General features: G+C 41.0%; 2 protein-coding genes across 5 annotated transcripts; both read left to right on the top strand.

Moving 5' to 3' along the window:
* Positions 1 to 64,741: 64,741 nt before the first annotated feature.
* Positions 64,742 to 65,831, top strand: LOC130910139 (uncharacterized). The gene has a single exon (XM_057827129.1). It carries the CDS (start codon positions 64,952 to 64,954, stop codon positions 65,828 to 65,830), a length of 879 nt encoding a protein of 292 aa, XP_057683112.1. The 5' UTR covers positions 64,742 to 64,951; the 3' UTR covers position 65,831.
* A 6,296-nt stretch (positions 65,832 to 72,127) lies between these two features.
* LOC130910394 (gastrula zinc finger protein XlCGF57.1-like) lies at positions 72,128 to 143,250 on the top strand. 4 transcript variants are annotated; one of them, XM_057827641.1, is made up of 3 exons: positions 72,128 to 72,435; positions 93,877 to 94,281; positions 140,526 to 143,250. In XM_057827641.1, exons 1-3 carry the CDS (start codon positions 72,429 to 72,431, stop codon positions 140,669 to 140,671), a joined length of 558 nt encoding a protein of 185 aa, XP_057683624.1. In that variant the 5' UTR covers positions 72,128 to 72,428; the 3' UTR covers positions 140,672 to 143,250. The 4 variants fall into 4 exon arrangements, with proteins under 4 accessions (XP_057683624.1, XP_057683623.1, XP_057683625.1 ...); XM_057827640.1 differs by lacking the exon at positions 140,526 to 143,250 and adding an exon at positions 125,287 to 134,772; XM_057827642.1 differs by lacking the exon at positions 140,526 to 143,250 and adding an exon at positions 120,976 to 122,745.
* Positions 143,251 to 144,179: the final 929 nt, after the last annotated feature.

Here is a 144,179-nt window from a genome sequence, read left to right as displayed (position 1 = left end):
CACAATCTAGTAGTTACATTTGGAAATTTGGTTCTAGGACATTTAGTTTGAGCGCAATCTTTAAACTTAGTTTTAAAAAGTCATTTAAGCCTTTTGACAGTGAGATCTACGCAATTCAGCCGAGAAATGTAATTTTGATGTTAACTCCCAAACCGCTGCGCAGAAGTCAACCAAACTTCACCCAATAGTGTATTGTATCACAATCTAGTAGTTACATTTGGAAATTTGCTTCTAGGACATTTGGTTTGAGCGCAATCCTCAAACTTAGTTCAAAAAGGCCATTTAAGCCTTTTGACAGTGAGATCTGTTCACTTCGGCCGAGAAATGCAATTTTGATGATAACTCCCAAAGCGCTGCGCAGAAGTCAACCAAACTTCACCGTATAGTGTATTTTATCACAGTCCAGTAGTAACATTTGGAAATTTGGTTCTAGGACATTTGGTTTGAGCTCAATCCTCAAACTGAGTTCAAAAAAGCCGTTCTCACCTTTTGACAGTGAGCTCTATTCACTTCGGCCGAGATATGCAATTTTGATGTTAACTCCCAAACCGCTGCGCAGAAGTGTACCAGACTTCACCCAATAGTGCATTGTATCACAATCTAGTAGTTACATTTGGAAATTTGGTTCTAGGACATTTGGTTTGAGCGCAATCTTTAAACTGAGTTCAAAAAAGCCATTCACGCCTTTTGACAGTGAGATCTACGCAATTCAGCCGAGAAATGTAATTTTGATGTTAACTCCCAAACCGCTGCGCAGAAGTCAACCAAACTTCACCCAATAGTGTATTGTATCACAATCTAGTAGTTAAATTTGGAAATTTTGTTCTAGGACATTTGGTTTGAGCGGAATCCTCAAACTTAGTTCAAAAAAGTCATTTAGGGCTTTTGACAGTGAGATCTACGCAATTCGGCCGAGAAATGTAATTTTGATGTTAACTCCCAAACCGCTGCGCAGAAGTCAACCAAACTTCATCCAATAGTGTATTGTATCACAATCTAGTAGTTACATTTGGAAATTTGGTTGTAGGACATTTGGTTTGAGCGCAATCCTCAAACTTAGTTAAAAAAAAGTCATTTAAGCCTTTTGACAGTGAGATCTACGCAATTCGGTCGAGAAATGTAATTTTGATGTTAACTCCCAAACCGCTGCGCCGAAGTGAACCAAACTTCACCCAATAGTGTATTGTATCACAATCTAGTAGTTACATTTGGAAATTTGGTTCTAGGACATTTGGTTTGAGCGCAATCCTCAAACTTAGTTCAAAAAAGCCATTTAAGCCTTTTGACAGTGAGATCTGTTCACTTCGGCCGAGAAATGTAATTTTGATTATAACTCCCAAAGCGCTGCGCAGAAGTCAACCAAACTTCACCCTATAGTGTATTTTATCACAATCTAGTCGTAACATTTGGAAATTTGATTCTAAGACATTTGGTTTGAGCGCAATCCTCAAACTGAGTTCAAAAAAGCCGTTCTCACCTTTTGACAGTGAGCTCTACTCACTTCGGCCAAGAAATGCAATTTTGAGTTTAACTCCGAAACCGCTACGCAAAAGTGAACCAAACTTCACCCAATAGTGTATTGTATCACAATCTAGTAGTTAAATTTGGAAATTTTGTTCTAGGACATTTGGTTTGAGCGGAATCCTCAAACTTAGTTCAAAAAAGTCATTTAGGGCTTTTGACAGTGAGATCTACGCAATTCAGCCGAGAAATGTAATTTTGATGTTAACTCCCAAACCGCTGCGCAGAAGTCAACCAAACTTCACCCAATAGTGTATTGTATCACAATCTAGTAGTTACATTTGGAAATTTGCTTCTAGGACATTTGGTTTGAGCGCAATCCTCAAACTTAGTTCAAAAAAGCCATTTAAGCCTTTTGACAGTGAGATCTGTTCACTTCGGCCGAGAAATGCAATTTTGATGATAACTCCCAAAGCGCTGCGCAGAAGTCAACCAAACTTCACCCTATAGTGTATTTTATCACAGTCCAGTAGTAACATTTGGAAATTTGGTTCTAGGACATTTCGTTTGAGCTCAATCCTCAAACTGAGTTCAAAAAAGCCGTTCTCACCTTTTGACAGTGAGCTCTATTCACTTCGGCCGAGAAATGCAATTTTGATGTTAACTCCCAAACCGCTGCGCAGAAGTGTACCAGACTTCACCCAATAGTGCATTGTATCACAATCTAGTAGTTACATTTGGAAATTTGGTTCTAGGACATTTGGTTTGAGCGCAATCTTTAAACTGAGTTCAAAAAAAGCCATTCACGCCTTTTGACAGTGAGATCTACGCAATTCAGCCGAGAAATGTAATTTTGATGTTAACTCCCAAACCGCTGCGCAGAAGTCAACCAAACTTCACCCAATAGTGTATTGTATCACAATCTAGTAATTAAATTTGGAAATTTTGTTCTAGGACATTTGGTTTGAGCGGAATCCTCAAACTTAGTTCAAAAAATGTCATTTAGGGCTTTTGACAGTGAGATCTACGCAATTCGGCCGAGAAATGTAATTTTGATGTTAACTCCCAAACCGCTGCGCAGAAGTCAACCAAACTTCATCCAATAGTGTATTGTATCACAATCTAGTAGTTACATTTGGAAACTTGGTTCTAGGACATTTGGTTTGAGCGCAATCCTCAAACTTAGTTAAAAAAAAGTCATTTAAGCCTTTTGACAGTGAGATCTACGCAATTCGGTCGAGAAATGTAATTTTGATGTTAACTCCCAAACCGCTGTGCAGAAGTGAACCAAACTTCACCCAATAGTGTATTGTATCACAATCTAGTAGTTACATTTGGAAATTTAGTTCTAGGACATTTGGTTTGAGCGCAATCCTCAAACTTAGTTAAAAAAAAGTCATTTAAGCCTTTTGACAGTGAGATCTACGCAATTCGGCCGAGAAATGTAATTTTGATGTTAACTCCCAAACCGCTGCGCAGAAGTCAACCAAACTTCACCCAATAGTGTATTGTATCACAATCTAGTAGTTACATTTGGAAATTTGGTTCTAGGACATTTGGTTTGAGCGCAATCCTCAAACTGAGTTCAATAAAGCCGTTCTCACCTTTTGACAGTGAGCTCTACTCACTTCGGGCGAGAAATGTAATTTTGATGTTAACTCCCAAACCGCTGCGCAGAAGTGAACCAAACTTCACCCAATAGTGTATTGTATCACAATCTAGTAGTTACATTTGGAAATTTGGTTCTCGGACATTTGGTTTGAGCGCAATCCTCAAACTGAGTTCAAAAAGCCGTTCACACCTTTTGACAGTGAGATCTATTCACTTCGACCGAGAAATGTAATTTTGATGATAACCCCCAAACCGCTACGCAGAAGTGAACCAAACTTCACCCAATGGTGAATTGTGTCATATTCTAGTAATTACATTTGGAAATTTGGTTCTAGGACATTTCGTTTGTGCGCAATCCTCAAAATGAGTTCAAAAAAGCCATTCTCACCTTTTTAGCGTGAGATCTATGCACTTTGGCAGAGAAATGTAATATTGATGATGACTCGCAAACCGCAGCGCAAGAAGTGAACCAAACTTCAAGCAATGTTGAATTGATTCGTATTCTAGTAATTACATTAAGAAATTTGGTTCTAGGACAATTGTTTTGTGCGCAATCCTCAAAATGAGTTCAAAAAAGCCATTTAAGCCTTTTGACAGTGAGATCTGTTCACTTCGGCCGAGAAATGTAATTTTGATTATAACTCCCAAAGCGCTGCACAGAAGTCAACCAAACTTCACCCTATAGTGTATTTTATCACAATCTAGTAGTAACATTTGGAAATTTGATTCTAAGACATTTGGTTTGAGCGCAATCCTCAAACTGAGTTCAAAAAAGCCGTTCTCACCTTTTGACAGTGAGCTCTACTCACTTCGGCCGAGAAATGCTATTTTGATGTTAACTCCGAAACCACTACGCAAAAGTGAACCAAACTTCACCCAATAGTGTATTGTATCACAATCTAGTAGTTACATTTGGAAATTTGGTTCTAGGACATTTGGTTTGAGCGCAATCCTCAAACTGAGTTCAAAAAAGCCGTTCTCACCTTTTGACAGTAAGATCTACTCACTTCGGCCGAGAAATGTAATCTTGATGTTAACTCCCAAACCGCTGCGCAGAAGTCAACCAAACTTCACCCAATAGTGTATTGTATCACAATCTAGTAGTTTCATTTGGAAATTTGGTTCTAGGACATTTGGTTTGAGCGCAATCCTCAAACTTAGTTAAAAAAAAGTCATTTAAGCCTTCTGACAGTGTGATCTACGCGATTCGGCCGAGAAATGTAATTTTGATGTTAACTCCCAAACCGCTGCGCGGAAGTGAACCAAACTTCACCCAATAGTGTATTGTATCACAATCTAGTAGTTACATTTGGAAATTTGGTTCTAGGACATTTGGTTTGAGCGCAATCCTCAAACTTAGTTCAAAAAAGTCATTTAAGCCTTTTGACAGTGAGATCTACGCAATTAGGCCGAGAAATGTAATTTTGATGTTAACTCCCAAACCGCTGCGTAGAAGTCAACCAAACTTCACCCAATAGTGTATTGTATCACAATCTAGTAGTTACATTTGGAAATTTGGTTCTAGGACATTTAGTTTGAGCGCAATCTTTAAACTTAGTTTTAAAAAGTCATTTAAGCCTTTTGACAGTGAGATCTACGCAATTCAGCCGAGAAATGTAATTTTGATGTTAACTCCCAAACCGCTGCGCAGAAGTCAACCAAACTTCACCCAATAGTGTATTGTATCACAATCTAGTAGTTACATTTGGAAATTTGCTTCTAGGACATTTGGTTTGAGCGCAATCCTCAAACTTAGTTCAAAAAGGCCATTTAAGCCTTTTGACAGTGAGATCTGTTCACTTCGGCCGAGAAATGCAATTTTGATGATAACTCCCAAAGCGCTGCGCAGAAGTCAACCAAACTTCACCGTATAGTGTATTTTATCACAGTCCAGTAGTAACATTTGGAAATTTGGTTCTAGGACATTTGGTTTGAGCTCAATCCTCAAACTGAGTTCAAAAAAGCCGTTCTCACCTTTTGACAGTGAGCTCTATTCACTTCGGCCGAGAAATGCAATTTTGATGTTAACTCCCAAACCGCTGCGCAGAAGTGTACCAGACTTCACCCAATAGTGCATTGTATCACAATCTAGTAGTTACATTTGGAAATTTGGTTCTAGGACATTTGGTTTGAGCGCAATCTTTAAACTGAGTTCAAAAAAGCCATTCACGCCTTTTGACAGTGAGATCTACGCAATTCAGCCGAGAAATGTAATTTTGATGTTAACTCCCAAACCGCTGCGCAGAAGTCAACCAAACTTCACCCAATAGTGTATTGTATCACAATCTAGTAGTTAAATTTGGAAATTTTGTTCTAGGACATTTGGTTTGAGCGGAATCCTCAAACTTAGTTCAAAAAAGTCATTTAGGGCTTTTGACAGTGAGATCTACGCAATTCGGCCGAGAAATGTAATTTTGATGTTAACTCCCAAACCGCTGCGCAGAAGTCAACCAAACTTCATCCAATAGTGTACTGTATCACAATATAGTAGTTACATTTGGAAATTTGGTTGTAGGACATTTGGTTTGAGCGCAATCCTCAAACTTAGTTAAAAAAAGTCATTTAAGCCTTTTGACAGTGAGATCTACGCAATTCGGCCGAGAAATGTAATTTTGATGTTAACTCCCAAACCGCTGCGCAGAAGTCAACCAAACTTCACCCAATAGTGTATTGTATCACAATCTAGTAGTTACATTTGGAAATTTGGTTCTAGGACATTTGGTTTGAGCGCAATCCTCAAACTGAGTTCAATAAAGCCGTTCTCACCTTTTGACAGTGAGCTCTACTCACTTCGGGCGAGAAATGTAATTTTGATGTTAACTCCCAAACCGCTGCGCAGAAGTGAACCAAACTTCACCCAATAGTGTATTGTATCACAATCTAGTAGTTACATTTGGAAATTTGGTTCTCGGACATTTGGTTTGAGCGCAATCCTCAAACTGAGTTCAAAAAGCCGTTCACACCTTTTGACAGTGAGATCTATTCACTTCGACCGAGAAATGTAATTTTGATGATAACTCCCAAACCGCTACGCAGAAGTGAACCAAACTTCACCCAATGGTGAATTGTGTCATATTCTAGTAATTACATTTGGAAATTTGGTTCTAGGACATTTCGTTTATGCGCAATCCTCAAAATGAGTTCAAAAAAGCCATTCTCACCTTTTTAGCGTGAGATCTATGCACTTTGGCAGAGAAATGTAATATTGATGATGACTCGCAAACCGCAGCGCAAGAAGTGAACCAAACTTCACGCAATGTTGAATTGATTCGTATTCTAGTAATTACATTAAGAAATTTGGTTCTAGGACAATTGTTTTGTGCGCAATCCTCAAAATGAGTTCAAAAAAGCCATTTAAGCCTTTTGACAGTGAGATCTGTTCACTTCGGCCGAGAAATGTAATTTTGATTATAACTCCCAAAGCGCTGCACAGAAGTCAACCAAACTTCACCCTATAGTGTATTTTATCACAATCTAGTAGTTACATTTGGAAATTTGGTTGTAGGACATTTAGTTTGAGCGCAATCTTTAAACTTAGTTTTAAAGAGTCATTTAAGCCTTTTGACAGTGAGATCTACGCAATTCAGCCGAGAAATGTAATTTTGATGTTAACTCCCAAACCGCTGCGCAGAAGTCAACCAAACTTCACCCAATAGTGTATTGTATCACAATCTAGTAATTAAATTTGGAAATTTTGTTCTAGGACATTTGGTTTGAGCGGAATCCTCAAACTTAGTTCAAAAAATGTCATTTAGGGCTTTTGACAGTGAGATCTGTTCACTTCAGCCGAGAAATGTAATTTTGATGTTAACTCCCAAAGCGCTGCGCAGAAGTCAACCAAACTTCACCGTATAGTGTATTTTATCACAATCTAGTAGTAACATTTGGAAATTTGCTTCTAGGACATTTGGTTTGAGCGCAATCCTCAAACTTAGTTCAAAAAGGCCATTTAAGCCTTTTGACAGTGAGATCTGTTCACTTCGGCCGAGAAATGCAATTTTGATGATAACTTCCAAAGCGCTGCGCAGAAGTCAACCAAACTTCACCGTATAGTGTATTTTATCACAGTCCAGTAGTAACATTTGGAAATTTGGTTCTAGGACATTTGGTTTGAGCTCAATCCTCAAACTGAGTTCAAAAAAGCCGTTCTCACCTTTTGACAGTGAGCTCTATTCACTTCGGCCGAGAAATGCAATTTTGATGTTAACTCCCAAACCGCTGCGCAGAAGTGTACCAGACTTCACCCAATAGTGCATTGTATCACAATCTAGTAGTTACATTTGGAAATTTGGTTCTAGGACATTTGGTTTGAGCGCAATCTTTAAACTGAGTTCAAAAAAGCCATTCACGCCTTTTGACAGTGAGATCTACGCAATTCAGCCGAGAAATGTAATTTTGATGTTAACTCCCAAACCGCTGCGCAGAAGTCAACCAAACTTCACCCAATAGTGTATTGTATCACAATCTAGTAGTTAAATTTGGAAATTTTGTTCTAGGACATTTGGTTTGAGCGGAATCCTCAAACTTAGTTCAAAAAAGTCATTTAGGGCTTTTGACAGTGAGATCTACGCAATTCGGCCGAGAAATGTAATTTTGATGTTAACTCCCAAACCGCTGCGCAGAAGTCAACCAAACTTCATCCAATAGTGTACTGTATCACAATATAGTAGTTACATTTGGAAATTTGGTTGTAGGACATTTGGTTTGAGCGCAATCCTCAAACTTAGTTAAAAAAAGTCATTTAAGCCTTTTGACAGTGAGATCTACGCAATTCGGCCGAGAAATGTAATTTTGATGTTAACTCCCAAACCGCTGCGCAGAAGTCAACCAAACTTCACCCAATAGTGTATTGTATCACAATCTAGTAGTTACATTTGGAAATTTGGTTCTAGGACATTTGGTTTGAGCGCAATCCTCAAACTGAGTTCAATAAAGCCGTTCTCACCTTTTGACAGTGAGCTCTACTCACTTCGGGCGAGAAATGTAATTTTGATGTTAACTCCCAAACCGCTGCGCAGAAGTGAACCAAACTTCACCCAATAGTGTATTGTATCACAATCTAGTAGTTACATTTGGAAATTTGGTTCTCGGACATTTGGTTTGAGCGCAATCCTCAAACTGAGTTCAAAAAGCCGTTCACACCTTTTGACAGTGAGATCTATTCACTTCGACCGAGAAATGTAATTTTGATGATAACTCCCAAACCGCTACGCAGAAGTGAACCAAACTTCACCCAATGGTGAATTGTGTCATATTCTAGTAATTACATTTGGAAATTTGGTTCTAGGACATTTCGTTTATGCGCAATCCTCAAAATGAGTTCAAAAAAGCCATTCTCACCTTTTTAGCGTGAGATCTATGCACTTTGGCAGAGAAATGTAATATTGATGATGACTCGCAAACCGCAGCGCAAGAAGTGAACCAAACTTCACGCAATGTTGAATTGATTCGTATTCTAGTAATTACATTAAGAAATTTGGTTCTAGGACAATTGTTTTGTGCGCAATCCTCAAAATGAGTTCAAAAAAGCCATTTAAGCCTTTTGACAGTGAGATCTGTTCACTTCGGCCGAGAAATGTAATTTTGATTATAACTCCCAAAGCGCTGCACAGAAGTCAACCAAACTTCACCCTATAGTGTATTTTATCACAATCTAGTAGTTACATTTGGAAATTTGGTTGTAGGACATTTAGTTTGAGCGCAATCTTTAAACTTAGTTTTAAAGAGTCATTTAAGCCTTTTGACAGTGAGATCTACGCAATTCAGCCGAGAAATGTAATTTTGATGTTAACTCCCAAACCGCTGCGCAGAAGTCAACCAAACTTCACCCAATAGTGTATTGTATCACAATCTAGTAATTAAATTTGGAAATTTTGTTCTAGGACATTTGGTTTGAGCGGAATCCTCAAACTTAGTTAAAAAAATGTCATTTAGGGCTTTTGACAGTGAGATCTGTTCACTTCGGCCGAGAAATGCAATTTTGATGATAACTCCCAAAGCGCTGCGCAGAAGTCAACCAAACTTCACCGTATAGTGTATTTTATCACAGTCCAGTAGTAACATTTGGAAATTTGGTTCTAGGACATTTGGTTTGAGCGCAATCTTTAAACTGAGTTCAAAAAAGCCATTCACGCCTTTTGACAGTGAGATCTACGCAATTCAGCCGAGAAATGTAATTTTGATGTTAACTCCCAAACCGCTGCGCAGAAGTCAACCAAACTTCACCCAATAGTGTATTGTATCACAATCTAGTAGTTAAATTTGGAAATTTTGTTCTAGGACATTTGGTTTGAGCGGAATCCTCAAACTTAGTTCAAAAAAGTCATTTAGGGCTTTTGACAGTGAGATCTGTTCACTTCGGCCGAGAAATGCAATTTTGATGATAACTTCCAAAGCGCTGCGCAGAAGTCAACCAAACTTCACCCTATAGTGTATTTTATCACAGTCCAGTAGTAACATTTGGAAATTTGGTTCTAGGACATTTGGTTTGAGCGCAATCTTTAAACTGAGTTCAAAAAAGCCATTCACGCCTTTTGACAGTGAGATCTACGCAATTCAGCCGAGAAATGTAATTTTGATGTTAACTCCCAAACCGCTGCGCAGAAGTCAACCAAACTTCACCCAATAGTGTATTGTATCACAATCTAGTAGTTACATTTGGAAATTTAGTTCTAGGACATTTGGTTTGAGCGCAATCCTCAAACTTAGTTAAAAAAAAGTCATTTAAGCCTTTTGACAGTGAGATCTACGCAATTCAGCCGAGAAATGTAATTTTGATGTTAACTCACAAACCGCTGCGCAGAAGTCAACCAAACTTCACCCAAAAGTGTATTGTATCACAATCTAGTAGTTACATTTGGAAATTTGCTTCTAGGACATTTGGTTTGAGCGCAATCCTCAAACATTAGTTCAAAAAAGCCATTTAAGCCTTTTGACAGTGAGATCTGTTCACTTCGGCCGAGAAATGCAATTTTGATGATAACTTCCAAAGCGCTGCGCAGAAGTTAACCAAACTTCACCCTATAGTGTATTTTATCACAGTCCAGTAGTAACATTTGGAAATTTGGTTCTAGGACATTTGGTTTGAGCTCAATCCTCAAACTGAGATCAAAAAAGCCGTTCTCACCTTTTGACAGTGAGCTCTATTCACTTCTGCCGAGAAATGCAATTTTGATGTTAACTCCCAAACCGCTGCGCAGAAGTGTACCAGACTTCACCCAATAGTGCATTGTATCACAATCTAGTAGTTACATTTGGAAATTTGGTTCTAGGACATTTGGTTTGAGCGCAATCTTTAAACTGAGTTCAAAAAAGCCATTCACGCCTTTTGACAGTGAGATCTACGCAATTCAGCCGAGAAATGTAATTTTGATGTTAACTCCCAAACCGCTGCGCTGAAGTCAACCAAACTTCAGCCAATAGTGTATTGTATCACAATCTAGTAGTTAAATTTGGAAATTTTGTTCTAGGACATTTGGTTTGAGCGGAATCCTCAAACTTAGTTCAAAAAAGTCATTTAGGGCTTTTGACAGTGAGATCTACGCAATTCGGCCGAGAAATGTAATTTTGATGTTAACTCCCAAACCGCTGCGCAGAAGTCAACCAAACTTCATCCAATAGTGTATTGTATCACAATCTAGTAGTTACATTTGGAAATTTGGTTGTAGGACATTTGGTTTGAGCGCAATCCTCAAACTTAGTTAAAAAAAAGTCATTTAAGCCTTTTGACAGTGAGATCTACGCAATTCGGTCGAGAAATGTAATTTTGATGTTAACTCCCAAACCGCTGCGCAGAAGTGAACCAAACTTCACCCAATAGTGTATTGTATCACAATCTAGTAGTTACATTTGTAAATTTGGTTCTAGGACATTTGGTTTGAGCGCAATCCTCAAACTTAGTTAAAAAAAGTCATTTAAGCCTTTTGACAGTGAGATCTACGCAATTCGGCCGAGAAATGTAATTTTGATGTTAACTCCCAAACCGCTGCGCAGAAGTCAACCAAACTTCACCCAATAGTGTATTGTATCACAATCTAGTAGTTATATTTGGAAATTTGGTTCTAGGACATTTGGTTTGAGCGCAATCCTCAAACTTAGTTCAAAAAAGCCATTTAAGCCTTTTGACAGTGAGATCTGTTCACTTCGGCCGAGAAATGTAATTTTGATGTTAACTCCCAAACCGCTGCGCAGAAGTGTACCAGACTTCACCCAACAGGGCATTGTATCACAATCTAGTAGTTACATTTGGAAATTTGGTTCTAGGACATTTGGTTTGAGCGCAATCCTCAAACTGAGTTCAAAAAAGCCGTTCTCACCTTTTGACTGTGAGATCTACTCACTTCGGCCGAGAAATGTAATTTTGATGATAACTCCCAAAGTGCTGCGCAGAAGTGAACCAAACTTCACCCCATAGTGTATTGTATCACAATCGAAAGTTACGTATGTAACTACGGTTCTATGAATCCCGAATGACCGCCAGAGGCGGTGCTGAAAGCACTGAATGATCCCTTCGCGCATGCGCAGTGCGAGTATTAATACCAAAAAAGTCACCTGTGACCCCAGGTTGACCTCCTGCCGGGGTATAAGTTCCGGCGTCAACCTCGTACCAGCCCCTACAGAACCTTCTCGCGTGTGGCACGAGGATTCTGAGTGACGGAACGCTCTGGCGGTCATTCGGGATTCATAGAACCGTAGTTACATACGTAAATTTCGTTCTATTTCATCCCTGCTAACCGCCAGAGGCGGTGCTGAAAGCACTGAATGACCAATACCAGCGGGGTCACGAAGAAACAGACACAAACCTCATAGGGAAGTCCCCTCCGATCCGAAGACCGCACCCAGCGGGTGGGGAGAGGTGACGTCCAAACAGTAGAACCTGAAGAAGGTGCCAGGCGCCGACCATGAGGCGGCGGCACAGATGTCCTCCAGAGGCACCCCTTTCAGGGCAGCCCAGGATGTGGCCACGCCCCTGGTAGAGTGACAGCGCACACCCGACGGCAGGGGGCGACAAGCCATCTGATAGGAGTAAGAAATAGTATCAACGACCCAATGAGAGAGGCGCTGCTTGGAGAGGGCAGAGCCCCGACCACGTGCCCCGTAGCAGACAAAAAGTTGGGACGACCTACGAAAACTTGCCGTGGAGTCCACATAAAGCCTCAGGGCCCTCACCGGGCACAACAGCTCCTGTCTGCCCCCACCCTCCCCAGGCGGGGGGCGGTAACGAGCAAGGCGTAAGGGACGATTGCAACGGGAGCCAGCCAACACCTTGGGCATAAACGCAACGTTAGGCCACAGTGTGACACCTGAACCCTCGGGGTGCCAAAACATGCACGACGGGCTAACCGAGAGTGCGTGCAGTTCGCCAACCCGCTTAGCAGAGGCAACGGCCAGCAGGAACGCCGCCTTGCGGGCGACCCACTGAGGCCCGGCCGCATCCATAGGCTCGAAGGGGGGGCGGCACAAGCTGTCAAGCACCAGCTGCAGATCCCAGACCGGGGCGCGAGGACACCTGCGGGGGTGGAGCCTCAGAGCCCCCTTGAGGAATGTAGCGACCAGGCCGTGGTTCCCCACAGATCCACCAGAGACCTTGGCGTGATGAGCAGAGATGGCAGCGACGTAGACCTTGAGGGTGGACGGAGAGCGACCAATATCAAGGAGGGACTGTAAGAAGTCCAGAACAGTGGGGACAGAACAACTCACCGGGTCATCCCCACGGTCCCCGCACCACTTCACGAACAACCTCCACCGGCCAGCGTACTGCAGCCGGGTGGAGGGCGCCCGGGCGTTCAAAAGTGTCCGCCTGACTGAACTCGAGCAGGCGTCAAACAGCGAGTCGGTCCCCTCAGCGGCCAGACGTGCAGGCGGAGACGGCGAGGATCGGGATGCCATAACTGGCCCCCCAACTGGGACAGTAGATCCCGCCTCTCGGGGAGGCACCAAGGCTCGCCGACACACAGGCTGCGCAGCAGGGGAAACCATAGGCGAGCCGGCCAGAAGGGGGCCACCAGCAGCAATGAGTGCCCCTCCAAAGACACCCTCCGAAGCGTCAGCCAGATCAGAGGGAGCGGCGGGAAGGCGTAGAGCAGGACCCTCGGCCAGGGGTGGGCCAGCGCGTCCTGACCGAGAGGGCTGGAGCGCTCCCCCAGGGAAAACCAGAGAGGGCAATGGGCCGACTCCCGGGAGGCGAAGAGGTCCACCTCGGCTTGGCCGAAAACTCCCCAAATCGCGCGCACCACCTCGGGATGGAGGCGCCACTCCCCCGGCTGGAGGCGACGGCGGGACAAGGAGTCCGCCAGACGGTTCAACTGGCCGGGAAGATAGGCGGCCCGCAGACTCGCAAGACGAGGGGCCGCCCACACAAGAAGACGGCGGGAGGCCTCCAAGAGATGAGCAGACCTCGTGCCCCCCTGGTGGTTGATGTGGTACACGGCGGCAGCGTTGTCTGAACGCACCAGCACGTGCCTTCCCCGTAGGAAAGGGTAAAAGTGCCGGAGAGCCAGGTGAACCGCACGCAGCTCCAGGACGTTGATGTGGACAGCGTGGTCCCGCAGAGACCAGCTGCCCCGAGCAGCCCTGCGCTGCCAGACGGCACCCCATCCCAAGCAACTGGCGTCCGTAGTGACCACCTCGCGACGGACTGGGGCAACCCCCAATGGAACGCCCTCCAACAAGAAAGCCCCGTTCCTCCACGGCGCCAAGGCCACCGCGCACCGGCTGGAGACTCTCAGTAACCGTCGTCGGTGCCGCCTGGCGTCCAGGCGAAAGCCATTCAGCCAACGCTGCAGGGGGCGCAAGAAGAGAAGACCAAGGGGCACGACCGCGGTCATGGACGTCAGCACGCCCAAGAGAAAGAAAGGTCAGATACGGACGTACCTGACCCACCGGAAAATGCGAGAGGAGGCGAAGAGCGGCCTCCACCCGACGGGACGACGGTCGAGCCAACATGGCCACCGAGTCCAGAGACACCCCGAGGAAGGTCGCCTGCTGAGAAGGAACCAGACACGACTTCCCCAAATTCACCCTGATGCCCAAGCGATCCACGTGGGCAAGAAGGACTGCCGTATCGCCGTACGCCTGAGCGCGCGACGGCGCACACAGCAGCCAGTCGTCGAGGTAGGGCAGAATCTTCATGCCCACCGACTGGAGGGGAGCCAGACCAGCCCGCACAACACGGGTGAACACCCTCGGGGAAAGGGAGAGCCCGAAGGGGAGCACCCTGAACTGCCAGTGGCGACCCCTGTAGGCGAAGCGGAGAAACCGCCTGTGGCGAGGAGCGACCGGCACATGAAAGTAGGCGTCCTTCAGGTCCACGGAGGTGAACCACTCCCCCCGGGCGACCACCCGCAATACATCCGCGACGGTCAACATGCGGAACGGAAGTACCTTCAGGTACCGATTGAGGCCCCGCAAATCCAGTACCGGCCGAAAACCGCCGGTCTTCTTCGGAACCAGAAAATAAGTTGAGTAAAAACCCCGGGGGCAAGCCCGGGGATCCACAGGCTCGATGGCCCCCATGGCCAGGAGAGAAGACAGCTCCCGGCTCAGAGCCAGAGCCCTCGCCGGGTCCGAGACAGTAGTCACCCGGACCCGGCGGGACACGGGGGGCCGGCGTCGGAACTGGAGCACGTACCCATGGGTCAAGGTGGATATCACCCAGGGGTCCGAAACTCGAGCAGCCCAGTACCTGAGCTGCTGGTGGGAAAAAAATCCGACGGCCGGCCCAACGGCCTCAGTCCCTGCCCCTCCGGCCCCGACGGGCCCTGGGGGGCTGGCGGGCGGGATGCCCCGCCTGCGCCCGACGTGGAGGCAAGCGGGCGGGGTCACGAAAGGAATCGGCTGAATGCCGGGAGGCTGGCTGGGCACCATAGCCCCCATCAGGGGAAAGGTGCGCCGCACGGCGAGGACGAAAACCAGCAGAGGGAGCCCCCAGCCCACCTGCAGGAGCGGAGCCCCGACGCAGGCCCGACAGCTGTTGCCTGGTCGCACGGGCCGAAATAGTCCTCTCCAAGGCAGACACCGCCGCCGAGCCAAAAAGATGGCCGGGTTCAACCGGAACGTCACGGAGCGTCCTCCGGGCAGGCTCAGTCAGGGGGGACTGAGCAAGCCACACCTGACGACGAGCCTGCACAAGATAGGACATCGTCTGCCCGAGCTCCCGCGTCACCAGGGCGAACGCGTGCAACGCCGCGTCGCAGAAGCCCACGGCAGAGGTGTCAGCACCGCTCTCGGGCAAGGACGCCGAGAGGGCCAACAAGAGGTGAGCCATGGAATTACCGATGCGCCCAGCACGCGCACCGGCACCATAGGCCCGGAGAATGAGTTCATCCGTCAGCCGACCCTGTGGCTGAGGGCACCGCACAACCGGGCGGAGAGACTCCTCAGGGGACACGATGAGGGATGCAATGGCGGGCTCAACACCCGGCATGCGGTCCAGGCCCACAGCGGCCGGATCATGCATGGCCGCCAGAGCCCGACCATCGGCCGAAAGACGAGAGAGAGCCGCCGGATCCCTCCAGCCCGCATGGAGCTCCCTAACAAAGTCGGCCGAAGCAGGGACCGCAAAATTCGGGGCGGACCGCTGGTGCCGAAAAAATGCGCTCGCCGGCGCCGAAGCGGGCCGTTGAGGCAAGTCCAGCTGTAGACGCGCCAACGCGCCGCGCAGCACCGCCAGTATGGAAGCGTCAGGGGAGCCGGCTGACGAGCCCATCGCAGAGGACGAGGAGCCGAGCTCCGAAGGCACAAACGCCGACTCACCCACGTCATCATGGAACATGGAAGCCGAAGCCGCCAGCGAGACGGCATCGGCCTCCAGGTCAAGGTCGGGCATGCCATGCGAACGCGGATCAAAAGCAGCCGCTGAGTCACCCGGGGGACGGTCACCCAATAGAGACCGCAACTCAGCCACCTCCCTGCGCAGCCGCTCGACATCAGAGGCGAGCAGCTCGTCAACTTTCGATCTCTTCGGACGGGGGCCGGACGGAGGAGCCGAAGGACCGCGACGCTTCGAGCGCCTAAGCCCAGAAGGGGGCCGCGTCTCAGATGCGGACGGGCCCCCGAGCACGACGGGGGAGGGGGACGAACAAACATCCGCAAACCCCCCGCGTGGGTCGTCAGATAGGCCACGGCAAGCCGCACACCGGTTCAGGGTGTCGGACGGCCCAAGGAGGGAACCGCAGGCCACACAGCAGTGAGAGCCCTCCATAGCGACGCGACCGTGAAAACAGCGAGCCGAGGGAAGGTGGCGCGAACGGCACCTACACGGCAAGCGCAGGCAAGCCAGCAAAAATGCTAACCACAGGTAAGCTAGCGAAAAAGGCTACCCACGGGTAAGCTAGCGAAAAAGGCTAACCACGGGTAAGCTAGCGAAAAAGGCTAACCACAGGTAAGCTAGCGAAAAAGGCAAACCACAGGTAGGCCAGCGACCGATCGCCCACAAGCGGCGGAAAAGCGACGCCACACGGCGAATGCCCGCGCGCGGCCAAACAGGGCGGCACGGAAGCCGACGCGGCGGTCGAGCAACGCGCCGGCGGGGACAATCAAACGGGCGAACGGAGCCGGCGGCCGCGCAAACAGCGGGCCAGCCGTGATCACTCACCCAACACAGACGCCGCCGGCCGGGAGAGGGGTCGCGCACGAAGCCGTCACCGGCGCGGGTCGGCAGTAGTCCCAAGTCCGGAAAACGAAACAAGAAGAAAGCCCAAGACTTCCCGATTGCCAATAGAGTGACGCAGCCTTAGGAGGGCGAACCCGCAGCTCCGACTCAAAGTCTAACAAGGCTATACGCGACACAAGTAGCAACTGCCACGCGAGAAGAAAAAAAGGGGCTGGTACGAGGTTGACGCCGGAACTTATACCCCGGCAGGAGGTCAACCTGGGGTCACAGGTGACTTTTTTGGTATTAATACTCGCACTGCGCATGCGCGAAGGGATCATTCAGTGCTTTCAGCACCGCCTCTGGCGGTTAGCAGGGATGAAATAGAACTAGTAGTTACATTTGGAAACTTGGTTCTAGGACATTTGGTTTGAGCGCAATCCTCAAACTGAGTTCAAAAAAGCCGTTCTCACCTTGACAGTGAGCTCTACTCACTTCGGCCGAGAAATGTAATTTTGATGTTAACTCCCAAACCGCTACGCAGAAGTGAACCAAACTTCACCCAATAGTGTATTGTATCACAAACTAGAAACTGCAATTTCGGGAGAAATTACACACCTTGGTCTTTCCTCTGTGGAGATACAAATCTTAGCCCCACTCAGGCCTATCAATAGAATGGACCATAATGCCAGTCATTGGCACTAAACAAAGTTAAAGCCATTAGAAAAGATTGGGAGAATTGGACGTCCATGTCCGTCAATGGCAGCACCCTCCATAATTGTTAATGGAATCGGGGAAGTTTGGGGGACACGTCCTATTGATATCTAGTCATTTTCTGTTGATTTGGAAAAAAAAAAAAAATTCCCATTGAAAATGAATGGGAAAAATTTTGGACGTCCATGGACGTCAATGGTATCAACTTACATAAGCGTCAATGGAATCCAAGTACATTGGCATCAATAAAATGAACAAACATGAAGAAATGCCATTGGAAATGAATGGGAAGTTTGGACGTCCATGAACGTCAATGGCATCACCCTCCATAAGCGGCAATGCAATCGGGGACATTTGGGGGACACGTCCTAATGATATCTAGTCATTTTCTGTTGATTTGGGAAAAAAAAAAAAATCCCATTGAAAATGAATGGGAAAAATTTTGGACGTACATGGACGTCAATGGTATCAACTTACATAAGCGTCAATGGAATCCAAGTACATTGGCATCAATAGAATGAACAAACATGAAGAAATGCCTTTGGAAATGAATGGGAAGTTTGGACGTCCATGGACGTCAATGGCATCACCCCCCATAAGCGGCAATGCAATCGGGGACATTTGGGGGACACGTCCTAATGATATCTAGTCATTTTCTGTTGATTTGGGGAAAAAAAAAAATTTCCCATTGAAAATGAATGGGAAAAATTTTGGACGTCCATGGACGTCAATGGTATCAACTTACATAAGCGTCAATGGAATCCAAGTACATTGGCATCAATAGAATGAACAAACATGAAGAAATGCCATTGGAAATTAATGGGAAGTTTGGACGTCCGTGGACGTCAATGGCATCACCCTCCATAAGCAGCAATGCAATCGGGCACATTTGGGGGAAACGTCCTATTGATATCTAGTCATTTTCTGTTGATTTGGGGAAAAAAAAAAAAATTCCCATTGAAAATGAATGGGAAAAATTTTGGACGTCCATGGACATCAATGGTATCAACTTACATAAGCGTCAATGGAATCCAAGTACATTGGCATCAAAAGAATGAACAAACATGAAGAAATGCCATTGGAAATGAATGGGAAGTTTGGACGTCCCTGGACGTCAATGGCATCACCCTCCATAAGCAGCAATGCAATCGGGGACATTTGGGGGACAGGTCCTATTGATATCTAGTCATTTTCTGTTGATTTGGGGAAAAAAAAAATTTCCCATTGAAAATGAAAGGGTAAAATTTTGGACGTCCATGGACGTCAATGGCAGCACCCCCCATAAGCGTCAATGGAATTGGGGACGTTTGGGATATACGTCCTATTGATATCTGGTCATTTTCTGTTGATTTGGAGAAATGTAGTTTTTTCCCCATTGAAAATGAATGGGAAAAATTTTGGACGTCCATGTAAGTCAATGGCGGCACCCTTCATAAGCGTCAATGGAATTGGGGAAGTTTGGGGGACACGTCCTATTGATATCTGGTCATTTTCTGTTGATTTGGGGTAATTTTGTTTTTTCCCCATTGAAAATGAATGGGAAAAATTTTGGACGTCCATGGCAGTCAATGGCATCGACATCCATATAGTCAATTGAATCCAAGTACATTGGCATCAGTAGATTCGACATGCATGGCCGTCAATGGCATCAATGCAATGTAAATTCCATTGGAAATCCCATTGGAAGTGAATGGGACTTTTCCCATTCGAAATGAATGGGATAGTTTTTGGCAAATTTCCGAGGAAGCGTAATTTTTTTCCAAATTCTGTATACAACTTTTATGCCCCTCACCGTCCCGGAGTTTTTGATGCCCAAATTATGTGATTTGGTCAAAAATTGTAGGACTAGATACATTTTGAAACTTTTTTTTTTTTCACGGAAAATTGCCGTTTACGGACGAACGGAAAAATTTTCGGGGCCATTTGTAAAGTTTCCTGTTTCACGCGAAAATTCCGGTCGTGCCGATACTTGAACGGTGCCGATCGGTCTAACGGTTCGGGCTGTGAAGCGCGCATTTTTTTCCCATTCAAAATGAATAGGAAAGTTTTTGGCAAATTTCCGGGGAACCGTAAATTTTTGCCAAATTCTGTATACAACTTTTATGCCCCTCACCGTCCCGGAATTTTTGATGCCCAAATTATGTGATTTGGTTAAAAATTGTAGGACTAGATACATTTTGAAACTTTTTTTATTTTTCGGAAAATTGCCGTTTACGGGCGAACGGAAAATTTTTCGTGGCGGTTTGAAAAATTCCCATTGTCACGCGAAAAATCCGGTCGTGCCGATACTTGAACGGTGCCGATCGGTGCTACGGTTTGGGCTGTGCGTTGGCTCAAAAAAACGCGGAGAATAAGATGAATAATAACTAGAAACTGCAATTTCGGGAGAAATTACACACCTTGGTCTTTCCTCTGTGGAGATACAAATCTTAGCCCCACTCAGGTCTATCAATAGAATGGACCATAATGCCAGTCATTGGCACTAAACAAAGTTAAAGCCATTAGAAAAGATTGGGAGAATTGGACGTCCATGTCCGTCAATGGCAGCACCCTCCATAATTGTTAATGGAATCGGGGAAGTTTGGGGGACACGTCCTATTGATATCTAGTCATTTTCTGTTGATTTGGGGAAAAAAAAAATTTTCCCATTGAAAATGAATGGGAAAAATTTTGGACGTCCATGGACGTCAATGGTATCAACTTACATAAGCGTCAATGGAATCCAAGTACATTGGCATCAATAAAATGAACAAACATGAAGAAATGCCATTGGAAATGAATGGGAAGTTTGGACGTCCATGAACGTCAATGGCATCACCCTCCATAAGCGGCAATGCAATCGGGGACATTTGGGGGACACGTCCTAATGATATCTAGTCATTTTCTGTTGATTTGGGGAAAAAAAAAAATCCCTTTGAAAATGAATGGGAAAAATTTTGGACGTCCATGGACGTCAATGGTATCAACTTACATAAGCGTCAATGGAATCCAAGTACATTGGCATCAATAGAATGAACAAACATGAAGAAATGCCTTTGGAAATGAATGGGAAGTTTGGACGTCCATGGACGTCAATGGCATCACCCCCCATAAGCGGCAATGCAATCGGGGACATTTGGGGGACACGTCCTAATGATATCTAGTCATTTTCTGTTGATTTGGGGAAAAAAAAAAATTTCCCATTGAAAATGAATGGGAAAAATTTTGGACGTCCATGGACGTCAATGGTATCAACTTACATAAGCGTCAATGGAATCCAAGTACATTGGCATCAAAAGAATGAACAAACATGAAGAAATGCCATTGAAAATGAATGGGAAGTTTGGACGTCCATGAACGTCAATGGCATCACCCTCCATAAGCGGCAATGCAATCGGGGACATTTGGGGGACACGTCCTAATGATATCTAGTCATTTTCTGTTGATTTGGGAAAAAAAAAAAATTCCCATTGAAAATGAATGGGAAAAATTTTGGACGTCCATGGACGTCAATGGTATCAACTTACATAAGCGTCAATGGAATCCAAGTACATTGGCATCAATAGAATGAACAAACATGAAGAAATGCCTTTGGAAATGAATGGGAAGTTTGGACGTCCATGAACGTCAATGGCAGCACCCCCCATAAGCATCAATGGAGTTGGGGACGTTTGGGGTATACGTCCTATTGATATCTGGTCATTTTCTGTTGATTTGGGAAAAAAAAAAAATTCCCATTGAAAATGAATGGGAAAAATTTTGGACGTCCATGGACGTCAATGGTATCAACTTACATAAGCGTCAATGGATACCAAGTACATTGGCATCAATAGAATGAACAAACATGAAGAAATGCCATTAGAAAAGATTGGGAGAGTTGGACGTCCATGGCCGTCAATGGCAGCACCCTCCATAAGCATCATTGTAATTGGGGACATTTGGGGTACACGTCCTATTGATATCTGGTCATTTTTTGTTGATTTGGGCAAAAAAAAAAAATTCCCATTGAAAATGAATGGGAAAAATTTTGGACGTCCATGGACGTCAATGGTATCAACTTACATAAGCGTCAATGGATACCAAGTACATTGGCATCAATAGAATGAACAAACATGAAGAAATGCCATTAGAAATTAATGGTGAAGTTTGGACGTCCATGGACGTCAATGGCATCACCCTCCATAAGCGGCAATGCAATCGGGGACATTTGGGGGACACGTCCTAATGATATCTAGTCATTTTCTGTTGATTTGGGAAAAAAAAAAAATTCCCATTGAAAATGAATGGGAAAAATTTTGGACGTCCATGGACGTCAATGGTATCAACTTACATAAGCGTCAATGGAATCCAAGTACATTGGCATCAATAGAATGAACAAACATGAAGAAATGCCTTTGGAAATGAATGGGAAGTTTGGACGTCCATGGACGTCAATGGCATCACCCCCCATAAGCGGCAATGCAATCGGGGACATTTGGGGGACACGTCCTAATGATATCTAGTCATTTTCTGTTGATTTGGGGGAAAAAAAAAAATTCCCATTGAAAATGAATGGGAAAAATTTTGGACGTCCATGGACGTCAATGGTATCAACTTACATAAGCGTCAATGGAATCCAAGTACATTGGCATCAATAGAATGAACAAACATGAAGAAATGCCATTGGAAATTAATGGGAAGTTTGGACGTCCGTGGACGTCAATGGCATCACCCTCCATAAGCAGCAATGCAATCGGGCACATTTGGGGGAAACGTCCTATTGATATCTAGTCATTTTCTGTTGATTTGGGGAAAAAAAAAAAAATTCCCATTGAAAATGAATGGGAAAAATTTTGGACGTCCATGGACGTCAATGGTATAAACTTACATAAGCGTCAATGGAATCCAAGTACATTGGCATCAAAAGAATGAACAAACATGAAGAAATGCCATTGGAAATGAATGGGAAGTTTGGACGTCCCTGGACGTCAATGGCATCACCCTCCATAAGCAGCAATGCAATCGGGGACATTTGGGGGACAGGTCCTATTGATATCTAGTAATTTTCTGTTGATTTGGGGAAAAAAAAAAATTTCCCATTGAAAATGAATGGGTAAAATTTTGGACGTCCATGGACGTCAATGGCAGCACCCCCCATAAGCGTCAATGGAATTGGGGACGTTTGGGATATACGTCCTATTGATATCTGGTCATTTTCTGTTGATTTGGAGAAATTTAGTTTTTTCCCCATTGAAAATGAATGGGAAAAATTTTTGACGTCCATGTAAGTCAATGGCGGCACCCTTCATAAGCGTCAATGGAATTGGGGAAGTTTGGGGGACACGTCCTATTGATATCTGGTCATTTTCTGTTGATTTGGGGTAATTTTGTTTTTTCCCCATTGAAAATGAATGGGAAAAATTTTGGACGTCCATGGACGTCAATGGTATCAACTTACATAAGCGTCAATGGAATCCAAGTACATTGGCATCAATAGAATGAACAAACATGAAGAAATGCCATTGGAAATGAATGGGAAGTTTGGACGTCCCTGGACGTCAATGGCATCACCCTCCATAAGCAGCAATGCAATTGGGGACATTTGGGGGACACGTCCTAATGATATCTAGTCATTTTCTGTTGATTTGGGGAAAAAAAAAAATTTCCCATTGAAAATGAATGGGAAAAATTTTGGACGTCCATGGACGTCAATGGTATCAACTTACATAAGCGTGAATGGAATCCAAGTACATTGGCATCAATAGAATGAACAAACATGAAGAAATGCCTTTGGAAATGAATGGGAAGTTTGGACGTCCATGGACGTCAATGGCATCACCCCCCATAAGCGGCAATGCAATCGGGGACATTTGGGGGACACGTCCTAATGATATCTAGTCATTTTCTGTTGATTTGGGGGAGAAAAAAAAATTTCCCATTGAAAATGAATGGGAAAAATTTTGGACGTCCATGGACGTCAATGGTATCAACTTACATAAGCGTCAATGGAATCCAAGTACATTGGCATCAATAGAATGAACAAACATGAAGAAATGCCATTGGAAATGAATGGGAAGTTTGGACGTCCGTGGACGTCAATGGCATCACCCTCCATAAGCAGCAATGCAATCGGGCACATTTGGGGGAAACGTCCTATTGATATCTAGTCATTTTCTGTTGATTTGGGGAAAAAAAAAAAATTCCCATTGAAAATGAATGGGAAAAATTTTGGACGTCCATGGACGTCAATGGTATAAACTTACATAAGCGTCAATGGAATCCAAGTACATTGGCATCAAAAGAATGAACAAACATGAAGAAATGCCATTGGTATTTAATGGGAAGTTTGGACGTCCATGGACGTCAATGGCATCACCCCCCATAAGCGGCAATGCAATCGGGGACATTTGGGGGACACGTCCTAATGATATCTAGTCATTTTCTGTTGATTTGGGGAAAAAAAAAAAAATTCCCATTGAAAATGAATGGGAAAAATTTTGGACGTCCATGGACGTCAATGGTATCAACTTACATAAGCGTCAATGGAATCCAAGTACATTGGCATCAATAGAATGAACAAACATGAAGAAATGCCATTGAAAATGAATGGGAAGTTTGGACGTCCATGGACGTCAATGGCATCACCCTCCATAAGCGGCAATGCAATCGGGGACATTTGGGGGAAACGTCCTATTGATATCTAGTCATTTTCTGTTGATTTGGGGAAAAAAAAAAAAATTCCCATTGAAAATGAATGGGAAAAATTTTGGACGTCCATGGACGTCAATGGTATCAACTTACATAACCGTCAATGGAATCCAAGTACATTGGCATCAAAAGAATGAACAAACATGAAGAAATGCCATTGGAAATGAATGGGAAGTTTGGACGTCCCTGGACGTCAATGGCATCACCCTCCATAAGCAGCAATGCAATCGGGGACATTTGGGGGACAGGTCCTATTGATATCTAGTCATTTTCTGTTGATTTGGGGAAAAAAAAAAATTTCCCATTGAAAATGAATGGGTAAAATTTTGGACGTCCATGGACGTCAATGGCAGCACCCCCCATAAGCGTCAATGGAATTGGGGACGTTTGGGATATACGTCCTATTGATATCTGGTCATTTTCTGTTGATTTGGAGAAATTTAGTTTTTTCCCCATTGAAAATGAATGGGAAAAATTTTGGACGTCCATGTAAGTCAATGGCGGCACCCTTCATAAGCGTCAATGGAATTGGGGAAGTTTGGGGGACACGTCCTATTGATATCTGGTCATTTTCTGTTGATTTGGGGTAATTTTGTTTTTTCCCCATTGAAAATGAATGGGAAAAATTTTGGACGTCCATGGCAGTCAATGGCATCGACATCTATATAGTCAGTTGAATCCAAGTACATTGGCATCAGTAGATTCGACATGCATGGCCGTCAATGGCATCAATGCAATGTAAATTCCATTGGAAATCCCATTGGAAGTGAATGGGACTTTTCCCATTCGAAATGAATGGGATAGTTTTTGGCAAATTTCCGAGGAAGCGTAATTTTTTTCCAAATTCTGTAAACAACTTTTATGCCCCTCACCGTCCCGGAATTTTTGATGCCCAAATTATGTGATTTGGTCAAAAATTGTAGGACTAGATACATTTTGAAACTTTTTTTTTTTTCACGGAAAATTGCCGTTTACGGACGAACGGAAAAATTTTCGGGGCCATTTGTAAAGTTTCCTGTGTCACGCGAAAATTCCGGTCGTGCCGATACTTGAACGGTGCCGATCGGTCTAACGGTTCGGGCAGTGAAGCGCGCGTTTTTTTTCCATTCAAAATGAATAGGAAAGTTTTTGGCAAATTTCCGGGGAACCGTAAATTTTTGCCAAATTCTGTATACAACTTTTATGCCCCTCACCGTCCCGGAATTTTTGATGCCCAAATTATGTGATTTGGTCAAAAATTGTAGGACTAGATACATTTTTAAACTTTTTTTATTTTTCGGAAAATTGCCGTTTACGGGCGAACGGAAAATTTTTCGTGGCGGTTTGAAAAATTCCCATCGTCACACGAAAAATCCGGTCGTGCCGATACTTGAACGGTGCCGATCGGTGCTACGGTTTGGGCTGTGCGTTGGCTCAAAAAAACGCGGAGAATAAGATGAATAACTAGAAACTGCAATTTCGGGAGAAATTACACACCTTGGTCTTTCCTCTGTGGAGATACAGATCTTAGCCCCACTCAGGTCTATCAATAGAATGGATCATAATGCCAGTCATTGGCACTAAACATAGTTAAAGCCATTAGAAAAGATTGGGAGAATTGGACGTCCATGTCCGTCAATGGCAGCACCCTCCATAATTGTTAATGGAATCGGGGAAGTTTGGGGGACACGTCCTATTGATATCTAGTCATTTTCTGTTGATTTGGGAAAAAAAAAAAAATTCCCATTGAAAATGAATGGGAAAAATTTTGGACGTCCATGGACGTCAATGGTATCAACTTACATAAGCGTCAATGGAATCCAAGTACATTGGCATCAATAAAATGAACAAACATGAAGAAATGCCATTGGAAATGAATGGGAAGTTTGGACGTCCATGAACGTCAATGGCATCACCCTCCATAAGCGGCAATGCAATCGGGGACATTTGGGGGACACGTCCTAATGATATCTAGTCATTTTCTGTTGATTTGGGGAAAAAAAAAAAAATCCCATTGAAAATGAATGGGAAAAATTTTGGACGTCCATGGACGTCAATGGTATCAACTTACATAAGCGTGAATGGAATCCAAGTACATTGGCATCAATAGAATGAACAAACATGAAGAAATGCCTTTGGAAATGAATGGGAAGTTTGGACGTCCATGGACGTCAATGGCATCACCCCCCATAAGCGGCAATGCAATCGGGGACATTTTGGGGACACGTCCTAATGATATCTAGTCATTTTCTGTTGATTTGGGGAAAAAAAAAAAATTTCCCATTGAAAATGAATGGGAAAAATTTTGGACGTCCATGGACGTCAATGGTATCAACTTACATAAGCGTCAATGGAATCCAAGTACATTGGCATCAATAGAATGAACAAACATGAAGAAATGCCATTGGAAATGAATGGGAAGTTTGGACGTCCGTGGACGTCAATGGCATCACCCTCCATAAGCAGCAATGCAATCGGGCACATTTGGGGGAAACGTCCTATTGATATCTAGTCATTTTCTGTTGATTTGGGGAAAAAAAAAAAATTCCCATTGAAAATGAATGGGAAAAATTTTGGACGTCCATGGACGTCAATGGTATAAACTTACATAAGCGTCAATGGAATCCAAGTACATTGGCATCAAAAGAATGAACAAACATGAAGAAATGCCATTGGTATTTAATGGGAAGTTTGGACGTCCATGGACGTCAATGGCATCACCCCCCATAAGCGGCAATGCAATCGGGGACATTTGGGGGACACGTCCTAATGATATCTAGTCATTTTCTGTTGATTTGGGGAAAAAAAAAAAAATTCCCATTGAAAATGAATGGGAAAAATTTTGGACGTCCATGGACGTCAATGGTATCAACTTACATAAGCGTCAATGGAATCCAAGTACATTGGCATCAATAGAATGAACAAACATGAAGAAATGGCATTGGAAATGAATGGGAAGTTTGGACGTCCATGGACGTCAATGGCATCACCCCCCATAAGCGGCAATGCAATCGGGGACATTTGGGGGACACGTCCTAATGATATCTAGTCATTTTCTGTTGATTTGGGGAAAAAAACAAATTTCCCATTGAAAATGAATGGGAAAAATTTTGGACGTCCATGGACGTCAATGGTATCAACTTACATAAGCGTCAATGGAATCCAAGTACATTGGCATCAAAAGAATGAACAAACATGAAGAAATGCCATTGGAAATGAATGGGAAGTTTGGACGTCCCTGGACGTCAATGGCATCACCCTCCAAAAGCAGCAATGCAATCGGGGACATTTGGGGGACAGGTCCTATTGATATGTAGTCATTTTCTGTTGATTTGGGGAAAAAAAAAAAATTCCCATTGAAAATGAATGGGTAAAATTTTGGACGTCCATGGACGTCAATGGCAGCACCCCCCATAAGCGTCAATGGAATTGGGGACGTTTGGGATATACGTCCTATTGATATCTGGTCATTTTCTGTTGATTTGGAGAAATGTAGTTTTTTCCCCATTGAAAATGAATGGGAAAAATTTTGGACGTCCATGTAAGTCAATGGCGGCACCCTTCATAAGCGTCAATGGAATTGGGGAAGTTTGGGGGACACGTCCTATTGATATCTGGTCATTTTCTGTTGATTTGGGGTAATTTTGTTTTTTCCCCATTGAAAATGAATGGGAAAAATTTTGGACGTCCATGGCAGTCAATGGCATCGACATCCATATAATCAATTGAATCCAAGTACATTGGCATCAGTAGATTCGACATGCATGGCCGTCAATGGCATCAATGCAATGTAAATTCCATTGGAAATCCCACTGGAAGTGAATGGGACTTTTCCCATTCGAAATGAATGGGATAGTTTTTGGCAAATTTCCGAGGAAGCGTAATTTTTTTCCAAATTCTGTATACAACTTTTATGCCCCTCACCGTCCCGGAATTTTTGATGCCCAAATTATGTGATTTGGTCAAAAATTGTAGGACTAGATACATTTTGAAACTTTTTTTTTTTTCACGGAAAATTGCCGTTTACGGACGAACGGAAAAATTTTCGGGGCCATTTGTAAAGTTTCCTGTGTCACGCGAAAATTCCGGTCGTGCCGATACTTGAACGGTGCCGATCGGTCTAACGGTTCGGGCTGTGAAGCGCGCGGTTTTTTTCCATTCAAAATGAATAGGAAAGTTTTTGGCAAATTTCCGGGGAACCGTAAATTTTTGCCAAATTCTGTATACAAATTTTATGCCCCTCACCGTCCCGGAATTTTTGATGCCCAAATTATGTGATTTGGTCAAAAATTGTAGGACTAGATACATTTTGAAACTTTTTTTATTTTTCGGAAAATTGCCGTTTACGGGCGAACGGAAAATTTTTCGTGGCGGTTTGAAAAATTCCCATCGTCACGCGAAAAATCCGGTCGTGCCGATACTTCAACGGTGCCGATCGGTGCTACGGTTTGGGCTGTGCGTTGGCTCAAAAAAACGCGGAGAATTATTGAATAATAATAATAACTAGAAACTGCAATTTCGGGAGAAATTACACACCTTGGTCTTTCCTCTGTGGAGACACAGATCTTAGCCCCACTCAGGTCTATCAATAGAATGGATCATAATGCCAGTCATTGGCAAAAAACAAAGTAAAAGCCGTTAGAAATGAATGGGAGAATTGGACGTCCATGGACGTCAATGGCGGCACCTTTCATAATTGTTAATGGAATCGGGGAAGTTTGGGGGACACGTCCTAATGATATCTAGTCATTTTCTGTTGATTTGGGGGAAAAAAAAAAATTCCCATTGAAAATGAATGGGAAAAATTTTGGACGTCCATGGAAGTCAATGGTATCAACTTACATAAGCGTCAATGGAATCCAAGTACATTGGCATCAATAAAATGAACAAACCTGAAGAAATGCCATTGGAAATGAATGGGAAGTTTAGACGTCCATGAACGTCAATGGCATCACCCTCCATAAGCGGCAATGCAATCGGGGACATTTGGGGGAAACGTCCTAATGATATCTAGTCATTTTCTGTTGATTTGGGAAAAAAAAAAAAAAATCCCATTGAAAATGAATGGGAAAAATTTTGGACGTCCATGGACGTCAATGGTATCAACTTACATAAGCGTCAATGGAATCCAAGTACATTGGCATCAATAAAATGAACAAACATGAAGAAATGGCTTTGGAAATGATTGGGAAGTTTGGACGTCCATGGACGTCAATGGCATCACCCCCCATAAGCGGTAATGCAATCGGGGACATTTGGGGGACACGTCCTAATGATATCTAGTCATTTTCTGTTGATTTGGGAAAAAAAAAAAAAATCCCATTGAAAATGAATGGGAAAAATTTTGGACGTCCATGGACGTCAATGGTATCAACTTACATAAGCGTCAATGGAATCCAAGTACATTGGCATCAATAAAATGAACAAACATGAAGAAATGGCTTTGGAAATGATTGGGAAGTTTGGACGTCCATGGACGTCAATGGCATCACCCCCCATAAGCGGTAATGCAATCGGGGACATTTGGGGGACACGTCCTAATGATATCTAGTCATTTTCTGTTGATTTGGGGAAAAAAAAAAAATTCCCATTGAAAATGAATGGGAAAAATTTTGGACGTCCATGGACGTCAATGGTATCAACTTACATAACCGTCAATGGAATCCAAGTACATTGGCATCAAAAGAATGAACAAACATGAAGAAATGCCATTGGAAATGAATGGGAAGTTTGGACGTCCCTGGACGTCAATGGCATCACCCTCCATAAGTAGCAATGCAATCGGGGACATTTGGGGGACAGGTCCTATTGATATCTAGTCATTTTCTGTTGATTTGGGGAAAAAAAAAAATTTCCCATTGAAAATGAATGGGAAAAATTTTGGACGTCCATGGACGTCAATGGTATCAACTTACATAAGCGTCAATGGAATCCAAGTACATTGGCATCAATAAAATGAACAAACATGAAGAAATGCCATTGGAAATGAATGGGAAGTTTAGACGTCCATGAACGTCAATGGCATCACCCTCCATAAGCGGCAATGCAATCGGGGACATTTGGGGGAAACGTCCTAATGATATCTAGTCATTTTCTGTTGATTTGGGAAAAAAAAAAAAAAATCCCATTGAAAATGAATGGGAAAAATTTTGGACGTCCATGGACGTCAATGGTATCAACTTACATAAGCGTCAATGGTATCCAAGTACATTGGCATCAATAAAATGAACAAACATGAAGAAATGGCTTTGGAAATGATTGGGAAGTTTGGACGTCCATGGACGTCAATGGCATCACCCCCCATAAGCGGTAATGCAATCGGGGACATTTGGGGGACACGTCCTAATGATATCTAGTCATTTTCTGTTGATTTGGGGAAAAAAAAAAAATTCCCATTGAAAATGAATAAGAAAAATTTTGGACGTCCATGGACGTCAATGGTATCAACTTACATAACCGTCAATGGAATCCAAGTACATTGGCATCAAAAGAATGAACAAACATGAAGAAATGCCATTGGAAATGAATGGGAAGTTTGGACGTCCCTGGACGTCAATGGCATCACCCTCCATAAGTAGCAATGCAATCGGGGACATTTGGGGGACAGGTCCTATTGATATCTAGTCATTTTCTGTTGATTTGGGGAAAAAAAAAAATTTCCCATTGAAAATGAATGGGAAAAATTTTGGACGTCCATGGACGTCAATGGTATCAACTTACATAAGCGTCAATGGAATCCAAGTACATTGGCATCAATAAAATGAACAAACATGAAGAAATGCCATTGGAAATGAATGGGAAGTTTAGACGTCCATGAACGTCAATGGCATCACCCTCCATAAGCGGCAATGCAATCGGGGACATTTGGGGGAAACGTCCTAATGATATCTAGTCATTTTCTGTTGATTTGGGAAAAAAAAAAAAAAATCCCATTGAAAATGAATGGGAAAAATTTTGGACGTCCATGGACGTCAATGGTATCAACTTACATAAGCGTCAATGGAATCCAAGTACATTGGCATCAATAAAATGAACAAACATGAAGAAATGGCTTTGGAAATGATTGGGAAGTTTGGACGTCCATGGACGTCAATGGCATCACCCCCCATAAGCGGTAATGCAATCGGGGACATTTGGGGGACACGTCCTAATGATATCTAGTCATTTTCTGTTGATTTGGGGAAAAAAAAAAAATTCCCATTGAAAATGAATGGGAAAAATTTTGGACGTCCATGGACGTCAATGGTATCAACTTACATAACCGTCAATGGAATCCAAGTACATTGGCATCAAAAGAATGAACAAACACGAAGAAATGCCATTGGAAATGAATGGGAAGTTTGGACGTCCCTGGACGTCAATGGCATCACCCTCCATAAGTAGCAATGCAATCGGGGACATTTGGGGGACAGGTCCTATTGATATCTAGTCATTTTCTGTTGATTTGGGGAAAAAAAAAAATTTCCCATTGAAAATGAATGGGTAAAATTTTGGACGTCCATGGACGTCAATGGCAGCACCCCCCATAAGCGTCAATGGAATTGGGGACGTTTGGGATATACGTCCTATTGATATCTGGTCATTTTCTGTTGATTTGGAGAAATGTAGTTTTTTCCCCATTGAAAATGAATGGGAAAAATTTTGGACGTCCATGTAAGTCAATGGCGGCACCCTTCATAAGCGTCAATGGAATTGGGGAAGTTTGGGGGACACGTCCTATTGATATCTGGTCATTTTCTGTTGATTTGGGGTAATTTTGTTTTTTCCCCATTGAAAATGAATGGGAAAAATTTTGGACGTCCATGGCAGTCAATGGCATCGACATCTATATAGTCAGTTGAATCCAAGTACATTGGCATCAGTAGATTCGACATGCATGGCCGTCAATGGCATCAATGCAATGTAAATTCCATTGGAAATCCCATTGGAAGTGAATGGGACTTTTCCCATTCGAAATGAATGGGATAGTTTTTGGCAAATTTCCGAGGAAGCGTAATTTTTTTCCAAATTCTGTATACAACTTTTATGCCCCTCACCGTCCCGGAATTTTTGATGCCCAAATTATGTGATTTGGTCAAAAATTGTAGGACTAGATACATTTTGAAACTTTTTTTTTTTTCACGGAAAATTGCCGTTTACGGACGAACGGAAAAATTTTCGGGGCCATTTGTAAAGTTTCCTGTGTCACGCGAAAATTCCGGTCGTGCCGATACTTGAACGGTGCCGATCGGTCTAACGGTTCGGGCTGTGAAGCGCGCGTTTTTTTTCCATTCAAAATGAATAGGAAAGTTTTTGGCAAATTTCCGGGGAACCGTAAATTTTTGCCAAATTCTGTATACAACTTTTATGCCCCTCACCGTCCCGGAATTTTTGATGCCCAAATTATGTGATTTGGTCAAAAATTGTAGGACTAGATACATTTTTAAACTTTTTTTATTTTTCGGAAAATTGCCGTTTACGGGCGAACAGAAAATTTTTCGTGGCGGTTTGAAAAATTCCCATCGTCACACGAAAAATCCGGTCGTGCCGATACTTGAACGGTGCCGATCGGTGCTACGGTTTGGGCTGTGCGTTGGCTCAAAAAAACGCGGAGAATAAGATGAATAATAATAATAACTAGAAACTGCAATTTCGGGAGAAATTACACACCTTGGTCTTTCCTCTGTGGAGATACAGATCTTAGCCCCACTCAGGTCTATCAATAGAATGGATCATAATGCCAGTCATTGGCAAAAAACAAAGTAAAAGCCGTTAGAAATGAATGGGAGAATTGGACGTCCATGGACGTCAATGGCGGCACCTTTCATAATTGTTAATGGAATCGGGGAAGTTTGGGGGACACGTCCTAATGATATCTAGTCATTTTCTGTTGATTTGGGAAAAAAAAAAATTCCCATTGAAAATGAATGGGAAAAATTTTGGACGTCCATGGACGTCAATGGTATCAACTTACATAAGCGTCAATGGAATCCAAGTACATTGGCATCAATAAAATGAACAAACATGAAGAAATGCCATTGGAAATGAATGGGAAGTTTGGACGTCCATGAACGTCAATGGCATCACCCTCCATAAGCGGCAATGCAATCGGGGACATTTGGGGGACACGTCCTAATGATATCTAGTCATTTTCTGTTGATTTGGGAAAAAAAAAAAATTCCCATTGAAAATGAATGGGAAAAATTTTGGACGTCTACGGACGTCAATGGTATCAATTTACATAAGCGTCAATGGAATCCAAGTACATTGGCATCAATAGAATGAACAAACATGAAGAAATGCCATTGGAAATGAATGGGAAGTTTGGACGTCCGTGGCCGTCAATGGCATCACCCTCCATAAGAGGCAATGCAATCGGGGACATTTGGGGGACACGTCCTATTGATATCTAGTCATTTTCTGTTGATTTGGGGAAAAAAAAAAAATTCCCATTGAAACTGAATGGGAAAAATTTTGGACGTCCATGGACGTCAATGGTATCAACTTACATAAGCGTCAATGGAATCCAAGTACATTGGCATCAATAGAATGAACAAACATGAAGAAATGCCATTGGGATTTAATGGGAAGTTTGGACGTCCATGAACGTCAATGGCATCACCCTCCATAAGCGGCAATGCAATCGGGGACATTTGGGGGACACGTCCTAATGATATCTAGTCATTTTCTGTTGATTTGGGGAAAAAAAAAAAATTCCCATTGAAAATGAATGGGAAAAATTTTGGACGTCCATGGACGTCAATGGTATCAACTTACATAACCGTCAATGGAATCCAAGTACATTGGCATCAAAAGAATGAACAAACATGAAGAAATGCCATTGGAAATGAATGGGAAGTTTGGACGTCCCTGGACGTCAATGGCATCACCCTCCATAAGCAGCAATGCAATCGGGGACATTTGGGGGACAGGTCCTATTGATATCTAGTCATTTTCTGTTGATTTGGGGAAAAAAAAAAATTTCCCATTGAAAATGAATGGGTAAAATTTTGGACGTCCATGGACGTCAATGGCAGCACCCCCCATAAGCGTCAATGGAATTGGGGACGTTTGGGATATACGTCCTATTGATATCTGGTCATTTTCTGTTGATTTGGAGAAATTTAGTTTTTTCCCCATTGAAAATGAATGGGAAAAATTTTGGACGTCCATGGAAGTCAATGGCGGCACCCTTCATAAGCGTCAATGGAATTGGGGAAGTTTGGGGGACACGTCCTATTGATATCTGGTCATTTTCTGTTGATTTGGGGTAATTTTGTTTTTTCCCCATTGAAAATGAATGGGAAAAATTTTGGACGTCCATGGCAGTCAATGGCATCGACATCTATATAGTCAGTTGAATCCAAGTACATTGGCATCAGTAGATTCGACATGCATGGCCGTCAATGGCATCAATGCAATGTAAATTCCATTGGAAATCCCATTGGAAGTGAATGGGACTTTTCCCATTCGAAATGAATGGGATAGTTTTTGGCAAATTTCCGAGGAAGCGTAATTTTTTTCCAAATTCTGTATACAACTTTTATGCCCCTCACCGTCCCGGAATTTTTGATGCCCAAATTATGTGATTTGGTCAAAAATTGTAGGACTAGATACATTTTGAAACTTTTTTTTTTTTCACGGAAAATTGCCGTTTACGGACGAACGGAAAAATTTTCGGGGCCATTTGTAAAGTTTCCTGTGTCACGCGAAAATTCCGGTCGTGCCGACACTTGAACGGTGCCGATCGGTCTAACGGTTCGGGCTGTGAAGCGCGCGTTTTTTTTCCATTCAAAATGAATAGGAAAGTTTTTGGCAAATTTCCGGGGAACCGTAAATTTTTGCCAAATTCTGTATACAACTTTTATGCCCCTCACCGTCCCGGAATTTTTGATGCCCAAATTATGTGATTTGGTCAAAAATTGTAGGACTAGATACATTTTTAAACTTTTTTTATTTTTCGGAAAATTGCCGTTTACGGGCGAACGGAAAATTTTTCGTGGCGGTTTGAAAAATTCCCATCGTCACACGAAAAATCCGGTCGTGCCGATACTTGAACGGTGCCGATCGGTGCTACGGTTTGGGCTGTGCGTTGGCTCAAAAAAACGCGGAGAATAAGATGAATAATAATAATAACTAGAAACTGCAATTTCGGGAGAAATTACACACCTTGGTCTTTCCTCTGTGGAGATACAGATCTTAGCCCCACTCAGGTCTATCAATAGAATGGACCATAATGCCAGTCAATGGCACTAAACAAAGTAAAAGCCATTAGAAAAGATTGGGAGAATTGGACGTCCATGTCCGTCAATGGCAGCACCCTCCATAAACGTCAATGCAATCGGGGACATTTGGGGGACACGTCCTATTGATATCTAGTCATTTTCTGTTGATTTGGGGGGAAAAAAAAAATTCCCATTGAAAATGAATGGGAAAAATTTTGGACGTCCATGGACGTCAATGGTATCAACTTACATAAGCGTCAATGGAATCCAAGTACATTGGCATCAATAGAATGAACAAACATGAAGAAATGCCATTGGGATTTAATGGGAAGTTTGGACGTCCATGAACGTCAATGGCATCACCCTCCATAAGCGGCAATGCAATCGGGGACATTTGGGGGACACGTCCTAATGATATCTAGTCATTTTCTGTTGATTTGGGGAAAAAAAAAAAATTCCCATTGAAAATGAATGGGAAAATTTTTGGACGTCCATGGACGTCAATGGTATCAACTTACATAAGCGTCAATGGAATCCAAGTACATTGGCATCAATAGAATGAACAAACATGAAGAAATGCCATTGGGATTTAATGGGAAGTTTGGACGTCCATGAAAGTCAATGGCATCACCCTCCATAAGCGGCAATGCAATCGGGGACATTTGGGGTACACGTCCTTTTGATATCGAGTCATTTTCTGTTGATTTTGGGAAAAAAAAAAAAATTCCCATTGAAAATGAATGGGAAAAATTTTGGACGTCCATGGATGTCAATGGTATTAACTTACATAAGCGTCAATGGAATCCAAGTACATTGGCATCAATAGAATGAACAAACATGAAGAAATGCCATTGGAAATGAATGGGAAGTTTGGACGTCCATGAACGTCAATGGCATCACCCTCCATAAGCAGCAATGCAGTTGGGGACATTTGGGGGACACGTCCTAATGATATCTAGTCATTTTCTGTTGATTTGGGGGAAAAAAAAAAATTTCCCATTGAAAATGAATGGGTAAAATTTTGGACGTCCATGGACGTCAATGGCAGCACCCCCCATAAGCGTCAATGGAATTGGGGACGTTTGGGATATACGTCCTATTGATATCTGGTCATTTTCTGTTGATTTGGAGAAATTTAGTTTTTTCCCCATTGAAAATGAATGGGAAAAATTTTGGACGTCCATGTAAGTCAATGGCGGCACCCTTCATAAGCGTCAATGGAATTGGGGAAGTTTGGGGGACACGTCCTATTGATATCTGGTCATTTTCTGTTGATTTGGGGTAATTTTGTTTTTTCCCCATTGAAAATGAATGGGAAAAATTTTGGACGTCCATGGCAGTCAATGGCATCGACATCTATATAGTCAATTGAATCCAAGTACATTGGCATCAGTAGATTCGACATGCATGGCTGTCAATGGCATCAATGCAATGTAAATTCCGTTGGAAATCCCATTGGAAGTGAATGGGAACTTTTCCCATTCGAAATGAATGGGATAGTTTTTGGCAAATTTCCGAGGAAGCGTAATTTTTTTCCAAATTCTGTATACAACTTTTATGCCCCTCACCGTCCCGGAATTTTTGATGCCCAAATTATTTGATTTGGTCAAAAATTGTAGGACTAGATACATTTTGAAACTTTTTTTTTTTTCACGGAAAATTGCCGTTTACGGACGAACGGAAAAATTTTCGGGGCCATTTGTAAAGTTTCCTGTGTCACGCGAAAATTCCGGTCGTGCCGATACTTGAACGGTGCCGATCGGTCTAACGGTTCGGGCTGTGAAGCGCGCGTTTTTTTTCCATTCAAAATGAATAGGAAAGTTTTTGGCAAATTTCCGGGGAACCGTAAATTTTTGCCAAATTCTGTATACAACTTTTATGCCCCTCACCGTCCCGGAATTTTTGATGCCCAAATTATGTGATTTGGTCAAAAATTGTAGGACTAGATACATTTTGAAACTTTTTTTATTTTTCGGAAAATTGCCGTTTACGGGCGAACGGAAAATTTTTCGTGGCGGTTTGAAAAATTCCCATCGTCACGCGAAAATTCCGGTCGTGCCGATACTTGAACTGTGCCGATCGGTGCTACGGTTTGGGCTGTGCGTTGGCTCAAAAAAACGCGGAGAATAAGATGAATAAATAATAAGTACAATAAAGTTGCACAATAACAATACCTTGTTCTTTCTTTCAGAAAGACCAAGGTAATAAGAACAATAAAGTTGCACAATAACAATACCTTGTTCTTTCTTTCAGAAAGACCAAGGTAACTAGAAACTGCAATTTCGGGAGAAATTACACCTGGGTCTTTCTTCAGTGGAGATACAGATCTTAGCCCCACTCAGGTGTAGCAATAGAATGGACAATAATACCAGTCATTTGCATTAAACAAATTAATGCCATTAGAAATGATTGGGAGAATTGGACGTCCATGGCCGTCAATAGCGGCACCCTTCATAAGCGTCAATGGAATTGGGGACGTTTGGGGGAGACGTCCTATTGATATCAGGTCATTTTTTGTAGATTTGGGAAAAAAAAAAAAATTCCCATTGAAAATGAATGGGAAAAATTTTGGACGTCCATGGACGTCAATGGTATCAACTTACATAGGCGTCAATGGAATCCAAGTACATTGGCATCAATAGAATGAAAAAACATAATTAAATGCCATTAGAAATGAATGGGAAATTTGGACGTCCATGGCCGTCAATGGCGGCGCCCTTCATAAGCGTCAATGGAATTGGAGAAGTTTGGGGGACACGTCCTATTGATATCTGGTCTTTTTTTGTTGATTTGGGGAAAAAAAAAAAAATTCCCATTGAAAATGAATGGGAAAAATTTTGGACGTCCATGGACGTCAATGGTATCAACTTACATAGGCGTCAATGGAATCCAAGTACATTGGCATCAATAGAATGAAAAAACATAATTAGATGCCATTAGAAATGAATGGGAAATTTGGACGTCCATGGCCGTCAATGGCGGAGCCCTCAATAAGCGTCAATGCAGTTGGGGACATTTGGGGTAAAGGTCCTATTGATATCTGGTGATTTCCTACTGATTTGGAGACATTTTGTTTTTTCCCCATTGAAAATGAATGGGAAAAATTTGGACGTCCATGGACGTCAATGGCATCACCCTCCATAAGCATCAATGCTATCGGGGACATTTGAGGTAAAGGTCCTATTGATATCTGTTGATTTCCTACTGATTTGGGGACATTTTGTCTTTTCCCCATAGAAAATGAATGGGAAAAATTTTGGACGTCCATGGCCGTCAATGGCATCGACATCCATATAGTCAATAGAATCCAAGTACATTGGCATCAGTAAATTCGACATGCATGGCCGTCAATGGCATCAATGCAATGTAAAGTCCATAGGAAATCCCATTGGAAGTGAATGGGAACTTTTCCCATTACAAATGAATGGGAGAGTTTTTGGCCAATTTCCGGGGAACCGTAATTTTTTGCCAAATTCTGTATACAACTTTTATGCCCCTCAACGTCCCGGAATTTTTGATGCCCAAATTATGTGATTTGGTCAAAAACTGTAGGACTAGATACATTTTTAAACTTTTTTTTTTTTCCGGAAAATTGCCGTTTACGGGCGAACGGAAAATTTTTCGGGGGATTTTGAAAAATTCCCATCGTCGCGCGAAAAATCCGGTCGTGTCAATACTTGAACGGTGCCGATCGGTGCTATGGTTCGGGCTGCGCGGCGCGCCGAAAAAACGCGGAGAATAAGATGATGATATAATAAATAATAATAATAATAACTAGAAACTGCAATTTCGGGAGAAATTACACCTGGGTCTTTCCTCAGTGGAGATACAGATCTTAGCCCCACTCAGGTGTAGCAATAGAATGGACAATAATACCAGTCATTTGCATTAAACAAATTAATGCCATTAGAAATGATTGGGAGAATTGGACGTCCATGGCCGTCAATAGCGGCACCCCTCATAAGCGTCAATGGAATTGGGGACGTTTGGGGGAGACGTCCTATTGATATCAGGTCATTTTTTGTAGATTTGGGAAAAAAAAAAAAAATCCCATTGAAAATGAATGGGAAAAATTTTGGACGTCCATGGACGTCAATGGTATCAACTTACATAGGCGTCAATGGAATCCAAGTACATTGGCATCAATAGAATGAAAAAATATAATTAAATGCCATTAGAAATGAATGGGAAATTTGGACGTCCATGGCCGTCAATGGCGGCGCCCTTCATAAGCGTCAATGGAATTGGAGAAGTTTGGGGGACACGTCCTATTGATATCTGGTCTTTTTTTGTTGATTTGGGGAAAAAAAAAAAATTCCCATTGAAAATGAATGGGAAAAATTTTGGACGTCCATGGACGTCAATGGTATCAACTTACATAGGCGTCAATGGAATCCAAGTACATTGGCATCAATAGAATGAAAAAACATAATTAGATGCCATTAGAAATGAATGGGAAATTTGGACGTCCATGGCCGTCAATGGCGGAGCCCTCAATAAGCGTCAATGCAGTTGGGGACATTTGGGGTAAAGGTCCTATTGATATCTGGTGATTTCCTACTGATTTGGAGACATTTTGTTTTTTCCCCATTGAAAATGAATGGGAAAAATTTGGACGTCCATGGCCGTCAATGGCATCACCCTCCATAAGCATCAATGCTATCGGGGACATTTGAGGTAAAGGTCCTATTGATATCTGTTGATTTCCTACTGATTTGGGGACATTTTGTCTTTTCCCCATAGAAAATGAATGGGAAAAATTTTGGACGTCCATGGCCGTCAATGGCATCGACATCCATATAGTCAATAGAATCCAAGTACATTGGCATCAGTAAATTCGACATGCATGGCCGTCAATGGCATCAATGCAATGTAAAGTCCATAGGAAATCCCATTGGAAGTGAATGGGAACTTTTCCCATTACAAATGAATGGGAGAGTTTTTGGCCAATTTCCGGGGAACCGTAATTTTTTGCCAAATTCTGTATACAACTTTTATGCCCCTCAACGTCCCGGAATTTTTGATGCCCAAATTATGTGATTTGGTCAAAAACTGTAGGACTAGATACATTTTTAAACTTTTTTTTTTTTCCGGAAAATTGCCGTTTACGGGCGAACGGAAAATTTTTCGGGGGATTTTGAAAAATTCCCATCGTCGCGCGAAAAATCCGGTCGTGTCAATACTTGAACGGTGCCGATCGGTGCTATGGTTCGGGCTGCGCGGCGCGCCGAAAAAACGCGGAGAATAAGATGATGATATAATAAATAATAACTAGAAACTGCAATTTCGGGAGAAATTACACCTTGGTCTTTCCTCTGTGGAGATACAAATCTTAGCCCCACTCAGGTCTATCAATAGAATGGACCATAATGCCAGTCAATGGCACTAAACAAAGTAAAAGCCATTAGAAAAGATTGGGAGAATTGGACGTCCATGTCCGTTAATGGCAGCACCCTCCATAAGCGTCAATGTAATTGGGGAAGTTTGGGGGACACGTCCTATTGATATGTAGTCATTTTCTTTTGATTTTGGGAAAAAAAAAAAAATCCCATTGAAAATGAATGGGAAAAAATTTGGACGTCCATAGACGTCAATGGCAGCACCCCCCATAAGCGTCAATGGAAGCAGGGAAGTTTGGGGGACATGTCCTATTGATATCTGGTCATTTTCTGTTGATTTGGTGAAATTTTGTTTTTTCCCCATTGAAAATGAATGGGAAAATTTTTGGACGTCCATGGCCGTCAATGGCATCGACATCCATATAGTCAATAGGATCCAAGTACATTGGCATCAGTAGATTCGACATGCATGGCCGTCAATGGCATCAATGCAACGTAAATTCCATTGAAAGTGAATGGGAACTTTTCCCATTAGAAATGAATGGGAGAGTTTTTGGCAAATTTCTGGGGAACCGTAAGTTTTTTCCAAATTCTGTATACAACTTTTATGCCCCTCACCGTCCCGGAATTTTTGATACCCAAATTATGTGATTTGGTCAAAAATTGTAGGACTAGATACATTTTTAAACTTTTTTTTTTTTTCGGAAAATTGCCGTTTACGGGCGAACGGAAAATTTTTCGTGGCGTTTTGAAAAATTCCCATCGTCACGCGAAAATTCCGGTCATGCCGATACTTGAACGGTGCCGATCGGGGCTACGGTTTAGGCTGTGCGTTGGCTCAAAAAAACGCGGAGAATAAGATGAATAAATAATAATAATAATAACTAGAAACTGCAATTTCGGGAGAAATTACACCTTGGTCTTTCCTCTGTGGAGATACAAATCTTAGCCCCACTCAGGTCTATCAATAGAATGGACCATAATGCCAGTCAATGGCACTAAACAAAGTAAAAGCTATTAGAAAAGATTGGGAGAGTTGGACGTCCATGGCCGTCAATGGCAGCACCCTCCATAAGCATCATTGTAATTGGGGACATTTGGGGTACACGTCCTATTGATATCTGGTCATTTTTTGTTGATTTGGGCAAAAAAAAAAAATTCCCATTGAAAATGAATGGGAAAAATTTTGGACGTCCATGGACGTCAATGGTATCAACTTACATAAGCGTCAATGGATACCAAGTACATTGGCATCAATAGAATGAACAAACATGAAGAAATGCCATTAGAAATTAATGGGAAGTTTGGACGTCCATGGACGTCAATGGCATCACCCTCCATAAGCAGCAATACAATCGGGGACATTTGGGGGACACGTCCTATTGATATCTGGTCATTTTTTGTTGATTTGGGGAAAAAAAAAAAATTCCCATTGAAAATGAATGGGAAAAATTTTGGACGTCCATGGACGTCAATTGTATCAACTTACATAAGCGTCAATGGATACCAAGTACATTGGCATCAATAGAATGAACAAACATGAAGAAATGCCATTAGAAATTAATGGGAAGTTTGGACGTCCATAGACGTCAATGGCATCACCCTCCATAAGCAGCAATACAATCGGGGACATTTGGGGTACACGTCCTATTGATATATGGTCATTTTTTGTTGATTTGGGCAAAAAAAAAAAATTCCCATTGAAAATGAATGGGAAAAATTTTGGACGTCCATGGACGTCAATGGTATCAACTTACATAAGCGTCAATGGATACCAAGTACATTGGCATCAATAGAATGAACAAACATGAAGAAATGCCATTAGAAAAGATTGGGAGAGTTGGACGTCCATGGCCGTCAATGGCAGCACCCTCCATAAGCATCATTGTAATTGGGGACATTTGGGGTACATGTCCTATTGATATCTGGTCATTTTTTGTTGATTTGGGCAAAAAAAAAAAATTCCCATTGAAAATGAATGGGAAAAATTTTGGACGTCCATGGACGTCAATGGTATCAACTTACATAAGCGTCAATGGATACCAAGTACATTGGCATCAATAGAATGAACAAACATGAAGAAATGCCATTAGAAATTAATGGGAAGTTTGGACGTCCATGGACGTCAATGGCATCACCCTCCATAAGCAGCAATACAATCGGGGACATTTGGGGGACACGTCCTATTGATATCTGGTCATTTTTTGTTGATTTGGGGAAAAAAAAAAAATTCCCATTGAAAATGAATGGGAAAAATTTTGGACGTCCATGGACGTCAATTGTATCAACTTACATAAGCGTCAATGGATACCAAGTACATTGGCATCAATAGAATGAACAAACATGAAGAAATGCCATTAGAAATTAATGGGAAGTTTGGACGTCCATAGACCTCAATGGCATCACCCTCCATAAGCAGCAATACAATCGGGGACATTTGGGGTACACGTCCTATTGATATATGGTCATTTTTTGTTGATTTGGGCAAAAAAAAAAAATTCCCATTGAAAATGAATGGGAAAAATTTTGGACGTCCATGGACGTCAATGGTATCAACTTACATAAGCGTCAATGGATACCAAGTACATTGGCATCAATAGAATGAACAAACATGAAGAAATGCCATTAGAAATTAATGGGAAGTTTGGACGTCCATGGACGTCAATGGCATCACCCTCCATAAGCAGCAATACAATCGGGGACATTTGGGGTACACGTCCTATTGATATCTGGTCATTTTTTGTTGATTTGGGGAAAAAAAAAAAATTCCCATTGAAAATGAATGGGAAAAATTTTGGACGTCCATGGACGTCAATGGTATCAACTTACATAAGCGTCAATGGATACCAAGTACATTGGCATCAATAGAATGAACAAACATGAAGAAATGCCATTAGAAATTAATGGGAAGTTTGGACGTCCATGGACGTCAATGGCATCACCCTCCATAAGCAGCAATACAATCGGGGACATTTGGGGGACACGTCCTATTGATATCTAGTCATTTTCTGTTGATTTGGGGAAAAAAAAAAAATTCCCATTGAAAATGAATGGGAAAAATTTTGGACGTCCATGGACGTCAATGGTATCAACTTACATAAGCGTCAATGGATACCAAGTACATTGGCATCAATAGAATGAACAAACATGAAGAAATGCCATTAGAAATTAATGGGAAGTTTGGACGTCCATGGACGTCAATGGCATCACCCTCCATAAGCAGCAATACAATCGGGGACATTTGGGGGACACGTCCTATTGATATTTAGTCATTTTCTTTTGATTTGGGAGAAGAAAAAAAATTTCCCATTGAAAATGAATGGGAAAAATTTTGGACGTCCATGGACGTCAATGGTGTCAACTTACATAAGCGTCAATGGAATCCAAGTACATTGGCATCAATAGAATGAACAAACATGAAGAAATGCCATTGGAAATGTATGGGAAGTTTGGACGTCCCTGGACGTCAATGGCATCACCCTCCATAAGCAGCAATGCAATCGGGGACATTTGGGGGACACGTCCTATTGATATCTAGTCATTTTCTGTTGATTTGGGGGAGAAAAAAAAAATTTCCCATTGAAAATGAATGGGAAAATTTTTGGACGTCCATGGATGTCAATGGCAGCACCCCCCATAAGCGTCAATGGAGTTGGGGACGTTTGGGGTATACGTCCTATTGATATCTGGTCATTTTCTGTCGATTTGGAGAAATTTAGTTTTTTCCCCATTGAAAATGAATGGGAAAAATTTTGGACGTCCATGGATGTCAATGGCAGCACCCCCCATAAGCGTCAATGGAGTTGGGGACGTTTGGGGTATACGTCCTATTGATATCTGGTCATTTTCTGTCGATTTGGAGAAATTTAGTTTTTTCCCCATTGAAAATGAATGGGGAAAATTTTGGACGTCCATGGAAGTCAATGGCAGCACCCCCCATAAGCGTCAATGGAATTGGGGAAGTTTGGGGGACACGTCCTATTGATATCTGGCCATTTTCTGTTTATTTGGGGAAATTTTGTTTTTTCCCCATTGAAAATGAATGGGAAAAATTTTGGACGTCCGTGGCAGTCAATGGCATCGACATCCATATAGTCAATTGAATCCAAGTACATTGGCATCAGTAGATTCGACATGCATGGCCGTCAATGGCATCAATGCAATGTAAATTCTATGGAAATCCCATTGGAAGTGAATGGGACTTTTCCCATTCGAAATGAATGGGATAGTTTTTGGCAAATTTCCGAGGAAGCGTAATTTTTTTCCAAATTCTGTATACAACTTTTATGCCCCTCACCGTCCCGGAATTTTTGATGCCCAAATTATGTGATTTGGTCAAAAATTGTAGGACTAGATACATTTTGAAACTTTTTTTTTTTTCATGGAAAATTGCCGTTTACGGACGAACGGAAAAATTTTCGGGGCCATTTGTAAAGTTTCCTGTGTCACGCGAAAATTCCGGTCGTGCCGATACTTGAACGGTGCCGATCGGTCTAACGGTTCGGGCTGTGAAGCGCGCGTTTTTTTTCCATTCAAAATGAATAGGAAAGTTTTTGGCAAATTTCCGGGGAACCGTAAATTTTTGCCAAATTCTGTATACAACTTTTATGCCCCTCAACGTCCCGGAATTTTTGATGCCCAAATTATGTGATTTGGTCAAAAATTGTAGGACTAGATACATTTTGAAACTTTTTTTATTTTTCGGAAAATTGCCGTTTACGGGCGAACGGAAAATTTTTCGTGGCGGTTTGAAAAATTCCCATCGTCACGCGAAAAATCCGGTCGTGCCGATACTTCAACGGTGCCGATCGGTGCTACGGTTTGGGCTGTGCGTTGGCTCAAAAAAACGCGGAGAATTATTGAATAATAATAATAATAATAATAAAAATTATTATAATAATAAAGTTGCACAATAACAATACCTTGTTCTTTCCCTTGGAAAGACCAAGGTAATAATAATAATAAGACGAATAAAGTTGCAGAACAGCACTACCTGGACTTTCCATAGGAAAGACCCAGGTAATAAGACGAATAAAGTTGCAGAACAGCACTACCTGGACTTTCCATAGGAAAGACCCAGGTAATAAGAACAATAAAGTTGCACAATAACAATACCTTGTTCTTTCTTTCAGAAAGACCAAGGTAACTAGAAACTGCAATTTCGGGAGAAATTACACCTTGGTCTTTCCTCTGTGGAGATACAAATCTTAGCCCCACTCAGGTCTATTAATAGAATGGACCATAATGCCTGTCAATGGCACTAAACAAAGTAAAAGCCATTAGAAATGATTGGGAGAATTGGACGTCCATGGACGTCAATGGCATCACCCTCCATGAGCAGCAATACAATCGGGGACATTTGTGGGACACGTCCTATTGATATTTAGTCATTTTCTGTTGATTTGGGAGAAGAAAAAAAATTTCCCATTGAAAATGAATGGGAAAAATTTTCGACGTCCATAGACGTCAATGGTTTCAACTTACATAAGCGTCAATGGAATCCAAGTACATTGGCATCAATAGAATGAACAAACATGAAGAAATGCCATTGGAATTAATGGGAAGTTTGGACGTCCGTGGACGTCAATGGCATCACCCTCCATAAGCAGCAATGCAATCGGGGACATTTGGGGGACACGTCCTATTGATATCTAGTCATTTTCTGTTGATTTGGGGAAAAAAAAAAATTCCCATTGAAAATGAATGGGAAAAATTTTGGACGTCCATGGACGTCAATGGTATCAACTTACATAAGCGTCAATGGAATCCAAGTACATTGGCATCAATAGAATGAACAAACATGAAGAAATGCCATTGGAAATGAATGGGAAGTTTGGACGTCCCTGGACGTCAATGGCATGACCCTCCATAAGCAGCAATGCAATCGGGGACATTTGGGGGACACGTCCTATTGATATCTAGTCATTTTCTGTTGATTTGGGGAAAAAAAAAAAAATCCCATTGAAAATGAATGGGAAAAATTTTGGACGTCCATGGACGTCAATGGCAGCACCCTCCATAAGCGTCAATGGAGTTGGGGACGTTTGGGGTATACGTCCTATTGATATCTGGTCATTTTCTGTTGATTTGGAGAAATTTAGTTTTTTCCCCATTGAAAATGAATGGGGAAAATTTTGGACGTCCATGGAAGTCAATGGCGGCACCCTTCATAAGCGTCAATGGAATTGGGGAAGTTTGGGGGACACGTCCTATTGATATCTGGTCATTTTCTGTTGATTTGGGGAAATTTTGTTTTTTCCCCATTGAAAATGAATGGGAAAAATTTTGGACGTCCATGGCCGTCAATGGCATCGACATCCATATAGTCAATAGAATCCAAGTACATTGGCATCAGTAGATTCGACATGCATGGCCGTCAATGGCATCAATGCAATGTAAATTCCATAGAAATCCCATTGAAATGAATGGGAAATTTTCCCATTAGAAATGAATGGGATAGTTTTTGGCAAATTACCGGGGAACCGTAAATTTTTACCAAATTCTGTATACAACTTTTATGCCCCTCACCGTCCCGGAATTTTTGATACCCAAATTATGTGATTTGGTCAAAAATTGTAGGACTAGATACATTTTGAAAAAAAAAAAAAAATCTGGAAAATTGCCGTTTGCGGGAAAACGGAAAATTTTTCGGGGCCCTTTTTAAAAAAGCCATCGTCGCGCAAAAATTCCGGACGTTTCGATATCCGAACGGTGCCGATCGGTGCAGCGGTTCGTGCTGTGCGGCGCGCCGAAAAAACGCGGAGAATAAGATGAATAATAATAATAATAACTAGAAACTGCAATTTCGGGAGAAATTACACACCTTGGTCTTTCCTCTGTGGAGATACAGATCTTAGCCCCACTCAGGTCTATCAATAGAATGGATCATAATACCAGTCATTTGCACAAATCAAAGTAAAAGCCATTAGAAATGAATGGGAGAATTGGACGTCCATGGACGTCAATGGCATCACCCTCCATAAGCGGCAATGCAATCGGGGACATTTGGGGGACACTTCCTAATGATATCTAGTCATTTTCTGTTGATTTGGGGAAAAAAAAAAAATCCCATTGAAAATGAATGGGAAAAATTTTGGACGTCCATGGACGTCAATGGTATCAACTTACATAAGCGTCAATGGAATCCAAGTACATTGGCATCAATAGAATGAACAAACATGAAGAAACGCCATTGGAAATTAATGGGAAGTTTGGACGTCCGTGGACGTCAATGGCATCACCCTCCATAAGCAGCAATGCAATCGGGGACATATGGGGGACACGTCCTATTGATATCTAGTCATTTTCTGTTGATTTGGGGAAAAAAAAAAAATTCCCATTGAAAATGAATGGGAAAAATTTTGGACGTCCATGGACGTCAATGGTATCAACTTACATAAGCGTCAATGGAATCCAAGTACATTGGCATCAATAGAATGAACAAACATGAAGAAATGCCATTGGGATTTAATGGGAAGTTTGGACGTCCATGAACGTCAATGGCATCACCCTCCATAAGCGGCAATGCAATCGGGGACATTTGGGGGACACGTCCTAATGATATCTAGTCATTTTCTGTTGATTTGGGGAAAAAAAAAAAATTTCCCATTGAAAATGAATGGGAAAAATTTTGGACGTCTATGGACGTCAATGGTATCAACTTACATAAGCGTCAATGGAATCTAAGTACATTGGCATCAATAGAATGAACAAACATGAAGAAATGCCATTGGAATAAATGGGAAGTTTGGACGTCCCTGGACGTCAATGGCATCACCCTCCATAAGCAGCAATGCAATTGGGGACATTTGGGGGACACGTCCTATTGATATCTAGTCATTTTCTGTTGATTTGGGGAAAAAAAAAAAATTCCCATTGAAAATGAATGGGAAAATTTTTGGACGTCCATGGACGTCAATGGCAGCACCCCCCATAAGCGTCAATGGAGTTGGGGACGTTTGAGGTATACGTCCTATTGATATCTGGTCATTTTCTGTTGATTTGGAGAAATTTAGTTTTTTCCCCATTGAAAATGAATGGGAAAAATTTTGGACGTCCATGGAAGTCAATGGCAGCACCCCCCATAAGCGTCAATGGAGTTGGGGACGTTTGGGGTATACGTCCTATTGATATCTGGTCATTTTCTGTTGATTTGGAGAAATTTAGTTTTTTCCCCATTGAAAATGAATGGGAAAAATTTTGGACGTCCATGTAAGTCAATGGCGGCGCCCTTCATAATCGTCAATGGAATTGGGGAAGTTTGGGGGACACGTCCTATTGATATCTGGCCATTTTCTGTTGATTTGGGGAAATTTTGTTTTTTCCCCATTGAAAATGAATGGGAAAAATTTTGGACGTCCATGGCCGTCAATGGCATCGACATCCATATAGTCAATTGAATCCAAGTACATTGGCATCAGTAGATTCGACATGCATGGCCGTCAATGGCATCAATGCAATGTAAATTCCATTGGAAATCCCATTGGAAGTGAATGGGACTTTTCCCATTCGAAATGAATGGGATAGTTTTTGGCAAATTTCCGAGGAAGCGTAATTTTTTTCCAAATTCTGTATACAACTTTTATGCCCCTCACCGTCCCGGAATTTTTGATGCCCAAATTATGTGATTTGGTCAAAAATTGTAGGACTAGATACATTTTGAAACTTTTTTTTTTTTCACGGAAAATTGCCGTTTACGGACGAACGGAAAAATTTTCGGGGCCATTTGTAAAGTTTCCTGTGTCACGCGAAAATTCCGGTCGTGCCGATACTTGAACGGTGCCGATCGGTCTAACGGTTCGGGCTGTGAAGCGCGCGTTTTTTTTCCATTCAAAATGAATAGGAAAGTTTTTGGCAAATTTCCGGGGAACCGTAAATTTTTGCCAAATTCTGTATACAACTTTTATGCCCCTCACCGTCCCGGAATTTTTGATGCCCAAATTATGTGATTTGGTCAAAAATTGTAGGACTAGATACATTTTTAAACTTTTTTTATTTTTCGGAAAATTGCCGTTTACGGGCGAACGGAAAATTTTTCGTGGCGGTTTGAAAAATTCCCATCGTCACACGAAAAATCCGGTCGTGCCGATACTTGAACGGTGCCGATCGGTGCTACGGTTTGGGCTGTGCGTTGGCTCAAAAAAACGCGGAGAATAAGATGAATAACTAGAAACTGCAATTTCGGGAGAAATTACACCTTGGTCTTTCCTCTGTGGAGATACAAATCTTAGCCCCACTCAGGTCTATTAATAGAATGGACCATAATGCCTGTCAATGGCACTAAACAAAGTAAAAGCCATTAGAAATGATTGGGAGAATTGGACGTCCATGGACGTCAATGGCATCACCCTCCATGAGCAGCAATACAATCGGGGACATTTGTGGGACACGTCCTATTGATATTTAGTCATTTTCTGTTGATTTGGGAGAAGAAAAAAAATTTCCCATTGAAAATGAATGGGAAAAATTTTCGACGTCCATAGACGTCAATGGTTTCAACTTACATAAGCGTCAATGGAATCCAAGTACATTGGCATCAATAGAATGAACAAACATGAAGAAATGCCATTGGAATTAATGGGAAGTTTGGACGTCCGTGGACGTCAATGGCATCACCCTCCATAAGCAGCAATGCAATCGGGGACATTTGGGGGACACGTCCTATTGATATCTAGTCATTTTCTGTTGATTTGGGGAAAAAAAAAAAATTCCCATTGAAAATGAATGGGAAAAATTTTGGACGTCCATGGACGTCAATGGTATCAACTTACATAAGCGTCAATGGAATCCAAGTACATTGGCATCAATAGAATGAACAAACATGAAGAAATGCCATTGGAAATGAATGGGAAGTTTGGACGTCCCTGGACGTCAATGGCATGACCCTCCATAAGCAGCAATGCAATCGGGGACATTTGGGGGACACGTCCTATTGATATCTAGTCATTTTCTGTTGATTTGGGGAAAAAAAAAAAAATCCCATTGAAAATGAATGGGAAAAATTTTGGACGTCCATGGACGTCAATGGCAGCACCCTCCATAAGCGTCAATGGAGTTGGGGACGTTTGGGGTATACGTCCTATTGATATCTGGTCATTTTCTGTTGATTTGGAGAAATTTAGTTTTTTCCCCATTGAAAATGAATGGGGAAAATTTTGGACGTCCATGGAAGTCAATGGCGGCACCCTTCATAAGCGTCAATGGAATTGGGGAAGTTTGGGGGACACGTCCTATTGATATCTGGTCATTTTCTGTTGATTTGGGGAAATTTTGTTTTTTCCCCATTGAAAATGAATGGGAAAAATTTTGGACGTCCATGGCCGTCAATGGCATCGACATCCATATAGTCAATAGAATCCAAGTACATTGGCATCAGTAGATTCGACATGCATGGCCGTCAATGGCATCAATGCAATGTAAATTCCATAGAAATCCCATTGAAATGAATGGGAAATTTTCCCATTAGAAATGAATGGGATAGTTTTTGGCAAATTACCGGGGAACCGTAAATTTTTACCAAATTCTGTATACAACTTTTATGCCCCTCACCGTCCCGGAATTTTTGATACCCAAATTATGTGATTTGGTCAAAAATTGTAGGACTAGATACATTTTGAAAAAAAAAAAAAAATCTGGAAAATTGCCGTTTGCGGGAAAACGGAAAATTTTTCGGGGCCCTTTTTAAAAAAGCCATCGTCGCGCAAAAATTCCGGACGTTTCGATATCCGAACGGTGCCGATCGGTGCAGCGGTTCGTGCTGTGCGGCGCGCCGAAAAAACGCGGAGAATAAGATGAATAATAATAATAATAACTAGAAACTGCAATTTCGGGAGAAATTACACACCTTGGTCTTTCCTCTGTGGAGATACAGATCTTAGCCCCACTCAGGTCTATCAATAGAATGGATCATAATACCAGTCATTTGCACAAATCAAAGTAAAAGCCATTAGAAATGAATGGGAGAATTGGACGTCCATGGACGTCAATGGCATCACCCTCCATAAGCGGCAATGCAATCGGGGACATTTGGGGGACACTTCCTAATGATATCTAGTCATTTTCTGTTGATTTGGGGAAAAAAAAAAAATCCCATTGAAAATGAATGGGAAAAATTTTGGACGTCCATGGACGTCAATGGTATCAACTTACATAAGCGTCAATGGAATCCAAGTACATTGGCATCAATAGAATGAACAAACATGAAGAAACGCCATTGGAAATTAATGGGAAGTTTGGACGTCCGTGGACGTCAATGGCATCACCCTCCATAAGCAGCAATGCAATCGGGGACATATGGGGGACACGTCCTATTGATATCTAGTCATTTTCTGTTGATTTGGGGAAAAAAAAAAAATTCCCATTGAAAATGAATGGGAAAAATTTTGGACGTCCATGGACGTCAATGGTATCAACTTACATAAGCGTCAATGGAATCCAAGTACATTGACATCAATAGAATGAACAAACATGAAGAAATGCCATTGGGATTTAATGGGAAGTTTGGACGTCCATGAACGTCAATGGCATCACCCTCCATAAGCGGCAATGCAATCGGGGACATTTGGGGGACACGTCCTAATGATATCTAGTCATTTTCTGTTGATTTGGGGAAAAAAAAAAAATTTCCCATTGAAAATGAATGGGAAAAATTTTGGACGTCTATGGACGTCAATGGTATCAACTTACATAAGCGTCAATGGAATCTAAGTACATTGGCATCAATAGAATGAACAAACATGAAGAAATGCCATTGGAATAAATGGGAAGTTTGGACGTCCCTGGACGTCAATGGCATCACCCTCCATAAGCAGCAATGCAATTGGGGACATTTGGGGGACACGTCCTATTGATATCTAGTCATTTTCTGTTGATTTGGGGAAAAAAAAAAAATTCCCATTGAAAATGAATGGGAAAATTTTTGGACGTCCATGGACGTCAATGGCAGCACCCCCCATAAGCGTCAATGGAGTTGGGGACGTTTGAGGTATACGTCCTATTGATATCTGGTCATTTTCTGTTGATTTGGAGAAATTTAGTTTTTTCCCCATTGAAAATGAATGGGAAAAATTTTGGACGTCCATGGAAGTCAATGGCAGCACCCCCCATAAGCGTCAATGGAGTTGGGGACGTTTGGGGTATACGTCCTATTGATATCTGGTCATTTTCTGTTGATTTGGAGAAATTTAGTTTTTTCCCCATTGAAAATGAATGGGAAAAATTTTGGACGTCCATGTAAGTCAATGGCGGCGCCCTTCATAATCGTCAATGGAATTGGGGAAGTTTGGGGGACACGTCCTATTGATATCTGGCCATTTTCTGTTGATTTGGGGAAATTTTGTTTTTTCCCCATTGAAAATGAATGGGAAAAATTTTGGACGTCCATGGCCGTCAATGGCATCGACATCCATATAGTCAATTGAATCCAAGTACATTGGCATCAGTAGATTCGACATGCATGGCCGTCAATGGCATCAATGCAATGTAAATTCCATTGGAAATCCCATTGGAAGTGAATGGGAACTTTTCCCATTCGAAATGAATGGGATAGTTTTTGGCAAATTTCCGAGGAAGCGTAATTTTTTTCCAAATTCTGTATACAACTTTTATGCCCCTCACCGTCCCGGAATTTTTGATGGCCAAATTATGTGATTTGGTCAAAAATTGTAGGACTAGATACATTTTGAAACTTTTTTTTTTTTCACGGAAAATTGCCGTTTACGGACGAACGGAAAAATTTTCGGGGCCATTTGTAAAGTTTCCTGTGTCACGCGAAAATTCCGGTCGTGCCGATACTTGAACGGTGCCGATCGGTCTCACGGTTCGGGCTGTGAAGCGCGCGTTTTTTTTCCATTCAAAATGAATAGGAAAGTTTTTGGCAAATTTCCGGGGAACCGTAAATTTTTGCCAAATTCTGTATACAACTTTTATGCCCCTCAATGTCCCGGAATTTTTGATGCCCAAATTATGCGATTTGGTCAAAAATTGTAGGACTAGATACATTTTGAAACTTTTTTTTTTTTCCGGAAAATTGCCGTTTACGGGCGAACGGAAAATTTTTCGGGGCCGTTTGAAAAATTCCCATCGTCGCGCGAAAATTCCGGTCGTGCCGATACTTGAACGGTACCGATCGGAGGTACGGTTCGGGCTGCACGGCGCGCCGAAAAAAACGTCAACAATTATTGAATAACTAGAAACTGCAATTTCGGGAGAAATTACAAACCTTGGTCTTTCCTCTGTGGAGATACAGATCTTAGCCCCACTCAGGTCTATCAATAGAATGGATCATAATGCCAGTCATTGGCACAAAACAAAGTAAAAGCCATTAGAAATGAATGGGAGAATTGGACGTCCATGGACGTCAATGGCGGTACCTTTCATAATTGTTAATGGAATCGGGGAAGTTTGGGGGACACGTCCTAATGATATCTAGTCATTTTCTGTTGATTTGGGAAAAAAAAAAAAATTTCCCATTGAAAATGAATGGGAAAATTTTTGGACGTCCATGGACGTCAATGGTATCAACTTACATAAGCGTCAATGGAATCCAAGTACATTGGCATCAATAAAATGAACAAACATGAAGAAATGCCATTGGAAATGAATGGGAAGTTTGGACGTCCATGAACGTCAATGGCATCACCCTCCATAAGCGGCAATGCAATCGGGGACATTTGGGGGACACGTCCTAATGATATCTAGTCATTTTCTGTTGATTTGGGGAAAAAAAAAAAATCCCATTGAAAATGAATGGGAAAAATTTTGGACGTCCATGGACGTCAATGGTATCAACTTACATAAGCGTCAATGGAATCCAAGTACATTGGCATCAATAGAATGAACAAACATGAAGAAATGCCTTTGGAAATGAATGGGAAGTTTGGACGTCCATGGACGTCAATGGCATCACCCCCCATAAGCGGCAATGCAATCGGGGACATTTGGGGGACACGTCCTAATGATATCTAGTCATTTTCTGTTGATTTGGGGAAAAAAAAAATTTCCAATTGAAAATGAATGGGGAAAATTTTGGACGTCTATGGACGTCAATGGTATCAACTTACATAAGCGTCAATGGAATCTAAGTACATTGGCATCAATAGAATGAACAAACATGAAGAAATGCCATTGGTATAAATGGGAAGTTTGGACGTCCCTGGACGTCAATGGCATCACCCTCCATAAGCAGCAATGCGATTGGGGACATTTGGGTGACACGTCCTATTGATATCTAGTCATTTTCTGTTGATTTGGGGAAAAAAAAAAATTTCCCATTGAAAATGAATGGGTAAAATTTTGGACGTCCATGGACGTCAATGGCAGCACCCCCCATAAGCGCCAATGGAATCCAAGTACATTGGCATCAAAAGAATGAACAAACATGAAGAAATGCCATTGGAAATTAATGGGAAGTTTGGACGTCCGTGGACGTCAATGGCATCACCCTCCATAAGCAGCAATGCAATCGGGGACATTTGGGGGACAGGTCCTATTGATATCTAGTCATTTTCTGTTGATTTGGGGAAAAAAAAAAATTTCCCATTGAAAATGAATGGGTAAAATTTTGGACGTCCATGGACGTCAATGGCAGCACCCCCCATAAGCGTCAATGGAATTGGGGACGTTTGGGATATACGTCCTATTGATATCTGGTCATTTTCTGTTGATTTGGAGAAATTTAGTTTTTTCCCCATTGAAAATGAATGGGAAAAATTTTGGACGTCCATGGAAGTCAATGGCGGCACCCTTCATAAGCGTCAATGGAATTGGGGAAGTTTGGGGGACACGTCCTATTGATATCTGGTCATTTTCTGTTGATTTGGGGAAATTTTGTTTTTTCCCCATTGAAAATGAATGGGAAAAATTTTGGACGTCCATGGCCGTCAATGGCATCGACATCCATATAGTCAATTGAATCCAAGTACATTGGCATCAGTAGATTCGACATGCATGGCCGTCAATGGCATCAATGCAATGTAAAAAATTCCATTGGAAATCCCATTGGAAGTGAATGGGAACTTTTCCCATTCGAAATGAATGGGATAGTTTTTGGCAAATTTCCGAGGGAGCGTAATTTTTTTCCAAATTCTGTATACAACTTTTATGCCCCTCACCGTCCCAAAATTTTAGATGCCCAAATTATGTGATTTGGTCAAAAATTGTAGGACTAGATACATTTTGAAACTTTTTTTTTTTTTACGGAAAATTGCCGTTTACGGACGAACGGAAAAAATTTCGGGGACATTTGTAAAGTTTCCTGTGTCACGCGAAAATTCCGGTCGTGCCGATACTTGAACGGTGCCGATCGGTCTCACGGTTCGGGCTGTGAAGCGCGCGGTTTTTTTCCATTCAAAATGAAAAGGAAAGTTTTTGGCAAATTTCCGGGGAACCGTAAATTTTTGCCAAATTCTGTATACAACTTTTATGCCCCTCAATGTCCCGGAATTTTTGATGCCCAAATTATGCGATTTGGTCAAAAATTGTAGGACTAGATACATTTTTAAACTTTTTTTTTTTTCCGGAAAATTGCCGTTTACGGGCGAACGGAAAATTTTTCGGGGCCGTTTGAAAAATTCCCATCGTCGCGCGAAAATTCCGGTCGTGCCGATACTTGAACGGTACCGATCGGAGGTACGGTTCGGGCTGCACGGCGCGCCGAAAAAAACGTCGACAATTATTGAATAATAATAATAATAACTAGAAACTGCAATTTCGGGAGAAATTACACACCTTGGTCTTTCCTCTGTGGAGATACAAATCTTAGCCCCACTCAGGTCTATCAATAGAATGGACCATAATGCCAGTCAATGGCACTAAACAAAGTAAAAGCCATTAGAAAAGATTGGGAGAATTGGACGTCCATGGCCGTCAATGGCATCACCCTCCATAAGCGGCAATCCAATCAGGGACATTTGGGGGACACGTCCTAATGATATTTAGTCATTTTCTGTTGATTTGGGAAAAAAAAAAAAAATTCCCATTGAAAATGAATGGGAAAAATTTTGGACGTCCATGGACGTCAATGGTATCAACTTACATAAGCGTCAATGGAATCCAAGTACATTGGCATCAATAGAATGAACAAACATGAAGAAATGCCATTGGAATTAATGGGAAGTTTGGACGTCCATGAACGTCAATGGCATCACCCTCCATAAGCGGCAATGCAATCGGGGACATTTGGGGGACACGTCCTAATGATATCTAGTCATTTTCTGTTGATTTGGGGAAAAAAAAAAAATTCCCATTGAATATGAATGGGAAAAATTTTGGACGTCCATGGACGTCAATGGTATCAACTGACATAAGCGTCAATGGAATCCAAGTACATTGGCATCAATAAAATGAACAAACATGAAGAAATGCCATTGGAAATGAATGGGAAGTTTGGACGTCCATGAACGTCAATGGCATCACCCTCCATAAGCGGCAATGCAATCGGGGACATTTTGGGGACACGTCCTAATGATATCTAGTCATTTTCTGTTGATTTGGGAAAAAAAAAAAAAATCCCATTGAAAATGAATGGGAAAAATTTTTGACGTCCATGGACGTCAATGGTATCAACTTACATAAGCGTCAATGGAATCCAAGTACATTGGCATCAATAGAATGAACAAACATGAAGAAATGCCTTTGGAAATGAATGGGAAGTTTGGACGTCCATGGACGTCAATGGCATCACCCCCCATAAGCGGCAATGCAATCGGGGACATTTGGGGGACACGTCCTAATGATATCTAGTCATTTTCTGTTGATTTGGGGAAAAAAAAAATTTCCCATTGAAAATGAATGGGAAAAATTTTGGACGTCCATGGACGTCAATGGTATCAACTTACATAAGCGTCAATGGAATCCAAGTACATTGGCATCAATAGAATGAACAAACATGAAGAAATGCCATTGGAAATTAATGGGAAGTTTGGACGTCCGTGGACGTCAATGGCATCACCCTCCATAAGCAGCAATGCAATCGGGCACATTTTGGGGGAAACGTCCTATTGATATCTAGTCATTTTCTGTTGATTTGGGGGAAAAAAAAAATTTCCCATTGAAAATGAATGGGAAAAATTTTGGACGTCCATGGACGTCAATGGTGTCAACTTACTTAAGCGTCAATGGAATCCAAGTACATTGGCATCAAAAGAATGAACAAACATGAAGAAATGCCATTGGAAATGAATGGGAAGTTTGGACGTCCCTGGACGTCAATGGCATCACCCTCCATAAGCAGCAATGCAATCGGGGACATTTGGGGGACACGTCCTATTGATATCTAGTCATTTTCTGTTGATATGGGGAAAAAAAATAATTTCCCATTGAAAATGAATGGGAAAAATTTTGGACGTCCATGGACGTCAATGGCAGCACCCTCCATAAGCGTCAATGGAGTTGGGGACGTTTGGGATATACGTCCTATTGATATCTGGTCATTTTCTGTTGATTTGGAGAAATTTAGTTTTTTCCCCATTGAAAATGAATGGGAAAATTTTTGGACGTCCATGGAAGTCAATGGTGGCACCCTTCATAAGCGTCAATGGAATTGGGGAAGTTTGGGGGACACGTCCTATTGATATCTGGTCATTTTCTGTTGATTTGGGGAAATTTTGTTTTTTCCCCATTGAAAATGAATGGGAAAAATTTTGGACGTCCATGGCCGTCAATGGCATCGACATCCATATAGTCAATTGAATCCAAGTACATTGGCATCAGTAGATTCGACATGCATGGCCGTCAATGGCATCAATGCAATGTAAATTCCATTGGAAATCCCATTGGAAGTGAATGGGAACTTTTCCCATTCGAGATGAATGGGATAGTTTTTGGCAAATTTCCGAGGAAGCGTAATTTTTTTCCAAATTCTGTATACAACTTTTATGCCCCTCACCGTCCCGGAATTTTTGATGGCCAAATTATGTGATTTGGTCAAAAATTGTAGGACTAGATACATTTTGAAAGTTTTTTTTTTTTCACGGAAAATTGCCGTTTACGGACGAACGGAAAAATTTTCGGGGCCATTTGTAAAGTTTCCTGTGTCACGCTAAAATTCCGGTCGTGCCGATACTTGAACGGTGCCGATCGGTCTAACGGTTCGGGCTGTGAAGCGCGCGTTTTTTTTCCATTCAAAATGAATAGGAAAGTTTTTGGCAAATTTCCGGGGAACCGTAAATTTTTGCCAAATTCTGTATACAACTTTTATGCCCCTCACCGTCCCGGAATTTTTGATGCCCAAATTATGTGATTTGGTCAAAAATTGTAGGACTAGATACATTTTGAAACTTTTTTTGTTTTTCGGAAAATTGCCGTTTACGGGCGAACGGAAAATTTTTCGTGGCGGTTTGAAAAATTCCCATCGTCACGCGAAAATTCCGGTCGTGCCGATACTTGAACTGTGCCGATCGGTGCTACGGTTTGGGCTGTGCGTTGGCTCAAAAAAACGCGGAGAATAAGATGAATAATAATAAGTACAATAAAGTTGTAGAATATCATTACCTTGTTCTTTCCTTTGGAAAGACCAAGGTAATAATAATAATAAAAAGTACAATAAAGTTGTACAACAACATAACCTTGTTCTTTCCCTTGGAAAGACCAAGGTAATAATAATAAAGAAAAATAAAAAATAAAGAAGTACAATAAAGTTGTACAACAACATAACCTTGTTCTTTCCCTTGGAAAGACCAAGGTAATAAAAATAAGTACGATAAAGTTGCAGAACAGCATTACCTTGTTCTTTCCCTTGGAAAGACCAAGGTAATAAAGTTGTAGAATATCATTACCTTGTTCTTTCCTTTGGAAAGACCAAGGTAATAATAAGAACAATAAAGTTGTACAATAACATTACCTTGTTCTTTCCTTTGGAAAGACCAAGGTAATTAGTAGTTACATTTGGAAATTTGGTTCTAGGACATTTGGTTTGAGCGCAATCCTCAAACTGAGTTCAATAAAGCCATTCACGCCTTTTGACAGTGAGATCTATTCTCTTCGGCCGAGAAATGTAATTTTGATGATAACTCCCAAAGCGCTGCGCAGAAGTGAACCAAACTTCACCCAATAGTGTATTGTATCACAATCTAGTAGTTACATTTGGAAATTTGGTTCTAGGACATTTGGTTTGAGCGCAATCCTCAAACTGAGTTCAATAAAGCCGTTCTCACCTTTTGACAGTGAGCTCTACTCACTTCGGGCGAGAAATGTAATTTTGATGTTAACTCCCAAACCGCTGCGCAGAAGTGAACCAAACTTCACCCAATAGTGTATTGTATCACAATCTAGTAGTTACATTTGGAAATTTGGTTCTCGGACATTTGGTTTGAGCGCAATCCTCAAACTGAGTTCAAAAATCCGTTCACACCTTTTGACAGTGAGATCTATTCACTTCGACCGAGAAATGTAATTTTGATGATAACTCCCAAACCGCTACGCAGAAGTGAACCAAACTTCACCCAATGGTGAATTGTGTCATATTCTAGTAATTACATTTGGAAATTTGGTTCTAGGACATTGCGTTTGTGCGCAATCCTCAAAATGAGTTCAAAAAAGCCATTCTCACCTTTTTAGCGCGAGATCTATGCACTTTGGCAGAGAAATGTAATATTGATGATGACTCGCAAACCGCAGCGCAAGAAGTGAACCAAACTTCACGCAATGTTGAATTGATTCGTATTCTAGTAATTACATTAAGAAATTTGGTTCTAGGACAATTGTTTTGTGCGCAATCCTCAAAATGAGTTATCAAAAGCCATTCTCACCTTTTGAGCGCGATATCTATGCACTTTGGCAAAGAAATGTAATATTGATGATAACTCCCAAACTGCTGCGCAGAAGTGAACCAAACTTCACCCAATGCTGAATTTTGTCGTATTCTAGTAATTACATTTGTGTTAGGTCTAAACTTACTTTTAAAGGTCTAAACTTCTAAACACATCTCACAATTTGGAAATTTGGTTCTAGGACATTTGGTTTGTGCGCAATCCTCAAAATGAGTTCAAAAAAGCCATTCTCACCTTTTGAGCGCGAGATCTATGCACTTTGGCTGAGAAATGTAATATTGATAATAACTCCAAAACCGCTGCGCTGAAGCAAACCAAACTTCACCCAATGTTGAATTGTGTCATATTCTAGTGATTACATTTGGAAATTTGGTTGTAAGACATTTGGTTTGTGCGCAATCCTCAAAATGAGTTCAAAAAAGCCATTCTCAACGTTTGAGCGCAAGATCTATGCACTTTGGCAGAGAAATGTAATATTGATGATAACTCGCAAACCGCTGCGCAGAAGTGAACCATACTTCACCCAATGGTGAATTGTATCATGTTCTAGTAATTACATTTGGAAATATGGTTTATGAGCATTTGGTTTGTGCGCAATCCTCAAAATGAGTTCAAAAAAGCCAGTCTAACCTTTTGAGCGCGAGATCTTTGCACTTTGGCAGAGAAATGTAATATTGATGATTACTCCCATACTACTGTGCAGAAGTAAACCAAACTTCACTCAATTGTGAATTGTGTCATATTCTAGTAATTACATTTGGAAATTTGGTTCGAGGACATTTTGTTTGTGCGCAATCCTCAAAATGAGTTCAAAAAAGCCATTCTCACCTTTTTGGCACGAGATCTATGCACTTTGGCAGAGAAATGTATTTTTGATGATAAATCCCGACCCGCTGCACAGAAGTGAACCAAACTTCACCCATGGTGAATTGTGTCATAATCTGGTAATTACATTTGGAAAATTGGTTCTAGGACTTTTGCTATGTGCCAATTCTCAAAATGAGTTCAAAAAAGCCATTCTCACCTTTTGAGCGTGAGATCTATCCACTTTGGCAAAGAAATGTAATGTTGATGATAACTCCCAAACCGTAGCACAGAAGTGAACCAAACTTCACCCAATGGTGAATTGTTTCATATTCTAATAATTACATTTGCAAATTTTGTTTTAGGACATTTGGTTTGTGCTAACACAAATTTTGTTACATTTTATCATGGACGAACATGTAGAAAGATCTCCAGAGACACATCCTGCCATGTTAGCTGCACATAACAACTGCACAACGCTCTTTCACTGTTTACGGTTTGTCGGGCGGTCATTCTCCAGCTGCTTCCCCGGCACATGAGTTCTCCTGCCCGCAGCAGGGGAACGACGAGCTGTCACTTGCTCGCCGCCAGGGGGTTTTCCGATCGGCGAAGACAATCGACAACCCTGCTGCCGTTTGATATGATCCGGTGCTGTTTTGTGTGGTTTTTCGCTTCAAAAGGCGAGAATAAGACCTGGAAACACCACTTGGTTCATGTTAGCATGTCAGCTAGCTGTCATGCCTCCTGGTTTGTTTACTTTCTCCGAAGCCGGGGCAGGGAAATGACATAAGCTGGACTAACTTAATTTTGCATAAAATATTGTTCAGGAGGTGAAGAATTCGACATTTTTGACCATCATGGAGTAATTTTGCCATGTTGTCCTGAATAAATGCATTTTTAATATTTCATTTTCTATTTAGCACAAGACTGTTATTTGTCATGACCATATCATTTATTTAGCAATTGGGGAAAATACTTAGATAAAAAGAATATCCTGTAAAAATATTGGGGTAAGGAGATTGAAACAGTGATGACATTTTGCTGCTCTGTGTTGTATTTTCCTCGTTCTGAATCTTCCCTCTCAATGGGCTGAATTGTAAATCAGCTGAAATCATGACCCTGCCGACGTCATCCTCCAGCTGGGGACGCTAGACTGCTATAATGAAAGGCGATATTGATCGCAATGAAAAATTTGGACACCATAATTAAATGTCTTGTTTTATTGAAAACGATTTGTGCATGTGCAAAACAGGTCAATAAATCACAATTTATAAAATTCTTGGAAAAATAGTATACGAAAACATGATACCAAACAGCAGAGCTCTGGAGGATCGACAAACTCTCACCAGATGTTACGGCCTCCAGACGGGCTACCTCTCGCTGTCCTCGACAATTCCAGCCCCAATAGCATACCTTAAAGTTGCTGCAGTTAAAAAGCTCGTAGTTGGATCTCGGGATCGAGCTGATGGTCCACCGCGAGGGGAGCCACCACCTCCAGCCCCAGCCTCTCAGTTGCCCCCGGGTAGAACGACATAGCCTAGATATATGTCCATCAACGTACAGTAAGTGTTGCTGTGAGGCACATCAACTCATTTTCCCTTGCCAAACAGCGTTTTCCACCTGTATAAAAAAAATACAAAAACGTAACACTTGCATTTATGCGTTGATTTAGTTGTGCCATGCTACACGTACTGATTAGCAACAGGCTAGCAGCAGATACAGCAGTTGTAGTGAATATTATAGATCGACATAATTACAATCATCATCGTAATAACAATATCAAAGGCAACAAGTCGTTTCATGCGCAAGATTTTAGCTTTAGTATTTTTTGAGCACCGGACACATGAAAATGCCGGGATAGGAAGAACATACCTTCCGTAACACAGCGGCAACATTGCGACAAGAACCCGGTCTTTGTGGTGGCACGAGCTTGGTTCCACATCTGTCTGTCCCTGTCCATCCCCTGTCGTGATGATGGCAGATGGATGCGGTATTTCCAAATTGTCTTAATAGGAGATTTTACTGCTTAATGTTACTCCAGCCCAGGGGTCGCGTTAACCGAATATTTTCCGTCGTTGACCGATTTTTTTAAAACGGTGACGGAAAAAACTGAAGTCCATCCGTCATTTTGACCGGTTGCAATTCACACCCCAGACCACAGGGTGGTGAGTGAGCATATTAATTAGCTATTGTCTCTCTTGATGCATGACGTCATTGGCCTTACTCTGAAAAATGTCAAGGCAACTGAGTGTCCTAAGTTTCTTCAAAAAGCCCCAAAACGACGATGGTGTTGATAAAAGAGGTGAAAAAACAGGGACTGCACAAGCGGGCACGCAATTCAAGTCCATGCGCACCAGGATGAAAGTGTGAGACTACGTTCAGGCCACAGCAGGTGAACTGTTCATTTCATTGTTCCATATGCTACATATGAGAGGCTACCTACCTACTGGGGCCACAGTCAGCTGTTTTTGTCACTGCGGAGAAAAAGTTACATATTCATCTGCTTGATGTGTGATGGCACGGTGTGGATTCTCTGTTAAGCTTGTTCGGACAGAATATTCATTTAAAATGAATGAAAACTAAATACTATTGAATATGTTGAAGCGGTATGCAATGTTAAGAGTCTTGTTAGCTGTAGGCGCACTATCCTATTCCCCTCACTATCCACTCGCGGGGGCCTGCACTTGCCAGTGACGTTCCTTATTCTCGCTATATGATTATACAGCTTTAACATTTGTTAATAATACGCTCTGTGTGTAGTATCATCCATCGCTTTTCCTTTTTAAATGGGCACTTATAAGCGAACGCAAGAAGTAACAACGGGAACATTTTTAAACAGGCATTTCACGGGAGAGCATTTCGACTCTTCGGCCAATCATATAGCGAGAGTGAGTGGATAGTGAGGGGACCGCGCGCGGCTCTTAAGTGTCTCTGTCACGTGACTGTCGTAGCCGGTAACGCGCTCGGCCAAATGGACACACAAGTACGGAAGGTGAATTATGCCAAACAAAGGGTCACCACAATGTCATTATCATCATTTTAAAAATTTAAGTGACGGGTAAAAATAGATTATAACCGGATTTTTATGACCCTGTCAGTCAAAACGACAGACAACGAAAAAGTCTAGCGCAACCTCTGCTCCAGCCCTACTGTTGCTTTGGATGGAAAAATTCTAAAACGGAGGTTGCGAGCAGACATCAGGAAGTAAAGTGGAAGTACCTCAGAAACTTGTCTATTTAACATGAGGATTGTAAAATGAGGCCCATCAAAAGTAGCTTTTCTGTTTCACGTTGGACGATGAAAAGTACGCAAAAAAAGGTGTCTTTTTTTTCTTCTTTTTATTCAAACAATCACACGAATACAATAGCAGAGAGGTCACGGAACCGCGGACCTCGGTCCCTTTCCGGACCCCCAAGCCGTCTGGACCGGATCTCAAGCTGTCCGGACTAATACACGTTGCAACAAGAAAATTTTTTTTTTTCTGCGGGTTTGCAGAGCGGAGGTGGGCAACAAACAAAAACCTTAGCGGTGACGCGCATGAGCCAGCCAATGGGAGTGAAGCATTTGAAAGTTATTTCCTGTGACGTCACATCCGGTGAGTGTATCGTTTGTTTGTTAGCGCTGCTACTAGTCGCTAATCTCCTAGTGCTCCTCAATTTGTTTTATCCAACGGACACATCGGAGAATCGATCCTAGGCTAGTTCGGCTCTCCTAGTGCTCCTTATTTTGTTTTGTCCCACGATCGGACAGATCGTGGATTAAAACTACTCTCCTCTCCTCTTTAGCTCTATCTTGCTAGCCTAGCTTATCCGAGCTATGGCTAGCCCTCTGCCTTCGTCCTCCCGTCTTTTCTGCTCAGTGTGCTGTATGTATAGCGAGCACCCTGGCTCCTTCGTCGAGGACAGTAGTAGCTGTAGGAAGTGTAGCTTAGTCTCAGGGTTGGAGACCAGGGTTTCTGAGCTAGAAGCACGGCTCTGCACTCTAGAGACGAAAGCTAGTCCTAGCTATAGCCAGGTAGTGGCAGGTCGTGCTTGCAGTAGTAGGATTGCTAGCGCAGTTAGCCCCCCAGCGAGCCCCGTGCAGCCGGGGGAAATTAAGGAGGGATTTGTGACTGTACGGGGGAAGCGCAGTGGCAAACGCACAACCTTAGTGCACCAGCAGCTTCACGTCAGCAATAGGTTTGCCCCCCTCAGCGACACACCGGCTGAACCAGACACTCTCGTAATTGGAAGCTCCATAGTTAGAGACGTGAAGCACCCGGCGGTGTCTGTCAGGTGTTACCCAGGGGCCAGAGTCGGTGACATCGAAGGAAACCTCAGACTCTTAAAGCAGAGTAGGAAGAGGTTCCGCCGTATCGTGATTCACGCAGGCGGTAACGACGCCCGGCGGAGACAGTCTGAGGTGCTTAAATTAAACGTAGCCTCGGTGTGTGAACTTGCTAAGTCGATGGCGGACACCGTAGTTTTCTCTGGTCCTCTGCCTAATTTGGTCAATGATGAGATGTACTCTAGATTCTCATCATTTAACCGCTGGTTGTCTAGATGGTGCCCAGAAAACGATATAGTCTTTGTTGATAACTGGCACGCGTTTTGGGGCAAGCCCGGGCTCATGCGCCGAGACGGCATTCATCCGACTTGGGACGGTGCTGCTCTCTTAACTCGAAATTTGGCCGCCAAACTAAGTCTCCCAAAGTGACACTTGAGAGTGGGGGCCCGGGCGCAGTGTTGTAGTGTAAAACATAACACTGTTAGTAGTGACCACTCGCCTCTTTCCGAGCTGTCACAAATCCAAAATTCAGGACAGAAGATAGAGACTGTGTCCGTGCCTCGTATAGTGAACAGGGGAAAACCGAGTACTATAGGAACGAGACCAAAGAATTTAATACATATAGCCCCTGATAGCAGTGAAAATAAATTAGCTCTTAATAAATATATAAGATGCGGATTATTAAACATCAGGTCAATCTCGCCCAAATCTCTGTTAGTTAATGACTTAATTGGGGATTACAATATTCATATTTTGGCCCTGACTGAAACTTGGCTTCAGCAGGATGACTTTGTTAGACTTAATGAATCCACACCCCCAAGTCACGTGAATTTTCACACAGCTAGAAGCACGGGCCGTGGAGGGGGGGTGGCAGTAATATCACACTCTTGTTTAGGTATGAGCCCAAAAAGTAAAGCTAATTACATTTATAACTCCTTTGAAAGTCTAGCACTATCAATTATAGACGCTAACTGGAAGAACCAAAAACCAGTTCTGTTCATAGTGGTTTACCGTCCCCCTGGTCCCTACTCACAGTTTTTGTTAGATTTCTCTGACTTTTTATCTAGTATTTTGCTAAGCTGGGATAGAATTATAATTGTAGGGGATTTTAATATACATGTTGACGATGAAGGTGACTCCCTTGGTAAGGCCTTTAATGACCTACTAGATGGGACTGGCTTCATTCAAAATGTAAATAAACCAACTCATAGTCACAAGCACACCCTGGACTTGATTTTAACCTACGGTACTGAGATTAGTGATCTTAGTGTCCATCCCCACAACCCTGTACTGTCTGATCATTTTCTAATTACCTTTCGGTTTGTGCTTCAAGATAATCCACCACCAGTGATTAGAACTCAGATGAAAAGGACATTAGGTGATCACTCTGTTTCAGAGTATAAACAGATAATTCAGCCTATATTTGCCTCCATGTCATCTAATTATGAAGGAGTGATGTCCGGCCTTGCTGTTAATGACGAGTTTGTTGATCGTGTTCTGTTTACGTTTCGTACCACCCTAGATGTCGTCGCTCCCTCCAAATTAAAGTTTGTCAAGCCGAGACGAGCATCTCCCTGGTATAATGCTGAAACACGCTCTCTTAAACAATCGACACGTAAATTAGAAAGACTTTGGCGCCGTTCCAACACAGAGCACACCCTCTCTGCTTGGAAACACAGCTTAGTGACATATAAGCAGGCCTTGCGCACGGCTAAAACCAGATATTACTCATCCTTAATAGAGGAAAACAAAAATAATCCTAGGTTTCTGTTCAGCACTGTAGCAAGGCTGACAAACAGTCACACCTCAATAGAACCTTATATCCCAACCACCCTTAGCTGTGATGACTTCCTAAAATTTTTTAACAATAAAATCGCAACTATTAGAAATAAAATAAATGAATCACTTCCAATTATTAGGTCTGATAAAGTGCAGACAAAGAATTCGGAATCTCCTATAAACCCCTCTAAAATATTAAATAACTTTACCACTGTAGACCAAATTGATATAACTTCAATTATAATGTCCTCCAAACCATCAACGTGCCTCCTTGACCCAATCCCAACCAAACTTTTTAAAGAGACCCTGCCTCTAACTATTGACACTATCTTAAATATAATAAATACCTCATTAGTTACTGGCTACGTGCCGCAGTCCTTTAAATATGCAGTTATTAAACCGCTCTTGAAAAAACCTACTCTTGATCCTGATATTCTGGCCAATTATAGACCTATTTCTAACTTACCATTTCTCTCCAAAGTCCTTGAAAGAGTGGTAATTAAACAGCTCTGTCAGCACCTACAGGACAATAGTTTATTTGAACAGTTCCAGTCTGGCTTTCGAGCTCATCATAGCACTGAAACCGCATTAGTTAAAGTAACTAATGACTTGTTACTTGCCGCTGACGTTGGATTAGTCTCGATCCTGGTTCTGCTGGACCTGAGCGCAGCCTTTGACACAATCGACCATAATATCTTATTGCAGAGATTAGAATGTGACATAGGCATTAGAGGAGCAGCCCTCTGCTGGTTTAAATCATATTTATCTAATAGGTACCAGTTTGTCAATGTAAACCAGCAATCATCATCGTACTCTAGAGTTAGTTATGGTGTGCCGCAAGGATCTGTCCTCGGGCCCATCTTGTTTACGCTGTATATGCTTCCTCTAGGTAACATCATCAGAAAACATAGCATTAACTTTCATTGTTACGCTGACGACACACAACTGTATTTATCAATTAAACCTGAGCAGGTCAGGCAAGTAGAAAAACTAAGCGCCTGCGTCCGAGATATAAATACCTGGATGAGCACTAACTATCTTCTACTTAACCCTGAAAAGACAGAAGTCCTTATAATAGGCTCGAAAAGTGTTAGAGACTCTTTATCTGCCCAGATAGTCACTCTGGACAATGTAAGTGTAGCCTCCAGCGCCACAGTTAAAAACCTAGGAATTTTATTTGACCCTGACTTATCGTTTAAAGCACACATTAAACAAACCTGTAGAACGGCTTTCTTTCACCTGCGCAACATCGCCAAAATTAGAAATATTTTATCTAAAAGCGATGCAGAAAAATTAATTCACGCGTTCGTTACATCGAGATTGGATTACTGTAACTCCCTACTTGCAGCTTGTCCTAAAAGCTCTCTAAAAGGTCTTCAGCTAGTCCAAAACGCAGCAGCAAGACTTTTAACAGGAACCAATAGAAGAGAGCACATCACCCCTGTGCTCCAGGCACTTCACTGGCTTCCAGTCGAGTTTAGAATTAAATTTAAAATACTCCTTCTTACATTTAAGACCATTAATGGGTTGGGGCCATCTTATCTCACCGATGCTCTGGTTCCATACCGCCCCAACAGAACACTCCGATCTCAGAATGCAGGTCTACTGGTAGTTCCCAGGGTTCATAAAAGTACTGTCGGAGCTAGAGCCTTTAGCCACCAAGCCCCTGTTTTATGGAATCAGCTTCCAGCTAGTATTAAAGAAGCCGAGACAGTTTGCACATTTAAGATTAGATTAAAAACGTTCCTATTCGACAAAGCTTATAGTTAGGCTAGTTGAAGTCGGAATAGACTCACAGTTTAAGTTGCACTAGAAGCTATAATGCTGGGGGGCAGTACAGCCGCTGAGTTCTATCTCCTTTTCTTACTCTACCTACCACTTGTCTTACTTTATTTCTATTTTCCAATGTTAATATCTAGTTGTCTAGTCTCTTCATCACTAGTCACCCGGTGTCCCCTTTCCCCCCTCCCCTCTGGGGAGGGGCTATTTTTCAGCTGCAGCCTCCTGACTGTCCGGACCCCTGGCTGGATAGACGTCCTCGCTGCCACCCCCGTCTCATCTGACTAGAGGGACCTCTTCTTGCTCCTTTACTCCACTGTATTTTTACGGACTATAATTTCGCTTGCTAATTTCCATTAGCCGCTCTGGGGTTCCTGTCTATCCGTCCTGGGAGTGGATCTCTCCTGACTGTGGTACTCCCCAAGGTTTCTCATTTTTCTCCCAATTGACTCTGGAGTTTTTGGAGTTTTTCCTTGCCGGCATGGAGGGTCTTAAGGATAGGGGATACCCAGGACTTGAACTGTATCTATTCATCTTTGTTGCTTCATTTCTAATTGTGTATCATATTGCCTCTGTAAAGTCCTTTGAGACCTCTGTTGTGATTGAGGGCTATACAAATAAAATTGAATTGAAAATTGAATTGAATTATTTTTAGAACAACATATCTTACACTCACTTTCCAGACTCTGCGGAGTGACAGCCAAAGACAGAGCCGAATTAAGTTGGAGGAGGAGGCGAAAAGGTACAGCAAATGGCGTGCTCAAAACTATGCAAGATTGATGCAGAAAAAAAGAGTGTTTAAGGAGGAGTGGACCAACACATTTTTGTTTATTTTACCTGGCGGCACCACAAGACCACTATGCCTCATCTGTTCAGAGACGGCAGCGCTTGTAAAAAGTAGCAATTTGAAAAGGCACTATGAGACGAAGCACGCAGCTTTTTCGCAGTTTCCCTATGAACTCTGCCCTTCGTTCTCAAAAAATTGCGGAATTAAGGGCTCAATATGATCGCACCTCAAGGTTCATGGTTCATTCATTCACTGCACAGCAACGCGCAAATGAATGCTCCCTCAGAATAGCGTGGATATTGGGTCAAAACAAAAAGTCTTTCAGTGACACACTGATTGTCAAAGATTGGATGAGTGCAGTTGCTGAAACTTTGCTTGATGGAAAGCAAAAAAAAAGAGGTCTGTCAAAAAATAAAGCAAATCCCCCTGTCAGCATCCACAATAACTGCAAAAAGTGAACAGGTGACACATGATGTGCGGACACAGCTTGATGATGCCATTCAAAGAGCAGAATTCATAAGTCTGGCTGTCGACGAGTCTACAGACATAACTGACATGGCGCAACTTGTGATTTTTGTAATATTTTTTAACAAAGAAGAAAACAAAATGTGTGAAGACATTCTGGGTGTATCATCACTCGAAACAATACAACAGGAGAAGACATCTACAGAGCAATAAAAAATATGTTAACTGAGAGAGGGATTGATTTGAGAAAAGTGGTGTCTATAACCACGGATGGAGCTCCAGTTATGTTGGGAAGAGAAAGGGGAGCTGTGGCAAAATTGAAAGAGGGCCACCCTGACCTTATGTCTTACCACTGTATAATTCACCAATCAGTCCTGTGTGCCATACTGTCTGACAGGTATGCTGATGTGATGAACACAATGATGAGAATGATCAACTTCCTTCGGGCGTCTTCTTCCCTGCAGCATCGCCAGCTCAGAGAATTCCTCAAAGAAGTTGAAGCAGATGCAGATGATCTCCTGCTCCACAACAATGTTAGGTGGCTTAGTCAGGGGAAAGTGTTGGAGCACTTTTGGTCCATACGGAATGAAATAGCAGCATTTCTGGGTCAAATGAAGAAAGAAAAAGCAGCAACATTTCTTTCATTTCTTATGACACAGAGAAGATGGAACATCTTGCATTCATGGTTGACATAACATCTCACTTAAATCAGCTGAATTTAAAGCTACAAGGCAAGGACAATTCAGTTTGTGACCTGATGAGGGATGTGCAGGCTTTCCAAAGAAAACTGGAAACATTCAAAGATGACATACAGCAGGACTGCACCCACTTCCCAGCTGTAAAAGAACGAGTGAAGGGTGACAAATCTTGTTTTGTGTGATTTATAAACAAGCTGATCACCAATTTTAGCAACCGATTTGAGTTTTAAACTTGGAGAGCAGCTTCTATAGCTATTTATTCAAAACACATTCCTCATCACCGACATCAGGAGGTTTTCCAAGGAGGCCAGTGGCATCTTTCAATGGGCAAAGGAGGGATCTCTTCAGCTCAAACTTGCAGATCTTCAGGCCAATGGTGTTCTTAAAGGGCAAGTTGGAAACGGTGGCACTGCATCCTTTTGGATCCAAATGGTTTCAGAGACTACTTTCCCAACTTTAAGAAATGTTGCTTTGCACATTTTGGTTATGTTTGGATCTACCTATTGCTGTGAAGCAGCATTCTCCACTATGAACATAATAAAAAATAAACATCGCAACAGAACAGACTCACCAATGAGCACCCTGACATGTGCTTGAGAATGGCTTTGTCCCCCTTCAAACCTAGGTTTAAAATCCTTGCAGGGCAGCCACATGCACATTTTTCTCACTAACTTGAACAAACAAACAAGCATTTCAGTTGTTCAGTCATTTGTATTTTTTTACCCTGTATTGCCAATAGAACATGTTGGTTTTATAGGCCTTCTTGAATAAAAGTAGGTTAGTTTACTAAAGTTGAAACACATAAAAATGTGAATAATGTTAAATGTTCTAATTGTTCTTGAACATGCTCTTATGTTGCTATTTAATGATTCAATTAAAGCATTTGTTTAGTTTTATGCACCTTTTATATTTTATTTACATTTTTGAATGTTGTAATTATCAGCATGGCCACGTAAAGATACGTTTGTATTTTTTGGAAAAAAAGAAGCATTAAAAATATTTCCGGACCCAAGATTGTTGTAATTTCTTTAATTTCGAACCCAGAGGATTTTTAATTCATGCAATAGCACAAAAAAATACAAAACTGTGCAATGCAAAGAAACATAAAACATACATGTAAAAAAAAAAAGTAATAATAACAGAAACTTAAAAAAAAAAAAAAAAAAGGTGCAGTATGGCTGCGCGTCATGGGTCATGACGTAGCGTAGAGAATGTGAGTGGCTGGGGGAGGAGTTGCCGTCCGATTGCTTTGGAACAGTATTACTTGGAAGACAATCCACTTTTCATGTGTCATTGGTCACACGACGTAATGTAATCGACTGAAAGGTGGCGGGGATTTTCGGACACGCCAAGAATCCAGAATCCGTTCAATCTCGCTTCTGCTTGGAGTCGTCTGGGTGCACGTTGAAACTTCGAGGCCTGCTTATGTTAGCCTAGCCTAGTTTAGCCGCTAACAAAGAGAACAAACAACACGCTTGAGATCTGCACGTCGCCCAGCAAGCAAACATCCAGTCCCAAAATGTCAGGTGAGTAAGTTGACTTTTGACTCAGTTGTCTCGCAAATACTATACATTAATAATCGAATGTTTCAAGAAACAAAATGTGATTAGTGCCGTAACGCAGCACCCCATTTGTGATTTTTAATTCCACTTTCACTGTTTTTCTTTTTGATCGTGTCTTACTAATTTTAATGTGATGTAAAGCACTTAAATTAAATATTCTCATGTAACATTTCTACTTATTTACCAATCAAAGAATGGAGAAACGACCTTTCTGTAACGTCCGATAATAGTTACTGGACACAAATCTGTCAAAATAAATTTACAAAGAGGAGCAATCTGCAATTTAACCAGTTTAAAATACTGCATAGATGGCACACAACCCAATTCAAACCATATAAAATGGGGTTTTCCCAATCCAATAAATGTCAAAACTGTCAGGAGAATACTCCAGATACATATTTTGCATGCTTGCCAGTGTGAGCCTGTACAACTGACAGTGACGTGCGGTCAGGGGAGGCAGGTGAGGCAGAGCCTCACCTGTCATCATGACAAAAAAATAATTATAGCATCAAATTTATATTAATATTTGTCCATTGCTCTTTATGTATGACTCATTTCAAACATTTTTTATAGTCAAAATCGCTGAATTTGCCCATTTCCCGTTCAAATAACGAAATGAAACGAGAGGTGCGGCAGCAACGATTAAAGCCTCACCTCTGATTGCGCAATCCATAACAAACTGGGTTGATACATGGAATTGGAGCGTGCTGGTTGCCGTACATCTGCATGTCGCCATTATAATGTTTCCAGATACGTTTATTTGACCTGATTTTCCACAGTCTGGCTAATGTCTTTAATCCTTAAAGTTTAATGTTTGTTAGCGACATATTTAGTTTTGCTGATGGGAAATAAAACCGCAGTGAAAAGGCACAGGTTGCGGCAGATAGTACTCTGCCGCACTGAAAGGGGGCGTACGTGAAACTGGACTTTCCGTCAAAAGTGGACGCGATTAACAACACCGGAGCTAAAAGGTTTGCTTCAAACTACGGGACAGAAGATAACTCGCGCTTTTCAAACGGACTGGTGCACCCGAAAAGACTGGCTATGTGGCTGTCCTTCGAAAATTGGCTTTGCTGCTTTCCCTGCCTTTTCTTCTCAACTTGTGCCAATGTCTGGACTAACACGAGACATTGTGACATTAAAAAACTACCACGAAGCCTCAGCAAACACGAGAGCTCGACCACTCACATTCAAAGCCTGATTGCTTTAAAAACTTTTGGAAGCTCAAGGATCGATTTGGCTTTGACGAACAGCGGAAGCTCAACGGTAGCATCCAGAATGCTAAGGTAAAGGACAACCGAAAGAGTTTGAAAGACCTCATTAATGCAACCTGCATCCTAGCTAAACAGGAGTTAACATTTCGTGGTAACGATGAGCATGTAAGCTCTTCTAAACGTGGCTTATATGTAGAACGATTACATGGTTTTGCTGAGAAAGATGAAAGGTCAGCTAGACATTTGGACACATCCACTGTGTGTTCTGGCTTGTCAAATAGAACACAGCGATCAAATTGAAGCAATCCTCTCCATTGAGGCAGAGAGATTTTTTTAAAGTAAAGGAAAATAAGGAGGACTTTTACAAAAAGGGCGTAGGTTTGCATAGGGACGGTAGGGACATAACACTACCAACTTTTCAGGATGCTAAAATTGTCCCCACCAACGTTAAAGCAACCTTACCTTTTTTGCATGATATAATGTTCAGTTATATAGAGAATTTAGATCTTTCAATAGTTCCATATGTTGTAAGGATAGAATTGACCCTACCATTATTAAGTGAATTATTTTCATTATGTTTATGCTAAAAAAAACCAGACATTTATTCAGGAAGTTTTCTAAATGTTTGTTTAGTATTTTTTGAAAACAAAGGTTTGAATCGAACAGTGTATCATCTGAACCAATGCACGTAAAAGTTATTATCAGTAGATAAGGATTTATTTTGCATTGATCATTTTTGCCTATTAATTAATTAGGTTCATATACATGAGAAATGTGGCCCTTTGCCCCCTTCATCCAATCTGTTTGGTCTTATTAATGTCCCGTCCCCAGCAAAAAGTGTACCTACATGCAGGTTATGCTGTTATATCGTCCCTACGAATGTTGAGACCAAACCTATGCTCTTCCAAAGTAACGGCGGTTTTTGTGGTGAAGGACAGGCGCAACACCACAAACAGTTTTCATTTCAATCTTATTAAAAAAAAAAAAAATTAAAAGAGCTTAGACTAAGAAAAATACAATAGAATATTTAAAAACTAAATTTTGGCCTTAAATAAAATATTCTTTGTTTTTCTTTTCACACTTTTTGTTTAGCAATCTGTAATAAATTGATTAAAGTATCAGAATTACAAGTTTTAAAAACAACTGAATATTTCACTAAAGGTCAGAATTGAATTCTGTGGTTTTGTACACCACTCTTTACTCTCATTTATGTTGCATGAATTATAGAATTGCGACGGCCAACACATTGAGGGTGTACAGCAAATGCATGTTATTTTCTTACTTTTACGTATCGATAATATGTACCGTGTGTGCGTGTTTTGTGAAGAATGCCGATGAGATATGAAATAACCAGTAGCTAATTGAATAAGTTACCCTTTTTGGTTTATATATTTGGAAATCTGACACTAAAGGAGTCAGTGCCTCACCAACCATGAACCTCACCGCACGTCACTGGTACAACAGGTCTAGCTGCGGGAAACGAAGAAACTCTCATCCCTTTCGAACTGCAGGATTCCGTTGTCTCCAAATCTTTGTCTGCTTGGCGATCTTAATCCTCATCTTAATATCTCATGTAATCAAGCCCGTCTGATACTGGCGACTTTAACGATATATTTTTTTTTTCTCTTTAGCAACAACGTTGCTAAATTGGAAACATAAACAAAATATTAACAAGAACCAATGGCTAAATTTAGTCATGGGATATATAAAACGAGCAAATATGTGCAAAACAGACAAACAAATTGCACAATAATGAAAAACAATGGGTGACATTCGCTAGGATGCTGAAGCTAGAATAATGATTCTTTCTTGTATGTGAATGAATGACATAATAAAAGGGCTGCAGCTAACGATTATTTTCATAATCGATGAATTGGATAATTAATCATTAACATTTATCAGATTAATTCATGATTAATCTGATAAATGTCACTTCTATCAATCATCTTCACAATTTACGTTGAAGTTGTTTTCACCATTCTCGCAGTCGGACATCCGGGCACTAATGACGTCACCAGCCACAACAAAGCGTTGCCATATTGAAATAGGGGCAAAAGAGGAGTCACAAGTAGGCATGTGCCGGTATGAGATTTTGACGGTACGATAACCGTGAGCAAAAATACCGCGGTTTCACGGTATCACGGTATTGCAATTATAGCTCCCAAAAATTTTGAGATGTATTGGTTAAAAAAAAACAACTTTTTTCCATTGAACTGGATTTTTTTTTTCAGACCATAGTTGCAAATTGGAACATGAATATGTTGTTAAAATAAATAAATTATCAATAAAAAAATATTTGAAATAAAATTAAAATAAATATAACTTATAGACTATACTTACAGCCACAGCTCAATTAGCACAAGATTACAGCAAGAACAAAATAATTTCTATAAAGTAAAAACACTTCTGAATAAATTTTTTAAAAATTTATACTGCATGACTTTTTTTTGGAGGGTGGAAAAGCTTAAGTGAAGTTTCGCCATTTTCAGCCACTGTGTCAACTCTAGTCTACATGATGTCATGCCTTTGTGTTAAAAAGAACATAAGGAATTCATAAGTTAGGTAAAAATGTATAAGTTAGTTAAAATGTCAATATTGTTGTGGAAAGGTTTCATCTAAAAAAAAAAACACACATTGAAAAACACACCTTGATCCAGCGAACGTGGATTTGTGCTTAGGGCAAGATCATCGTTCACAATTAGCGATCTTTGATGCTATCACTTTTTCCCCTTCAAGCTTGTTTTCTCACTCTGCGGCTGTTACAGTCAACGAAGTTGCTCTCCCAGCTGAGCCTAGGCTAACATTCATCTTTGTAAGCTTTTACTTTGTTTGTATATTGAATTTGAAAGGAAAATGTGTGTTTTGTTTTTGGCGAACTTTTCCCATGGTGCTAATCTGTGGAAGCTACTCACATGGAAAAATCTAATTGTACAACATTTTAAATGTATTCATTTTGTATATTAAACTTACCACGATTTGAGAGCTCAATAAATTGAAGAACAGTACGCCTTATGTTTGGAGTAATTGTTTTTGGGTTAGCTGGCTGTGTAGCCGATAGCGTCACTCTCACACACAGCAACAAATGGGAGGGGGTGAGCGCTGCTGCGCCAAGCCGCTTCTGGCTGCATTTTTGACATAAGAAAAATTGCGAATACCGCCCTACGGTCTGACGGAAAATTTTAGTGGTTTTGAAACTGCGACGTTTTCACACCACGGTAAACCGTGAAACCGGTAACCGGCACATGCCTAGTCACAAGCAGTTGCTCTGTCGTGCATTGTAATACAAACGCGTTGAACTTTCATCTTATATGCGGTCTTTTTTCCATCGGAATGACAAAAAGTTGCTTTGTTGCGGATTGTCACACAAGGAAGAGTTCGGAGCCGCATTTGAAGTTCTTCAGTCTTCCTTGTGAGAAGAAAAGGAGAAACAAATGGCTGAAAGCAATTAATCGAGGAACAGTAAAAGAAGACTGTTCCGTGGACTATTCTCGCCTGTAGGAACCTAAATCCAAGCACATTTACGTTTGCAGCCGACATTTTATTACTGGTGAGTAAACTTAATTTTTTTTTTTTTTTTTCCCCAATTAGCTGCTAGGATTTAATAGACTAGGCAGTGGTTATCATCACCGTAACCGTCAACTTGCAAAGCGTTATTTTTCTTCTGCCGTGAACTGCTCCGATTAATCAATCGGTATATTTTTGGCCCGGTGGGAATTGGTTATTTTGCAGTGACGTGTTCACGGCTAAATAACGCTTGGAGTTGAATTACCGGTTACGGCAGAAATAATCACTCCGTATATACTACCAGTTTTCTTAGTTCCACACAGTACATATTCCATGTAACTGATAAAGGTCAACTTACTGGGTGACTTTATGAGGTAGTTGTCGATGTTTCCGAACTCCACTGCTGGCCATTCCTTTGGATTGTTCATCCAGCTATCAGCTGCGACTTTGTACGGGCAGATTTGCAAGCCAATACATGGTAATTTTAAATTTTATCGCCTCCTCTTGTCTGTCGGCAGTGACTCGTGATAATAGTAAGCCATGTTTAAGACGTTTTTATATAAAAAGAGGCACCTGAAATATATGAATTTCAGACGTTTGTCTACGGAATGTTTAGCTGTGCGTGCCCCCTTGTCAAAATGGTGACACGTTGCTAAGCGAGGTGACGTCATCGTGACATCATGCCAACTTCCTCTATGTTCGAAGTCGCAATAAAGACACAATGGATGACTATTTTCTCAAAAACAGAAATATTTTAATTAAGGGTGTAACGATACATGTATTCGTATTGAACCATTTCGGTACTTGGCGTTCGGTTCGGAACGGGGGCGTACCGAACGAGTTTCTGACGTAATGTAACCCTTACTTTTCGAGGCTGTTAGTCGATCAGGTTACAGCTTCTTTGTGTAGATTATATTTAGTCCGTCTTCCCGACTATAATGAGGACCAACACGGTAGCACAGTAAGAAACGTCAAGGGCGCAACAACGTGGCTGCCGCGAGAACGCAGTGAAATGCGGCCGTTAAAGTTAATCAGCGAATGCACACCAGACTAGGCATGTGCCGGTTACCGGTTTCACGGTTTACCGTGGTGTGAAAACGTCGCGGTTTCAAAACCACTAAAATTTTCCGTCAGACCGTAGGACGGTATTCGCTATTTTTCTTGTGTCAAAAATGCAGCCAGAAGCGGCTTGGCGCAGCAGCGCTCACCCCCTCCCGTTTGTTGCTGTGTGTGAGTGATGCTATCGGCTACACAGCCAGCTAACCCAAAAACAATTACTCCAAACATGAGGCGTACTGTTCTTCAATTTATTGAGCTCTCAAATCGTGGTAAGTTTAATATACAAAATGAATACATTTAAAATATTGTACAATTAGATTTTTCCACGTGAGTAGCTTCCACAGATTAGCACCATGGAAAAAGTTCGCCAAAAACAAAACACACATTTTCCTTTCAAATTCAATATACAAACAAAGTAAAAGCTTACAAAGATGAATGTTAGCCTAGGCACAGCTGGGAGAGCAACTTCATTGTGTGTTACAGCCGCAGAGTGAGAAAACAAGCTTGATTCGCTTGAATGAAGGGGAAAAAGTGATAGCATCAAAGATCGCTAATTGCGAACAATGATCTTGCCCTAAGGATAAATCCATGTTTGCTGGATCAAGGTGAGGTCTCACTCTCAATGTGTTTTTTTTTTTTTTTTTTTTTTTTTTTTTTTTTTTTAGATGAAACCTTTCCACAACAATATTGACATTTTAACTAACTTATACATTTTTACCTAACTTATGAATTCCTTATGTTCTTTTTAACACAAAGGCATGACATCATGTAGATTAGAGTTGACACAGTGGCTGAAAATGGCGAAACTTCACTTAAGCTTTTCCACCCTCAAAAAAAAGTCATGCAGTATAAATTTTTAAAAATTTTATTCAGAAGTGTTTTTACTTTATAGAAATTATTTTGTTCTTGCTGTAATCTTGTGCAACTTGAGCTGTGGCTGTGAGTATAGTCTATAAGTTATATTTATTTTAATTTTATTTCAAATATTTTTTTAATTGATAATTTATTTATTTTAACAATATATTCATGTTCCAATTTGCAACCATGGTCTGAAAAAAAAATACTGTTCAATGGAAAAAAGTTTTTTTTTTTTTTTTTTTAACCCATACATCTCAAAATTTTTGGGAGCTATAATTGCAATACCGTGATACCGTGAAACAGCGGTATTTTTGCTCACGGTTATCGTACCGTCAAAATCTCATACCGGCACATGCCTACACCAGACGCAGTGCGGCCGCGTGTTGCTTCCCAGAAGCGGCTCAACGCAGTGTACGCGAAAACAACGGCAGAGTTTACTATTTGACGCGAGACGCGGCCCTCCTGCGTCAATACTACTAGCTAGCAGACCGGAAGTCACTCGTGTAAAAATACGGTGGATCCGGTCGATTTTCAAACTAATATGCAGTCGTAACTAGAGGTGGGAATCTTTGGGCACCTAACGATTCGATTACGATTCAGAGGCTATGATTCGATTATAAATCGATTATTGATCCCCCCCCCCCCCCCACCCCGCCGTTATTAGCTGCTTTTAATGATTTGTACATTAGTTACAAAAACTGTAAAAAAAATATATATATATGTATATATTTTTTTAAAAACCTCGCAAGCTTAGATAAACGACTATTTCAGTATCAAGTTAACAGTTAAAAACTAAATAATATACTCAAATCCCCATTCTGTATCAGCAGCTTTAAACTACATTCAATTAATTTAGTGTTGTGAATCAACTGTTAAAGTTGTTAAAATTGCTCCCGTTATTCCATAATTTCCCTTTTGTCTACTTTCGACATGTGAAAGTTTAAAAACTATTTTATAGATGGATTCAAGTCAATATGTTACCGATTTAGGAGTATTTTAGATAAAAAAGTTAATTAGGTTCGCTACAACAGCCTTGCAGGGAAGTATACTGCTTTAAGATGGCGGCTGTTTACTAACGCCCGCATCTAGCTTTCTGTACATGTGTCTAATTTGCATCTAGTCCTACATAAATATGATATCTACTAGGCCTGAACGATATTGGGAAAAACTATTGCTGCGATTTTTGGGGGGTTTGCGATATATTGCGATATTATATTGCGATATTAAAAAAAAAATTATATTTTTTTCAAGATATTTTCACAAGATGACTTAAATAGCTGTTTGGAAAGACTTTAGATCACCACAGTGTACAGTCATCCCTTGTTTTTCGCGGTTAATGGGGACCAGAACCCGCCGCGATAAGTGTAAAACCGCGAAGTAGCCCACCCCCCCATTTTAAATTTTTTTTTTTTGTGTGTGTGTTTTTTGTGCCCAATGTATTTATTCAGATTTAGCATTGGAAAGAGATACATACAGGTTGACCCAAAAAAAAGTTTACACTCAGTTGACTGCTTGTTTAAAAGCCATTGAAACATATCTAAATAGGTTGTCATGCTTAAGTGATTCATTAAAGAGCATATGACACCAGAAAAAAAGTCTTAAATGGCATTATTATGTAAATTAGAATCATATTTTGAGACAATTCGACTATATACAACAATTTAGCAAAGCGCAGATGACGAGAAATTAGTCTTTTAATCTGCCGGTTAGCCACGCCTACCATTATAGGGCTTTAGCGTCCCCAACAGGTGGATGACGTCAGCGGTAGACTAGGCTCATCGGTTTTACTATTCAGCCCATTGAGGGGGAATTGTTCAGAACGAGGAAAACGCGACGAAGAGAGCTGCAAAATGTCATTGTTTCAGTCTCTCTACTCCCAATATTTTTACAGGATATTCTTTTTATCCAAGTATTTTTCCCCAATAGCTATATAAATGGCTTGAGAAGGACCAGTCAGCCCGTCGAAACTATTCACAATGAGGAAAACGCGACGAAGAGAGCGGCAAAATGTCATTGTTTCTGTCTCTTTACTTCAATATTTTTCAGGATATTCTTTTTACCCAAGTACTTTCCCCAATTGCTAAATAAATGGCATGGCCATGACAAATAACAATCTTGTGCTAAATGGAATATAAAACAATAAAAATCCATTTATTCAAGACGAAATGGCAAAATTACTCCATAATGGTCAAAACAGTCGACTTCACCTTTACTGTCACACCTCCCGAACTATATTTTATGACACCTAAATCGGACATATGTAATTTCCCTTCCCCGGCTTCGGAGAATGTAAACAGACCAGAAGCAGTGACAGCTAGCCGACATGCTAACCCGAACCGAGGGATGTTTCAAAGTCTTCGAAGTGGAAAATCACACATAACTAGCCTGGATTATTTGACATGACGACCCGGTTGTCGAGTTTCTTTGCGGATCGGCAAACCGCCCGGCGGAGAGCAATTTACAGTTCGTTCCCTGGAGGAGGGTGGCTGGAGTTGTTGTGTAGCTAACGCGCTAACAGCTAACTGCTAATGAGCATGAGGATAGCTTTTTACATGCCTATCAATGATCAAACGTAAGTAGTCCTTTATTTAAAGGAATTTTATAGTGTTTACTTTGTAATCACTGTATTCGTATTTGACATAATACAAAACAAGATGTTTACTCACTTCCTTGTAAGTCCAATGGTCCCACAGTAAATATCCACGGTGAATGGGAACCTTTTGAAACTCCAAAAAGGCGCATACGCCTCTCCCGCATACAGAATGATTTTTCTGCAGCCGTCTGGCTGGCGTGATGCAAAAAATAAAAGTATTAATCCGCAAAATCAGCTGAATCCTTCGTCCTCATACACAACAGTACACTGTATAGTGAAGAGAACGTCTTCTACCGTACACGTCACAGCGCCCTCCTCCTCAATGCAAGACCGAAGCCGGAAGTCACTCATTTTCATGGCGCGGGATTCAAAAAACTAAATAAATATAGCAATCGCTTCCACACACATCCAAGCGGTCCATATCATTCAGGGGCATAAAATACCGCGTGTATTATGAAATAAACATGCTTTTTCGTGTCACAGGCACTTTAAGGTCACTCAATGCAGCTGGTAATCTCTCGTCTCTACAATTGCTGTGCTTCTGCTGAAAATGAAGAAAACTTTAGCTGTACCTGAATTGCTGCGTGCCGGTCTGACACCTACTGAGATTGCAGCAAATCTGAGAATATCCAGATGTGCAGTCTACAAAGTTAAAAAGAAGCTGAAAGATATTGGAACAGCCTCACGAAAACCTGGGTCTGGAAGTGCCGATCTGTGCGGACCAAAAAGTTGATTGACAAGGTGATATGTGGCCACCCCAGAGTCCAGATCTCAATCCCCTGGATTATAGCATATGGGCAACTGTGGAGGACAGTGCCTGTAAGAAGCCACAAACTTCTGTGGCAGCCTTGGAGAGGTCCATTGTTAGATCTTGGGAAAAGATGACAGCATCCTACATAAAGAAGCGTTCCACAGGCGCCTGGAGGCTGTTGTGACACTTAAGGGAGGACACATTGAAAAAGAGTGTACTGTACATGTTCTTTACAATAATGTATCATTTGTGATTCAATTCTAATTCTAAACTGAATAAACATGGCATTTAAGTTGTATTATGGCAGTGTAAACTTTTTTTTGGGTCACCGTGTATAAGACATGTTTTTTTCTCACTCCCCCCACCCCCCAAAGTGATTTTAAAAATGTATATAAATAAATGGTTTTTAAGCACTTCAAATTTCATAATTATGATAAGTTTTAAACATAACTGTCCGACCAAATCATTTTTGAACAAGAATAAAGTACTGTAGCAGATAAATGCTTGGCTTTATTAAATGCTTCTGTTTATCTACTTTAGCTGTGACCGTTGAAGTGACATGTAGAAATTTCAAACTCCTCATGATCACATCTGGCATTTAAATGTCTCCAACGTCCCCACAGTACACACATTCATTCCAGCGCGGCTTCCTTGCAATTGTTTAACAAGTTAAACGATGATTGACAGATGCCCGTGTGAAGTCTGCTTCTTTGGCCAGATCAAAGCCATTGTTGTGCCGCAGTGACTGAGAGGATCAAAAGGCTGGGAGAGGGAGGGTATGAGGCTGTGCGCAGACCAGAACGTGAGGCGTATGTGGATCAAAAAAAAGAAAAACTATCGCACGTGCTTGCGATGGGACTGTTGCGCACACGCACATCGCGATGGCGATGTTTAAACGATATATCGTTCAGGCTTAATATCTACTGCAACATTATGTGGACGTACTTTGTAGCAGCTGTCGGCAGCAGTCAGGTATGTTGTTGTTTTTTTATCTCGCGGCATGAGTTGAGCTAGAGCTGTGAGTTGAGCATTGGCATTACCCGAGGGGCCGGGTAATGACAAGCATGATGTTAAGCTACTCTCGCTCCGTTCTTCATTGCGTCCCGAAGACCGCGCGGCGTGCTGAGTGTGTTTTACTTCCGCTTTACTTGACGTATTTCAATAATCGGAATTTGGATGTTTGTGAATCGTTCTCGAATCTTCCACTTCCGAATCGCGAAAAATCTGAAGAATTGGAAATTTCGCACACCTCTAATTGTAACCCACTTTTTGAGTCCATCAGATCTCTTGAGTGGTAGATCGGGGCACAGTTGACTTGTCTTTGTTGATTTACAGTTGTCTTCTCTGCTATAATAATAACCAACCCCATATTCAATACAAAACCCTCCTACCACAACAAAACAAGTAGGAACTAATATTCACATAGGAACTAAAGTTATACAACATAAAATATACAATATAAATGAATACTACATCACATATGTAAAATACAAACACATTGTAAAATAAATAATAGCCAATTTAAATAAAATAAATTGAAATGACCTGTAATTAATAAAACCTGTAATTAAATAATAAGAATAATATACAGATCCTGCTTACACAATTTAAATTTATTAATTTCTGTGTGGCGCTTTAACTTGAGAAAATCCACCAATAAAGCTTTTGAATACTGTTCATAAGGGAAAAAAATTCATTTCGGCATTTCATTTGTAAAATACATGTTAAATCTTTGTCATTGGGACTGCTTTTCTCTTTAGCACAGGACTTCTTTTTTCTTCTTGCTTTCAGAAAGAAAGCTGACCAATACGTGGGGTCTGAAAGGCAAATTGTTGTTGGATTATTATCTTTAAATACCCGCTACTTTTTGAGCAGATTTCTAGCTTTGTAAAGGCTACTGTTCCTATCGTTGAAAGCAAAAAAGTGTAATAAGCAACTAGCTAGAGCAGGGCGGTAAACCGAAAATTTACCGTCACCGAAATTCTTCACGATGACCGACGTAATTTTGACCATGTCGGTAAATTCGGTAATTTAATAAAACAAGAAAATATAGTCTTTTCATCCCGCTTTGACGCTGTGCTGTTCGGCTATGTTCATTCCCCTTTAAAAAAGCAGACAGTGTGCTTACGTATGGAGTCACGTGGTTTTCAGGAAGCCAAACAAACATAAGCCCGGTAGGCTAACGTTAGCAGCTAACGCCACAAGTAAACGGGATGGAGTCGGGCTTAAGTTAGCTTCGCCAAGCTTTCACCCGACATTAAGTAAACTCTTGGCGGGTTCCAGACGGACTGTCACCAGCTGTCCTCCCTGGTTCTCATATCAGGAGAGGATGCTTTCAGTGCTTTGTTCTGGTAGCCAAGCCACAGGCTAACGCTAGCGGCTAACAGCGGCTACAAATGAACGTGAAAGAGTCGGATAGCGGCTCTAACCTTGTAGAAACAGCTGAAATTAATGAGTGGACTGGGACCGGACTTCGTGTAGCAATCATCATGTCACGTTATTTGGCATCTCTGTGTGATTTTTCTGAAAGGTTTCATGATGGTAAAGCACTCAGCATAAAGTACAATCCAATAGTGAAGCCTATATGTAATACAACAGTTTAATGGCCACAGCTATTTTTCTGTATGTGTTTGCTTTATTCTGCCATAATAAAACCTTAAATGTTTCATTGGCATCAGAGCAATACAGCTTTAATCTGGTTGTGTCTGTGTAGGGGGGTGCATGTATTAAAAAATGTTTCGGGGAAAAAAAAAAAAAAAACTGAAACCTTGACGTAAACACTTGTTTTGAATAATTATTTCACAGCAGCCATTACCAATAAGTTGTGTGAAGTGTACTGTTAAAGCTGCAAGTCATTTGGGTTAGAATAACATGTTTGCACAGTCGTGATGTTGATTTTTATAATGTTGTAAATTTTTCAAGTCATACAAGCTGTTATAAATTTTCACACTAGAATTCTTATTGTTTTAATACTTTTTAAAATATTTTTTTTAATACTTAATGTTTAGACTGCATTTGCAATTTTTAAATTGGAAGCTGATTAAATAAATTTAATGAGAAACGATTAATTTGTATTCCATGCATTGATTCAAATTTTCAAATTATATAACAGTCCGCTTGGGCGAATTTATCGACATTTATCGTTATCGAGGTAAATCTGCTCAATTTATCGTGATAACGTACTTAAGGCCATATCGCCCAGCCCTACAACTAGCATATTTATATTTTGCATTTGGTTTTCTTACTGTAACGAAAATGAACCGAACCGTGACCTCATAACCGAGGGACGTACCGAACCGAGATTTTTGTGTAACGTTACACCCCTAATTTTAATACAACTTCCTGACTTAATTGTGGTCTACAACTGCAGTGTTTCCCACAGGATTTTAGGAGACTGTGGTGAGAGGGTCTCTGACCCTAGGGGTAGGGTGTGTGTGTACATTTTCAAGCCTGGTGTATCTCTTTAGGGCGTTTTGAGACCAAGCAGAGGAACAATTCAATAATCAACTGTATTTGTAATGGCACTTTTTACATAAATTTGGACCCCTTTTCCGACCCAACCACTAAAATTTATATTTTACAGCCATAATCTACAATACGTTTGTTTATATTTAAATAAATGATCACAGAAAACCTACATTTATTTTTGCTTAATTTATGATTTGCTAAAGAGTTATGTTTGAAAGATATGGAAATGTTCACAGTATGGAATCCCCCTAATACCAAATGAAAACTTACCATGTGGAGTTTTATAGAGCCAGTGCTTAAACTGAGGCATTTGCAGCCATTCAGCGTTCCACGACTTTCCGTGTTTGTCTGGACCTTAATGGCATGAACAAAATAATTATTCCTAGGCACACCAACAGCTCCTCAACTACGCTGAGCAACTTTCCCTTTCTCTGCTGTCAAACTCACCTGCTGTCCCTCTTTCAGGGGAAGCTGCCTCCCCTGCTGCCCCTATGTCATTCACCTGCTCCTCACTTTCTTTCACTTTCATAGCACAGCTATGAGTCTGGTGTACTAGGCTAGTAGTCCCGTCTAGGTTTGATCTTGTGTTGGGTCGGGTCGGGCCCAAAATGTTAAGCATTCACGTTCGGGTCGGGTCGGGCCGTGCCGCCGTGCCGGACTAATAAATTATTTTAAAAAAAAAAAAAAAAAAAAATGGAGAGCAGGCTCTCTGTATTGCGCTTTTGCTTGTGCACGCACGCACGCACATGAACGCTGTAGCGCCGCCCGCTTTTTCTTCTTGTCCTCCCGCTCTAGCACTTGCGCACGGTCGAGGCACCGCCCTCTTTTTCTTTTTCTCCTGTTCTGGCGCCTTGCGCGTGTACACAACTCCACAACTCCTCATTCTCGTGGTACTTCTTTTTCAATATGGAGCAGCGAGAAGTTAAAAACAAACTGAAGACGGGGGAATGGAAGAGGCAAGAATGCACCGGTAGGAGTGAGGTATGGAAAGGATTTCAATAGATCGTGGAAGATGCAACAAAAAACTCTGTCGGCTTCGTCGAATGCAACAAATATATATCCAAAACTTTCCAAGTTGGCAAGAAAAAGTGTTGTGCATCCCTGCTAGGCTGCAAGCAGCAGCAGTAGCTGCGAGAGTTTTGAGCGCTGCAGGCCGCACAATAGATCAGCGGAGAACCTCACTGAAACCTGCCAGTGGACACAATCTTATTCCTGCACGACGACGACCAGAAAAATATAAACACTGTAAGTAAGCCATAATGTCCTGCGGTTCAAATCGCCATTTTCAGTCCGAGCCGGTCTAATTATTTCCCTTATTTCACAGGAATAAAGAGCAGGACATGAGCCCGCAAGTTGCAGACTGCAGTCAAGGCCAGCCCGCAGTTTAAAAGCTTTTATTTCATTTGTATTTTTTTTATAATTTATTTTTGGTATTGTTGTCATTACAATAAAGAAAATTATTTCAAAGCATTTGTAGTTTTTTTTTTTTTTTTTTTTTGCTGCTGTTCCCTCTCCTTGTCAGAAAGGCGCGTCCATGTGAGAACAATATCCCACACACTCAGAAATATATTTAACAAACTTTCCTAGCGTTATTTCGTTTTTTAAATGCTTTTATAATTCTCATAAAATATGTAGACTATTTAGATATTGAGTAAACTTGCTTTTTTTTTTTCTGACAACTGAATTCGTTACGAAAGACACTTATTTATGCACACAAAGGCAACACAAATATGATCCTTTTGAATCTTCTCCTCCATGTGTCTACAAAACCACTTTTTTTTTTAAATATTAAACTTTCCCAGCGTTATTTCGTTGTGTAAATGTGTTTATAATGATTATAAAAATATGTAGACTATTTAAACATTAAGAAAACTTGACAACTCGAAGAAATTAAAATAAATTACTGCGGGGTTTTTTTTCCGCGTCACTCCAACAAATACTTTTTTTTTTTTTATTCGGGCTCGGGCCTGCAAATCTAGTTAATTGATCGGGTTCGGGGCGGGTCGGGCCTCAATACCAGCGGGCCGTGTCGGGTCGGGCTGGATTTTTTAGGCCCGAACTAGGCTCTACAGTATGAGCGCGACCTGTTGGCGCGTGTGTCTGTGTGTGTGCACGCACGCGAGCGAGAGGGTAGTAGAGTGGAGTGGGCTACAGCTGTGTAATCGGCTGACTGACGCATCTGATTATTATCTTTTTTTTTTTTTTTTCGGCGGGGGGGGGGCAAAGGAGACTGTGGCGGGCCCAAACGAGACTGTGGCGGGCCTCTCGTTCATTGGTGGGAAACACTGACCTGTATCAATTATGAAATTCGTTGGCAACCAATTAATCGTTTTACGAGTTGTTGCAGCCTTATTTAAAAAGTTAGTTTAGTGAAATGTCTGAAAATTGACAAAAATGTCAAGTTTTTTTTCGAAGTAAAAGCAGATTTTTGTTCATGTCCTACTTTGACTTAACAAAAATATAATGAAGAAATCTCATATTTTCAAATGAGAAGTTATTTATATTTTATAGCTTCAAGAATTTAGACGACTTTAAGTGAAGAAGGTCCTAAATGATTAATCGCTTATCAAAATAGTTGTCGATTAATTTGCAGATTGATTCGTTACTGATTAATCGAGTAATTGTTGCACCGCCACATAAACGTGATTGCGCGGGGTGAGGCGTACACAATTTCGGCAATGCGAGGTTTGGAACCCAATACCAAAATCACCTGTAGGTGTTGATAATTGTACATCACAAATTCATATAAAAATGATGTCACTCGTTTGTGGGGACAAAGTGTCCCAGTCCGATCACGTGATCGGTAATCGGCCCGATCGCGCCATTTTTTGGGAGGATCTGAACCTGGTGAAAAGGATCGAGATTTTAGTATTTCTGCTTTATGCTCGCGCCACAGCCTCTTATCCTCTCTCCTGCTAGCAGTGCGCCAAACTATCAGCCTGCGTTTGGTATTTAAAGTTAACAATGATTGACAGGTTTGTTGCTTTGATCTTGCCAGGGAAGCATGGTAGCTCTTAGAGCAGTGCTGGGCAAACTATTCCACAAAGGGCCGCAGTGGGTGCGGGTTTTTGTTCATACCTATCGTGAGGACAGCCTTTCACCAATCCGGTTTCTTACAAGTGCAATCACTAGATTTCAGTCAGGTGCTTCTTGTTTCGACTGATACCTCATTGGCTAAACTGTCTGTGCTGAATAAGTTTGAACAAAGACCAGGACCCACTGCGGCCTTCGAGGACCGGTTCTTAAGGCCGAGTTATACTTCCGCGTCAGACTTACGCCGTCAAGGAAGAATCGAGTTACGACCCTACGCTGTAGGCTGACGCGCACCTCTCGAATTTTCTAACCTTCGCCTCACCTAGACGTGTGTGACGTGGCGAAAACAGACTGTGATTGGTCCGCTCAGACTGTTGTTTCGGGTTTCCCGCGAAAACACCGCCATTGCAGAATAGAATCAAACATTGTTTTCTACACGCAAAAATGCACCAAGCAGACGGGAGTATCATCGAAGAGCAAGTCTCGTCAAGACATTACTATTGTGATTGCCAAATGGCAAGGTCGGCGATCGGGGAAAAAAAAAATGGAAGAACCACCGAGACGTGGGTGTTCGGAATCGAGTGGCCACACGAAGCGGTGACCCAGTCGGCCAAAAACTGCCAACTTTTTATCACTTTATGTCGTATTTTTGGTTGGTGCACTTCATCATTTACTGTGTACATATGTTTGCTGTGAGTCTGTGACTTGTTTACGTGTCACACTTCAAGTATATGAAGAATAAAGCACAGATTTGGTGTCAAAAGAGTTGTTTTGATCTTTAATTTTCAATAACAGACAGTTCACACACACAATACATCAACACTGATTGAGAGTGCCTCGGTGCTTTTTATGATAACCTTAAAATCAAGCCTCCCAACGCAGTTTGGGAAGTTCCCTAGACGCCAGAAATCTGCTATGGCTTCCCACTGGCTGGTTGTAGGACACGGCAAACAAATCGGGCTGGAGGGCTTTGCAGACCTTGAACGCAGTGCTCGACGCCAGTTTGAAGCTAGCCGCCACAGCTAGCTCTCTCCACCCGAGTCTAAAACTCTCTGTGCGGCATCAAAAGTCGGCCAGACCGCCTCGAAACCGTCTTCTGCGTCGCCTGCCCGTCAACATTTGTATGTTCAATATTTATTCAGTGTTGATGAGCAGAATATTTACTTTCAAGAGTTCCATCTTGCATTGTTTATTTTTTCTCCGACTAGCGGAAGTAAACAAGCATGCCCCAAAACCGTAAAAACATAACGCCACATCCCTCTAGTGGCTTGGCGGTGAATTACAGAGCAACGCGTTCCCTCACCGCAGAACTATCGAATGTCGAATGACGCCGTAGTCGCTATGCCGTCACCGCAACGCGGGAGTATAACTCAGGCTTTAGAGCAAAGGTGCAAATCTGTCAATCATCGTTAAACTTGCATAAGTGTGCTGTGGCTCATTGTGTAAGTGAGAGGCTGTTCTTTGCAGCGTGAGTGGACTCACTCAATGAAGCATTTAATAAAGACAAGCATTTTTCAACGTTATTCTCATTTATTAATATTTCACTTTATGAAGATGGCACGGTGGGAGAGTAACATGTTTGGAACTTTTCAACAAAACAAAAAAACCAACCAAAAAAAATTTTTTTTTTTTCTGTATCGGATCGGGACTCGGTACAGGCAGATTCTCAAAATCTGGTGACTCGGGACTCAGGTGCAAAAATATGAGATCGGGACATCCCTACTTATGTTTGTGTCTTAGTTATTAAAGGGTATTACAACACCTGAGGAAATGCTAATATTGCATCATTTATCCATAAACGAATACCTTTTGGATTCATATCATGCCACTTCGTGTAATTGCACAAATCGCAACACCAAGAAAATGATAGAAATTTGGATCGATTGTCAAGCTAAAACGACCGGCGCCCGAGATCCCGGAAATGTAGCATATTGTGTGCGTGACGTCACAACAAGGAAACAACTGGCTCAGTGCTTAGTACTGAATGGCGGCGATGATGGCGGACAATTTTGTTTCTAGTTGCAGCGACGAATCCGACGTAACGAACGTTCTTCTAATGGTGACGAGGAGAGTTATGAACCTTTCTTTGGTGTTTTGGGTTATCAATTTGAGCCTAAACGAAAGCCAATGCAGCCTAATGAAAGGATCATTGAGGGGAGAGATCACACTGATGAATAGAGGTGTGCAAAATTTCCGATTCTTAGATTATTCGCGATTCGGGCGTGGAAGATTCGAGAACGATTCACAAACATCCAAATTCCGATTATTGAATTATACCAGGTAAAGCGGAAATAAAACGCAGACAGCGCGGTCTTCGGGACGCAATGAGGAACGGACCGAGAGTAAATATCATGTGCAGCTAATGCCGCTAGGTAAAAAAAAAAACAATAATACCTGACTGCGGCCGTCAGCCGCTACAAACAGCGCCCAGTTGGTAGTTGCTACAAACGGACCGCAACATACGGCTATGGTAGATATCACATATATCTAGACGAGATTTGAATTGACAGACTTTCCCGCGGGAGTAAACAGGCGCCATCTTAAAGCAGTAGACTTCTCTAGAAGGCTCTGTTATAGAGAACCTAATTACTTTTTATCTAAAATACACCTAAATTGGCAAAATCTTGACTTGAATCTATCTTTAAATGATAAAACAGTTTTAAAACGTTCACATGTCGAAAGTAGACATGAGGGAAATTATGGAATAACGGGCGCAATTTTAACAACTTTAACGGTTGATTCACAACATTAAATTAATGTAGTTCAAAGCTTCTGATACAGAATGGGGACTTGAGTATTTTATTTTCTGTTTTTAACCGGTAACATGATACTATAATAGTAGTTTGGTTTATAAGCCTTAGAGGATTTTGAACAATTTTGGAACAAATATACAAAGCATTTTAAGAAAAGAAAAAAAAAAAAGGGGAGGGGGGGCATCAATAATCGATTTATAATCGAATCAGAGTCTCTGAATCGTAATTGAATCGTTAGGTGCCCAAAGATTCCCACCTCTACTGATGAAACACCGGCAACAGATCATGTGGAAAACACCGAATGGTTTGCTTTGCATTTCTTTTTGTGAAGTTGATACACCGTGACCGCAAAATAATGTATAAAATAATTATCATTTATTGTGCTATCATAGGTTTTCGCTCTGCCAGCAGACACAAATATGAATCGGATTAGAGGATTTGTTCTATATATTTTACGAGCAATAATTTATATACTGTATGTGTCCAGTCCTATATCCAATGCGTGATGTTTTTTCCATATATGTATAACTACACACATATAAACATAACTGTGTCATAACTGTTTTTAACTGCGCCATAACTGCCTTTGAGAAGAGTAACTAACTGTGTGCTCTAGGTGCACACATTCTTTTGGACTGATAATGCAACTTCTTATCAGGTTATGCTCGCCACTCTGATGCGAGTTTTAGCTCATTGCTATAGTAACCAAGATATATGATGCTGCTCAAAAGTGCAACAAGTGAACCAATCATATTTGGACACGAGACTCATCTCCTTAAGAGGTTGAGCAAAACATGTTAAAATTACCATGTTTGGGCAGGCAGTATGTCTCCTGAGGGCAGGGGTCGGCCCCCTCTGTTCTCATGTGACATATGCCTATAAAGAGCGGACATTTCCGGGCCACACTTAGAGTCAGCCATGGATTTTAACGCGTAGATCGCTTGGCGTGGTTCCTTGAAGGCTCAAACCAGGAGCGAATTTTGTGGCTCTCCGCTCATTGTCGACAGGTAAGAGCTTGATTCATTATCAGGGAACTCGTTGTACTTTGGTGTGGGGATATTTTAGCTTCGACAACTAACATATCTAGCGCCATTGTTACTTGTGTTTGTGTGTTTTTAACTGCATCGTAGGGGTTTTTGACAATTCAGACCTAGCGCTGTGGTTATTCTGTGTTATGCTTGTTTTTTGCTTGCCGTTGTGGGATTGTAATCAATAAAACTTCATTTATTCATTTATTTGCAATTTCTAATCAATAAACATTGTCTATTAAGCAAAAGTGTGCCTGTTGCTTACTCACTGCGAACCTTGACTTTTTCGTAAAACACTTACTCTGGCCATCTCGAGCTTGGCTGCTCCGCTCCTTTGGTTAGCCTGGAGTGGTGGGGTGGTCTCATCAGAGCCAGTCATCGTCCTCTTTCTTGATATCTCGGGACATTTAGGTGGCTGCGCGTGTTTGGTGGGCACCGCATCTGCTTTCAGCATCAATTTCTTAGCAAAACCTGATTTCATTTGTCCATAGTTCCAACAGCTTTCAGGTGTAAAATGCGCACCACACAAAACCGTTCCGGAGGCTGGGTCTGCAAAATTAGCCCTCTTAGCACGAACAAACTTTACTCATTATCTGCGTAGTCCAGCTCTTGTTCTCGCGTTCGGGAACTCGTGGGTACTACATTGCGACAAATGGCTATTTGTACACCACATAGCATGACAGGTTTGAACCATTTTAGCGATTTTTTTTGATGAAACACTAAAGCAACTCTCTTGTCGATAAACAACGATGGAACCTGCCTCGACCTTTTGTTTCTTTGTTATGACGTCTCCACTCCATTCGGCTGTTTCCGGAATACTTTCGGAAGTGTTCGTAATTTTCTATCTATTTTCGATAATTCCTCATGAATGTAATTTATTTTTTTGTTAACTTTAGTAATATTTGTTATCTTGCCACATAACTGTTCTATTGATATCTCACAGCCCCTTACTATTATAATACCCTTCAAAATGTATTGTCGAGCAATTTCAATTACATTGTGTCGTAGTGGCTGACAACAAGACACGAATAAATACAAAACCGTCACGGAGGAATATTTCTGAAGCAGTAAATATTTTGGGGACAATATGGCAAATGAAGAAATAAAATTTGGCTCATGTGTGATTATGGTATTGGTCTTGCAGGTGTCAGTCAAGTGCATCGTCCTGAACGCCCGGAATCTGCTCACATGGAAGAAGAGGAGGAGGAAGAAGAAGAGTCGCCATACATCAAGAAGGTGGAGGAAGAAATTGCCCACATTAAAGAGGAATATTTCATTAGAGTTGACAACCCCCACATTGAGGAGCAGCAGCAACCTCATCCCCTCAAAAAGGAGGAGGAGGACCCGCTTTATGTTAAAGTGAAGGTGGTGGACATACCCAAGTGGACTGATGAGACTTTGAAGGGTGAAGATGGAGGTCCGAGTGAGGCCAGCGGAGGGGCGGAGCCTCCGAGTGGCACCAGTAGCCGTTCAATAGAAGGATCCCAAGCAGACAACCTCATTCCTCGACCATCAGAGAGTGAGGACTTCACATCACACTCGCTGTTCTGTGAGTATCACGTTACTCACCTTAACCGTCGGTATTATTTGTCCATTTTCTGGCTTTTTTTTTTTCTGTGTTTCATCAAAGACAAAGCATTGTAAAAATTACACTAGGGAGTAGGGATGTCCCGATCCAGGTTTTTGCACTTCCGATCCGATACCGATACCGGCCTATCTGAGCATGTATTAAAATTTAAAGTTATTTAGCCTCCTTGCTTAGTTGTCAGACTCATGTTGAAAAGGGTACAAAAATGGTATAAAAAGCCTCTCAGGTTTAAATAAACAACTATTTCAGTATCAAGTTAACATTTTAAAACAGTAAATAAAATACTCAAGTCCCCATTCTGTATCAGCAGCTTTAAACTACATTCAATTAATTTAATTTTGCGAATCAACAGTTAAAGTTGTTAAAATTGCTCCCGTTATTCCATAATTTCCCTTCTGTCTACTTTTGACATGAGAAAATTTTAAAACTGTTTTGAAGATAGATTCAAGTCAAGATTTTGCCAATTTAGGAGTATTTTAGATAAAAAGTTACTTAGGTTCGCTTGGAAGGTTCACTACAACAGCCTACAAGGGAAGTCTCCTGCTTTAAGATGGCGGCTGTTTACTAACGCACGTAGTTTTCAATGCATGTGTTGGCAACGGCGTCGAGTCTGTCATTTTGCATCTAGTTCTATATACATATGATATCAATTAGACAAGCATGGTGTTTATGCTGCATTCCAGAGAAGTGGGAAGTCGGATTTATCCCACTCGGATGGTACCAGTTCCGACCTCAAAGGGTTCCAAGCAAATGTAAACAACAATGATGGCTGATCGCGACGAGGTGTTTTTTTATTTTGGCCATCCAAAGACATTTTGACCTCCAGCGAACCTGCCTTCCTATAAGCGATCAAATAGTAGAGGAAAAACGACGGGTGCGTTGTAGCCCACACTGTAAACTGCCTTTTTTTTTTTTATTTATATCCTTTGCTAATCGTCAATATAAAATTATAGCACAACAAAGATGATGTTGGACTTTTGTGGCCTCCGTCTAGGTAAATATCTAGGAACGCCACTCGAACTGGGAGGTCCAAGTCGCGAAGTCGGAGAAAAAATAACTACCCTGACTTCCAAGTTGTTTCAATCTGACGTCACTGGACAAAATGGCGCTCATGAAAACGTATTGAATGATGACACAATAATGAAGTAAATCAAGTTTATTTGAGACGCCATGTATTTTTTTCTCATACAGTGAATTATCTTTGTTGTGCTGTGTTTTTATATTTTTATATTGACGATCAGCAAAGGATGTAACTAAAAAAAGGCAGTTTACAGTGTGGGCAATAACGCAGCCGTTGTTTTTCCTCTACTATTTGATCGCTTATAGGGAGGCAGGTTCGCTGGAGGTCAAAATGTCTTTGGATGGCCAAATTAAAAAAACACCTCGTCGCGATCAGCCATCTTTGTTGTTTACAATTGCTTGGAACGCTTTGAGGTCGGAGCTGGTACCATCCGAGTGTGAAAAAATCAGACTTCCCACTTCTTTGGAATGGAGCATAAAAGTGTTGGAAGGTGCGTCTTTACTCACGAGAGATAATGGCTCGTCATCCAGAATGAATTCTTCGGCATTGACTCTTGTTATTCCCTGGGCTTCTGGACTGTCGAGTGACAGTTTGTCACGCATAGCAAAAGTTTCTGCCAGTGTTAGTTGCGTAGGACCTTTCTTTTGTCTTCGGTTTTCTTAACATACTGCTTATATTGTTTGTGGTGGTATGTCGCTAAATGCTTGATTAGGTTGGTTGTATTAAAACTTCTTACAGCTTTACCACCACGCTTGACTTTATTGTGGCATATGTTGCACTCTGCCTCTTCGTCTTTGTCGTCCTTTAAGGTGAAATGATCCCACACAGGTGACATTTTTAAGGGTGAAACGGTACATGTATTTGTATTGAACCGTTTCGGTACGTGGTGCCCAGTTCGGAACGGAGGCGTACCGAACGAGTTTTGTAACCTTTACTTTTCGAGGCTGTGAGTCGATCGGGTTAGTTTCTTTGTGTAGATTATATTTACTCTGTCTTCTCTACTATAATGAGGACCAACACGGTAGGACAGAATAACCCAGAAACGTCAACGGCGCAACAATGTGGCCGCCGGGAGAACGCAGTGAAACCCGGGCGTTAAATTCAATCAGCCAATGCACACCAGTCGCAATTCGGCCGCGTGTTAGACGCGTCGCAGAAGCGGCTCAACATGATGCACTCGAAAAGAACGGCAGAGTTTATTATTTGATGCAAGACGCAACCCTTCTGCGTCAATACTACTACCGGTAGCTAGGATCGGGCAGACCGGAAGTCACTCGTGTAAAAATACGGTGGATCCGGTCGATTTTAAAACTAATATGCAATCGTAACCCACTTTTTGAGTCAATCAGATCTCTTGAGTGGTAGATCGGGGCACAGTTGACTTGTCTTTGTTGATTTACTGCTGTCTTCTCTGCTATAATAATAACCAACACGGCCCCGTGTTCAATGCAAAACCCTCCTACCACAACAAAACAAGTAGGAACTAATATTCACATGTGAAGTAAAGTTATACAACATAAAATATAGAATACAAATGAATACTACATCAAATTTGTAAAATATAAACACATAATAAAATAAATAATAGCCTATTTAAATCAAATAAATTGAAATGAGCTAAAACACCTCTAATTAAATAATAACAATAATACCCAGATCCTGCTTACACAGTTAAATGTATTAATTTCTGTGTGGCGCTTTAACTTGAGAAAATCCACCAATAAAGCTTTTGAAAACCGTTCATAAGAAAAAAAAAATGATTCATTGAGGCATTTCATTTGTAAATACATGTTAAAATCTTTGTCATTGGGATTGCTTTTCTCTTTAGCACAGGACTTCTTTTTTCTTCTTGTTTACAGAAAGAAAGCTGACCAATACTGAAAGGCAAATTGTTGTTGGATTATCTTTAAATACCCGCTACTTTTTGAGCAGAATTCTAGCTTTGTATAGGCTAATGTTCCCATTGTTGAAAGCACAAAGGTGTGTAATAAACAACTAGCACATTTATATTTTGCATTTTGTTTTCTTACTGTACCGAAAATGAACCGAACTTAAAACTAAAAAAGTGAAATAAACACTTAAAATGTAAACATTTTCGACTGTTAAAATGCCTCTTAGCTCTTTGGCTAGTGTAGTGACTGACTACTGAAATACACACACAGTAGTAAAAACGTTACTTGGCAAAGTAACTGGTGATACCTTTCATGTTTTTTTTTTTTTTTCATCAAAAAAAAAACATAGTAACCTTTGCTATGTTTGGAGGTCATTTAAAGTTGTGAATCAACCGTTAAAGTTGATAAAATTGCTCCCGTTTTTGCATTAGTTCCCTTCTGTCTACTTTGGACATGTGAAAATTTTAAAACGGTTTCATCCTTTAAAGATAGACTCAAGTCAAGATTTTGCCGATTTAGGAGTGTTTTAGATAAAAAGTTGCTCAGGTTCGCTCGGAAGGTTTACTACAACAGAGCCTTTCTGAGAAGTTTACTGCTTTAAAATGGCGGCTGTTTACTAACGCTACGGAGTCTGTCATTTCGCATGTAGTTCTATATGCATGAGATATGTAGGCGTAGATTCTATTCTGTCGGCTACAGTCAGGAAATATTGGAGCCACCTAGCCTAGCATCGCGTTTGCTACAGCGTCTCAACAAACACTCTTCCCTCCCCATGTCTGACTTTTTCTCGCGTCATTCAACCAACGTATTAACGAACATTGTCTCGTTGCAGAAACGGTGACCAAATCCGAACGGATGAAAAAAAAAACGTATTCCATGAAAAACGTGCAGATTTTGAACATAACGTTGAACGTACACATTTAAAAATCAGAGCTCACTTGTACAAATTACGACGAGACCGTACAACTTGACAGGTATGAATTATAGTGGACCGTCACAGTTAGGTAATAGCACTCTGTAGCACGGGACGTCCAACAATCAGTGGTCAGGGCGAAACTATGTCTTTTAGCGAAATCATCTTCAATGGCTTTGCGTGTCATTTCATAAATGTCGTGGATTACGTTGTTGGACAGATATGTCCGCGAGGTAACAATGTAACGCGGGTCAAGCGTTGCAAACAAATTAACGAAGCCCGTCGTGTGTTTTTGCTGGTGTCATCTTCGGGGTTGTCCTGCCCTGAGAAAGTGATATCTGTGGGTGATGCAGGCTGAGGTGCCGGAGTCATGTTATAAAAGTGTTGCCATTAGCATAGGGAACAAGCGCCGAGCAATGCTTGCAATTTTATTTTTCAATATTTTCTTTCCCTCCGCATTGTAGTAGTCCACGGGGAAACCAAAATGTCGCCACACCGCAGATTTGAAAGAGGCCGGTGCTTCCTCAAAATTCGGTCTCTCCACCGCTCGCCATAGCGATTTCTTTGTTTCACTTTAAATTCACTTTTAAGCAAGAGAGGGCGTTACTCGGCTTCTATTGCACAGGAGCTTGACAGCGATCCGACATTTACTTGCGGAGCGGGAATTTCTCCACAGCGGTGCTTCACGTCACACACAGGCACACAGAGCTCGATCAATTCATTCCACAAGCGTTCGGAATACAATAATTGCAAAACCGAAAAGGCGCGGTTCATAAAGGCGTATTGAACCGTACAGGGCGAACCGAACGGTTCGGTTTTGAACCGCAAACCGTTGCACCACTAATAGACAGCATAGTTAGTTTTGCTATTAGAATAATAATGCTATTAATGTCCATAGGGGGTGTTTTGAAACAATTCTGATACTGCTTATGATCAATCACAGTATCAATGAAAATGAATAGTAGCGAGGCTGATACCCAATCACCAGGCTACAATGGGTTAACTTGTCTGTTATATCCAATCAGACAAGTATTCTTTGAGTAGACACTGCTTATAATCAATTACAGTATCAAATAATATAATAGTCACAACTCATAATCAATTGCTATGACTTATTATTAACTTCAGGATCGCGGATCGTCGGCGACTTACATGGACAGCAAACAATAACACTTCACTGCGTTAAACAAGCGGCACATTTTATTTAACCCACAGTATAAAGTGTACAAGCAACAATTGTATTTCAGCTCATAGATTACATGCAATAACATAAATCTCATTACCGTGTGCTGGAAGGACGGAGAGCCGGGCGTCCTCAGTAATAGTGAGCGAAGAAATACCAAGGCTGGGCGACCGCGCGTAATCCCACAGCAGACTCTAACCCTACCTGCCCCCGTCGCTTCTTTATAACAAGTTTCGCGCCTCGTAACTTCCCCTCCCGTTCGAGTTTCACACACGGCGAGAATAATTGGCCTCCCTTAGAAGTTTCGTATGGCCGTTAGCCTTTTGGGAATCCTTACTCCCTTCTTTTGATTTAGTGGTCAGGCCGTACCTGGGGATCCTTACTCCTTCGTTTGACCTAGTGGTACCTCGGGGCTTTTGACTTAGTGGTCCCTCGGGGCCTTTGACTTAGTGGTCAGGCTGCCCTTAAGGTTAAGAACAACACATTCCCTTTGAGATACATTAAGGTACACTATTTTGCGAAGTCAGCTTGATGGGTTGAAAACAACACATTCCAATATTCCCCTTCATTCCACTCCTGGTGCTTTCAACCACATCAAGCAGAGTCCGGATTAATTCATTAGGCCTTGTGCAAACTCTCCCCAATTATCGTACACCCATAGTACAACTCCCTCATATAATTCTCGCCTGGTTTGCATTTCCCCTAAGTTCCGTTCCCTATGGGTCCCATAGTTCATTATTATTTCCATGAGATGTCTGCCTCTGTCTCTCTCGGCATCAATCCTCACAGAACAGCGGCAATGTTCTGCTTCAATGGTTATCCTCATGACAATTTTAGTTTATTAGCATAGACAAATGAATAATGGTCGGTTACTATTTCATACACAGTGGCTATAAGCATATTTACACGGTCAGGGTGGCGCTTTATACGGCGATAAAAGAATCCACCCCTCATATCTTGGTAGTCCAAGATAGGCCCCCCTTCTTCAGTAAATATAATTGCTACACATGCATCTACCCCGTCCAAGTTTATTTTTTCTACTCGTACCCTCATAATTCTAACTGATGATATATTTTCCGGGCAACCTGGTCCTCTAGACGTTTAACATAGCAACAAATTCCAATATTACATAGCGTAGTTAAAGCAATAGCGATTAAGACTAAAATCATTGGTGGAAGCAGCGTTACCCTAGCAGTTTGTGATAATCCTGTAAATATGTCCCACCAATGATGAGCAGATTGTTGCTGAATAATTTTAGCAGCATGCAAAATTTCTCCTTTAGCCATTAATGTTGATACCATCAGCTGGGAAACATTGGACGCATGTGAGTTAATCAATTTCTTTATCTCAGTGGATTGTTCCAATGCGCATTTGAAACGCTCCAAAGAGATTTGCCATGGTGTATGTAACACTTCCCATTGCACAGCCGTAAACCGGCTAGCAACTGTGTAATTTGTCAACCAATACGTCCCGTTTCCCCACTGAAAGAAACGAACATTACATAGGCATCCTACAAATGGAACCGTTGGCAACATGGAGTGATTTTGGGCAGTGGCCACACAAAGGGTATGTGGTCCCACCTGCCACAAAATGTCCCTACTCGGTTCCCTTGACCAATCGCATAAGGCGAAGTCTACTTTTGTTAAGCAAGGATTAACAAATTCGTGATGCAATTTACAAGCTAGTCCTTTATCTGTGTTCTCGCAAAGATCGGTATTAAAGGTTTGGTTCGTTCCCGAATTAAACCATTCACCTTCTACATGCAAAAACCAATAGCCTAGTTCAGTTATTACGGGTAATACCTGGAATTTACATACGGTAACGTTTGAGGTTACTGTGTATTGTGTCCAATATCCCCTACATTCGGTCGCATTACAAACCGTATATTCCGAGTGTAACTGTAACCATAACTCCGAAGATATATTCCAACTCGTACGCCACTCCTGATAATTTCCCGTAGTCATTGTTCGTCCTTCTGCGCCTGTGCATGTAGGTATTGTATGCTACATGTGGTCCAGTTTAGCTGTTTAGTTACATTAGTTAACACTTCGCTAGTGGCGTTCCACATATTTGATTCCCATTTAAAGACATTTTTGCCACCGTTTAGCATTTTCTTTTTGTCCCACTATTGAATTAGGAAGCCACATTCCTACTTTTAGTAAGGCATCCTGAGTTCCCTGTCCGGTTCCAGCTAATTTATATCGCGTTACCTCATTATCAATGGTAATGGTACCCCCAATAACGTTCCCGTTCCCCCTAACAACGTGTCATACCACTCTCTCTTCCTTCGAGCACACGATGGAAAAACAGGGAATACAACCTTCCAGTGCATTTTCGTAGTTATCACTGATTGTGTCAAAGGTGTAACTTCATGTTAAGTACCTGTAAATTACACACAGTCATATTCAATGCATTAGAAATATTGGTTAATACTTCTTGTGTTGCATCCCACATCCCTTTATCCCATGACAATTGTGCTAAGAATAAAGACGCCGCTTCTTCATGAGGCGCGATAGATGTGGGCATCCAAAGCCCTACGGTCGAGAGACCGTGCGCAATGTCACTTCCGGTGTTGGACAACATAGTTCTGGTGACTTCTCCATCAATCGTGTTAGAGATGCTTAACACGGTTCTGGTTCCACCCAGAAGGGTGTCGTACCATGCACGCTGTTTCCGTGCGGCACATGTGGGGAAAGGGGGAAACAAGACGATCCAGTGAATCTTCGTGTGCGTTTTCTTCAATCTGGGGACAAAGGGGGCAAACAAGGGGGCAAAGGGACGAGAAGGGGGATCCAAAGGAACAGGAGCAATTCATCCGATCCCTCAAACTTCCGTGCTGTTCGAGATCCATAGGTCAGACGTGACCTCGGTCATGTGACACGTTTTGTTGTCGAGATGCCACAGACCGACCGACAGGTGTTTCAGACGTGACCGTGATGACGCATCCTGCAGCCACCATGGGAGCCCTGCGAACCCTTCCTGTATTGTTGACTCCGGGGGTGCGGGGGGGGGTCCAGAGGAGCAGGGACGACCTTCCTTGGACACCGGACTCCCCGAGCGTCCTCCACCATGCAGAGCCGTAGCGATCTCCCAGTAGATGTCCCAATAAACCGCCTCCACATCACATTATCAATTGTCAGGCTGGAAGAAGCAGAAGAGATTTCAAACGCTTCGGACCAGACACATTTTTGTATCAATTTTTCCCGTCAGATTTCACAATAAACGGTTCTGAAGTCAAATTGTATATTACAATCCCCAATTCGCCTTGATAATCAGCATCAATAACCCCCAGCAAGTAAAGTTACCCCTTTAAGTGACAATCCAGATCTAGGTAAACCCGGAGTAGCTCGAACAGGTACTCGGCAGTTTCTGCAATTTTATAAGTTGTCCTGTATGTCTTCCACTCACATTCCCTGGCTAAATGTACCCTTTGATTGCACAAAAAGCACCTTCTTTCTAACATCGCAAAGTCAAAATCGTTATAATTATTTCCACTTGGCGAAGCGCGAATATTCACTTCTCTCCCCAAATTGTTCACTTCCGTCTTTTGTAATTTACTGTAATTACATACATTATAAATTTTGCCGTTTTGATATCATCAAGTTTCAAGTCAATCCCCCTCTGACGTGCCCACTGCAGAGTCCCCTGAATTCCCCAATGTCCTGCTTTGACATGGGCCCATCTAGCTAACCCGGGACTTGACTCCCTTTCAATTGCCATTACTTTTACCATTTGATCAACAGTTTGATTGTGTAATGCCTCAGCATCTGTCCGATTCGTGTGCGCGTCTACATGCAAGATAGTAACGGGTACTTCGTGCGTTTTTTCCCATATCTGCTCCCACAACTCTTTTCCCCACACTTCCTTGTTATGAATTTTCCACTTGGTCGCATGCCACGTTGGCATCCAGGTGAGTAACCCCTGTACTACCGACCAAGAATCGGAGTACACGTGCACGCCCATGGGCCCACTCTGCATGATGACCATATGTGCTGCCTTTAACTCCGCCCATTGACTACTTTTCCCTTCTCCCACTTCCTCTAGCAATTGCCCAGCTTGGGGATTAAAGGCCCCGGCTTTCCACTTTCGCTTTCCCCCTGAAGACTGACAAGAGCCGTCAGTGAACCATGCGTTCATTTTGTCTTCCCATTTTTGCCCTAGTTTAACAGGTGATTCTGTTAGTGGTTTTACTTCGAAGGGCAATTAATCTTCCTCAGTCACTTCCGCAATCTGTTCGTGCAACATAGACACTCCCTTCAAACCTGGTTTTACCCGCTCCGATAAATACCATTTCCATTTAATGATACTGGCTTCCTGCGCAGTTCCTATGCGATGAGTTGTGGGATTACTCATTACAAAATTGGCCACTATTCCACGTGACGACAAAATCTAGAATTGTCTATTAGCCACTGACATCACAGCCGAACAAAGACAGCCAAATTCCATCAGCATGCGATCCAAAAGCCGTAAGCCTAGACAATATTTCGTATCTTCAAAATTCCTTAAAAAAAAAAAAAAATTTCAAATTCAAATTATCAATAAAGCAACTCATGACAGTCAAATTCAAGTTGTCAATAAAGCAACTCATGACAGTGTTCAAGTTACCAATAAAGCAACTCATGACAGTAAGTGTACATTATTAACCCTTAAGTTGCCAATACCACACCTCAACTGTTACAGCCGCATCAAGGTGAATAATCACTTTATCACTGTTCCCATTAACATAATTTGTCAACACTATCAATAATCCTTGTTGTTTTGAACTTCTGGGCGGGAACTGGAATACCGTCATCTGTTGATCAGGCAGATGCTGGCATGCAGCTGTCCCCACCCTCAGTCATATTCGATTAATCAGTTAATCAAATGTCTAAACACAGTTTAATCCATGAACTCGTTGACAATTAAATTAATTATCCTTAACATTCTATAAGTTTCACTTGAGCTCAATAATCTATTCTTATCTCTAATGAAATTCCATTTCAAAATCATTTTTGTTTTACCTGTTTTCCCAATTTGTTTCTCAATTTTATCCTAAATAATATAAGGAAAAGGCTGGAATATTCCCAGCTGCAATTACAACCTCCCCTTATAATCAATTTGGGCAAAAACCCAGCGAATGCCGTCGAGGACCCCATGTTGCAAATAGGGGCCACCGAAGGGCCGCACTCCTCATGTTGAAAAACGTTCCCTTCTTCCCATTTTGCGCAGTAAACGGTCAGCTATTCACACACGATCCCACGCAAAAAATCATAATCAGTCACGCGACAATAACTACAATTATACACACACAATAAACGTTCAACTATTACACATGAGCCTCGCAAAAAAGAATCATGACGCAACGCAGCCTCACATACAACAACAACCATCCCCAATGACTTATCATACAGGACAGCACAATTTCAAATACAAATCAAAATCACCATACATTCTACCAGTGGCTCACACCAGACCAAACATAAAAACATACAATTTGAGTTCAATGACGAACTAACTGTCAACACAAATCCACCTCATTTCTCGTACACCCCCTAAAGGCGCTCTTTTTCGGACCACAACCTGAGTCAGTAAATCTTTGACTGACGTCGGGCTGGCCCCTGTTGTCATGTTAACCCACGGACCAGGGCGTCCCCCATTCCGCGTTAACAATTTCCCAATTTCTCTATACTCATGACTGTCCCACCCCGGCACTCCCGAGACGCAGTCAGCAGAATTCCCAATTTCTCTATACTCACGACTGTCCCACCCCGGCACTCCCGAGACGCAGTCAGCAGAACCCCCTTCGGGTTCATCCAAAGTTTTACTCAAACAACAAGCCATGTCCAAGTCGCAGTTCTCCGGAAATCCTGTCCGACAACTCCAAAATTGTTTTGAAATTTTCCAGGTTCGCAGTGAGTAAGCAACAGGCACACTTTTGCTTAATAGACAATGTTTATTAATTCCGCAATTTCTGAAACATCGCTATTCTGTTACGTCTCACTCAGTATTACTTTGAAATTTCCGGTCCCTTCCGGTCCCCGCGCTATACCGTTTCACGCGTTCGACAGCGTTCAGTGTCACCATGAACGTCTTATAGTCGTTCAGCGTCGCCCCGCTATTCACTCCCACCTCTCTGGCTTGGCAGGGCCGCGAACCCGCGCGCCGACGACACTTCCCGCGCTACTGATAACGCTAAACCAAAAATATACCGGAATGTTCACTCAATTTGTCGAGTAATACGTAAATTCCAAAACAACACAATCCCAGTATTACTCAAGTCAATTTACCAAACAACAAATTCTCAGTATTACTTAATTACAATGGCCAATTTCAATCAATACTAATCAATTTATCAATACTATTAATCCTGTCCGTGACGCCATAATTGTTTTGAAACAATTCTGATACTGCTTATGATCAATCACAGTATCAATGAAAATGAATAGTAGCGAGGCTGATACCCAATCACCAGGCTACAATGGGTTAACTTGTCTGTTATATCCAATCAGACAAGTATTCTTTGAGTAGACACTGCTTATAATCAATTACAGTATCAAATAATATAATAGTCACAACTCATAATCAATTGCTATGACTTATTATTAACTTCAGGATCGCGGATCGTCGGCGACTTACATGGACAGCAAACAATAACACTTCACTGCGTTAAACAAGCGGCACATTTTATTTAACCCACAGTATAAAGTGTACAAGCAACAATTGTATTTCAGCTCATAGATTACATGCAATAACATAAATCTCATTACCGTGTGCTGGAAGGACGGAGAGCCGGGCGTCCTCAGTAATAGTGAGCGAAGAAATACCAAGGCTGGGCGACCGCGCGTAATCCCACAGCAGACTCTAACCCTACCTGCCCCCGTCGCTTCTTTATAACAAGTTTCGCGCCTCGTAACTTCCCCTCCCGTTCGAGTTTCACACACGGCGAGAATAATTGGCCTCCCTTAGAAGTTTCGTATGGCCGTTAGCCTTTTGGGAATCCTTACTCCCTTCTTTTGATTTAGTGGTCAGGCCGTACCTGGGGATCCTTACTCCTTCGTTTGACCTAGTGGTACCTCGGGGCTTTTGACTTAGTGGTCCCTAGGGGCCTTTGACTTAGTGGTCAGGCTGCCCTTAAGGTTAAGAACAACACATTCCCTTTGAGATACATTAAGGTACACTATTTTGCGAAGTCAGCTTGATGGGTTGAAAACAACACATTCCAATATTCCCCTTCAGGGGGCATTAAAAAAAAACAAAAAAACTTGAACATTTATTGTTCATTGAACAACCAATGAACATTTTTGAGTGGTTGAAGGTGAAAAAAATTCATAAATGACTTAGTTATTACACTTCAAAGGAAAAGCTATACTTTGGACAAAATGAAAAGAATTTTGATTCAGAAAACTGCCATTGTGTAAAAACTGGGCATGCATAAAAAATTCTGTTATGACTTATTGACTTATTCAAGCCTCTAACTATGTCATATGAAATATTCAAATTAGACATATATATATATATTTATATATGTATATATTTTTTTGTGGGGGGGCTGCAGCTATCAAATATTTTAGCTGTCGATTAATCGATGGACTGTTAGTTCGAATAATCGAGTAATCGGATAAGGAACATGAAAAATTTAAATACCTGAGCTGAGCCTCAAACGGTATAAAACATTTTTTTTTAAATGAAGATCTATGTACAACACAAGAACAATTGGCTAACTTACATAGAAAAAGTCAGCTAGCTTAAATGCTATAAAATGCTAAAAGTTTTTTTACAATGCTCTTTAAAAATGGTTGAGACACATATTCCCACAAAAAAAACGGCGAAATATACCTATAAACTAAATTATGAATGCATTAAAAAACATTGGCTCAAACAAAAACTTAGCTTACGTTGGTCTTAACAGTATTTGGATTCAGCCGTGTGAAAAAAGGCAGACCAGAGGGCAGTGTATCCACCCTAATCAATAAAACTAAATACAAACACTTTCAAAATAAACCATTACAACGGCACTTAAATTAAACGAATACTCGAAGCAACAACATTTTATTTGAATCTTTTTTTCTAATGGAATACTCGAGTTAATCGATTAATCGTTGCAGCACTTATATACGTAGATACAGCATAGTTCGTTTTGCTATTAGAATAATACTGCTATTAATGTCCATAGGGGCATAGTTCGTTTTGCTGTTAGAATAATACTGCTATTAATGTCCATGGGGCATTAAATAAATAACTGTAGGTCTGATGCCAATGAACATTTTTGAGTGGTTGAAAGTGAAAAAATATGCATAAATGACTTAGTTATCACACTTTAAAGGAAAAGTCATACTTTGGACAAAATCACAAGAATTTAGTCAAAATAAAATAACACCCACGGGGGAGTGCGGGGCTCTCTCCGAAGAACTTTCATTTTGTGGCATTCGTTCAATCCGTTTAGTCTTTATGTGATGGAGTGTCCGATCCTTGTTATTTGACTATATGTCTGACTCGTTTTGACATCCGCACATCAGCGCGAGTTAAAATATCTTATGTGAGCAGGAGGGCAATTTTTTACACCCTATATCACGCATTAAAATCACTCACCTTTCGGCGAAATTCGCCGTTTTGAAGTCAAAAGGGTAATCTACGTGAATTGTGTAGATCGAGGAGAAAAATTTTAGGGGGGGTCGTAATTCCATCTAACTGACAAATTGTTTCATTGAAGTTGCAAAGCCTGTCGCCATATGCAATGAGTCCATTTGTCGCAAGGTAAAAAAAAAAAAGAAGGCGATAATTTTCACGGCTGCGTTTTATCACCGCGTGCCTGCGTGCATGCATACATTTGTGCGTGCGTGTAAATGACATACAAGACTCCAGTTCATTTCACAGATTATTATTGGTAATCAACACACTGTAGGATTACAGTTCAGATATACAAAATAATAACACTGTAAATGTTAGCATTTCTATATTGAGACTAACGGGGGGAAAAAAGACAACCTACTTTAGCCTGCTATAAAACATTGCCAGTCTTTTCCAAAATGCAAACTTGCGGTTGAAAGGTGACACTTCAAACATTAAAATCGCTGGTTAACAGCATTTGCAACGACAAAATGAAAAAAATGAAAAAAAAGCAATGACGAAAAGTGTTTTTTGCAAAGTGTGAAGCTGTTAGTGGTTTAGCGAACGTACGTCCGGTGAACATTTCAAAATAAAAGCATGTCACATTCATATAAATAACAATTTCTGGAGTTAATCCCACATACTTCAGAATTAATCCTGTAATGTGTACAGTGCCTTGCAAAAGTATTCGGCCCCCTTGAATCTTGCAACCTTTCGCCACATTTCAGGCTTCAAACATAAAGATATGAAATTTAATTTTTTTGTCAAGAATCAACAACAAGTGGGACACAATCGTGAAGTGGAACAGCATTTATTGGATAATTTAAACTTTTTTTACAAATAAAAAACTGAAAAGTGGGGCGTGCAATATTATTCGGCCCCTTTACTTTCAGTGCAGCAAACTCACTCCAGAAGTTCAGTGAGGATCTCTGAATGATCCAATCTTGTCCTAAATGACCGATGATGATAAATAGAATCCACCTGTGTGTAATCAAGTCTCCGTATAAATGCACCTGCTCTGTGATAGTCTCAGGGTTCTGTTTAAAGTGCAGAGCGCATTATGAAAACCAAGGAACACACCAGGCAGGTCCGAGATACTGTTGTGGAGAAGTTTAAAGCCGGATTTGGATACAAAAAGATTTCCCAAGCTTTAAACATCTCAAGGAGCACTGTGCAAGCCATCATATTGAAATGGAAGGAGCATCAGACCACTGCAAATCTACCACGACCCGGCCGTCCTTCCAAAATTTCTTCTCAAACAAGGAGAAAACTGATCAGAGATGCAGCCAAGAGGCCCATGATCACTCTGGATGAACTGCAGAGATCTACAGCTGAGGTGGGAGAGTCTGTCCATAGGACAGTTGTACACTGCACAAATCTGGCCTTTATGGAAGAGTGGCAAGAAGAAAGCCATTCCTCAAAGATATTCATAAAAAGTCTCGTTTAAAGTTTGCCACAAGCCACCTGGGAGACACACCAAACATGTGGAAGAAGGTGCTCTGGTCAGATGAAACCAAAATTGAACTTTTTGGCCACAATTCAAAACGATATGTTTGGCGTAAAAGCAACACAGCTCATCACCCTGAACACACCATCCCCACTGTCAAACATGGTGGTGGCAGCATCATGGTTTGGGCCTGCTTTTCTTCAGCAGGGACAGGGAAGATGGTTAAAATTGACGGGAAGATGGATGCAGCCAAATACAGGAACATTCTGGAAGAAAACCTGTTGGTATCTGCACAAGACCTGAGACTGGGACGGAGATTTATCTTCCAACAGGACAATGATCCAAAACATAAAGCCAAATCTACAATGGAATGGTTAAAAAATAAACGTATCCAGGTGTTAGAATGGCCAAGTCAAAGTCCAGACCTGAATCCAATCGAGAATCTGTGGAAAGAGCTGAAGACTGCTGTTCACAAACACTCTCCATCCAACCTCACTGAGCTCGAGCTGTTTTGCAAGGAAGAATGGGCAAGAATGTCAGTCTCTCGATGTGTAAAACTGATAGAAACATACCCCAAGCGACTTGCAGCTGTAATTGGGGCAAAAGGTGGCGCTACAAAGTATTAACGCAAGGGGGCCGAATAATATTGCACGCCCCACTTTTCAGTTTTTTATTTGTTATAAAAGTTTAAATTATCCAATAAATTTTGTTCCACTTCACGATTGTGTCCCACTGGTTGTTGATTCTTGACAAAAAATTAAAATTTTATATCTTTGTTTGAAGCCTGAAATGTGGCGAAAGGTTGCAAGGTTCAAGGGGGCCGAATACTTTTGCAAGGCACTGTAAATCCTATAATGCTACAGAATTCAGATTCTACACTAAGAATAGCTTTAAAATCACAACCTTTTTGAAAAATATGGTTGGCAATAATATTATAATTATTATAATACAATTATATATAGTAGTATATTATAATAATAATAATGCTAGGTTTTTCTTTTAAGAATTGTTTTGAGTCATGTTGGAAAGACGAAGTCAGTGTTCTGAATCTGTTTCCATTCCATTCTTTTGCACTAGTAAATGCTATCAACATTTGACCCCAACATTTATGTGTGATTGTTATTTACATGTTTATTTGTACTTTATTAAAGAATTTAAGTGTTCCAAAATGTTTTTGTGAATTAATAAGCGTCAACAAAAATGTCATTGCTAAATTAGAAATGAATTTTTTTTTTTTTTTTTTTTTTTTTTTTTTAGTCGACTAATCGTAAAAATAGTCGGCTGACTAATCGAGAGAAAATTAGTCGTTTGGGACAGCCTTACCGGAACATATTTCCTCCACACCCTTCTCACCTTTTTAAACCCTGGCCCATTTTCATGTCTGCTATATGGAAGCATGTCGCGATATGCAATAATTCCATTTCAGCACGGTAAACAAAAATGAAGGCGGTAATTTTCCCCGCTGCAATTTATCACCCCTCGTACAAATGCGTGCGCGTGCGTGACAGATGTGCGGTAGACGTGCTGTTAAAAGTTTGGCTTCCTTATTTCCAGCTTCGCAATATGCTGTGACGAGGATTCAATCTGTTTTGTTGACTTCTGGGTATGTTCGTTTTACACATTTGAGTCCGATTGACCATCATTCAATGGATGGAGGCGGGGCCGAGTGCACAGTCGGCGCACAGCAATGAGCGAGCAAAGTGAGGAAGACAAAAAGGGAAGGAAAATCCTGATTTCCAAGCCAAACACCACAGCCCCAGTGTGGAAATATTCTTTAGTTTACACTGCTTGGTCAGCAAACTGCATCACAACAAGCGGAACCTTCCTCGTCACGTCATTCAACAATTACAGAGGTGTTCGCTTGACGTGTGAAATACAAACGAGACAGCGCAAAATGATGTTCCCTCACAGAAAGTGTAGTCCGCTACAATGCTGAAGAAATGGGACTGTTTTACCTCTGTTTAATGTTGTTTGAAAATTATTGAAGCCAATTTTTTGTTACTGCTACTTTATTACTCTATTTTCTCTGTTGTGGAAGTGCAATTGTTTGTGGAACTGCGACTTTTTACCTATGCGCCTAAATGCTGAAGTTATTGAAGTGCAATTTAATTTAAAATGTCTTGAAAAAGACATTTTATTTATTCTGTGTTTCTGTGTGGTATTACTGCTTTTTTCTGCTTAATGGAGGCATGGTCTATTCTTTTTGGTTGTGATTTCTTAAGTATTTATTAATTTTAGAGTAAATATTGCATTAAATGGGTGTACTTGATCTATTAATTTATACTGTATTCTCACTGTGTTTTAGTAAATTGGTTTAAAAAAAAAAATTGGGGTTGGGGGGGCAATACTATCGCTATAATTTATGATGTATCGCCGACTAAAATTTATTATCGTGACAGGCCTATCTATAAGCAAGTTAAATGGTGTCATATAGAGCTGAAACGAATACTCGAGCAACTCGAGTAACTCGAGTTTAAAAACTGATCCGAGTAGTTTTATTCACCTCGAGTAATCGTTTATTTTGACAGCTCTAAGCATCACGTTTTGCTCGGACTACTTTTAATGCGGGACAACGCGCTGATGTCACGTGCGTAGAGGAAGAAGCAAAAAAAAAAACTTACTGCAGCCGACAACCGCTACAAACGACGCCGACGTTGCTAAATACTAGCCCGCACATGCTACATTAGTTGCAGCTAGCGTCTGGTAAGTCTCATAGAGATCACATGTATGTTGAACTAGATGCGCAATGACAGACTAGGCCGCGTCTGGGCAGCGTTAGCAAACAGCCGCCATCTTAAAGCAGTAGAGCGCTAAGCGCTAATAAAAAGCGCTAAGCGCTAATATATAAGGTTAACGTTACTGTCACTACTAGCTCATCTTACGTTAGCCCTGCGGAGGGCTAGGTTTCAATCAATTAAAACCACTTTCGATGCGTGGCTAACGTGTCTTACATACAGGCTTTAACATAACATAGCGTTGTGGAGTGATAAGGGTGTCAAATAAAAACTCAATAATGCTAACTATCAATTTTAGCTCAGTAGTCATTGCTGGATAAAACACCAAGTAGCACTAGTCCCTAATGTGCTCCAATACAGCCTGTATCATACATTTATTTTGAACAGTGCAAAAACTCAAAATCCTATCAGGACCTTAACTAGAACTTAAAAATGGCTTGACACAAATAGAAATTCAATTGAAAAACGTGGGGGAAAATCCTAACTTTTAAGTGATGTGTGTTATCAAGCGTAAAGGCATTTTTAGGTGTGTGTATATATATATACATACTGGACTGTCTCAGGAAATTAGAATACACAATATTCTAATTTTTTGAGACAGTCCTGTGTATATATACAGGACTGTCTCAGGAAATTAGAATACACAATATTCTAATTTCCTGAGTCAGGAAATTAGAATATTGTGTATTCTAATTTTATATATTGTAAATAAGATCTAAAGGTTTTTTGAGTGAAAGCAGTGAATTAGTCTTTTTTTTTTTTTTTAATTCTAGTTACATCTGAGATGCAATTGTTCGCTGTTTTCAACAATATACATAAAAAATAAAGACATTGATTGACTGAAAATGATAAAATGTCTTGTTTTCTCATGTAAATCTATAATTGCTCTTCACCTAAAAATATATTTGTTTTATCCGATTACTCGATTAATCGATAGAATTTTCAGTCGATTACTCGATTACTAAAATATTCGATAGCTGCAGCCCTAGTGTCATACTTGTATAGTGCTTTTCTACCTCTCAAGGTACTCAAAGCGCTTTACACTACATTGCCATCTACCTACTGGTGACACAGCACCAGGAGCAATGCGGGGTTCAGTATCTTGCTCAAGGATACTTAGGTGAGTTCATCAGGGTGGAGAATCGAACCCACAACCTCTGGGTTGGGGGAGGGACAACTCCACCACTGAGCTACGCCACCCCCAAAGGATGGGGCCGCCACCCCCAAGTTAAATCATGTGTGCTAAAAATAGACATTTTGAGACCTTTGACAGAGTTTCTCATTTTAAAAACAAGTTTTGGACACACAGACCGATACATATTAAATAACACTTCATAAAGAATTTCGCAACAGAAAATTTATTCAAATCAACAAAGGGGAGATATTTGGCCAATTTTAACTCCCATTAGAAACACGGTTATACTCTAACGTCGTTATTAACAACACTGATGGTGACCCAGTCTACACGACTGTAGATTGTTAAATTACTCGGCTACCTACAAATGTACAAATGTAAAAATCTCCAGAGAACAAGTAAATTAGTTTAGCTGACATGCCTTATTGACTAAATAATTGAACATTTAAGCTATTAACCATCCTGCCTCGAGATGGAAAAATTCAATTTCAAGTTAAGTTCACATCTTATGCAACCAAGATTTTTGTGTTTTTGTGAATAAAAGATGATTTATACTTTTGTGATCATTTCACTTATAGGAGCTTTTTTAAAAGTAAAGTATTTTGCAAAACTTGCAATAAAAATAAAGAATAAGGGCCAGCTTGGGAAAACGTTCCTGGCATTGATAGATACCAACCAGTGTTGTTTTCATTAACGATGATGATAACGAAAATATTTCGTCAAGGAACAATTTTTTCATGATGATGACGTCACGATGGCATGCTGGGAACGTGTATTGGGAGACTAAAACATAACGAGATGGATGCCAGTTGCCATCTGACGACACGAGAATGAGATGAAAATTAGTCATAAATTCACAATGTGTGATATTTTCTTATTGTATGTGTAGTTAGAACGCATTTAGCTGTGTATATTCGTGTCACTCATGTGACATGCTTGCCCCCCCCCCCCACTCGCCCCATACACAGGCTGAAGTGTGTGCCCATTTCAGGCTCCTTTTCTGAAACGTGTCAGGTGCTGCTTTGTAAGTTTTGTTTTCTTATCTTGGCTATGCCATGTTGCTCTAGCCTTAAAAGGTCTGTGCTGAGTGATCATCACACACTAAACCAGGGGTGTCCAAAGTTTTTGCAAAGGGGCCAGATTTGGTGCGGTAAAAATGTGGGGGGGGCCGATCTTGCAACAATACATTTAGCTAATTTTAGCAAGCCATTCTGTGTGTTACATTTGCTTTATTTTTTTTAATTGATAATTTCAACAGTATCGCAACTAGCCTTTGTGGCATTCTCTTTCGACTCTCAGGCTCTTGCGAAATACTGCTGCTGTGAAATTAAACTAGCTTCAAGTTGCTTCAATTTCTCGCTGCGTATCTTTCCTGTAATCCTGTCGTACATGTCAGCGTGTCTTGTTTGGTAATATTGCCTCACACTGAATTTGTAAAACAGCGACACAGTTGTTGCGTAGTTTAGTAATAAAATGGTCCAATTTCCACCTATCCTTGAAGCGTCAGCAGTCGCAGTCAACTTTTTTTTTGTTGTTGTTGATTGTCGTCATTTCAGAAAATTGGAAGGGTTACACGGGGTAAAGTTGCTTAGAGTGCTGCTGCCTTTTAGTGGGTAAATTTAGTGTGTAAGCTACTTCAAATGCTGGTAGCAGTACTGCTGACCAATTTATTAAGTGTGTGCGGGCCAGACGTGATTGATTTTAAGACCGAGGCTGGGAGCCAGATGAAATTTGACCACGGGTCGCATTTGGCCCCGGGCCGGACTTTGGACATGTCTGCACTAAACTAACTTGAAGCGTTAGCATGATTGTTGTCACCGATTACTTAAAGTAATTTAATTACTGATCACGCCTCAAAAAAGTAGTCTAGTTACCTAACCGATTACTTCATTATCAAAGTAACTACGTTACTTTCAAAGTAATTTATCAGTTACTTTTTACCAATTTTTCGCCCTTTGCTGCCTCAACATAGGAACAAGTATTTGATATTTGATAAGTATTTGTTGTCGCCACTGTAATTGACTTTCAGAGAATTGAATTTAAAGGAGATCAGAATTTTTCACATAAGGCTTAAAGTGCATATGACACGAAAAAGCATGTTTATTCCATAATACACGCGGTATTTTATGCTCCTGAATGATATGGACCGCTTGGATGTGTGTGGAAGCGATCGCTATGTTTATTTAGTTTTTTTAATCCCGCGCCATGAAAATGAGTGACTTCCGGCTCCGGTCTTCACTATACAGCCGTACTGTTGTGTATGAGGACTAAGGATTCAGCTGATTTTGCGGATTAATACGTTTATTTTTCGCATCATGCCAGCCAAACGGCTGCAGAAAAATCTTGCTTTATTGACCCTACTCACCGACGTCACAGAATGACGTATCGCTGTATCCGGCCGCCATATTGTCCGTCGCTGTTTAGCCCTATTCTCAATGGTTTCGATTAGTCGTTCAGTTTATAGAGCAATTCATAGAAGCCCCAGTGCTTTCAGACGCTGTAAACTCATTGGATGCGTTGCATAGAAGGTGTTATGTGGAAAAGCTTCAGTCTATCCATTCGCCAGATCCATATTTGATGCCTAAATCGATATTTTTCGACCCGCTGTCTTCGCCCTCTCTGCCTGACATCTGCTACCCTGATATCTACAACTATCTTTTCCACAGAAACTCGGCCTATTCTCACGAAACTTTGAAAAACATTAAGAGCAGCACTCTAAGCAACATTACCCTGTAGGGCTGGGCGATATGGCTTTAAGTATGTATCACGATAAATTGAGCAGATTTACCTCGATAACGATAAATGACGATAAATTCGCCCAAGCGGACTGTTATACTGTATAATTTGGAAATTTGAATCAATGCATGGAATACAAATCAACCGTTTCTCATTAAATGTATTTACCAGCTTTCAATTTAACAATTGCACATGCAGTTTAAACATTAAGTCTTAAAAAAAATCTTGCAAACAATAAGAATTCTAGTGTGAACATTTATAACAGCTTGTATGACTTGAAAAATGTACAACATTATAATCAATATGACGATTGTGCAAACATGTCATTCTAACACAAATGACTTGCAGCTTTAACAGTACATTTCAGAAAACTTATTGGTAATGGCTGCTGTGACATAATTATTCAACACAAGTGTTTACGTCAAGGTTTCATTTTTCTTTTTCCAGAACATTTTTAATACATGCACCCCCCACACAGACACAACCAGATTAAAGCTGTATTGCTCTGATGCCACTGAAACATTTAGGGTTTTATGATGGCAGAATAAAGCAAACACATACAGAAAAATAGCTGTGGCCATTATTATATATAGGCTTCACTGTTGGATTATACTTCATGCTGAGTGCTTTACCATCATGAAAGCTTTCAGAGAAATCACACAGAGATGCCAAATAACGCGACATAATGATTGCTACATGAAGTCCGTGCCCAGTTTACTCATTAATTTCAGCCGTTTCGACAAGGTTAGAGCCGCTATTCGACTCCATCACGTTCATTTGTAGCCGCTGTTAGCCGCTAGTGTTAGCCTGTGGCTTGGCTACCAGAAGAAAGCTCTGAAAGCATCCTCTCCTGAAATCGTGCGAACCAGGGAGGACAGCGGGTGAAAGCCCGTCTGGAACCTGCCAAAAGTTTACTTAATGTCGGGGGAAAGTTTGGAGAAGCTAACTTAAGCCCGACTCCATCCCGTTTACTTGTAGCGTTAGCCGCTAGCATTAGTCTACCGGGCTTCTGTTTGTTTGGCTTCCTGAAAACCACGTGACTCCATACGTAAGCACACTGTCTGCTTTCTTAAAGGGGAATGAACATAGCCGAACAACACAGAGTCAAAGCGGGATGAAAAGATGGTTTTCTTTTATTAATTTACCGAATTTACCGACATGGTCAAAATTATGTCGGTCATCATGAAGAATTTCAGTAACGGTAAATTTTCGGTTTACCGCCCTGCTCTATTACCCTGTGTGATTTCTAAAATGGCGACAATCAAAAAAATTTAAAAAGGTGACCGATGGCCGACGCTTCAAGGATAGGTAGATATTGGACTACAGGGTGACCCAAAAAAAAGTTTACACTGCCATAATACAACTTAAATGCCATGTTTATTCATCTTAGAATTAGAATTTAATCACAAATTATACATTATTGTAAAGAGCATGTACAGTACACTCTATTTTTCAATGTGTCCTCCCTTAAGTGTCACAACAGCCTCCAGGCGCCTGCGGAACGCTTGACAGGTCTTCTTTATGTAGGATGCTGTCATCTTTTCCCAAGATCTAACAATGGACCTCTCCAAGGCTGCCACAGAAGTTTGTGGCTTCTTACAGGCACTGTCCTCCACAGTTGCCCATATGCTATAATCCAGGGGATTGAGATCTGGACTCTGGGGTGGCCACATATCACCTTGTCAATCAAATTTTTGGTCCGCACAGATCGGCACTTCCAGACCCAGGTTTTCGTGAGGCTGTTCCAATATCTTTCAGCTTCTTTTTAACTTTGTAGACTGCACATCTGGATATTCTCAGATTTGCTGCAATCTCAGTAGGTGTCAGACCGGCACGCAGCAATTCAGGTACAGCTAGTTTTCTTCATTTTCAGCAGAAGCACAGGAATTGTAGAGACGAGAGATTACCAGCTGCATTGAGTGACCTTAATGAATCACTTAAGCATGACAACCTATTTACTGGACTGTCTCAGAAAATTAGAATACACAATATTCTAATTTCCTGACTGTCTCAGGAAATTAGAATATTGTGTATTCTAATTTCCTGAGACAGTCCTGTATATATACACAGGACTGTCTCAAAAAATTAGAATATTGTGTATTCTAATTTTCTGAGACAGTCCAGTAGATATGTTTCAATGGCTTTTAAACAAGCAGTCAACTGAGTGTAAACTTTTTTTTGGGTCACCCTGTATTTCTTCAATAAAACACACAACAACTGTGTCTGCCTCATTCGCAAAGAGACAGTCGCTGTTTGCAAAGAGTTCGATGTGACGCGATAATAACAAGACACGCTGACATGCGCGACAACATTACAGGGAAGATACGCAGCGAGAAATTATAGCAACTGGAAGCTAGTTTAATTTCACAGCAGCAGTATTTCGCAAGAGCCCGAGTGTCGAAAGAGAACGCCACAAAGACGAGACTGTTGAAATTATGAATTAAAAAAAATAATAAAGCAAATGCGACACACAGAAGGGCTTGCTAACATTTGTTTAAATATATTGTTCTATGTAAATCAGCCAAGGTAGCCCCCTGCATTTTTACCACACCAAATCTGGCCCCCTTTGCAAAAGGTTTGGACACACCTGTTTAACTGATGATCCGTAGACAAGGCCAGCTTCTTTCACTTGGTACCAGCTAAATATTATTCAAAATGTAATGATGGTGGAAGAAATAAGCATCTTGAATTTGAAACTGTATGTTGTCGGCGATTAGCCTCGCAATGATCTTAATTGTGGTTGTCAGCCCAAAACCCTCTAAATATATATTAAATGCATCTTACCAGATATAAAATGACTACTACATAATCCGTGGTAATCGTTTGGAGCCCAGTTTTCTCGTCGAATTGCAGCATTCCATCTTGCTCTCCTCTCCGGGTCTCTCGGAATACGGTAGAACTTCAAGTCTCTCCGTCTATCTTCTCTGTTATTGCAACCGACCGCCACACACGCCTTCACCATTTTGATTATTAATGTTAACGATTATTAATGTTTAGATAGCGGTAATGCGTCAAAACGACGAGTAGACGGACAATATGGCGTGTGGGCGTGGTTGTGACGTCATGTGAGTAGGGTCTATAAGGGAGAGGCGTGGGCGCCTTTTTGGAGTTTCAAAATGTTCCCATTCACCGTGGATATCGGCCAAAACAAACCCTACTACTGTGGGACCATTGGACTTAGAAGGAAGTGAGAAAACATTTTGTTTTATATTATGTCAAATACGTATACAGCGATTACAAAGTAAACACTACAAACTTTCTTTAACTAAAGGACTACTTATATTTGATCATTGATAGGCATGTAAAAAGCTCTCCTCATGCACATTAGCTGCACGTTAGCTGCACAACAACTGCAGCCGCCCTCCTCCGGGGAACGAGCTGTAAATTGCTCTCCGCCGGGCGGTTTGCCGATCCGCGAAGACAATCGTCAACCCAGTCGTCACATCAAATAATCCGGGCTAGTTATGTGTGATTTTCCGTTTCGAAGATTTTGAAACATCACTCGGTTCGGGTTAGCATGTCGGCTAGCTGTCACGCCTCTTGGTTTGTTTACATTCTCCAAAGCTGGGGAAGGGAAATGACATAAGCCCGATTTAGGTGTCATATAATATCGTTCGGGAGGTGCGACAGTAAAGGTGAAATCGACAGTTTTGAACATTACGGAGTAATTTTGCCATGTTGTCCTGAATAAGTGCATTTTTATTATTCCATATTCCATTTAGCACAAGACTGTTATTTGTCATGACCATGCCATTTATTTAGCAATTGGGGAAAATACTTGGATAAAACGAATATCCTGTAAAAATATTGAAGTAAAGAGACAGAAACAATGTTATTTTGCACCTCTCTTCGTCGCGTTTTCCTCGTTGTGAATAGTTCCCCCTCGACGGGCTGACTGCTCCTTTCTCAAGCCATTTATTTAGCTATTGGGGAAAAATACTTGGATAAAAAGAATATCCTGTAAAAATATTGGAGTAGAGAGACTGAAACAATGACATTTTGCGGCTCTCGTCGTCGCGTTTTCCTCGTTCTGAATACTTTCCCCTCAATGTGCTGAATAGTAAAACCAATGAGCCCAGTCTCCCGGTGATGTCATCCACCTGTTGGGGATGCCAGAGCCCTATAATGGTAGGCGTGGCTAACCGACAGATTAAAAGACTAATTTCTCGTCATCTGCGTTTTGCTAAATTATTGTATATAGTCGAATCGTCTCAAAATATGATTCTAATTCATATAATAATGCTATTTAAGACTTTTTTTCTCCTGTAGTATGCTCTTTAATCTTTGACTTAGCCTTCCATGCCCAACAGCATCACTGACCCACCCCCATACTTCACAGTGGGTATGAGGTGCTGTCTACACACTAGGCATGTGCCGGTATCAGATTTTGACGGTACGATAACCGTGAGCAAAAATACCGCGGTTTCACGGTATCACGGTATTGCAATTATAGCTCCAAAATTTTGAGATGTATGGGGTTTAAAAAAAAAAAAAAAAAAAACTTTTTTCCATTGAACAGGTTTTTTTTCCAGAACATATTTGCAAATTGGAACATGAATATAATGTGAAAATAAATTAATGTGAAAATAAATAAATTAACAAAAAATAACAAATATTTCATATAAAATTAAAATAAATAGAACCTAGACTATACCCACAGCCAGAGCTCAAGTTGCTCAATAATAGAGCAAGAACAAAATAATTGCTATAAAAAAGTAAAAAAACTTCTAAATAAAATTAAAAATATATACTGTATGACTTTTTTTGAGGGGGAGAAGCTGAAGTTTCGCCATTTTCAGCCACTGTGTCAGCTCTCTTCTACATGATGTCATGCCTTCGTGTTAAAAAGAACAAAGAATTCATAAGTTAATAAGTTAGTTAAAAATGTAAATATTGTTGAGGTTTCAAGATTTCATCTAAAACAAAAAGTGAGGAGTGAGACCTCCTTTCGCAATTAGCAATCTTTGACGCGATCCTTTTCTTTTTTTCTCCCCCCCTTCATTCAAGCTTGTTTCTCACTCAGCGGCTGTGAGACATAAAACGTCGATGAAGCTGCTCTCCCAGCTTAGCCTAGGCTAACATTCGTCTTTGTAAGTTTTAGTTAGTTTGTATATTGAATTTGAAAGGAAAATGTATGTTTTGTTTTTGGCGACCTTTTTCATGGTGCTACTGCTATCCTGTTGAACCTGGAAAAATACAATTGTATAACGTTTTAAATGTATTCATTTGTATATTTCACCACGATTTGAGAGCTCAATAAATTGAAGAAAAGTACGCCTTGTGTTTCGAGGGTTTGTTTTTGGGTTTGCTGGCTGTTTAGCAGAATAGCGTCACTGACACTCACGGCAACAAACGGGAAGGGTGAGCGCTGCCGCACTAAGCCACTTCGGCTACATTTTGGCACGTGAAAAATAGCGAATACCGTACTAAGGTATGACGGAAAATTTTAGTGGTTTTGAAACCGCAACGTTTTCACACCACGGTAAACCGTGAAACCGGTAACCGGCACATGTCTACTACACACCAACAAGTTGTTTGGGTGGCATGCACGGAGAAAACCTTTCCTCACTCACAATCATAAACGCAAATGTCTGCAGTTCGCCAAGCGGTATTGGGGCCTCATCTGGGACCGTGTGCTTTGGTCAGATGAGACCAAGATTAAGCTTTTTGGTATCAAACACTCCAAGTGGGTATGGCGTGCCACGAAAGATGTGCATGCTGAAAAGCACCTCATACCCACTGTGAAGTATGGGGGTGGGTCAGTGATGCTTTGGGGCTGTTTCGCTTCCAAAGGCCCTGGGAACCTTGTTAGGGTGCATGGCATCATGAATGCTTTGAAATACCAGGACGTTTTGAATCAAAATCTGTTGCCCGAAAGCTGAAGATGGGTCGTCACTGGGTCTTTCAGCAAGACAATGACCCTAAACATATGGCCAAATCTACACAGAAATGGTTCACCAGACACAAAATCAAGCTCCTCCCATGGCCATCTCAGTCCCTAGACCTCAACCCCATTGAAAACCTGTGGGGTGAGCTGAAGAGGAGAGGACCCAGGTCTCTGGATGATTTAGAGAGATTCTGCAAAGAGGAATGGCTGAAGATCCCTCTTTCTGTCTTTTCCCACCTTGTGAAACATTATAGGAGAAGATTAGGTGCTGTTTTGTTGGCAAAAGGGGGTTGTACAAAGTATTAACACCAGAGGTGCTAATAATTGTGACACACATTATTTGATGTCAAATAAGTATTTCTTTATGTGGGATTTTTTCCCCACTGAATAAATGCACTTGTATTGAAGGTTGGATTATACTTTTTTTCCATTAACCCTTTAACACCGAACGTGTCGACAGCGACGCGTTTACGCATATCGTCTTTGAAGCGTCGTCACGCTGTAGTTAGGTCACCCACGTAACGCTGGTTGGTCTCATTTGAAAGTGCAGAAGTTGATGTCCACACCAGTTTTTATTTGAAGTCAATCGACCAAGAAAAACGGGAGATAATGTCATTTGAGTTTTATAGTTTTATTGCACCTATAAATATGCATTCAGACGCTGCATGGACCATGTATCTATCTCCATATTTCCATCATTTCTTGTCCTTTTTCAAAACCGAAACCAGCACAAAAGACTACATATCCCAAGAGCCGTTCAGATGTCAAGAAGGACGAACCGAATGTGATCATTTTTAATAAATTTCCCAACGAGGCGCCAACTAATGAAAGGGAGGCATGCGACGCAAGCAACGGCCGGTTGGTTTGAGCGAGCGACTTTGAAACGTGCAGAATGAATATAAAACTATATTTAGCGCAAGCTAATGCATTATTTAATTAACTCAAGGAAGAAGATGAGGCGTATTTGTTGTCTTTTTCTTTGCATGAGTCGGCGTCTCGGCGATTGGAAGTGACGGCAGCGCGCAAACGGCGAGAGTAGGCTGTGTGACGTTGTGTGTGACGCAGCTCCGTGACCTGTTCAAGCTTTATTGAGTGCGCAAAAAAAAAAAAAAAAAAACTTTATTGGGTCGCGTGTCTGAAAATTTTGAATTGAACTGAACTACTTGTCAATATTTTTTAAAATCCTTTTTTTTAATGTTATATATATATTTTTCTTTACTATAATCTTTTCAATTTTTATGTAGATGTGTGTTCGAGAAGCTTGATTGCATGTAGGTATATACTTTTGATAAGGTGATGGGTACAACACCTAACTTCACAAAGAGATATCCTCCAAACCCTTTTTGTGTTAGATGATATATATAAAAACATTTCTCACTATTTTGCACTGTATATAACCTGTTTTGACCATAGTATGTGTAAAGGCCAAAAACGCCTATGACCATACCTGCTGTTTGTGTTGAATTGTCAAACATAAAACTATTCAGTCTTATCTTTTTCTATTGAATGTTTATCCTAACACGTTGAATAAATATGATCAAGCTTCAAAACGGTTGGTCGAGCATGTTTGGTTGTCAGTGGGACGTCAACATTACAAATTTTGGGGAAAAAAAGATTTTGGGATTTTTTTGTCTTTTTGGGTCCAAAATGTGGATTAAAATTGGTCAGTGAAGAAAACAACAGTTTGGACATGAAGTTCAAGGTGTCCTGAAAAAAGGGGCCTAACTTGGCCATTGTAAACAATTTTTTCTTTGAAATATAAAGGCAACATCAAATGCATGCAAATTCGGCCAAAATAGGCTTAGGTGTTTAAGGGTTACGGTCCCATATTATTTAGAAAAAAAAATATTAGAGGCTAAAAACACATAATTATTATAAGTCCAATAATTATGGAGGGCACTGTATATGCTTTTGCTTCGATGGCATGCTACAATTTTTAAAATATATATAGATTTTCAGTACCCTCAGCTGCATATTGTAAACCTTTTTGCCTCAATCTGGAGAATGTTGCACTGGTATTGCTCCAAAATAGACTTCCCTATTAATTGACGGGACATGGGGTGCAAGAGCCAATTCATAGGAGGCAACAACTTGAAATTCAAATATTTTCAAAACCATAGCACCAAAACAGGCACCTACATATATGGGTCTCCATGAGCAGCGGCCTCAAAAAATTCAGTCGTTCCCTAATAAAATCCAGATTGTTTTTTTATATAAGTATCACAAAACTTAAAATGGCTATAAAACTCTCAGATTTTACGCTAAATGCACAAATACCACCAAATACAGATATAATCACCTACATTTTCAGGATCAATAGCAATACTTATCATAATTTTTTGCCCGAAATAGTGATTTATTTATTTATTTATTTATTTATTTGTGCAAATTTGACACGTTTTCAACAACTAAAAAAATACTCAATTTTCAGGAACGTAATACTTGAAGAAAGCATGAAGAATCGGTTATAAATAATATTTGAACAAATTATACAGTCTATATCCAATCAAAACTTATTATTTATTGAATTCCGATGTCACTCTGGGTCATGGGGAGAGATGGCCGCTTGAGGACAGCCCGGCCCGTCTCCAGCTCTCCCCTGTCCACCAGCTCGACCAGGACATCAAAAATCACAGAGGGTGGGTCACCCCTTTCGAGCTTCACGGCGATCTCCATGTCCTCCTGCCGGGCAAGCTCCTGCTTGGCCTCGACCTTCCTGGCCAGGTAGCCGGCGTAGTTGCCCACTGTGGCGAGGAGCAATTCCTTCGTCGGCGGGTCCGGCTGATCGTCGGCCAGCTCCCTGGCACACTCGGCCAAGATCTCCTCCTCATCCTCTTTCTCCTCTAACTTAGGGCGGTACAGGTTGGCCTGCACGTCCCCAGGGAAGAGCTTTAGCAAGTGCAGGCGGTGGGCCAGTCTATTGCTGACCATGAAGTTCTTTACGCTGCTCCAGTAATTGGTGCTGCACATGTGGCGGCACTTGCCGAAAGAATGTTTCGTCGGGTCAGAGTTGGCCTTCCTGATGCACACATACTTGACTAGGGGATTTTGCGGAGGATGATGTCCCTGTAGGAGGCGGGCAGGGCATTGCACGTGATGTGCAGAGCCGAGGCGGTGGACATCGGCAGCCTGCCGGTCTTTGTCTCTCACTTCTTTTTCTTCTCCTTGCTGGCCCAAAACCTTGAACATTTGATCAAATAAAAAAAAAATAAAACTGAACAAGCTTGCTGTCGATTCAATTCAATTTAATCAAATAAGTGTGTTTAGATACCTTGCAAATCTCACCAATCTCCTGGAGGAACTTGATGTTGGCCTCCGACTGCTCATCAAAACAGCCTCCCTGATCCTCAACACTTCCTTGCTCTGTTTGAAGTGCAAAGAGCAGGAGCAGTATTTGTTTTGAGTTGATAGTTTCTTCTTGTGTCTTGCAGGTTTTAGAAAATATCTTGAGCGGCAGGAGTCAGAGTCTCCTGGCCTAAAAGAGGAAGTTGATCACCCGCAAATGAAAATGGAAGAGCCAGACGACCTTCAACAGCAAAGGAGAGAAGAGCAACTTCCAATTAAACAGGAGGAGGTAGAGCTTAGGCTAGTGGTAGAGCCATACGTTAAAGAGGACGACGATATCATCTGGCAAACTGGGGAGCCTTTGAAGAGTGAAGAGGGCCTGAAAGAGAGCAGCAGAGGAGCGGAGCCACCAAGTGGCAGCAGCAGCTCAACAGAAGGATTGCAAGAGGACAGTTTCACTGCTCCACTATCAGATAGTGAAGACTCCATGTCACACTCGCCTGACAGTGGTGATGGTCATAAAGCTGACAGTGACGACGAACGCAAATGCTCTCTGTGTGGGAAAACCTTTATTAATAAGTATACTTGTCGTAGGCATTTGAGGAACCACACTGGAGAAAAACCTTTTTCCTGCTCAGTTTGTGGTCAAAGATTCTTTCTAAGGCATTTCTTAAAAGAACACGCAAGAAGCCACACTGGAGAAAAACCTTTTTGCTGCTCAGTTTGTGGCAAAAGATTCTCTTCAAAAAGAGACCTAACTAAACACTCGAGAACCCACACTGGTGAAAAACCTTTTTCCTGCTCAGATTGTGGCCAAAGATTCACTCAAAAGCAACATTTAAAACGGCACACAAGAACCCACACTGGAGAAAAACCTTTCCCCTGCTTAGTTTGTGGCCAAAGATTCTCTGAAAAGGGAAACCTTAAACAACACACAAGAAATCACACTGGAGAAAAACCCTTTGCCTGCTCAGTGTGTGGCAGAAGATTCTCTCATAAGGGAAGCCTAACAGAACACTCAAGAACCCACACTGGTGAAAAAAATTTTTCCTGCTCAGTTTGTGGTCAAGGATTCACTCAAAAGACAGGCTTAAAAACACATGAACAAACCCACACTGGAGAAAAACCTTTTTCCTGTGCAGTTTGTGGCAAAAGATTCAGTTCCAAGAACCACTTAACAAGACACACAAAAACACACACTGGTGAAAAACCTTTTTCTTGCTCAGTTTGTGGCCAAATATTTAGTTGCAAGAGCCACTTAACAACACACACAAAAACCCACACTGGAGAAAAACCTTTTTCCTGCTCAGCTTGTGGTCAAAGATTCACGCAAAAGGAACACTTGAAAATGCACATAAGAACCCACACTGGAGAAAAACCTTTTCCCTGCTCAGTTTGTGGCCAAAGATTCAGTCACAAGAGCTACTTAAAAATACACACAAGAATCCACACTGGAGAAAAACCTTTTTCCTGCACAGTTTGTGGAAAAAGATTCAGTTGCAAGAGCTCTTTAATAACACACTTTAGAACCCATACTGGAGAAAAACCTTATTCCTGCTCAATTTGTGGCCAAAGATTCTCCTCAAATGGGAACCTAAAAAGACACACAAGAACCCACACTGGAGAATAACCTTTTCCTTCTGAACTTGCAGTCAAAGATTCTCTATAAGAGAAACCTTAATAGAACACACAAGAATGCACACTGGTGGAAAAACCTTTTCATGTGCTCAGTTTGTGGGGTCAGGTTAAAAGGCGTGTGCGTGTTGGCATGAGAAGCAGTGGCCAAGGTTGGTTTCGCCTATCCAAAACCAATGTTTGCCTCATCAGTTTTTGCATGCAAGACGATTGTATTCTGTGGACCCTCCTCAAATCCTGTGGAGGATTTGCAGTTTTGGTGCTATACATGTGCTTTGTCAGTTCTTTATGCCAAGTGTATTCAAGCTACTTTCAAAAGAACTCGCTCGCCTGATTTAGAACAAATATGAATTTAGATGAAGTTAAGTCATGTGATCCTTGACCAAGATGAACTGTGGGAAAAAAATCACATTTTTTCTTCATGTTGTTCGATCATAATTCTCACAATTTTGTTTACTTGAATTTTTTCTTTTTCTTGAACTGTTACTCCTAATTTTAAAGAACCTGCAATGAAGTATAAGAAGCTAGACCAGGGTTCACAAAATCCGCACCTTGGGGCCATGTTTCCTATCGTGTTTTCCAAGCCCCCCCTTCTTCAACACATCTGAATGATTCAAGTGTGTTATGGGAGAGAAACTAAGACTAAAACCAGACAGTCAAACCCGTGCACTGCTCGGATTGATTACCAGAAGGCCCATGACTACTCAACGCCGTATACATGGATCCTGGAATGCCTGAAGCTGTACAAGTCTCCGTCAAATGTGGCATATAGTGTATCAAGGACATGGTATATCCCCTCTGCTGTTGTGCATCGGCTTGAACCCCCTCAGCCAATTGATGAACACCACTGGCTATGGATACCGACTTAAGAATGGGGCCACCGTCAGTCACCTCCTCCACATGGATGACATCAAGCTAAATGCTAAGAGTGAGCGAGGCATTGACTCACTGATCCACACCACCAGGATCTACAGTGGGGACATCGAAATGTCATTCAGACTGGAGAAATGTGGCTGAATGGTGACAAAGAGAGGGAAGGTAGTCTAGACAGAGGGGGTTGCACTCCCAGAGGTAATAGATGTTGAGAAGAGCTACAAGTACCTTGGAATATCACATCACAAAGAGGCGAAAAGGAATGCTGCAACGGTGAAGTATCTGCAACGAGTAAGACGAGTCCTGAGAAGTCAGCTCAACGGCAAGAACAAGACCCTGTGCCAAATGCACATATGGACACCCCTATATTTTAACATGTTTATTATGGACAAACCGTGACGAGTACACAAGTGCAGTAAACGTTGTGTTTTTCGACAACAGCCCTGAAACCTGACAGATCTAGAGAAGATTTGTGTAGAGGAATGTGCCAAAATCTGGTGGAGAACTACAGAAGGTGTCTAACCTCTGTAATTGCAAACAAAGGCTTTGCACTAAATATTAACACTGATTTTCTCAGGGGTACGAATACTTATGAACCCCAGTCAATTATTATATACCCAAGTAAATTATTTTTAAATATCATACAATGTTATTTCTGGATTTATTTTCAGATAACGTCTGTATGAGTGGTAATGCGTCTATGATTGAAATTTAAGACCTGTACCTATTTTCTATGTGGGTGAGCTTGCAAAATCACAAGGGTTGCAAAGACTTTTGCTGCTCACTGTGCAAATGTATATAATATGGCGGAAAACACTCAGGTGACTTGAAGTTCCGCTCTGAGACCCCCAAGTTGGCCAACTTTCAAAATTGCCGGATATGCACGTGTGATACATCACTGGAAAGCTAAAAATCTCATTTAAAAAATAAAGATTTAAACAGTGAAACCCTATCTGTAGGTGAGAGCATGAAAGAGCAGAATTAAAGACGGCATGACTTTAACGAGATATCGCGACCTACCTTGTTTCAATCCAAAAACTCCATGTAGCATGTATCACTGAGTGTCAAGACACAGCTCTGAATGGCCACAGCTGGATTCTTTTGGGATTTAATGGGTGAAACATGGTAATACAACAAGGGTCGTGATGCAGAAATCGCAGACATCAAGGATTGGTCGAGATTTTTTCATATATTTACCCTTTTAAACGTTTTCCATTTTTCTTTGTTTGGATCGATTATTTATTATCTAACATATTGGAGAAAATGTGACCGTAACCAAAAAAAGTACCATTAAGCGATAGTTATGAGGTAGATACAGTGGGGGGAACAAGTATTTTATACACTGCCGATTTTGCTGGTTTTCCCACTTGCAAAGCATGTAGAGGTCTGTAACTTGTATCATAAGTTCTCTTCAACTGTGAGGGACGGAATCTAATACAAAAAAACACAAAATCCCGTTGTATAATTTTTAAATAATACATTTGTATTTAATTGCATGAAATAAGTATTTGATACATCACAAAAATCGAACTTAATATTTGGTACAGAAACCTTTGTTTGTTATTACAGATACCAAAGGTTTCCTGTAGTCCTTGACAAGGTTTGCTCACACTACAGCAAGGATTTTGGCCCGCTCCTCCATGCAGATCTTCTCCAGAGCCTTCAGGTTTCGGGGCTGCTGCCGGGCAACACGGACTTTCAGCTCCCTCCACGGATGTTCTATCGGGTTCAGATCTGGTGACTGGCTAGGCCACTCCAGGACCTTAAGAGGCTTTTAACGGAGCCACTCTTTATTTGCCTTGGCTGTGTGCTTTGGGTCGTTGTCATGCTGTTCAAACAGGTGCAGTTACTTCCGGTAATGAGTGGAGAACAGGAGGGCTTCTTAAAAAAAGAACTAAGAGTCGAAATATTTACTAGTTGGTAATGTATCAAATACTTATTTCATGCCGTTAAATACAAATTATTTAAAAATTATACAATGTGATTTTCTGGATTTTTGTATTAGATTCCGTCCCTCACAGTTGAAGAGAACTTATGATACAAATTACAGACCTCTACATGGCTTGCAAGTGGGAAAACCAGCAAAATCGGCAGTGTATCAAATACTTGTTCTCCCCACTGTATCCGTGACTTTTTTACAGACACCATTATTTTTTTTACGAAATATTAGACATCAATTCATGATTCTAAGCTAAAAATGAGACATTTTTAATAATAAATATAATTAATTACCTTCGTTTTATACTGTGTTGAAACAAAAGCAGTTGCGCGACGTCTGTAAACGGCAGTTTCCAGGGTAAAACGAATAAATTAAAAATCGTTCGGGGGCTTAATGCGCCATGAATCTGCAATGGCAGCATATAGAGATATTGTTCTATCAAACAACAGTTTTTTTGGCGTAAAATACAGCAATTTCTTTTAAAGAGGAGTGCAAGAGCAGAAACTACATTTTCAGTCTTTTCTGTTTTCCGCCATGTATATATATATATATATATATAAATTGCATTCTGTAACTTCTTTAGGGTCTGTTTGTACCCTTATTAAAAGGTTGCAATTTTGTATTATTGTCTGGAGAAAAAGAAATATCCACCCAAAACACTGTAATGCTTCTAGTAGGTACACATCTTTATTTCAAAGGGGTATATACTGTATGTAAACATATACATATACAGTGGGGAGAACAAGTATTTGATACACTGCCAATTGGTTTTCCCATTGGCAGTGTATCAAATACTTGTTCTCCCCACTGTATATTTATATGTATGTATTTTGACTTCCAATATTTGTTCAATTACTTGCTCTAGACAAAACATTTAAATATGGATTTAATGTTATTCCGTTTCCAACCATTTTAGAGTGTTCACATGAAAATTTTGTCTGCCTGTATAATGAACTCTTACTGTAGCCTACCAGATCTGACATGTAGTGGTTGTGATTGTGTTGTCTACTTTGCATCATCAACCGTTTTGTTCTTGCTAGGGTCATTATAGTTGGCAAGTTTCTCATTTCGCTTTGAATTTCCATCTTGCTCCAAACTAAGAGCTGCATAGATCTATCGCTTCAGTGCACTCAAAATATAGATTATGATTAAATGTGACCAAAATTACTCATATGTCATACATTTCCATGTAAGTATACAGATTGCTATACACTGACTCTTACTCCTTGACGAGAGTGATACTCACTGCTTGCAAAGTCGAGCTAGCAAGTCAAAACTGGTCATCTGCCAGTCCTCACAAATACAGACATTATACAGAGATACATTGTGTATCTCTTATTGTGTTTTTAATAATACTTTAAAATAGGCTAAATGACAGTCATATTAGCCACATCAGAGTACTTTTTTTTTAATGCCTCATCAGATTTATATGAGAGTACTGGACTTTGCCCATACTTGAACCCGTTCTTGTATGTCCACATCTGGAAGTTCAGTCACATTGATTGCTTCCAGCAGCATTTTCACTCTAATGTGCTGAACTGCCATTTCAGAGCCTCACATTGTGTGCAGCTGTAAACTGTATTCAAAGTAATTCTAAAATTGACATAACATTCGCGTTCGATGCACTTTATTGTTGTACTATATAGTAGTGATGGGTCCGTGAGACCTCATGAAGCGTGTCGACACAGTGACACACTGTGTTGACACAGTGTGGATTAGGAGTGGGAACCTCAGGGCACCTCACGATACGATACGATTCGCGATACAAGGCTCACGATAACGATTATATCACGATACAGCGATTATCGATGTATTGGTCAGAAATTGGATACATGAAATTCTACGATACAACTGTTGAAACGGAAAAAAAAAAAAAAGATTTGAAAATAGAAAAAAATACTGTTTAAGTCATTTATTAAACAGTGACACCTTTTCTGTGCAACATTGCTGTAAAATATAAATCTACTGCAAATTGTGCCCCTGCACATATAGAGGAAACCAACCACGACCACTGATATCGCTTGGAGAGATCAAAAAATAAATAAAAAGTGCCGTAGGTGTCAGCAGTTGAGCTTGGAGTGGGGCAATGATAAAATTGGTGGGTCTTTTCTTCGTATATGAACTTTGTTGCTTGGTTTGAGCACTTCCGCTATCTGCTTCAGCAATTTAGATGTCAGACTTGCTCAGTCACAGTCTTCCTCACCTTAAAAAAAACAAAATAAAACAAAAAATATTAGCTACTTCATAGCGTTTGAGTTGAAATCCTGATTTTTTTTGTGTGTTGGAAGTATTGAATTAAAAAAAATATGAATTGAATGTATAGAAATTAAAAATACAATAATTACCTATTTTTAATATGTAGGCTACATCAATAATTACCTATTTTTAATATGTAGGCTACATTAATTATCATGCACATCACTTTATATATCTTGGAACCTATTCAAACCATTTTTATAGCTTATTGTATCAAAATGACAGTAATAACAGTTTGTCTAGTAAACTAGATGGAAATTGGTTCTCAAATAAATCGGTAAATTCATGTGGGCTTGTTCGATATTCATTTTCATCCAGTTTAGGGTCCTGGTTTATTTTATATCATTCAACACCAAATGTCATCAAAATAATACACGTAAATTAAAAAGTCAATTACATTGCAAAACTTTCTTACCTCAAGTGATGAAAGCAAAGCTCACAAACTCCAGTGTCCACTACGTCACCAGCTCCCAGTGAAACTTATTTTTCTTAGACAATTCTTGCATACAGCAAAGTCCTTGTTCACCTTGCTTCCTTTCTTGTTGGTGTAAAATCTAAAGTGTGTCCCCATGTGTGATTTGTAGCAATATTTTTCTCATTTTTTCCCTCCACCGTTCTCACGGAGCTTTTTTATTTTTTCAACCTACTTGGAGCTTCTCTTCTTCTCTAGACAACTTGTGCGCACTTTACCCTCACCGCTACTCCCGAGCGCCCCTAGTGGACCGCCAAGGAATTGCTCAACAAACATTGAGCAGTTTACAGCATCCATACTCCATTGTATGGCCAATATGTTAAATAAAAGTATCGATTCTTGGCGGGAGCATATCGATAACCCATCGGGTTGCAAAATATCGCGATATATCGCTGTATCGAGATATTGTCACACTCTTAGTGTGGATACTGTGTCATTGAATACTGACACCTGCTGGACATAAATAATCACTACAGGCAACCCACTTGACAGACTGACACTGAATTGACGACATAGTAAAATCAAATCATTTAAGTCTTTGCATTCGTATTGCATTATTCCATATCTTTAAATTATGTGAACATAAATTATAATGTGAAAATGTAAGTAATAATGAATGGGTGAATGAGGATGCTTGTGGACTTTTTGTTCTGATAAAATGTTATTAAAAAAACATAGCTTTTTTTAATGTTTAAAATTTAGTTGGTTCCTTTTTATCTATTTTTTTAAAACAAGCAATTTCACCTGCTGTGGACAACACACACTCGCATGAACCAACGGTGCCAGCATGCACAAGAATTTCTCAGCCACTTGAAAGAGGTTTGGATAAGATATCCATTGGCTCCTCCAGTATTGAAGTAAATCTGCATTGCGTGCCATGTTCGGCTCAGCCATTCATCGTTGCACTTTTGCAATTTCATCTACAGTTGCATTGCCTCCTTGACTCCCCACTTCGTCATCTAAGTGCTACCATAGCCCATCAGAAAAAAATTGAAGTGGACAATAAATAAATTATAGCTTAATTACCGATTTCTAATAAATTACCAAAAAAGCTACTGTGGGTAGGTAAAGGAATGGCTCTATAGCTGTGTTTATCTTGGGATTATCAGAAACTTAATTCTCATGCTTGGCCCAATAATGCTTCAACACTAGCCACGTTTACATGCTGACTTTTATTCATACCGATTCAAATCATTCTGAATGGAAATTTCACATCAGCTGTTTACATGTCACTTCATCTATTCCGGTCCAGCGTTTACATGTGTCTGCCTTTATTCTGAAAGGACGTTTGACAACTGCCGTCTGACATGCGCGGATTAATCAAAACAAAGCGTCACGTTGCAAAACATGGAGATCGATCGTCAGATCAGCTGCTGTTTTAACTTTTCGAGTGGAAACAAAACTTCAGAATGACACGCCGTTCATTTAAAAAGTTGTGTGGGTGCGCTGTGCGTGTGCTTGGAAGCCATGTTGCAAGTGACGTTACTTGCGTCACAAAGTGACGTCACCACGTCAGTACGGAGCATGTGCAGAAAGAACGCAACCAGACACCATTCCGCTTCCCTGTTTACATGATATAATTTTACTTCTAATCGGTTTGGGAAAAGGAATATTCCACCCCTGTGAATCGGAATGAAATTCCATTCGGTTTGGGCCTGTTCATTCCGAATGAGGTGTTTATATGGAACACATTTATTCGGTTTGAACAAATATTCCGATTGTAATTGGAATATTTGGCTCCATGTAAACGTGGCAATTGAGGAGGTGGCTACTGTTTGTATATGACAGGTTGAAAGTACAAATACATTTCCCCTGAGAAAAAAATCGTTAACAATAGGTCCTAGTTACTTGGAGCTGCACGCCACGATCCGTTCAGACCTGAATTCGTACCCATGCGCATTACTTGGGGAGGACGAATGGCGAGCGCTATTACCACCAAGCCAGTGGGTTAAATGCTGTTGGAGTCTCTTGAAGGCACCAAAAGGGGATATTTCCTCGCACCGCAAATGACGGACCCGCGCCTACCTTTCACACTAATAAACTAAAAGAGTTACCTTAAAATTAATTGTATTTTGAATGGAAGATGACTAGTGAGTTTTCCCTGTGTTACGTCCGTTTCCACAGCATGTAGACAACGAGGAAGTAACCGTGAGATGTGGATTGTTTCAGCAGCTCCATCGCGTTGACAGACGCGCTTCCTTTTGAACCAGTTTGCCGCGTCATGACTGTGTCGACACAGTTCAATGAGTTCATGCATCGGTCACGTGATTTTCTTGTAGCGATACGCGCACCGACGCAGGGTTTGCTCCATGAGCTCGGTGCGCGCGCCGGCGCATTAGTATCACTGGACCCATCACTACTATATAGAGTGGAGCAAATAAGTATTTAGTCAACCACTAATTGTGCAAGTTCTCCCACTTGAAAATATTAGGCCTGTAATTGTCAACATGGGTAAACCTCAACCATGAGAGAATATGGGGGGGGGGGGGGGGGGACAGTAAATCACATTGATTTTTAAATAATTAATTTGCAAATCATGATGGAAAATAAGTATTTGGTCAATACCAAAAGTTCATCTCAATACTTTGTTATGTACCCTTTGTTGGCAATAATGGAGGCCAAACATTTTCTGTAACTCTTCACAAGCTTTTCACACACTGTTGCTGGTATTTTGGCCCATTCCTCCATGCAGATCTCCTCTAGAGCAGTGATGTTTTGGGGCTGTTGTTGGGCAGCACGGACTTTCAACTCCCTCTACAGATTTTCTCAGGGGTTGAGATCTGGAGACTGGCTTGGCCACTCCAGGACCTTGAAATGCTTCTTACGAAGCCACTCCTTTGTTGGCCTGGCTGTGTGTTTGGGATCATTGTTATGCTGAAAGACCCAGCCACGTCTCATCTTCAATGCCCTTGCTGATGGAAGGAGATTTTCACTCAAAATCTCTCGATACATGGCCCCATTCATTCCTTCCTTTACACAGAAAGGAGAAAAACATCCCCAAAGCATGATGTTTCCACCCCCATGCTTCACAGTGGGTATGGTGTTCTTTGGATGCAATTCAGTATTCTTTCCCCTCCAAACACGAGAACCTGTGTTTCTATCAAAAAGTTATATTTTGGTTTCATCTGACCATAACACATTCTCCCAGTCCTCTTCTGAATCATCCAAATGCTCTCTAGCGAACCGCAGACGGGCCTGGACGTGTACTTTCTTCAGCAGGGGGACACATCTGGCAGTGCAGGATTTGAGTACCTGGCGGGGCATTGTGTTACTGGTAGTAGCCTTTGTTACTGTGGTCCCAGCCCTCTGTAGGTCATTCTCTAGGTCCCCCCCCGTGTGGTTCTGGGATTTTTGCTCACCGTTCTTATTATTTTGACGCCATGGGGTGAGATCTTGCATGGAGCCCAGATCGAGGGAGATTATCAGTGGTTTTGTATGGCTTCCATTTTCTAATAATTGCTCCCACAGTTGATTTCTTTACACCAAGCGTTTTACCTATTGCAGATTGTCTTCCCAGCGTGGTGGAGGTCTACAATTTTGTTTTTGGTGTTCTTCGACAGCTCTTTAGACTTGGCCATAGTGGAGTGTGACTGACTGAGATTGTGGAAAGGTGTCTTTTATACCGATAATGAGTTAAAACAGGTACCATTAATACAGGTAACAAGTGGAGCCTCGTTAGACCTCGTTATACCGCTTTGACTGCCAGAAATCTTGCTTGTTTGTAGGTGACCAAATACTTACTTTCCACTCTAATTTAGAAATAAATACTTTAAAAATCAAACTGATTTTTCTGTTTTTTTTTCCCACATTCTGTCTGTCATGATTGAGGTTTACCCATGTTGACAATTACAGGCCTCTCTAATCTTTTCATATTTATATATATATACAAAATATTGTAACACTTTACAATACGGGTTCCTTAATTAACAATGCATTTCTGGACAATAATATTTCACATAATTAATCCTTATTTAACAATAATTAATAATCAACATTAGCTTTTTATGATGTCAAACATTAAAGATAAAACCGCGGAAACACTCAACACAACGAAAAAAGTGTTGTCAGTCGCCAGCTAGTTTCCCAAAATGGAGAGAGTGGGTCGAGTCAGATGATGACCAGTGTTGATTACTTTTTTCAGTAACAAGTAATCTAACGCGTTAATTTTTCTACACCAGTAATATGATTAAAGTTAGTGTCTGCGTTACTATTTTTTTCATTGCCTCATAACGTATGTAGAATGAAGAATATTTTAGTCATGTACGAAGAGCATTTTGAATAGAAAATGCTAAAATAAGAGGTTCCTGGTACGTGTTTCCATGACAACCTCTTAGCTATTTCCTGTTTTGGTCTCTCGTCACGTGTTGTGGGACTGAGGCGGGTGGACATTCGCGCTGAGTATTTAGACGTTGCGAGGGAATGTCGATCTGTGGATATCCATGAATGAAGGTGAGTATTTTTCCTTCATTCTGGAGGGTATCAGCAAAAGGTTGGACCCCCTACATGCGCGGCCGTTTCGTAGCTTTGCTGTAGCAAGGACTCGCAGTCATCGCTCCATTTGGCAAGCTTTGTTTACATCATATGCGTGTTGCACATTCATGCCGTGAGGTGATGTGTTCGTTTAGCATCTGTGGGATGTGTTGTAAGTCTGACTGAGTGTAAAGTGCTTAGTTGCCGGTGGTGTGCCGAAAAATAGCCGCCCTGCGTGAAATGTCCCCCCTGACGGGAACGCTTATTTATAACGCTTTATTGAGGTGAAAACATCAAATGTTTTCATGGACGCATTACAGTAATGGATTTACGTCTGTAAAATCAGTTTTAAATCAATAAATTACACAAAATACTGTTATTTTAGTAACAAATCATGGACTAGGCCACATAACCATCTTTGAACAGAAATGTATTAAGTCTACAGGTTTTCACGACCATATCCTAATGAAAATCACAGGTATGACATTTATTAGTTCAAGAAGAGTAAAATAATACATATTCACGGTACAAGAAAATTGTTTCCATGTCCATCGATTGGTAAGAAAAAGCTGTTTGTATGAGTGACGTGTGGGCGCTCAATAAGAAAATAAATTAACAAATAAATAAATGCTCAATAATAAAATAAGCGTTCCCGTCAGGGGGGACATTTCACACGGGGCGGCTATTTTTCAGCACAACACCGCCACGTTTTGTGGCCAAATGGACCGCCTGTGTGTCGAGAGGAGTACCTCAGGGTTGTTAATGTGCACGGCTGCACGCGAATCCGCGCCCGCCACCACCTTAGTGTTTATTGCACTGTACAATCCACTTGTAAGTTGTTGATTATTGTGCCGTCAGTTTGCATTGTTTTGCATTGGCACTGATATGCTGTTAACCATAACCCGAAATTCAGAAGTTTTGACCTTAGGCTTATTAATAGAGTTAGCGGGGTTTAATTGGTCGGTGGAGATGATTTCAACAAATTCCAAGCAGTTTGTCAGATATTTGTTAGTTTCAGGGCTCCGGAGTGGCTAAGCTAGCGCGAAATTCTGATATTCCCCTTTAAATTAAATCATCGGAAAGTCAATTACATGTGATGACATTTTTCTGTTGTCATTCTTATGTTGAGGCGGCAAAGAGAGAAAAATGGGTAAAAAGTAGCTGATAGATTACTTTTAAAGTAACTTAATTACTTTGATAATGAAGTAATCAGTAAAGTAACTAGATTACTTTTTGAGGCGTAATCAGTAATTGAATTACTTTTTCAAGTAATCTGTGACAACACTGATGATGGCATCAACCTTGGAAAATCCTATATCAGTCGACTTCAACTCACAACCTGGACTTAAAATGTATTGTTTGAGTCATCCTCCTCGGTCTTCATGATGTGATGCTTCTTGCCAACTGATGTGAAACCTACAGACAAGTTTATGAAGTACTTCTTACTTACTTACTGCTTCATTTCGGCATTTCTGCTCGCAACCTCCGTTTTACACTTGCTCTAACCAAAATAACAGTGGGGTGGACGTGGAATTACTCATCAAAATCCCTCAAAAAATACGATTTGGAAATGCCGCATGCATTTGCCATCGTAGCGACATGGGAGGACAATATAAAGAAATGACTAAGAGTCGCCACAACCAAAAGAGTTTTGTATTTTATTGATTTAGTGGCAGTGGATGGAAATGCAATCAGGGACCTGAAACCATCCAGACCATCCAGTTGAATATGTCCTAATACATAAATATGTGAATTCATGAGGCAGATGTGGACAGTGCCACCACAAAAGGGTGCTTAATTTGTAAATCATAAGGTGCTGGAACGCAAAGTACATATGACGGCGCAGTGATCACAAGACGGACACAGGTCCCAGAATATAAGCAGGAGGTGCTGGAACGCAAAGTACATTTGACAGCACAGTGTTGACAAGACGGACACAGGTCCCAGAATATAAGCAGAAATGGTGCTGAAACAACATGCAAATGGCCACTTGCCATGCTGTGGGACTTATTTGCCTCAATTTCAGATAATAATAATAATACATTGTATTTCTAGAGCGCTTTTCAAGCCACACAAAGGCCCTTCACAAGAGAGATGGAATCATAGTACCAGCAAAACATTCATAAAAAATTTAAAAGCATAATATCCATGGTATGAATGTTATGACAACAAATTTAGAATTATCTAGGTATCTAGGCTATAGACTACTCTGCACAGCACGGGCAATTGTCCACATAACCATAGGTGGGACTTACAGTCAGCAATTAGTTTCTCAACGGGTCTAACTTGTAAAACATAAAAAAGATTGGCACGGCGGCCTGTTTAGCTTACCATATTTAGTTGTCCAAAACATTCCTTGTTGTCATTGTTGCTTTTCAGACTCGTTTGTCTGTCTTTTAGGCATGTTGAAATACCGCTTGATCCTAAAGTTTTTTCCAATTTATGTCAGGGGCTGATTTGTTGGTGCAGCTTTTGAGCGTATCAACAAATCTCGGACTCTTTCAAATGACGTAACATTTTTATAAACAACATTGTTACCAGCATCTCCAAGGGGCCGCTGTCCCGTTTCAGTGTGACCGGCATTGCCAATTTGGCATAGAAGCGTATGTGGCGTAAGTGAGCGTATGGGGGAGAGAAAGGAAGCGCGATGTTGACTTTTACCATGGTTCAGAGTTGAAAGCACCGCTAACCAAAAGTGCAGATTGGAAACAACATGCAATTCTTGTGTTATGTCCTGTTGTCGGGTGGCGTGGATCAGTGGTGGAGTAATTGTCCCCCACCCCAGAGGTTGTGGGTTCGATTCTCCGCCCTGATGAACACGTCTAAGTGTCCTTGAGCAAGACACTGAACCCCACGTTGCTCCTGGGCCTTGAAAGGTGGAAAAGCGCTATATGAGTTTAACACCATTTACCATTTAAATGAATCTATGCATCTTATTATTTGATCCCCACGACCTGACCCCGGAGCAAGCGGAAGATGGATGGACATTTTTTAAAAAACGTTTTTATATTGTAGCATCACCGGGGCTGTCGTCGGCATTGGTAATTTATGCGTCAACGCGAAGCTCCTATTGGTGCGCTAGCGTGACCCTCCAATTGGTGGACTGCATAGCCGCCCTCCAGTAACTTGTTTGTTTTGCATTAGGGTGGCGGAAAGAAGAATAAAATGAGGGGGTGAAAAGCGTCAAGGTTCCTGTGTTATTTTCAGCTGCCAAGCTATTACAATTTAAAGCGACTGTTTTCTGTTCAGCCCAAATGCTTGATGAAAAGTTTGGGCAACCATGACTTAGAGTGGTAGTTTCCAGTGTTATGTAATGTGTGCTCCATTCTGAAAAGCGCAGTAAATTGTGGCATTAACTATTGTATAGGGCGCTATTGTAGCAAGTAATGATGATGATGAGTTTATTGCCTCATATTCTGTTCCACATCGTTCGGCATAGTATTATCATTAATATTGACACACATAAGGTGCCGGAACGGAGTAAATAAGTCCACGTGAAGTCCAAAATCGAGAGGTACCGGAACATGGTCCGGCTCAAATTAACCCCTGACTACAAAGCAATAAGAGGTACAAATATGTTCAATTTAACTACAATTCTGTGTTGCGTCACAGCTAAGATATAATTAGCTTCCACGATAAAGAAATGGAAAACAAACACTTATCTACTTCATCATACACGGGCTTTTAACCCTAAATGCATTAATTCAAGTGTTACATGTTTTTTGTTCGTTTGTTTACAGGTGGAAAACGCTGTTTGGCAAGGGAAGACAACTTGAAGAGCCTCACAACAATACTTGCGTTGATGGATATATATCGAGATTATGTGCATTCTACCTTGATGATGGAAGGCTCGATTTATGCGCCGCCTTCATTTATATTTTTCTAATAATTTTATAAATTGTGATTTATTGACCTGTTTTGCACATGCACAAATTGTTTTAAATAAAACAAGAAATGGAACCATGTTGTCCAAAAGTTTTATTGCGATCAATATCTGCAATTAAAAGGAATGACATACTATTTGTGTTTATATGTACATGTGCGACGAGCTCATAACACAGTGCAATAACTATAACCTAAGTAGATGAAAATGACCTTATAGTATTTCCTTGTAACAACAAAATCCGTGTGAGCCCTTCTGCATTCCGCAACTGTAACACTGTTTGTAATTTCGCCACATTTTGGCCACTCAAGTTCCCTGCGAATCAGTCTACACCCCATGTTAACAAAGGCTACACAGATTGTTAGAATTTTGTCCACGAACGATCAGCGAAGTGACAAGAACAAACATGCAATCTTTTAGGTGGCTCCTTTACCTTTAAAACACATCCTTAACTTATTGTCTGCTCGATTTAAGGCGTATGGCGAGGTAGATCCACACTGGTGCTTTGAAGCTGGATGCTGTTCAAAACATTCCACTTTCATATAGGTGATTCCAGGAGTTCATGCAACCAACACAGCATAGAAGGTCTCATCTAAGTCGTGCTGAATCCATTTTTGGAGATTCCGTGGGTTCCTCTGGTTTTATTTGGCAGTTTAAAACTTGGTCCACTTCAACCGCAATTCATGGTGTTCTGTCTAAACCCGTAGTCCAGAGCAGAAAATGTCAAAGATGGCGCCGCCCAATTTTCGCTCAGGAAACTTTTCTATGTGGATGTTATCGCAAAGCCCCACATCCAATAGCGTAATATAGCAATAGCGTAATATAGCTTTGGATATTAATGTTAAAAGGTTTTTTTTTTTTTTTTTTAAATAACATTTACACTACCTGACACCTTGATTGCTGCCAGGTCACGGTGAATAAGGCGCGATTGGAAAAACACCCTGCCAAATAAAAATAATGGTAAAAATGGAATAAAATAAATGCACAAAACATTTACAAGTATGGTATAAAACATTTATTCAAATACGACAGTGTCTCTGAATATGAAAATACAGTGGTACCTCAACATACGAAGTTAATTTGTTCCAGGACCTTGTTTGTAAGAAGAAATAGTCATATGTTGAGCAGGATTTTCCCATAAGAATACATTATAATTCCAATAATTCGTTCCACAGCCCGAAAACCTACACTAAATTCTCAATAAATATTGATGTTACTATTGCAAATATCAATTACAAAGAGCAAAACAAATACAGAATGAATAAAAATTGAAATAATAATAGCAATAATAATAATAATAATAATATCTGTAATAATGTAACAAACTGGGTTCTAATGTGGCGATTGTGTTTTCGTGGTGTACCTGAACGCATCGTGTGGCTGATTTGACAGAGTGGGCCTTTTTAGTTTTACTTTCACCTTGTTTACCCAAGACCCAAGAGGCAATTTAATGTGATCATGATGAGACACAGACTTTTTCTTGACCGATGCAAACAGAAAGGCATAAAACAATGCGGAAAAATTCAAGTAGAGGCAAGAGGAGGCCACATACACCGGACACATCCTAACTGCAGAGGGACTAAGAATAGATCCAGAAAAAAGTGGGTAGCATCACAATGATGCCAAAACCAGTGGATGTCAAAGCAGTCCAGAGACTCCCGGGTATGCTAAATTACCTAGCCAGGTTCTCCCCTCATCTGTCCGACCAATGTCAAGCTTTGAGACAATTAACAGATTAGGCCAGTGAGTTTAAATGGACAACAGAACAGGAGGAGACATTTGTCAAACTGAAAGAGACTATAGCAAATGCTCCAGTGTTGAAGTTTAATAATCCTGAAGAAGAATTGACGTCCCTGACACAGGTTTGGGGGCAGCTCTCATGCAAAAAAGGTGAGCCTTCGCTAGCAGAGCACTCACACACAGAGCAGCCAGTGTTTCCCCTAGGATTTTTTGAAGCTGTGTTGGTGGGCCGCGTTACAGAGTCGGACAACCCCATCATGTGCCGTGGCGAATTTGTGTAATATAATGACGAATAAGATTTTTTTCACATTTTTTTTTTCTAAGAACCTTAAGCTTTGTAAAGTTTGCATCCTGCTTGCGACCATTTGATTTTACTGGACTAAAAATAAATAAATAAAAAGGGAAATCAGCAATAAATGGTCAATTTTTAGTGAGGCGTGCATCAAGATGGTCCCCCTGATTCTCAAGTCTGTCTTCACCTACACAGGAATAAGAAAAAATGAGATCCAGAAAATGAAGACACTCAAGCATCTCTAACTTACATTGTACAGGTGACTAAATGTCTTACTCTGTTCATTGCAGACAAACCTTTCTCACAGTTCACTGTTGAGATGGGCACTGTCAACGCAATAGCCGACAGTTGCCGTCAGCAGCATTCCCCATTCATCAGTCTGTTATGCCATTTTTGACATCATGACACCTGACCTTGTCCGTATTCTGAAACACATTCAATGTTTTACCAATTTGGATTTAAATCAAATATGTCTAATTTACATTAGTCAATCCAATAGTTCAGTTCAAACTAAAGTCTTTGTTAGAGTTACTTTTCTGATTGTTAGTGCAAATTCATATAATGATTTTTTTCAATGAGATGAAAAATATTTCTTTCAATGTAAATACGCCACCTGTATAGTAATTTTTGGTATGAGGAATATGCCAGGTTATGGACAATAATAATAATAATGTCGATAGTTTATAGACAATTAACCTTTTTCAACACCAGAATTGAATCTCCGTGCCGATGTACTCCTGGCGCAAACCTTCAATAGGAGAACTGATGCGCTTTTCAAAATAAATAATAATAAATAATAATAATAATAAATAAAGGAACAATTTGTATTTGTCGTGCTATTTCAGACGACTTATGGCAAATAGTGCGTAAAAATGAGATTCTTATATTTATTTAGACATGTTGAATAATAAGAATTAATAATTAGATCTCATCTGCGAGGTGTGGCGGCTTTTATTTTGGTGTGGCGCAGCGCCACGATTATTAATATGTAGGGGAAAGCCTGGCAGGGTTATGCTCAAATTGAAAAGGAGCTGCTGGCTGTAGTGTTCAGTATGGAGAAGTTCGACCAGTACACTTATGGACACAAAGTAACTACAACGTGATCATAAACCATTGGAAACCATAGTGAGGAAGCCACTTTTGAGTGCGCCAAAGAGTCTTCAGAGGATGCTGATGCGCATTCACAGATTGATCTAAATGTGAGACATGTACCAGGAAAAGACATGCATCTTGCTGACACACTAAATACAGTCAGTCTTCCCGAGCATTCATCGGATGGCTCGATGGAAGCTGAAATAGAAACTGTCCTCTGAAATGGGTAAATGTTGTAAAATATTAACAGACTCACTGCAATCCGCTCAGCAACAAGAGAGGATAAAACACAATGAGCCAAGGGTGGCCAAACAACAAGCAGCAAACACCATCAGGCCGTACTTCTCGTTCCAGGACAAACTGAGCTATCAGGATGGGATAGTGTTC

This window comes from Corythoichthys intestinalis, chromosome 22 (assembly GCF_030265065.1).
Source record: "Corythoichthys intestinalis isolate RoL2023-P3 chromosome 22, ASM3026506v1, whole genome shotgun sequence".
Lineage (NCBI taxonomy): Eukaryota > Metazoa > Chordata > Actinopteri > Syngnathiformes > Syngnathidae > Corythoichthys > Corythoichthys intestinalis.
Note: the sequence above shows the minus strand (reverse complement) of the source record. Positions and strands in the feature narration are given on the sequence as shown.

Excerpts from the sequence above, each read along its gene's own strand:
- LOC130910139 (XM_057827129.1), top strand. The coding sequence starts at position 64,952 with ATGGCTAGCCCTCTGCCTTCGTCCTCCCGTCTTTTCTGCTCAGTGTGC.
- LOC130910394 (XM_057827640.1), top strand. Across the intron at positions 94,282-125,286 it reads CACATCACACTCGCTGTTCT|GTTTTAGAAAATATCTTGAG; the intron begins GTGAGTATCACG and ends TGTGTCTTGCAG.